Source organism: Vipera berus (assembly GCF_964194415.1).
Source record: "Vipera berus genome assembly, chromosome: 4".
Classification (NCBI taxonomy): domain Eukaryota; kingdom Metazoa; phylum Chordata; class Lepidosauria; order Squamata; family Viperidae; genus Vipera; species Vipera berus.
In genome coordinates, this window is record NC_138206.1 from 67,028,162 (window position 1) to 67,145,944 (window position 117,783).

The 117,783-nt window shown below is 38.7% G+C and overlaps 5 protein-coding genes across 12 annotated transcripts in view; 2 read left to right on the plus strand and 3 right to left on the minus strand.

Annotated features, from left to right (window-relative positions):
* ZFX (zinc finger protein X-linked) overlaps positions 1-6,305 on the minus strand; it is an 18,635-nt gene extending 12,330 nt beyond the window's left edge. For all 4 annotated transcript variants that reach the window (XM_081326240.1, XM_081326239.1, XM_081326238.1 and 1 more), the window contains exons 1-3: positions 4,871-6,305; positions 1,397-1,485; positions 1-446 (exon numbers count right to left, since the gene is read on the minus strand). The exon at positions 1-446 is cut by the window's left edge and continues 121 nt beyond it. In XM_081326240.1, coding sequence (XP_081182366.1) covers positions 1-446; positions 1,397-1,457 — 507 coding nt within the window. In that variant the 5' untranslated portion in view covers positions 1,458-1,485; positions 4,871-6,305. The remainder of the gene's footprint in view (positions 447-1,396; positions 1,486-4,870) is intronic.
* A 5,108-nt stretch (positions 6,306-11,413) lies between these two features.
* EIF2S3 (eukaryotic translation initiation factor 2 subunit gamma) lies at positions 11,414-25,626 on the minus strand. Its single transcript, XM_081326717.1, has 12 exons — positions 25,334-25,626; positions 23,976-24,039; positions 22,765-22,892; positions 22,535-22,656; positions 21,861-21,955; positions 20,223-20,381; positions 18,353-18,487; positions 16,876-16,970; positions 15,083-15,227; positions 14,293-14,462; positions 13,997-14,169; positions 11,414-11,888 (listed from the first exon to the last, which is right to left on the minus strand). Exons 1-12 carry the CDS (start codon positions 25,400-25,402, stop codon positions 11,825-11,827), a joined length of 1,419 nt encoding a protein of 472 aa, XP_081182843.1. The 5' UTR covers positions 25,403-25,626; the 3' UTR covers positions 11,414-11,824.
* A 7,092-nt stretch (positions 25,627-32,718) lies between these two features.
* Positions 32,719-82,935, plus strand: KLHL15 (kelch like family member 15). 4 transcript variants are annotated; one of them, XR_014026422.1, is made up of 4 exons: positions 32,719-32,971; positions 45,357-46,068; positions 53,361-57,287; positions 82,717-82,935. XR_014026422.1 is itself a non-coding variant. In XM_081327543.1 (3 exons), exons 2-3 carry the CDS (start codon positions 45,364-45,366, stop codon positions 54,468-54,470), a joined length of 1,815 nt encoding a protein of 604 aa, XP_081183669.1. In that variant the 5' UTR covers positions 32,719-32,971; positions 45,357-45,363; the 3' UTR covers positions 54,471-60,080. The 4 variants fall into 4 exon arrangements, 3 of the variants coding, with proteins under 3 accessions (XP_081183669.1, XP_081183671.1, XP_081183670.1); XM_081327543.1 differs by lacking the exon at positions 82,717-82,935 and having other exon boundaries at positions 53,361-60,080; XM_081327545.1 differs by lacking the exon at positions 82,717-82,935 and having other exon boundaries at positions 32,789-32,906; positions 53,361-60,080.
* On the minus strand, positions 69,059-92,659 carry LOC308667927 (uncharacterized protein CXorf58). Its single transcript, XM_081327546.1, has 9 exons — positions 92,520-92,659; positions 86,979-87,078; positions 83,928-84,022; positions 81,824-81,935; positions 79,146-79,277; positions 76,035-76,264; positions 74,415-74,556; positions 69,215-69,373; positions 69,059-69,124 (listed from the first exon to the last, which is right to left on the minus strand). Exons 1-8 carry the CDS (start codon positions 92,579-92,581, stop codon positions 69,227-69,229), a joined length of 1,020 nt encoding a protein of 339 aa, XP_081183672.1. The 5' UTR covers positions 92,582-92,659; the 3' UTR covers positions 69,059-69,124; positions 69,215-69,226.
* Positions 92,660-92,804: 145 nt separating this feature from the next.
* On the plus strand, positions 92,805-115,231 carry APOO (apolipoprotein O). 2 transcript variants are annotated; one of them, XM_081327769.1, is made up of 9 exons: positions 92,805-92,859; positions 100,749-100,859; positions 101,089-101,208; positions 101,513-101,567; positions 104,085-104,180; positions 105,705-105,796; positions 109,312-109,419; positions 111,210-111,293; positions 114,039-115,231. In XM_081327769.1, exons 1-8 carry the CDS (start codon positions 92,851-92,853, stop codon positions 111,264-111,266), a joined length of 648 nt encoding a protein of 215 aa, XP_081183895.1. In that variant the 5' UTR covers positions 92,805-92,850; the 3' UTR covers positions 111,267-111,293; positions 114,039-115,231. The 2 variants fall into 2 exon arrangements, with proteins under 2 accessions (XP_081183895.1, XP_081183894.1); XM_081327768.1 differs by lacking the exon at positions 92,805-92,859 and adding an exon at positions 98,754-98,989.
* The last annotated feature ends 2,552 nt before the right edge of the window (positions 115,232-117,783 follow it).

Sequence of the window (117,783 nt, forward strand, 5' to 3'; positions counted from 1 at the left end):
TTCTCCAAGAGAATCTGTGACAATTTCTGCTTCTACAACATTATTATGGTCATGAACATGTTCCATATGTTCAATATCAGGTACATGTATTGATTCACTTGTGAGTACATGTTCAGGTATTGCCATGGCTGAAGCTGTAATTTCAGATGATAAAACATCTTCTGGAACACTGCAGTGTGACAAAGACACTTCTTCGGTGACATCAGTGTCCAGCACTGGTTCAGGAATAATGACAGTTTGAGACACATCTGTATCTTCCATGATATCTGGACACTGAACATCTTCTATAACAACGTCCTCAATGACATCTTGAATTACTACAGAATCTGGATCATCAGGGACAAAATTATGTACAGCTATATCAGAATCTTCTACATCTGATACATATACAGTTTCCTGTATTTCGACAACAATTTCATCTCCATTCAAATGTGTTTCATCAGCTCCTGAAATATATAAATTATAATCAGTCCTATATAATCATAAATCTTACTTGAGGGAAAATCAGCAAATTTTGATTATGATATCAGGGATATCTCTTAACTTATTTGGCATATCAGAAACAAATTTAATCTGAAGGGCTTTACTTGTCTTGATCCATTTATCAGATGTAAATCATGAAAGTCATATATTCAGGTAGTCCTCAACTTATGACCATGAGCCAAAACTTCTATTGCTAAGAGAGACAGTTATGTTAGTTTTGCCCCATTTTACGAGCATTTTGCCACAGTTGTTAAGTGAATCACTACAGTTATTAAGTTAGTAATATGGTTATAAAGTGAATCAGGCTTCCCCACTGACTTTGTCAGAAGGTCGCAAAAGATGACTCCGGGACACTGCAACCGTCATAAATATGAGACAATTGCCAGGTATTTGAATTTTGATCATGTGACCGTGAGGATGCTGTAACGGTTGTTAAGTGTGAAAAATCAGTGCTGTTGTAATTTCGAATGGTCACCAAATGAAAGGTTATAAGTTGAGAACTACCTGTATTTTATAGAATTTGCTTCCTACTTGTTAGCAACCAGTGATATTTTCTCAAAATAATTTAGTGATAGAAGGTAAAAGCTATTTTAAAAGCTAATAACTGGTAACCTATTTTTCAATCAGTTTCACAGATATTTCATAAACTGCCTTCCCACACTGCTAGTAAGTTATCTTGCCTGGATTTAAAAAACTGGTACATAACAATATGTAAATATTTGAAACATATAATATTCATTGTATATTTAGCCTCAAAATAGATTAACTATTCTAAAATAGTTCTAAATTAGATTATTAACTATTAAATAAATTAAATCCAGACTTGGGTAATAAAGTAATCTGGATTCATGACTAAATACCCAATAGTCATAGAGTTTAGGAAAAGAAGCTTACATATTATTTTCTTACATACCTGTTGGATCAAAAAACGCATGTGGGACATGTGGCTGTAGTTCAAGCCCATCCTCATCCATGGCCTTTAAATCTCATCAGTCACAACGTCTATAAAAGTAAAACAAATATGTTTTGCATAGACTTATAAGTATCCCAGACTAGCACATGATATATATATTGCAATCAGGGCTGCATTGGGAAAAAGAAATAGTCACATTCTTGAGACTTGAATTTTTTGCCCCATTCCTGAGAAGCACAAAAAGAATGGCTAATATGTTGGTGTCCCTTCATTGCCTCCTTTAAGCAATGGGAGAATTCACTTGTACCAGAGCAAAATATCAATGCCTTCTTTGTAACTTCATGCTCTTCTCCTCATACATGAACATTGTGACATTTTCTGTTAGACTAAAATCTTTTGGTATAATCTGTATCAAATAGTGCAAGCACTAACTGTATTTTCTTAATTTCATCCATTTTAATATCTAAAGTTTCTGGATAATTAAAACTTTTTATTTGCTTGACTTTGTTGAATCCTAAATACTGTATACTAAAATGTATTACTATAGTATCTGGCATACATTCCTGCTTCCATTCATTTCACAAGGATAAAAAGTTTTCTTGCTCGTGTCTTTGTGAATGCATCGGTTGAAATAAGTATTCCCATAAATACATTCTACATTTTTGCTGTAGAAATCTGGACAAATACTTTAGTTTTCTACGCAAGTTAGTATTCTTCGCATCAACCCTTTTTACTCACAAGCTACTGTCTATCTATCCTATTTGTTTTTGAGATGCTTGTTACTGACTGCAGTGTGTTTTTCAAAACAATAAAATGGTCACTTTTGAGGGTTTTATCTCCAATAATCCAATTTATCTACTTCACATATCAACCCACAGGAAAAAAAATCTCTAAGCTACTTTTCAGCTCCCTATACTTCAAATAATAAATTGTTAGCCATCCTACTATTTACATGAGGGGAAAAAATTATTTGATCCTCTGCTGATTTTGTACATTTGCCCACTGACAAAGAAATGATCAGTCTATAATTTTAATGGTAGGTTTATTTTAACAGAGACAGAATAAAAAAATCCAGAAAAACACATTTCAAAAAGTTATAAATTGATTTGCATTTTAATGAGTAAAATAAGTATTTGACCCCTTTGCAAAACATGACTTAGTACTTGGTAGCAAAATCCTTGTTAGCAATCACAGAGGTCAGACGTTTCTTGTAGTTGAGCACCAGGTTTGCCCACATCTCAGGAGGGATTTTGTCCCATTCCTCTTTACTGATCCTCTCCAAGTCATTAAGGTTTCAAGGCTGACGTTTGGCTAGGCCACTCCAGGACCTTAATGTGCTTCTTCTTGACCCACTCCTTTGTTGCCTTGGTCATGTGTTTTGGGTCACTGGCATGCTGGAATACCCATCCGTGATCCATTTTCAATGCTCTGGCTGAGGGAAGGAGGTTCTCACCCAAGATTTGATGGTACATGGCCCCGTCCATCGTCCCTTTGATGTGGTGAAGTTGTCCTGTCTCCTTAGCAGAAAAACACCTCCAAAGCATATTTCCACCTCCATGTTTGACGGTGGGGATGGTGTTCTTGGAGTCATAGACAGCATTCCTCCTCCAAATATGTTGAGTTGATGCCAAAGATCTTAATTTTGGTCTCAGCTGACCACAACACTTTCACCCAGTTCTCTGAATCATTCAGATGTTCATTGGAAAACTTCAGATGGGCCTGTATATATGCTTTCTAGAGCAGGGGGATCTTGCAGGCGCTGAAGGATTTCAGTCCTTCATGGCAGTGTGTTGCCAAATGTTTTCTTGGTGACTATGGTCCAAGTTGCCTTGAGATCATTGACAAGATCCTCCCGTGTAGTTCTGGGCTGATTCCTCACCATTCTCATGATCGTTGAAACTCCACGAGGTGAGATCTTGCATGAAGCCCCAGACCAAGGGAGATTGACAGTTATTTTGTGTTTCTTCCATCTGCGAATAATCGCACCAACAGTTGTCACCTTCTCACTAAGCTGCTTGGTGATCTTGTAGCCCATTCCAGCCTTATGTAGGTTTACAATCTTGTCCCTGACATCCTTGGACAGCTCTTTGGTCTTGGCCATGGTGGAGTTTGGAATCTGATTTGATTGATTCTGTGGACAGATGTCTTTTATACAGGTAACAAGCTGAGATTAGGAGCACTCCCTTTAAGAGAATGCTCCGAATCTCAACTCATTACCTGTATATAAGACACCTGGGAGCCAGAATTCTTGCTGATTGATAGGGGATCAAATACTTATTTCACTCATTAAAATGCAAATCAATTTATAACTTTTTTGAAATGCATTTTTCTGGATTTTTGTTGTTATTTTCTCACTGTTAAAATAAACCTATCGTTAAAATTATAGACTGATCATTTCTTTGTCAGTGGGCAAATGTACAAAATCAGCAGAGGATCAAATAATTTTTCCCCCTCACTGTGTGTAAAGCTTGATGATTACTAATATAAAATTATCAAATGAAGAACAGAGGCCACAGGATTTATGACACATAATTATTAATGAATTTATCAGAGCATAGGCTTTCCTTGACTACTTTCTCTCTGCATATGTGTGCGCACTTGAAAGCTTATTTCTGGTGGGATTTTGGATTTAATTCTGGTGCTTAAGCTGTGGCACCACTATTGCCTGTCAAGCAATCAGCTTTTCTTAATTAATGCAACTGACCCAGACTTATTGTCCTCGGCATCTCTCGCCACTGGCAGGCATCTATTCATAGTTAGGAAATTATTTTTTGCGGAGACAAAACCACCGGGACAAAACCGAACACCTGGCGCTACAAGCAGCCCCTCCAGTATCAACATAATGGGGAGGGGGGCTATGTGAATAATCACTCGTGTTCCGTCGGTCATTGTCTGACACTTAGGGCTAAGAGGCAAAGCAATAATAGGCAGAAAATGCCTCTGCACTCGCTGGATGTTACGTGAAGGGGAAGAATGTGGCGGGACTAAAGTATGCAGGGCTCGGGAGCAGCCGAGCAGGACAACTGGGCACAAGAAAGAGAGGGAGGGGAGGGGCAAGCTTCCCCCACTGGCGCCGTCTCCGCCCTGCCCTGCCCGCCTGTAATGGGGACTGTCTGGGGCCAGAAGCGATTAATTCAAGATGGCGTCCGGCACTCTTCCTCAGCCTCCCTTGCCGCCGCCATCTTGTCTCCTCCTCCTAGCAGCTCTCCCTCCGATTCAGGCCCGGTCCCGCTGTTCCCTAAGAATGCCTGGCCCGCAGTCCACGTGCAACCTACAGCAGCCCACCGTCTTTCCCTCTCTGGAAGCTGAGCTACAGCTGCCCGACCCCCCTGCAAGGTTTCCGGCCCGTTCCTGCAAGAAGGAACGCCGCGCGGCCTAGCTGCGGCCTTCTCGGGGCCTGTACCGAAGCAGGCGCCGAGGCCTGGTTCCGCGTAGGGGTAAGGGCCTAGCTCGGGCCTGTCCCGTGCTGCTTACCAGGCGGGGCGGTGGCGGTGGGCTCTGGGAGGCCTTGCTCCGCGTAGCTGGGCCGATCTCGGTGGTAGTGTCGCGGCGGCGGCGGCGGCGGGGCGGGCGGGAGCGAAGGGGAGGGAGGGGCCGAGCTCGGAGCTGAGTGGAAGCGGCCAAGCTCCCCGGGCCGGGCAGCCGTCAGCACGTCACGTCACTGCCCGAGAGAGACCCAGGGAAATGCGGAAGGAGTTGCCGGCGCCGCTGCTGCTTGAGCCGCCTGCTCTTCGGCCCCGGGCCGGGCCGGGCCGGGCGCGCGACCGAGAAGAAACCAGGCCGGGCCGGGTGGATGAAGTAGAAGGGCGGTGGGTCCCTGCCAGCCCCTCCCGCTGCAGCTGCCGCTCCTGCCGCCGCCTCCGTTCCAGCTCGGCCGTAAAATTCCGCTCCGGGCTCAGACTTGCTCAACTCGGCGCCGGGGAATGAGGAGTTGTTTAGGCCTGGAAAATCCCCAACATTTTGGGGTGGCTTCTCCACAGGCATTGCCCCGGGCACCCCCGCCTCCCGAATCGTAACACATCCCCCTCGCTCACCGAAAATAAATTTATCCGCAGCTTTTTGAATATGAAAATAAGAGGTACCTTATTACGGCATTTTTAATGAAAGTATTGTCCCGATGTCTGTCTCTTCCCTCCCCCTTCCCATTTGATCGAGAACAGACATTTTTCTTACATAGGAAGCCAGGAAAATGAAAGTACAATGCTTTAAGACCGGTTCATATATATCAATCGTTTTGGTTTAAATGCAGCTATCTACCACTTCTTCTGTTTCTGGTTTTATAGGGAATCAGGGGTACTATTGGATGTACAGCTACTTTTCCAAATCAGAATGTGCAATCTTAGCAAATACAAATTTTGCGATTATTAGACATTGGGTGCCAGTGTGTCTTTCAGGGGTTTTTTTTGTAAAATGTTTCAAAATGTTAATCTCGTTTCATAGATGCAAACTTTAAATTTACTGTTCATTGTAACAATCTATAATGACACAATTATTTAAAAGTTATGTAGATGGTTTGTACAGTTCTGTTTTCAGATATCAAGATCAAATTGTGGATACTTGATATGATTGTGGATCAAATTAAGGCTCATTTCCTTCGGAGACCTAAGGTGCAGATCACATATGCATTGTATCTCATTTAATTCTTTCTGTTATAAATGTGCCCTTTAACAGCAGAACACAATTTTTGTGTCTTCGCTTTATGTTATAAATGCTCAAAATATATTTTCTATTTAAGTTTAGATAGCATTTTTAAAGTTAAAAAAGTAAATCTCAAGTTGCAAAATTCTCAGCTGGGGAATTCTGGGAACTGAAATTCATCCTCTGGAAGGGGATGACAAGGTTAGAGAAGACTTCTTTTATTCTTATAGGTTATGCGGTGTATCTTCAATTATTAGCAATAAAATACATTACCACATTTAGTAAATTGTTGTGTATCTTGTTTCCCTAATATTATTTTAATTGCAGGGTTTACTGTCATTTTAATAACATTTGGTTTAATAAAATGTACAGCATTTAGGGGGATAGAAGAACAGCATTAAAAGTTGAAGTAGTCAGGTGCAACTATCTACCCTCATAAAGAACACTATATAGTAGTTCATGGAATTTGGTGTCACATGATGTAACGATGGGCGTTCAGTTTAGAATTAAAAATAGGATTAAACATATGTAGGGAGATAAAGACTGCTATGGTTTTTTGTCAAGTGTCTGCATGAAATCCATTTTAAAACTTGAGGCTTTCAAGAAGCATCTACTTGCAAACAAAATTCTGACTTAGAGGGATCTTTTGGTCTGATCAGTAAACCTTAGTAAACAAATTAAACTGCACAGTTTTTATGATACACTAATGTACTAAAATATAAAAGGATCAATACAATCACAAAAATGATAACCATAGAGGTAAAGAAATAGGGCTTGGAAATTACATTATGAACAGTATAGATTTATTTCCACGTGCCATTTTTAGCCAATTTTCATGGCTGAAAAGTCTGCAATTCTTGTATGTAAGCTATGAAGAACAGCAGTTATATTAACAGTCCTGTTGATATTGGCTCAAATGCAACTATAATAGGACAATACCACTGTATCAGTTAATGTTAAGCTCCCAAGGTATATAACTTCAGTGCAAGGTGATTACACTCCTTACTTGTACTATAGATAACAGGAAGTTTTGTACATTAGCTATGGTTTGTTTAAATAAAACCTAATTTATTGAATTAAGACGAACATATTACGGTAGTGTGATATGTAAGCCAAGCCTTTTTTTTTGTTAATCATTTTGTCTTTTTGTTTATTAACCAACAAACAGTAGTCAACATCTGTGTTCTTTGGCATAGTTGCCAAGCCTAGAAAAATAATTTGTGTTTCTGGAAAATCAAGATATTTTAGATTTAGAATTTTTATGATGGAATGATTAATACAATATTTAAGACAAGGGATCTCTAGAAACAGTGCAACAGGAAGACCAATCCTAGGTTAAGGCTGTGTTTTTGTCCCCCAGAAATTTTGTTTTCATGGCAAAAATTCCTTGAAGTCCTATACTAATCCCAGTAAAACACATGCTAGATGTGTTTTGTAGTTAGATTGATGAACAGTCTTGAGAAAATTATTAAGTATTTTCGACCAAAACCTTAAAAGGAGACAAGATAAACTTATCAGAACAGAATTTGACTATTTCAAACTATAGAACAGGAGAAAATCCAATATATGCAAATTTCAAGGATAAAAAATAGCAAACTATTTTTAAACCATCCACATAAATATTTGCAGAGTGTAGCAGCTGCATTATTCATACAAAAAATAAAAATGAAAAAACAATTCCATATTCTGCTTGAAAAAGTTTTAATATTAAATCGAATGTATTTCAGATTGCGCTTCAGGGGCCATTACTCAGGATACTTCACATAAAGCTTACTAATAATGGAATTACGGTCAGAGCAAATTAGTAACCTTATGCTCAAATAATCTTGCATGTCACACAAAAGTTATAACAGTATTCCAGAATCAAGTTGCAATAATCTATTACCTAAAATACATTGTACTGAATAAGTTATTTTTATTACATTATGTATTTGTTCATGGTTTATTATAGCTTGCCCCAGTTGGAAGAATAATATTAAACAATACAAAACTATAATACCTCCATCAAGATGAACACCTCCAACAATCAAGTAGAGTAAAAAAAAATTAGGGGAATTAGGCTGTTTTGGCAGCTTTTGGAAATCCATGAGGAAGGGACCAAACAGGTTAAAGACCAAAACAGAAAAGGCTTGTCATCTGGTCCACTATTCTATATTAAGAAAAATTGAAATTTTGGATTTGATAAAAACCCATAAATGAAATTTACTCCAAAAATGGTTTTCATATTGACTTAAATTCTGTGTAAATTTTATTATTCATATGCAAAGTTATTTGAGACAATATAATCCCACAATATAATTTGCCATTATTTTATTGAGGGAATTATATGTATTTAACATGATGTTTAACAGAAAAGATGTTCAACTTTAAGAACTTGGTTGTAAATCATTTTCCAAAATTGTTGGACTTTACAGTAGTACCATTAAATATAGAATAACGATCCAACTTGATTGTTATATAACCAATACTTTCTTAGAAAATTAGCTGTCAGTTTAGGAACCAATATTGGAGTAATATTACTAAAACATACCATTTTAAAGTACAACATTCACTGTAAATCTATTTTTCCCATTGAATTTCCATTGCTGCATATCAATTGTGTCTAAATACTGCACCCATTTGGTCATGCTATCATTAATTTGTTCAGTTTCTGACACAGATCTTACCAACTACAAGGAAAACTACTGGACATTTTTTGATCCACTTGAAAAAGTCCACCATCTATATTGAAGTCAAAGGCAGCTTGGAAGTGCAGTTTGATGAGAAAATTATTTAATTAGTATCTTTCATTTCTAGATCACAATTCATCTGGAATGAAATAAAAATGAGATCTATATCCTCCCAGGTATGTAAGACTCAGATTACTTGAAAAGGACCATAGTTGCCATGGAGGTCATGAATTCACAAGTTTCATCAGACTTTCCTCCCAGGATACTTTGGGAGTTCCAACCCGTCCTGAAATGACAATCAGGAACTTGTAAAGCAGAGATCTTCAAACAGTTTGAAGGCCCATGTTGTAAAGTCACTGCCATGCAGCTAAATACTTAGTATTACAGCAGTAACCAGTTTAATAGCCCAATTGGAAGGACTCCTAACTGGTTACTTCTAAGTCAGCGCTTACAACCACTGCTTTTCCTTAGCCAAACTGGTATGGCTGATAAAGGACTCAAAACCACTGTGGGCAAATTACTGATAAGGTTATATTCCTAGTGTTGTCCAACTTGCTTTCAATAATACATGCTAAATTTGTGTGTTTACTCATCCCAAACCAAAGATGGATATGATTTGAAAATTTGCAGAGATGAATATATGCTGAAATGTTATGCAGATGATGTGGTGTTAACTGTCATAGGACACCAAAAAGCAATAAAACAGTTAAGGAAAACAAGATTTTCAATCTGCTGCAAGAAAAATGTGGTTGTCAAGATAGCTTACTCCATGAAATGCCAGGGTTTGCACCTGACAGGCAACAATCAAGAATACTATTTAAATTATGACAAGAGAAGAGACACTGAAAAATGGAGGAGCTTAAAGTTACCTTAGGATCAATTGCAATAACCAAAATGAATATATCACCCCAGCTAAACTATTGAAATTGGGGCCAAATCAAGAATTTCAGAAAATATTTTCTTCAATAAATAAATGAACAAATATGTTTTGACTCATTTGTTTAATTGGGTTAACTTTATCTAGTTGTAGGACTTGTAACTTTTAAGCACCAATACACAAATTGCCGCCTAGTTGGACATTACAATGTGCTTTACATGGGGTCACCCTTAAATTTTTATTTGGAAACTGCAAATAGTCCATAATGCAGCTCCCAACTCAATGGCTGTTGGCATTGGAAGTATATAAATAACGTTGATTCTGTGAGCCCTGCATTAGTTGCTGAACTTTTTTTTCACCTATATTCTTAATGTCTTAGTACCTGGGTATATGCAGGACCACCTGTTATAACCAGAACTAAAGAATATCCTTTAGGGAGAAATTAGTTTTGATCCTACACTTTCAAGATGTTGGGGCAAGGGGCAAAACTACAAAAATTTTCCTTGGTCATTCCAATATTTTGGAATAACTTATGATAGTAATCAGTCTGCCTTCTTTATTGACCATGAGGAAGATTTTGAAAATGAGCTGAGGAAGCATTCATTTAGTTTAAGAAATGTTCTATCCTGCATTGCTGTATTACCTTATTTGTTACTGTTTTATTTCTGAAGATTTATTGTTATTTATTAGGCCAGACATGTCAAAAACAAGGCCCGGGGGCCAGATCCGGCCCGCAAAGTGGTTTCATGTGGCCCACGAAGCCATCCTGGAAACAGTGAGGGAACGGCCCCCGCTGCCTTGGCCCTGGCCCAGAGACCCTCCTTCTTCCAGAGACCCTCAGATCTGTCCCACTCCTGCCCAGGCCCCCATAGGCACCCTTGATGCGAACGATGTAGAGCTGGCCATGCCACCCAGTAGGCCATGCCCACCCAGGCCATACCCACCTGGCCCCCTGAGGGCAACCGCAATGCTGATGCGGCCCTCAACGAAATTGAGTTTGACACCCCTGATTTAGCCATACTGTGGATGTTTATAACTTACATATTACCAAACCTGCTGAGAATTATTAGTGGGGTATAAATCTAGTTAGTTAATTAAAGTATTCATTTTCTATTAGCAATTCTACAGGATACTGAATAGCTAAATATCATGAATGACTGATAATAGTATTGCATCATAATTACATTAAATCGGATCATCTGTATAACTCGGGTCAGCAACCTGAAACAGTGAAAGAGCCACTCGGAACCGGTTCCCTCACAAAAGGAAAAACGGAGCCGCAAAAAAAATATGTGTGCATGCGCGTACATGCACGCATGCGCAGAACAGGGTTTGACTGAAGAGGAGCCAAGGCGAGATATGCACCTACCCTGCATATTTGAATTGATTGAACTTTTTTAGTCCCACTTTTTTTTTTTGGACTGCACGTGGCAGAGGACTGGGAGCCGCAAGAAACGGCTGAAAAAGCCGCATGTGGCTCCGGAGCCGCGGGTTGCAGACCTGTGGTATAACTCATTCTTCACTCTCAATTTGCAATTCAGTTATAGGGCATTTCTATGCAATAATTTCAGCCTTTTCCAAATATAATTAAAATAGTAATTAACTTCCCTTCTTGGATATTGTCCATTGAGGTTGTAAATATTTTATTTTGGCTAAGTAATTAGAATTATATTTCAAAATTCTCTTTTGAGGGATTTAGTTTTTAAAAAACATCTACTGACAGATTAAATAGGACCAGTGGTTTTGGACCATCTAGCTGTAAATATAACAGCGTTCAATAATATGTAGAATCATATTTGCTACAAGTTCAAAGTCTGGTACACAACAAGAAAATTCATCTTCCAAGAACAGTTTATTTATTTAAATTTGTTTGACAAACATTTCAGTTTTTTATTACTCTATGACCTATAAGAGTTAAATGGAAAAAAACAAGCAATTTTCAAAATGTCAAATCAGATTATGGGGTCTTGAGTTACATTGTTTAAAATCAAATAGCCAGCCCCACACAGTCTCTAAAAAACTGACATAAATTAAACACAAAACAAATTTAGTAAATACTGGAGAATTAGATCTATCTTTGCCAATTTGTTTAATTTTTTGTAGATACTGTCAAGACTTTTAGTGAGAGATTTGATTTTTAATACGTGGACATTATCTGTGCAACAGCTTTCTCGCTGAAAATGCATTCCAATTGTATGGAAACACACATCATTCTTTACAAACTGAAGAACTTTTTTTTTGCCTTCAGTCATCATCCACAGTAGGCTTGATTGTCACTCCTCTTCTAATCTGTCCCCATCCAATTAAACTGGAAAACAAGAAAAGCAGATTAGAATAACGTAGAGGCATCAAAAATAAATTAGAATAAGAGAAAATCCTCTAAATACAATATATATAAGAATTTTATTTGAATCTCAATTGTTTTCAAATTAGTTATTTAACTTCATGAACAAATATCATTTCCCAAGTATTACATACAGAAATAAGGAAGCTCCAGGTTTATGCAGGCCAGTCTCTGAAATTTAAGTAAAAAATATTTCCTCAGACAAAGAGGCAGAAAGACATCTTTCAGTGTCAGACAGTTAACTGGTCAACATAGTTCGGTTCAGTTTTTCCTGAAATTAACATATCCAACTGGGAAATCTGACTCCAGATTTCCCCATCTAACTATGAATCATGCAGAAGTGACTTCCGCTTTATAGTTTGTGATCTTTTTCTTCTTAATTCTAAAATTGACAGCTAATTCAGTTACTTGAGCGCAGTTTAGGCTTGTTTTCTGGCACACTGCAGACCAGCCCAGGAGTTGGAGACCAGCCCAGTTCTAAAGGACAGAATAAAAATACCCCCAATGTGTTTTTCCCTGCCACTGTACAGAAAAAAAAGTTGCAGGGACACTTTTATACACACTTAACACAGCAGGTAGTAGGTATACTGTATGTATTCTTGGGCTTCCTATAACACAAGTCCTGATATTTATGATGCACAAAATATTTGAAATATGAGAACATTTAATTCAGGGATAGGTAATAGCAGGGCTTTTTTTGTCATAGAATGCTCAGAACGGAGTTCCGGCACCTTTTTTGGATAGAACCTTGTAGGGTAGGCAAGGCAGGTTGTATGACGTGTGAGTTCCGGCACCTTTTTCTTTTACAAAAAAAGCACTGGGTAATACTTAACATTTGAAAACTAATGCACCAGGTGGGCTGATTTAAACAAAATGGGCTAATGCAAATATTAGTTTGCTTTCTGGATAATTCATGAATCACCTTAAGAATGCTGGGGTTGGCCACTGTCAGAAAAAAAAACCCAAAGTCTGATTGCTCCAATATGAAATGTTTTGTACACCATTGTATACAGGTAAGTTCTCACGTAATGACAGTTGCAACTGGCAGCTCTGAGGCTAAGCGACAGTTAAATGAAACGTGACCATGGCTGACTTATGTAAGTTCTGATACAGTTAAGCAAATCACATGCAGTCATTAAGTGCAACATCCCGTGGTGACTGTGAGTTGCAATTACTGTCACCTTCCCCATTGACTTTGTATCAAAAGCCAGCTATGAAATCACAAACTGTGATTATGTAACTGTGGGAGACTGAGATGACCAAAAAAAGATGCTGGTTACCAAATGCCTGAATTGTGATCACATAACCTTGGAATTCTGCATCCATTGTATGTTTGTGGACCAACTATAAACTTACTTTTTCAGCGCTATTATGATTTTGAGCAGTTGCTAAACAGGGCAGTCTTCAATCAAGGACTACCTGTGTTTCATTTATTTAACATCTTTGCTATTTTATTATATTTGATAAGAAACATTAACACAAGCAACAGTCCCTAGAGATGTGTGATACTTCAATAACTGAAGTTATTATTACTATAATACTATTTTATTCAATCTTAGAATTTTTACCATTATATATACAAATTGCAATCTCTAAATAGTGGTTCTTATGTTGTTAAAATGTTACATTTATGCATAAGAGGAGACATCATGGTACACAAGGGTTTGCAAATATACAAAAGTAATCTGAAACATTTATGGAGAAATTTATTTTTATATATTATTAAATGTATTTGCCACCCATCTCGTGATTTGAGGCAACTCTCAACAAACTCTCTCAACTTCTATAGAATGGCAGGATGTAGGTATAAATGGAAAACTGTTGGGTAGACTGGAAAGGAATATCTATTTACCAGCATGTAAAGACATAGCATTCAGTGTACTTTGAAATATTATGTCAGGTCCAACAAAGTTATTAATTAGTATTATCATGGATTACATCCAGCAGAATAGATACTAACTTGATATTAACTGCTTTTTCTGCTATATTCATCCAATAATTTGTGTTTAGTTTAAAATGTATTCAGTGATAATTCATTATATAGTATTATGTTTTATTTCAAATCAACTTACCGCCAGTGTTTCTCAACTCTTCGACTAAGGGCAATTTTTTCTCCTACTTCAGTGCATACAGGATTAGTTAGCACTATTTTCCCCAGATCAGCCTTCACCGCACTGACCCGTCCTCCAGTTGAAAGAGATCCTATGTTTACCATTAGGACTTCATTTTTAGATAATTTTTGCACCTACAACAAGTAGTTAAGAATTTTAAAGCCATGCAATTTGTACCATTTTAAATTTGCAAGCATCCTTTTTAAAATACAGAAATTTACAGAATGTCCAGATTCACCAGAAATAATTTAACTAACCTTGGCAGCTTTCTTGTCCCCTTCAGTACGGACACCCAGTAGTCGCCTCAACAAAAAGTAGGAAATTTCAAGTTCTGTGAATATTTCAGGTAGTGCTTCAACTGCACCTAAAACCTGCCCTACCATTCGATCAGCTCGGCACAAAGTTGGGTCAATCTTGGTACCAACACCTAATAACAAAATACTTTTATTTTAAAAAAGCAACAGGTTTTCAATTATTAACTTACTTTTAAATCAGACTCCATTCAGTGCTTTTAGGGTAATATTTATTTAAATTTATCAGCTGGCCATTCCAATGGATTCTTTTCTTTTTCTTGATCTTGTAAGTATAGGGGGGAAGGGAGTGAAAGCTAGTAAGGACCCAGCTGACAGTAAAACAGCATTACTACCAGGAATATAGACTCCTTAAATCATCTACGTAGTAAAACGAACTGAAGTGATGTAAGAGTATAAGAGTTTCCTTTCCCCTTCAGCCAAGAGCCTTTGGTGAACAAACTAAAACTTTAAAAAACTTACATTTTCCTCTTTTGTTGATAGATCTTAATTCTATCTACCACCTTGTGCTGTGCTATAAATGAAACTTATTAAATGAAACTGAAAAGTATTCACTTTTAGCTTGACTTACTTTATATGTACAAAATGCACATATAGCTACCATTTTAAAAATGGTTTTAGAAAGTATAGAAACATAGCTGTTGCATAAAAAAGACCTTGAAACTGTATATTCGTAGGCCAGTCTTATCTTGGTATCTTCCATGATCTCTTAAACATAAATGTAAAACAGACATACCAATAAGGCCTCCTGGTACAGCATATTGCAAATCATTATGTTCTGCAAACAGAGATACAATTTTGGAGAAAATAGGCTTGCACATAAGTTTTCCTTCACTATCCTTTGAGACAATGCCAGGTCTCACCTCAAGTTCCTGGCCAACCTAGTAATAAAATATATAAGAAAGGAAGGTTATTAACATATCTATTTCTATATAATGCACTGGTAATGGATTTTATAGCCAATTGTCTGTCAGTTTGCTATAACCATGGTTTGTTTTCTCTATAATGTGTCCATATACACTCATGATTAGTTTCAGAACTGCTTGTTTTTCTCCCAATCATCACTTTACATGGTAAGTATCATGGAAATTAATGAGATACCATAAATATGTAGAGCAAAGGTGTCAGACTCGCTGCGTCACGTGTCGTATCGCGACTTTTTTCACATTGCTGGAACTGGGGGGGGCACGGCCTCCGCATGATGCAACCGGCCCACGGACCGGCAGTTTGACACCTCTGATAAAGAGTATGCCATGGAGATCCTTGTTCCAAAGAAAACGCCAAGCATTCCATAGATCACAACAAAGACCTTGAAACAATGTCATTGATTCCATTCTTGGGCTAATTTCATTCTCAGATTCACAGGAGGGGACTAATGATGAGCAACCAGCACCAAAGCCAACTTCAGAAACGCTGACTGATGATAGGTAGCCAGCTCCAGGAGCACCAAACGGACAAGTGAATAGGTAAAAGAGGTAAGGCAAAACAACATACAGCAGTCACAGCTGCTGTAGCTTTCTGAAAATGAAGGTGTGGATTTACCACCCCTTCCCAAAACAACAGCTTGGTGGGCTGCAAAGAGAATAGAACAGGGAATAGAGTTCTCCGTTGACAACTGCCTATTAACTCCCACTCCTTGTAGCTTGACTTGCAAAAATACAACTCTGATTTTGAGGCTGAACAGGCCAGCCAATCTACTACAAGTTTTGTCCCTTAGACTTTGCTTCACTACTTTCTTGTGTGCTCCTTTGATCTGGAATACTTCTAAGCCAAACTTGTTGAACCTGGAAGGGACAGGAGTGGGAACCTGTCTCTATATGGCAAGTGCCTTTGTTTGCAATCCTCATTTAGTAAAGAGAACAAAACCACTTGTGTGTATGTATGTGTGCGTCTGGCCTGGGACAGGACAGTTACTGTCATAAACATCAATTTATACTACCATGTTTCCCCAAAAGTAAGGTCTACCCCAAAAATAAGTCCTAGTTGATTTTTGGAGGTGGGCCTAATATAAGCCCTATCCCAAAAATAAACCCGTTTTTAGGCACACACCTAAAAATCAACCTAGGGCGGGGGTGGGGGTGTGCGGCTCAGTACTCAGCTGCAGTGGCCTTCCGGAAAAGCCTGACTGTGAAATGCAGGCCAGAATGCAGCTGCAGAATGAAGTTGCTCCTTCAGCCAGAAGAAGTGGACCGGCTGGGCGGGGCTGTTGATGCCAGAGTTGAGTATAAAAGACATTCCCCAAAAATAAGACCTGGGGTTTTTTTGGAGGCAAAAAAGAAAAAGAAAAAAAAAGACCGTCTTCTTTTCGGGGAAACGTGGTAGTATTACATCTAAACTTATGTGAGTGGACTTTTATTCATCCAACAGGATTTAGTTTTAAATCTCTTAGCCTTCATGTTCACCAAACAAATTCTTGAGAATCCTTCAACTTCCACATATGCAGAGAGAATGGGAGCAAGAATACACACAATTCTATCATTAACATAAAATGGTAACAGTGTGATAATCAGCACTGGAAAGAAACATTACCTTTAATACACCTTTGAGAATGCTACCACCAGCTACACCTCCCTTCAAGTCATCAACTTCACATCCAGGCTTATTAACATCAAAAGATCTAATAACTGAAAAGAATATTCCATTAGGTTCAGCTTGCAAAAAACTTTAAAGCATTTTAATAACATAATATATTGATTAGTCAAATTCTGGATCTAATACTTTATTAAGCCACGGATTTGGTGTATATTGTTGACTCCATATTTCTTTTTGGAAGATGGTAATATTATTTGGATTAAAAGAAATCTATACATAAAGAAACTAAAAATATACGTGACTGCTTTCTCAAATCAGTTTCTTCATGTGGTAGATGTGACATTATCACAAACCCTTGAAACAAACATTGTGTGCCTAGAAATAAATTCCTTCTAAACATCTTACCCATTTATGAAAATATGTCTGACAAGGTTCAATTCAAAAACAGGTTACTAATTGTAGGAGCAAAACAATATCAGATTTATTTCTCCTGAACAGCAACATTCTCCTGAACAGCAACATCTGTGCGTTCCCACAGAGAGGGCCTCCTCAGGGTGCCACCGGTCAGAGAATGTAGATTGGTGGCCCCCAGGGGGAGGTCTTTCTCTGTGGGCGCCCCGGAGCTATGGAACCAGTTACCGGTTGAGCTCCGGACGGCGCCCGATCTTCGCTCCTTTCGCCGCGATCTGAAAACATACCTGTTCGAACAAGCCGGCCTGGCCTGAGGGGGGATTGGTGGGGTTTTTACTATCACTTTATTGGGGTTTTATTAATGTATTTATTGTTGGGCATGTATTTAATTACTTTTTAATTTTTGTAGCTTTGTGTTTTATTCTTGCCCTGTACACCGCCCTGAGTCCTTCGGGAGAAGGGCGGTATACAAATATTAATAAATTAAATTAATTAAATTAAAGACATGGTAATTTACAAACCAGAATTTCAAACTCCATTTATGGAGCCATCTATTCGGTTTTCTTGAATAAGGACCTCACGAATATGAGCCAAACTGCACTTGATTTGATAAAAAACTCTATTAGCCATACAAAATAATGAGTTCCACTTATAAACTATTAAATGTCGCAATCCTCAAATCAATAAATATTGGCCCTATGATTTGTGACTATGCTTATCATTCCATTAAGAGGGCACAGGAATTTACATCATTATGAAGTTATAAAATGTTACATAAATACATATAATTTTAATGTGTCCCAATTCATCTAAATATGCCTCCTGCTGGATTCTAATCACACAATATATCAATTTCACTTAGAATTAATGATATATAGCACTGTTGAATTTAAGCTAAATTTGTCGTATCAAAATATTTCCTATAAGGTCTATGTAGCAAAGATGCAATGTTAACAATAGCACCAAGTGAGTACAGTAAATACATATTTACCACATCATTAACCAAATTCCTCTGTCAGTGTATGTGCTATGTAGAATCAAACAGTGACTCAAATAGACATACCAATAAGCCTTGGTTCTGATGTGAAGTCTCTTAAAGGCACTGGAATTTTCTTTACAATGTATTCACAAACAACTTCAATGTTGTATTTTAGCTGTGCTGAGATTGGAATAATTGGAGCTCCTTCTGCAACTGTACCTATTTCAACAAACAGTCACTATTGTAATACTTGTAAAGCTTTATTATGATTAACATACTGGAAACTCCAGCACAAATACATTTTTTGCTTTATAATCTACAGAATACATGCTATTCTTGGACAACAAAAAAAGAAACCATACAGATTTCACTAACAGAATGGCTTGCTAGAAAAAGTTGGTTTGGAAGAAATAATCATAATTTTCAATACATCAATTTTATTCCTAGAAAATTAGTGTTTGAGAATGAGTGGCAAAGATTCAGAGTCCAAAGTGATTTGATTTTTATGCTTCAAAGAGCTCTTCATGCCCCAATTAAGAATAGGAAAGAATTTGTAGTGGAAAAATGCTTCCTTCAGCTGAAGCATCAATTTATTTTCAGTTCATCTACTGCTCTTCAATTGGTAGTAGTAGTTACAATTAGCCAACACTCTCCAAATTCCTCCTCTAAATAATTGGCAAGAGGAAGATTTTTCTCATGATAAATATGGCTGTTCTGGCTTCTCCTTGACTAAAAGTAACTGAGCAGTTTCAGGATTATTTTCTGCTAGGAAATATGTGTATATTCCTCTACTTCCTGAATTACTGAGTTTTATAAGACACAAACAAAAATTGGCCTGAAAAGGATTAAAAGGATAAAAACTTTTTTTCATCACTTTGATAATCCCTTACAATAAAAAAAATCTAAAAAAAGACCAGGAAACAAATGGGATGTAATGTTCTTTACTCTTTTTTGTTATTAGACTGCAACACTATTTAGTGCAAAATCTGAGTCTATAATTTTACTTGAGAACAGATAAGCAAAAGACAGTAACAACATACAATGCTTTCTTTGAGATAAGTACTCTACAATGACTTGAAAGCATTGGATATTCTACTCTTAACAGATAAGGACATTACAAATAGAAAATCTAGTAAATATTTAAATTTTTAGAAGGAGTATAGTATATGTATCAACACCATTCTATACAGAGAGCACTGTTGCAATCAGATCGAATTGCTTGTCTCTATTCTTCATGTATTTGTTGGCTCAATGTTTAAATGTTCTACTGCAGATGAAAAGTGATTGGATTACATAGAGTTAATGCTCAACCAAACTATCAGAAGTTAAAACTGAAGAAGCTTCTTGGATGAGAAGTAAAATGTTTTCAAAGAAAAAAACTAAGTAAGTCGAGTTGCCTTTTGGAAAAAGCACATTTGGGATTCTTGTCTGATTATTTCCTAGGCAGCATCTCTGCCCCTCATTCCTCAAGGTCACCCACACATTCCTTTACATCATTTTGTAAGCTGCAGAGTCACCTATGTGTAAGTTGGGTGGCTATACATTTAATAAATAAAAATATATGTGAAAAAGGACCTCTTGCTGAACCCATTATCTATTCTTCTAGACTAAGATCTTTAAAGGATCAGTTTTGGCAAATCTAAATTATTGGTGCAATCTTGATATATGAGCATCTTGTTTGACTCTCACTTTGTCAAAGCCCTTGCTATGAAGAATTTAGTTGCTTTTCTGGGTTTCCCCATTTAATCTTTAGTCACTGTTTGCTTGCTTGCTTGCTTGCTTTTAGTGTTCCGATGTTGGATTAAATTTACTAAAATTAGCTAATAAATTTGCAAAATTAGTTTGACAGATTTGATATGGCAATAACTGTGAAAATGAGCTGTTTGTGAGGCCAGACCAAAAGTTGGCTTGTAGTAAACAAGAGAGACTTCTTGATTTTGATCTGGAAACTCACCTTGCACAAATGCTAGAATTTGTTCATACTGTTCTTTGGCTTGGCTCTCTTTGACCAAATCAATTTTATTCTGTAGAATTAAAATGTGTTTCAGTTTCATAATTTCAATAGCAGCTAAGTGTTCTGAGGTCTGCGGCTGAGGACATGATTCGTTGCCAGCTGGAATAACAGAAAAACAATGTTTACAACAGAATATAGAACACTGATCGACTTCTTAATAAATGTTTAAAATATAGGATACTAATCCCCCTGTAATTTTTTTTTTAATCCCATTTATATCCCGCCCTTCTCCGAAGACTCAGGGCGGCTTACAATCTAAAGCACAAATCAATGTGCTTAGCAATAGCCTTCATTCTATGTATATGCCTGCTTTCGCCCCCCCCCCCCAGCGGCATTATTACAAAGTCAGCTTATTGCCCCCAACAATTTGGGTCCTCATTTTACCTACCTCGGAAGGATGGAAGGCTGAGTCAACCTTGAGCCTGGTGGGACTTGAACCTGCACTAATTGCAGGCATCTGGTGTTACTTAAGGAGGCATTAGCCCACTGCTCTTTAAGTTAGGAATAATTAGAACACCTGAGAGTGAAACTGTACACGTGATTTTCATGTAATGAGTAAATAGAGTTTATGTTACAATAAGGATTACAATTAATGAAACTTTGTTTACAAGCACATGAAGTTTCTCTAGTTGATTATGCAATCCAGGAAATGTATCCTTATAGCAATATGAATACTAGCACAACCTTATTTCTATAAACCCCTATATTTCAATGCTAACATACCTGTGCATATGTGACAAAAAAAGAGAGAAAATGTACTGGATGTGAGGTTGACTGAATACATTCACTATAAGCTGATAAGTGCAGTATTAGGAAGAGATCTGGCAAAGGAACTATCTCATACTGCTGTGAATTTCACTTTCTTCCTTTCTGAAGCAGAGATAGCAGGAAGTCTACTTTGGGTGTTTGCTTATGTTAGCCACCAATTTTATCTCTATTCTATAACTCAGCAGAGAAGCTCCCTATCCTTATTTCAGGAGATTGAGATAAGAACAAGTAATCAGCATACACAGAATGTGACTCCAGAAGCCTATACTTCTCTGTGTTTGTATGGAATATGAGGAGTGCAGCTCTCCATGATCTAAATGCATACTTCTGGCACCATTCTCTTTGCCTTTTCTTGCTCAGGAATGGCAAGTTAATTAAAAGACAGGTTGATATGGAAGAGGAGATGTAGAAACTACCTGTTTTTCCAGCACAGAAAGTAGCACATAATATATTAACTTGCTTCAAAACCTTATTAAATTAAAACCTTATTAAATTATTAAATTCAATCAGGCAATAAATTTGATGATTACACAGCAGTGCTTAAATCTTCCTAGTCATTGCTAAGAAAAAATGATGAGGATGAAATGAAAATTACTTGGCTTTCTCTCATTTCCCTGCTCTTTGTCCCAAAAGGTACTTCTCACTATCTTTTTAGGAATGCATATATCAACAAAATCCCTCCAGAGTATTGCCTTCTCCAGCATAACTCGATATAATGTATCTTGCAAACCTCATATTAGCAGTAAAATTCCTTAGTCACAATAATGCCATGGGTCTATGGCTATATCAAACTCCTACACTAATAATTACCTATTAACAGTAAAGCTGCATCCATGACAGCTGCTCCATTCAACATAGTAGCCATCAAAATGTCATGGCCAGGACAATCCACAAAAGAGACATGTCTTTAAGGAAAAGGGGGAAAAAAGAATAACCATAAATAGTATTTCCTCACAAAACAATGTAAAAAAACATGAAAGTTGACATATTATAGCAAATGTGAAAAATGATGTATCTTTCTTGAAAATACAAGACTCTTATAGAGAATACAGCTTTCTCAGATTTAAAAAGGATTTTAAATTTTAATTAATTTCATTGTTTTTAAATAACATATTGCACTATAAGTATGTTTTGTGTATATGTGCACCTGTGATGTACACACACCCTTTTTCCTGTGCTATATATTAACATATTTTATGAGTTTAAATAAAACAGATTTATATTCTGCCTAAGAAATATATAAAGAATATATTTTGAATGTTTTATAATGAAAATATTTTAAATGTTTTATAATATGTGTTTTGTTTGAAATATAAGCATTAATGACTTGAGATATGTAACAATTACAAATAAAGCACAACGGAATTTATGGAAATGTTAAGATTATCAACACACTGCTAATAACAAACTGAACTTCAAAAAGGCTGTTGTTGGACATTCTGCAAGATGTATAAAAATAAATCATGTTGAACTAGACTTGCCACCTGACTAGTTTAAAATTCCCTTTGGTCCCAGAAATATCTGTAGGAAATTCATCAGGTGTACTGCTTCCACAGGATCGGTAACATTCTGGTCGGGAACAATTTGGATCATCAAGCTTATAAATCTGCAGAGAAAAGACAGTAAGACTTTACTACAATCAGTTGAGTTTAGATAACACAGGATGGTTCAAATAAAAACTGATAATTTGATTAGATGTACAACAGTGACAAACCTTAGCATTGGCATAGCCAAGCTTGATAGTGATATTTCTTTCCAGTTCATTTTTGAATCTGACTGTGTGAACTCCAGAAATGGCTTTTACCACTGTTGATTTTCCATGAGCTACATGGCCAATTGTACCTAGATTTTCAAAACAAAATTTGTTATTAATTTCATAAAAATTCTCTAAGAAGTGAATGAATTTTATAATCCTCAACATCTATTTAAATACTGAATATATTATGTTATCCCCAAGTACTCCAAGTCTAGCTATAGCAATATTAACATAAAACATTTTTGCAGAGCAGATTTTTATGTGAAAACTGCAATTAGGAACAATGCCAAGAAGATGATATATCATTTCATATACTAATCTAGTAATTCTGAAACTAGTCTTATTATATTACATGCATTCATGGAAAAATATTTCAGTGAGCAACCTAAACTGATGGCCTAATTTAATACTGTCAGCAATACATTTATTTACAATTAACCTTCTTCTAAATATACTTGAGGCAACATCAGTTCTATAATAAGATGATCTTTTGAATCATATAGCAACTATACTCTATATAATTGAATTGTTTTCAGTGTAGCAAAATTAACTAGAACAGAGCATGGAATGAGATGAATATATTCTTCTCTCCTTGACATACACACACGTGAACATACAGACTAAGATATTTCTTACAAAAAGAAGTTCAAAGAAAGGACCAGAAAGGTATAGAAAAGATAGAAATCTAATGAGGGGTTGCTATTGAAAATGCAGTACAATTCAGGAATCAAATATACCGTGTGTGTGTGTGTGTGTGTGTGTGTGTGTGTGTGTGTGTGTGTGTGATGGTGGAAACCATTTAAGACTTACAAATTAAAATGAATTCAGATTATTTAGGTGGTGAATTAAAGAAGCTGAACAAAGTCAACCCACAAAGCATACATCCCAGAAAAAAGTTTCAAAAAGTTTTATGTAAAACCTCTACCAATAATATATCAACTCTGATTAAAACTGATTAAAAACAACAGTGAAATTATGATTTGTGATTCAACTAATCAATACAGAGGGTACATACAGAGCTACAGTACATGCACTTATGCCTTACAGACTCGCATTTTAGAAATAAAACATTTAGTATTTTCTAACAGTTCCTACTGAAGTATTGCATGGTGAATAGTACACAATTAATACCAGTCAGAACATCTAACTATAATTTGCTATATTCTTACCTATATTAATTGTAGCTTGTCTACTGATGACTTCTGGTGACAGAGGTGTTAATTTTGTAATATCCTGCAGAGAACAGATTATTAGTGGATTCCAGAGCATTAAAGATTCCAAAATGCGTATAAGACTCTTTTTTGTTTCCATGATATAAAAAAGGAGAAAAGAAATCTCAAACCCAGATTTTGCTAATCAAGTAAAATTGTACTTTCGATATTTGCTCTAAGAATTCTACATAATTCAAGATTATTTTGCAACTAAATAAAACTGAATTTTAATATATCATTTTCCTTCCACTGCTTTTAGAGTGATGAGGTTTTTTTAAAATATGGTTTGAAATAAGGTTTAAGAAGCAGTTATATAAATTAACTATTTACTAGCTGTTCATGTCATAAAACATCTTATCTTATAATCAACTTATAATTATCCTATAACCATCTGATAATTAGCTATAAAGCTTTCCCACAAAGCAAAGCCCAAATTGATGTCCTGTGATTTAAAATTGAAATTAATTTATCAAAAGATTGTTTTTCATATCTGCTGGACAACATCTATAATCTTTCATTAAGGATGGACCTTTTGCATTGGCACTGGGTAATGAGTTAATGCATCGTTACTCAAATAAACACTTTTACCCAATTTATTGTCAAACGCTAAGTAAACATATATTTCCCAAATGAAATGACAACATACCATGCTGACAATTTTTCATAATCATTAGTAGCACGGAAGATCGCAGCTACTATAGTTAAGACCAGGTATGGCTTGGGAATGCACTAACCATTCTAACTTTATAGTATCCTGTGACTTTTTATGCAAACCTGATCGAACACAACTTGTTAAGTAAAGCATAGCCTAGTACTCTACAGTATGCAATGGGAACTCAGCTTCTCTCTATTCTACCCTATATTGATTGCGCTACAGAAAGAAGGAGAGAGAGAGAGAGAGAGAGAGAGAGAGAGAGAGAGAGAAATATCCTCTCTGAACACAACTATATAACATCGGAATTCAGATATTGATAAGAGATCACGTTTCTTTCGCTGGAACCAGCTTGTAAAGGTAGGATGTCGCTCTGCCTGGCATTATGGCTTTGTACTTTCATACTAAATGAAAGAAAATGGTTGTATATAGAGGAAAAGAAGCGTGCGAACATTTCCCACCGTTTCATAAAGACTTTCTCTCCCTTTCTAACTACCCTTTGATAGGAACAAAAAAACAGAAAACAAGCAAGGCGAGGCAAATTTTCTGAACTCCCGATCATCATCCAGCCTTCGAGTACCGGACAAAGAATAGCTCACGGCAACCCTTGCAATACTGCGCCCCTCAGATGACGCGCCCTCCCCACTCCGAATTCCCTTCTTACCAAAGTAGTCAGGTCTTGCCGAGAAAGGTGCGGCTGCCCCAGTGTCACTCCCGCTTCAGTCCCCGCCATCTTTCCTGAGAGGAAGTTAGGAGTCCGCCGAGTCTGCCTGATCTTTCCCTACGGAACCCAGTAATCTCAGAGGCACGCAGCTTACTCCCAGACGATGCTGCAAAATATCTAGGAACAGAATTACATCCTGCCGCCTTCCTTTGTCCCGGGAGGAGCTTGGAAAGAATTCGCAGTTGGCTCAGGCAATATGGTGGGCTGCTCGAGAAGGACCCCGGGCCTGGCTGATGCAACCGGCGTGTAAGGAAAGGCATGACAGCGGCAGAGCGCGTTTTCTTCGGTAGGCTGCGGAGGGGGTGGTGCCAACGGCCGTAAGTTTACCACTAAACCGGAAGTATCGTTGCTTAGGAGCGTCTCATTAGAGCTCTATTGTAATTTTTCCTAATGCCATTCTATCTCAGTCGTGCCAAATGTATACCTGGAGACTCAGTAAGTTGCAGAAATTGCACTACCGTACCTTTTGGGGAAAGATTGAGGGCAAGAGAAGAAGGGGACGACAGAGAATGAGGTGGCTGGATGGAGTCACTGAAGCAGTAGGCGTGAGCCTAAATGGACTCCAGAAGATTGTAGAGGATAGGAAGGCCAGGAGGAATGTTGTCCATGAGGTCGCGATGGTTCGGACACGACTTCGCAACTAACAATAACAACCTTTGTTTTGCTCAGAGTCCATTGTGATCCTTAGTCATCATTATTCTAAACCTGTATTAACCTAATTATACTTTATAAAACACAGCTTGGTTTTTTCAGCAAGCTAACTGGGAATTCAGCCCCCCCAAGGAAATATTAAAAGGGCAGAATATTATATTTCCTCAAAGGATCTTAAAGAGGCAGAAAAGCATACCCAGTTTTTCTTAATAGCACCAAGTCTCCCTCCCCAAGCAGAAACCAGCTATGTAGAAATGCAGTTATAAATAATCCATTCAGGAAGGTTGGAGCCCTCCAGCTAGAAACTTAGGAAGACAAAAACACCTAAAATCTACATATCCCACCCAAACTCTAGAACAGGACATAATAGGATTAACCCACAGATGCCAAAGGGGCACACTCAGACTCAGGTCACAGTGCATGAAAAAGGAAATATAAAGCCTCAAACAGGAACAGGAAATGACTCCAAACAAAAGCCCAAGAGGGTATAAAACCCACTCCCTATTACATGTGCTCACTCTTCTTCCAGAGCCATCTTTCTGTCTGGCTCTCCTCTTCAATAAACAGCAACCTTCTTTGTAAAGCGGTCGCCATGTTGTTTATTTCCAGCTTGGACTGAATCATGATGAAGACTTTTCCTTTCTACATAACCTAATATAAACAATAAGTTTCCCAGCTGCCAATTTTATAAAAATATGCATGTGCATATATGCTATCCTCTGACCCTGCTCTTATGCATTTCTTATTTCACTTCACACAAACTGGAAATAACATTAATTGCTAATATCCCCAAGTCATATTTTTGCTGTATATGTATATTTGGTAGATTTCCATTTGCAAAACAACCATGAACTTGTGGCAAAATGAAGCTCTTATTTTAAAAAATGATATTTTCCTATATTAAAAAAAATCCCTCTATCAACCATTTCATAAACATGCACTTCCATAAAGCTTCTATAGCTATAGGGGCAACAGCAAGTAAAGGGAAGGTAGGGAATGGGAACAGGAAGTGACAGTAGTTTCTAAAAAAAAACAATTTGTTTTAGGCTGTACAAAAATTTTCTCATTATTCTCCTCCATTTATATGAAAGCCTGAAAAATGACCTGATGAGTTTAAGGGGTGATATACTTAGCTCCTGCATTTTCAAAAAGTTCCAAATCATTTTTGCACATGTATAACTACTAGAGGTTTGGTGCTACTTTTCAAGTAGGAGAGTCCTTTGATAGAACTGCCCAATTCAAAGTGTTAGAGCAGACGTCCCCAACCTTTGGGGCACCAGGGACCTCATCAATAAAAATGCAAATTTCTTTTCACAAAGTGAAAGAAGGCTAAAACATATGAATGGTTGCAGAAATTGGATATATCTAGTTTAATGAAAAGAAGGACTAGGGGTGACATGATAGCAGTGTTCCAATATCTAAGCAGCTGCCACAAACAACTTATTCTCCAAAACACTTGAGGCAAGACAAGAAGCAATGGATGGAAACTAATCAAGGGGAGAATCAGTTTAGAACTAAGGAGAAATTTCTTGACAGAACAATTAATCAGTGGAGCAACCTTCCTCCAGAGGTTATGAATGCTCCAACACTGGAAGTTTTTAAGAGATTGGACAACCATTTGTCTGAAATGGTATAGGGCAGGGGTGTCAAACTGGCGGCCTGTGGGCTGGATCCGTCACATGCAGGCCATGCCCACCCCAGCTCTGAAAAGTCACGATACGTCATGATACATCAAGTGACATGATCCAGTTTCACAGCCATAGTATAGGGTTTCCTGCCTGAGCAAGGGGTTGGGCTCTGTAATTCTGTTAATTTCAGGATGGTGGACTGCAATAGCACACCCCAAAAGGGGTGGGAATGCAACCCCTTTATATAGACTTATGCAAATCAAAATATATATGTAATTTATGAGGTCAAAGGTACTGATGTAATGAAGATGAGACTACAAAGCCAATTGTGTTATTAAAAATGCAGAGGCTGTGGGAGACTTCCGGTTTTGCGCCATAGTGCATGGCCGAGGGATTGCAGAGCTCCGCACCCCATGGTTAATTTTGCCCTGCCAAGGGACCGTAAATGGGTCTAAAGTCGCCCGAGAGATGCGACAAAGGAAGAGGGGTGCCCCAATGATTGCAGAACGATGGCAGTCATACCACTCAATCTGGGGGAAGCCCTCTAATCCAACAGGAGAAAAGCTGGCCACACCTCAGTGACCATCACAAGCTACTTGCAGCTGAAGTCCAAAGGCACTAACCAGAACAATGGTGAACAGTGTGCTTGAAACTGGGTGAGGAATTCAATCTTCTGTCTCCTATTTTGTATCTGATTTCCTGGAAAAGATCCCCAAGAAGCAAAAGTCCTCCCAAAGTGAGAAGGGAGGGAACTACACTCCCAGCCTCCCATAGACGGAAGCAGTGAATTAAACTCATGGGGAACAAAAATATATTGAAATGAGATTAAAAATACTACATTTTGAACAAATTTGAAAACTGAGAAAACTGTTAAAATTCCATACCCAAAAAGTATTGATGAAATTATAAAATAATAATAACTCTTTGCTTTAAAAATTGGAAAATGAACAGCTAATGACAACTAGTGGAGGACTAGAGAAAACTATAGCTGCATTGACTCAGAAATTGGCAAGACGCCGAGAAATAGCAAAAAACAGCTGGGAACAAAGCATTGGGCTATCTAACACAGAGTGAAACTATATATGTTTAGAAACTGTTGATCTTCTGGAATTATAAACACACAGCTGCATTTTTAAGTTTAAGAATTGTTTGCAGAGAAAGAAAAACCTTGGCCTTTGGCTAATCTCCTAAGGGGAAGTTATTGAAAGCTTTCAGGTGGTTAAAAACTTTGGACTGAAATCTTGGCTGGCTGATAATCATAAGATCCCTGAAAAAAAAGAACTGTAAGAAAACACTGTTTTCAGTGATACCTTGATAATTGGAATGTATTGGATTAAAAAAAACCATATATAAAGATGATAACTACACAAGATTTGGTTGTTTGGATTTTAAGATGGGTTGGTTTGATAAAGCTAATTAAAGAGACTACCACACCGGTGAAAGACTACCTAGAGGAGACAAAATGGATGTTTTATATTTATCTAAAAGTGACAGAAAACCACACCTAACACCTCCTCCTGAAGACCCCACTATGGAACATCAGACATCTGCAGGAATAATAACTCAAGACAATGCAAATACATTCCAGGAGAAAATATATGCAATGCTGCAACAGATTCAAACAACAATTGTCTTAAATCATGATGAGATTAAAAACAACTTTGATAACATAAATGAACATCTCTAACCTAAACTCACAATCAACACTCAAAAAATGACTATAAAGAATGAACAAATTAATCAGACAATAGAACACAAATCAGATGAAAATGACTTAAACATGAAAGCTACAAATGAAGATAACTACAACTTAACACAAACAAAAGAAAATCTGCAAAATTTTGCTACAACAAAGGAAATAAAAAAGATCTTTTATCTTCCAGGAGTTCAAAACAAACTTGAGGACAAAAAAAGATTTAATAAAATGTATTGAAGAGCTGTTAGGAGAATCATTAAAGTGTGGGAGACAAAAAGCAAATATTCTACTCATTTTTTTTATCCCCAACAGTATCTACAAAAATAAAACCTGGCAAGCTAAACATACTGATTTGGAAAGCGACGTGGCAAAAGAAGAAGATTAGAACTAGACTAAGAGATGTGATTCAGCGTACCAGATGGAATACTATATAACTAAACACCTGTTTGAATACGGTTAAAAAATATAAAGTTTGGATATAAAAAGGCCCTATAGCAGGCATGTCAAACTGCCAGCCTGTGGGCCGGATGCATCACACTGAAACCGTGCCCATCCCATTGTCGGCAATGGGGAAAAAGTCCCGATGCGTCGTATGACATCACGTGACATCGCAAGTTTGACATACCTGCCGTATAGTAAGATTGCTAGATGGTGTATTATATGATTAAATACTTGTTTGAACATGGTCAAAAGAATAGATAAAGCTTGGACATAAAGGGGCCCAATAGTAAGAGGGATAAGATATATAAGTAGTATATTTTTATAATGTATGAAATGTAAAAATATTGAGACAGTGTATTTGAATGAAAAGTTTGGATATTCAAAGGTAATGAATTTTGAGAAAATTATGACTGATGAGTGGTTTCAATACTGAGGGGAAATAAAGCTTAAATAAGAATCTTGAAAACAGGACATATAATGACTTAATAAGATGACTTTTATAAATACAGTTGAAATATAAGCTGATTAGAAAAGATGTTATATTTTGATGTTATTGTTATATGTATAAATACTAGAAAAATGTTTATAGCTAACTATATGTATTGAAAGTATTAAGACTTACATTTCTTTAAAGTAGACAAAAGAGAATATTATTGGAAGAAGAGAGGATCAAGGAAATATATTATCAACTAACATACTGATCAACTATAGAAATTATTGTTTTTAAATATATGAACCCAGACAACACATTATTCACTAAGTATTAAAGATTGTTATTCTAATCTAAAATATTAATAAAATATATTTTAAAAAATGCAGAAACTGTGTATTAGAATAGCCATTACTGTTAAATTTTTATTTATAAGTGCACCTCCCTTGGTCTTGCTTTCTGGAGCATTCCTCAACTTCAAACATCACTTCTGTTATCAACATTCCTTTGCCTTCTAAACATTTTTATGGATGCACTGGCATTTTTACGGCTTTCCAAGAGACCCAGGAAAGATAATAGGGGAGATTGAGAGTGATCCGTTTAGCTAATCCCACATTTTCCAATTTGTATTCGCAGCCATTGTGCAATGGGAAATGAAACAATTGAACAGTACCATCTATGCAACTAAGTAGCACTAATGTTAAATATATTAATATAAACTATTAGGTTTCACATTTTGATGCACTAAAATGAATGGCTAAATTATGGCCCAGTCTTTATTTTAGAGCAGTTTGGTTAATTCAGTAAATTATGATTGCAATGTCTCTGTATTATAGTCACTGGCCAATGTTGCATACATAACATTCCCTTATATTTTACATTAATTAATCTGGGAAAATAACCACTGCCTAATTTGTTCTTACCAGAAAAAATGAATCAACAGTACAGTATTATTTTACCTATCCAAAAGTGGGCAACCTTCTGGATATTGTTGGATTCTAATGCCTCTAATCTTTTAATCAATGTCAGCTGCATTCTTTATTATATTTAAAACTACCTGAAAGGACAGTATTAGCCACCTGATTTATCTCTCTCTGCCTCGTTTTTTTTACTATCAAGCAGGCATAATACTACTATTAAAAAGATTGCTTTTTATCCCTGTTTTGACTAATAAAGATATTGCCCCAGTTGTTTTTGGAGTGAATATGTATTAATAATGTTAAAGTCATAGCTATGCTTATGCTTAGAATTTTAGTATTTACTCTTTCTCTGCAGGTAGTCATTCCGGGCAAGATGAGTTGTGAAATGGGTTGTGATAGCATATTAATGTCTAGAAAGAGTAAATAAAAATTTAGACAGACATTAGCTGCCCCACAATTAACTGTTTTCAGTCTAACGTTTTATATGAGGAAAAATGATGTGGATAATCGTTTCCCATTGCATTTATTACAAATCTAATAAACTGTGAACCTCTTTCCAACAGTATCATCAAACTAGTTTCCAGAAAGATATTTCCCTAAATATAAAGGACACACGCGACACTTTGTAAATTTTATTAAATTTGTTTAAAGCAGTTAAACTTTAAATGTGTCCACGGAATCGGTATAAGTTGAAGTAGACTTGACATGTTTTAAGCGACATCTTTTACTGTAAATTAGTTCTAGAGGTATATGTATATCCAGTGCTTTTTTTGTAAAACAAAAAGGTGCCAGAACTCACACGTCATACAACCCGCCTTGCCTACCCTACAAGGTTCCATCCAAAAAAGGTGCCAGAACTCTGTTCTGTGCGTTCTATGACAAAAAAAGCCCTGCGCCTGTTACTCGTCCCAGCTTCTGCCAACCTAGCAGTTCGAAAGCATGTAAAAATGCAAGTAGAAAAATAGGGACCACTACAGTGGGAAGGTAACAGCGTTCTGTGCGCCTTTGGCGTCTAGTCATGCCGGCCACATGACCACGGAGACGTCCTCGGACAAGCGCTGGCTCTTCGGCTTTGAAACGGAGATGAGCACCGGCCCCTAGAGTCGGAAACGACTAGCACACATGTGCGGGGGAACCTTTACCTTTACCTTTATATCCAGTGCTTGTTTTGTAAAAAAAAAGGTGCCGGAACTCACACATGTCATACAACCTGCCTTGCCTACCCTACAAAGTTCCATCCAAAAAAGGTGCCGGAACTCCGTTCTGAGCTTCTATGACAAAAAAAGCCCTGCGTATATCCCATGAAATAAATCCGGTTTTTTACCTGGTGTGCAATATAATTAACGGGGGATTTGTAGCCAAAGCCAAACAGATAACACTTTGAGTGTGGGGGGGGGAAAAAACGTAAGCAGGGGGAGTCCTAGCGGTAAAAGAAGAGGCCGAACGAGAAAGGCTGCGATGAATGAAAACCCCAAGGGGGAGGAGATTCAGAGGCCAGGGGCTCCGGCGGGGCGGGGCTAAGTGTTGCGTAGGCGGTTGGCGACTTTTGTGAGGCAGCGGCGGCAGCGAATAGGGCGGCTGGCGTGCGTGAGATGGGAAGGTGGCGACACTGGGAAATTGCGACGCCCTCAGCAGCGGCAGCGTCTTCGTATTCATGGAGATTTTTCCTCCTCCTTTTCTGTATTTCTCTGCCTTTCCTAAGGTGGTGGCGGCGGCGGCGGCGGCGGCGGCAAGAGCGGAAGTGACGGTCAGTGTGGGGTGCTTGTCGTTGGGGGAAGATGCCGACTGTGGCTGTGCTAGGCAAACCAGAAGGTAAACAACTGTGACAGGGAAGGGAAGAGGCAGGGATTCTGGGAGGGGGACGAAGCAGCAGGGCCCGGCAAAAGCCAGGGCCCGGAAGTTACCCGCCGAAAGAGGCCTTTCTCACCAACGCCTTGACGGAAGATATATCCTGGGCGCAACACCTCAGTTGCCATGTCCAGCTACTTCAGCCCGACTGTGAGACTCTCCTCCTCCTCCTCCTCCTCCTCCTCTATCGTTATGTCCCCCAAAGACCGCCCCTCTTCGTAGGGTCAGCGGGAAGATCTGCAATCTTCAGCGCTGCTGAGAGGTATGTGAAAGCTGGGAGCCGGCCGTTCTTCTGGCTCGTTTGCTCTCCCTGCTCCTGGCCTCCTCTTTGCTGCTTTTGGAGTGTTGCTTTGGGTTGTACTTTTCCTTTGGATCCTTCTCGGATAAAGCTTTCCTACTTCCTCTCACTCTCTTGCTTTGACCCAAAATGAACGTTTAAGCTAGGCCAGGGGTCGGCAACCTCGGCTCTTTTATGACTCGTGGACTTCAACTCCCAGAATTCCTGAGCCAGCATAGCTGGCTCAGGAATTCTGGGAGTTGAAGTCCACGAGTCATAAAAGAGCCGAGGTTGCCGACCCCTGAGCTAGGCCTTTTTCTTTTTCTTTTTTTTTTTACTTTTCTCCGAATTCCTAATTTAGAAGGGGCAACTGTTTCATTTTAAGAAGCGAGGAAATCTTCGGCTGAAATTTCCAACAGGAAAAAAAAAGGCTGGAAAGCTTTCCTGTTTATAGATGGGACTATCCCAGGTTGGGGAAGGGCAGGCAGGCGGGGGGGGGGGGGTTAGGTTGGCTACTTTTCTTGATAACTGAGAATATGGATAATGGCTTTAGGAATGAACACAAAACGCATCTTTTTATATTCAGATGTTTTTACTTTGCTGTGGTGGTATTTGTTTTCTCTTTTAATTCAGAAAACCAAAAAAAAACAAGGTGGGAAAGCAGGTTAGAGGAAAGGCTCACCTTGTGCATCTGTGTAAATAAATGTATTAGTGATTTTCCAGAGAACTCCAGTCTGCTATATGTAAAAGTATCCATTTTCTCTGTTTTAATTCTGAATGAATTGAACTATTTAGCTTTAATTTCAGTTTAGCTTGACCCCGTCCCCTCCCAGCAATATTTGGAAAATGTTTCAAAAGTTATGTTAGTGTGAGTTATAGTATCTCACAATACTTATATCCAGTATTGACAGTCTTTAATCCAGCATTCAAGTAATTGGTATTAGCCTAATTAACTTTGAACTTTTCACATTTTGATCTGGCATAATTGTGTAACTTTCCTTGAACTTGCTTAACTGCCAACCAGTTAAACAGAAAAAGGAAAAATAACTTATTTTGAGATAATGCATTTGTATTCTGCAATACTGTTCTCTTTTTTGTGTGTGTCAGTGAAGAATATTTTTTGCACTGCCATTTTTTATTTTTGTAACACTTCATATTAAAAATAGTTTTCTGCGTCATTTTTCAAATAATTAAATGTTAGTAGAAAACCAATGCATCATTTTTTTAAGAGAAAGAAAATACGCTACAGGGTTAGTCCACAGTTGGCTTTTTCAGTTAGTCTAAATGATTATGAAAATTATATTTTTTATAATTTTCATTATACAATGAAAATTATAAAAATAGAAATAAGTGTTGGCTTTAAGTATAATAATGTTATATTTATGGAATAATATGGATGTCTTTTCCCATGACATCATTTCATATGTCATGAATGATTCCAATACGGAATACAGTGTATATACTTACTTTCAGCCTTCTGTACAAGTAGTCCTTAACTTACAACCACAATTGGGACCAGAATTTCTGTTGTTAAGATAGTTGTGAGTTCCGCCCAGTTTTACAACCTCTTTTTGCCATGGTTGTTAAGTGAATCACACCATTAACTTTTCTTTTGGAAGCTGACTGGGAAGATTGCAGATGGCAATCATATGTTCCTGGGATGCTGCAACCATTGTAAATATATGCTGGTTACCAAGAGCCTGTATTTTGATCACCTGATTGGATGCTGTGACAGTCATAAAAGTTAGGATCATTTGTATGTTGAGATAGTCATAAATGTGAGGATAAATTTTTAGTGCTGTTATAACTTCAAATGGTAGCTAAACAAATGGTTGTAGTCAAGGACTATGGTACATGAATAATTATTTTCTAGAGCAGTCTGTTTTACATTCATAATTAATTGGTTCTAGGCAAAAATGTGGAATGTGTGGAAAAAATAATTCATTGCAGTTGCTATATCATGTTAATTTTTATTTATAATGATGTTAGATTTTTTTAAATTATTCCTAGACATAAACAGTCTGTTGTATGCTGTCATGAGCCTTGCTGATTAGTAGAACATGTTCACATTTTGCCATGCAGTAATTGTATTAGAGAATATTGGAAGCTGAAATCCATACTTTTGGAGAATGCCCAAGTTGTCAGACATTATTAGCACCTGGAAATCTGCATGGTCTTAATTTGCTTTTTTAACCACAGGGTAGATATAGATATATGTTACTGATTTCAGAAAATCAGCATGTTGTACCACTTGAAAGTAGGCAACATCTAGACTTAAATATGAAAACAACAGGAATGAGCCGTGGTGGCACAGTGGTTAGAATGCAGTAGTGCAGGCTACTTGTGCTGACTGCCGGCTGCCAGCAGTTCAGTTCGAATCTGACCAGGCTCAAGTTTTACATCCTTCCAAGGTTGGTAAAATGAGGACCCAGATTGTTGGGGCAATATGCTGACTCTATACACTGTTTAGAGAGGGCTGTAAAGCACTGTGAAGCGGTATATAAGTCTAAGTGCTATTGCTTTTGCTAATTTGGAAAGGTGTTGTAGTTTTAAATTCATATTCTGTACTTGTAGACAAACTGGATAGCTAGCTTGTGGCAATTAAAATGTGGTTAAAATACTTGAAAAATGTGTGTAGTTGAGAGTATTTTATGGACCTGAGTGGATAGATAACTATTTCATTAGCATTAGATCATCCCATGCTATGTAGCATATCGGACAGCAAGGTGTTTCCATATTTTTGGTTTGGGATAGATACTTCAATGTCTTGCCATGTGATATTTAAAGTCTTTAAGTCTTCTATGAACGTCCTCCGCTATATATTTTGGGGGTGTCTTCTTAGCTCTTTGGCACTGGGGAGTCTGTCTCATTGCCATCTTGGGGATTTGATTGTTCTTCATACAGAGAATATAACCTGCAAATTGGAATTTTCTGTGTGCAACAGTGTTATGTAATTTGCAGGAGAAACTCATTTGGATCACTTCTTTGTTAGTAACCTAGTCAAAATAGCTAATGTTTAGGATACGGCAAAGGCATCTTTTTTGGAAGACATGAAGTCTCTTGTAAATACTCATTGATGCCTTCCTTGTCCCACTGGCATAAATGGTTGTTGAGATCGCTATAAAGGCAAGAAAACAGAATTTAAGTTTCAGTGATATAGGTAAGTTAGAAATAATTGGAAAATTCTATTCAGAGCTATACAAAGATGATCACTCAAAAGTAAAAAAAAACCACAAAAGAGGAAATGCCAGATATCCTAGTGGAGGAAGTATCAATTGCCATAAAATCAATGAAAAATGGCAAAGCCTCAGGAAACAACTGGGTTACAGTTGAAATGCTGAAAGCTGGTGGTCACAGTTTACACAAGATAGTAGCAAAACTATAGTTGAGATGCCTCAGAGAAGAAAAAATACCAGATGCTTGGAAAAATGCTGAAGTGATTCTTATAGACAAGAAAGGGGCCCAAGATGATTTAAAGAATTATCGCCCAATACGCCTTCTTTCAGTCATCTGCAAGGTTTTCACCAAGATAATAGCAAAAAGAATATTGATAACATTAAATGATGCTCAGCCAAAAGCGTAGGCAGGGTTCAGAAGTGACTACAGCACAATGGATCACATCCAGGTTGTTCAGAAAGTCATTGAAAAGCACAATTGGTACACCATGCCTCTGTGCATGGCTTTCATCAACTACAAAAAGGTGTTTGACTCAATATTCCAGCAAGCAATAATTAATGCATTGCTCAACCAAGCCGTAGACACTGCTTACCTAAACGTATTACAATCAATATGTGAAAAAACAATGGCGACAATGCCTTAATGATCTTAAAGTGGAAATCAACATAAAATCAGGTGTATGACAAGGCAATACAATATCACCTATCCTTTTCTCAGCCTGTTTTGAAGAAGTATTTCGCAAACTAGAGTGGGCAAAAGATAGAATAAAAATCAGTGATGCCTATTTAAATCACTTAAGATTTTCAAATGATATTGTCTTCTCACAAGACCCAGAAGCGCTACAGAGACACATACAAGAGCTGCACAAACCAGGAGAACCATTTGGCTTAAAAATAAACCTGAAAAAGAGCCAGGTTATGTTTAATAAATTCACCAAAGGAAAAAAATATATATCTGGAGAAGAACTAGATGTAGTAGACCACTACATATACCTTGGCCATGGATCTCAATGGTAGGTGATAGAATAGAAGAAATTGAACGGTGTGTTAAATGTGGTTGGCAGGCATTCAGCAAGCTAAGCATAATTTTCAATCTCCCCCTATGCCTGAAGAGAATCGATAGAAAAGGTACGAGTGGCGCAAAGAGCCATGGAAAGATACATGCTCAGCATTACAAGATAAGATAGAAAGACCTGCACGTGGATTAGAGAACAAATAAAAGTATGATATCGTCAAGAGAGTAAAAGAATTGAAATGGAAATGGGCTGGTCACAGAGCAAGAAGAACTGATGGCAGGTGGACCAAAGCAGTCATGGAATGGATCCCACTTGATAAAAAGCATCCATGAAAGAGACCTAAAATGAGATGGATTGATGACATCAGCACACTTTGCGGGCCCCATTGGCAAAAGAAAGCTCAGGACAGTAGTGGTTGGAAACAAGCGGAGGAGGCCTACATCCTGCGGTGGATAGAGAATGGCTAAAATGATGATGAGATGAGGACCAGATTTTATTCATCCTCTGGAAAACAGCTGTTGCTTTTCCAATGTGGCACTTGACATGTGTCATTTGACAACCACCATTGCCAGTCATAAAACCAAATGAGAAGGGAGGAGAAGGGGGCATTGGGCTAGCAAACCTGTAAAAATTATAACCATTACAGAAACAGCAAGAATATGACTATTTCACATGAATATTTTCTTTAACTAGAAAAATGTGTGGTCCAGTCATATGCCCAAAATGGATAGATATTTTACGAAGTAGAGGAAAACCTAAAATATTTGTAGTGTATAGTTTGGACGTACAATAATTTGTGTGTGTGTGTGTGTGTGTGTGTGTGTGTGTATACAGGTAAAACTCAAAAAATTAGAATATTGTGCAAAAGTTCATTTATTTCAGTAATGCAACTTAAAAGGGGAAACTAATATATGAGATAGACTCATTACATGCAAAGCAAGATAGTTCAAGCCGTGATTTGTCATAATTGTGATGATTATGGTGTACAGCTCATGAAAACCCCAAATCCACAATCTCAGAAAATTAGAATATTACATGCAATCAATAAAACAAGGAGTGTACATAGAACAATATCGGACCTCTGAAAAGTATAAGCATGCATATGTACTCAGTACTTGGTTTGGGCCCCTTTTGCAGCAATTACTGCCTCAATGCGGCGTGGCGTGGAAGCTATCAGCCTGTGGCACTGCTGAGGTGTTATGGAAGACCAGGATGCTTCAATAGCGGCCTTCAGCTCTTCTGCATTGTTCGGTCTCATATCTCTCATCTTTCTCTTGGCAATGCCCCATAGATTCTCTATGGGGTTCAGGTCAGGCGGGTTTGCTGGCCAATCAAGCACAGTAATCCCACGGTCATTGAACCAGGTTTTGGTCCTTTTGGCAGTGTGGGCAGGTGCCAAATCCTGCTGGAAAATGAAGTCAGCATCCCCATAAAGCTCGTCTGCGGAAGGAAGCATGAAGTGCTCCAAAATCTCCTGGTAGACGGCTGCGTTGACCCTGGACTTAATGAAGCACAGTGGACCAACACCAGCAGATGACATGGCTCCCAAAATCAACACAGACTGTGGAAACTTCACACTGGACTTCAAGCATCTCGCAGTGTGTGCCTCTCCATTCTTCCTCCAGACTCTGGGTCCTTGGTTTCCAAATGAGATGCAAAAGTTGCTCTCATCAGAAAAGAGGACTTTGGACCACTGAGCAACAGACCAGGTCTGTTTTTCTTTAGCCCAGGTAAGACGCTTCTGACATTGTTTGTTGTTCAGGAGCAGCTTGACAAGAGGAATATGACATTTGAAGCCCATGTCCAGGATCTGTCTGTGTGTGGTGGCTCTTGATGCACTGACTCCAGCCTCAGTCCACTCCTTGTGAAAGTCCCCTACACTTTTGAATGGCCTTTTCCTGACAATCCTCTCCAGGCTGCAGTCATCCCTGCTGCTTGTGCACCTTTTTCTTCCACACTTTTCCCTTCCACATAACTTTCTATTAATGTGCTTTGATACAGCACTTTGGGAACATCCAACTTCTTTTGCAATTACCTTTTGAGGCTTTCCCTCCTTATGGAGGGTGTCAATGATGGTTTTCTGCACAACTGTCAGGTCAGCAGTCTTCCCCATGATTGTGATTCCTACTGAACCAGACTGAGAGACCATTTAAAGGCTCAGGAACCCTTTCCATGTGTTATGGCTTAATTAGCTGATTAGAGTGGGACACTTTGAGCCTAGAATATTGCACCTTTTGACAATATTCTAATGTACTGAGATTGTGGATTTGGGGTTTTCATGAGCTGTACGCCATAATCATCACAATTATGACAAATCACGGCTTGAACTATCTTGCTTTGCATGTAATGAGTCTATCTCATATATTAGTTTCCCCTTTTAAGTTGCATTACTGAAATAAATGAACTTTTGCACGATATTCTAATTTTTCGAGTTTCACCTGTATATAACACATACATACACACACATACACATACACACACAATCTGTACTGTTTACCACTTAAAACAAAATTAAGGAACTTGGATTAGTCTAGCTTTTGTTGGGTTATAGAAGATATTCTGAGCTTGCAAAGGCCATGCTAGTTTTCTTTGGAGTTCATTTTGAATGGGGAATGGTTAGTCATTCCAATCCTCTTTTATCTGTATAAAGCTACAAAATGTATTTATATATTTAGTATGGATTTTTAAAGCTTATTTTATAATAAATTGGATGGAAAGAGCAGTCATCCTAGACTTTTGGCCTCAAGATAAAATATGAATGATCAAGGAGTTGTTTCAATTGACCATTGTTCTCTATGGTGGAACATTCAGGGAATGTCAGGTTCTGTTTGGTGAGACACCAACTCAATCAGATATTCGCTATAGCACTTCAGATGAGGCTGGTTCTAGTTATACTGACCCCTATATGTTATAAAGCCTAGTTTTCTTTACCACTAGCTATGCTACTGTGTTTCATAGGAGTTGCTGGTTTCTGTCTTTGATTTACAAAATGGATTATGTTCCTGCATGAAGATTCTCAACAGCAACTACTGCTTAAGGTAGTGTAAAGAATCCATGAAGGACTATATTGCAACTTTTGATTTCGATATTACTTTTTCCAAACATAGTGGCTGACACAGGGTAGAATGCCACTCCATTCTCTTGTTGGTAACTTAACTCTGTATCCTTTAAAGCAGGGGTGTCAAACTCAATTTCATTGAGGGCCACATCAGCAATGCGGTTGTCCTCAAGGGGCCTGGTGAGTATGGCCAGGGTGGGCGTGGACTACTGGGGGTGTGTGGCTAGAGCGCGTATGGCCTACTGGGTGGGCATGGCCAGCTCTACATCATTCACATCAAGGGTGCCTATGGGGGCCTGGTCAGGAGTGGGACAGATCTGGGGGTCTCTGGCAGAAGGAGAGTATCTGGGCCAGGGCCAAGGCAGTGGGGGCCGTTCCCTCACTGTTTCCAGGATGCCTTCGTGGGCCACATGAAACCACTTCGCGGGCCAGATCCGGCCCCCGGGCCTTGTGTTTGACATGTCTGCTTTAAAGGAATGTCCTATATCCTGTCTGACTACTTAGGGTGGATTAATGTGAAATACATACCGGAACTGCATTTGGGATATTTATTTCAACTCTTCTCACCCTGGTCTGCACAGAGTTAGAATAAGTCTAAAAAGATTTTTAAAACTTTTTATGATAAAATAGACATAGTAAGAATTAAGTAAACAATATATGAATATAAGAATCATAGTTCTCTTTTTAAAAATTGCAATAAATCAAACAAAATGACTTTAGTGTAATTAGAAATTTGCTGTTTGGATAGAACAATTTCATGACTATCATGAAAAAATGCATGGCAATATTTATTAATAGTTTGGAACTTTAAAGATCTAAATTATAAACGTTTTCATACCAATTAGTAGCATAATGTTTACTATTTTCCAGAAGATCAAGAGGGAGAGTATTGAGCAGACCTCTAGGGCCAAGATGTTTCATAGTATTCCATGTTCCTTTAATTTCTCACAGGATTGGAAGTTTAAACATCCCTTCTCCATGTGCACTCATTGGCTAGGCAGATTATATTCTGAGGAAAACAGCTTGTAAAGTATCTTAAAGGGGGGGGGATGGTTTTTCACCTTGCAGAGCTTTGCAGGTCAAAAAATGCATTTTGAATTGCATTGAAAGACTAGCTTTAATCTATCAGAAAATAGATTACCAAAAAATAGATGTTATGCTCAGATAGTAGCTCTAGCATGTTACATTCCTGGTTACCACATTTTTATCAGCTTCAGCTTCTAATTATTTCCAGAGACAGCATCAAGTAAAGTACATTGCAATAATTGAAATATGTGGTAATAAGGGCATATGGCAGGCCCTTCTGACCTGGATAAGGGTGCATCTGTAATATCAGCTATGGTCAAAGACTTGTCAATTCCACCTGTTGTTTGAAGTGGAGGCATGAGTCCAAAAGGTTTCTAAGTTAGGGTTATGTTCTTTCGATGGAGGATGATTTAATCCAAATCTCCAACCTAGAACTAAGGAGAAATTTCCTGACAGAACAATTAATCAGTGGAACAACCTGCTTCCAGAAGCTGTGAATGCTCCAACACTGGAAGTTTTTAAGAAGAGACTGGACAGCCATTTGTCTGAAATGGTATAGGGTTTCCTGCCTGAGCAGGGGGTTGGACTAGATGACCTCCAAGGTCCCTTCCAACTTTGTTGTTGTTATGATTTTTTATTCATAAAACATGAACCTCAGTCAACTGAACATTCACATTGACTGGCGCTGATGGTTGACACGGGTTGCTGCCAGCATCCTAGGTATCAACCAGTACCTCCTTAGAATGTAAGATGTTCCGAGTAGCGCAGTTTTTTTGTAGCATTGCTGGAGTTATTGCTGGAAGCTGCAGTTTCTTGATGTATTTTGCAAAGTTTTGGGACATAGTTCCCAGTGCCCCAATGACAATGGGTATCACTGTTACACGTTTCATCCACAATTGCGCAGTTTCGATGGGCAGGTTGCGATATTTTGTAATTTTTTCCAGTTCTCTTTCTTCGACTCTGGCATCTCCAGGTACAGTGATATCAATCAGTGCTATGCTTCGGGTTCTCTACAACTGCGATATCTGTTGTGTTCCAAATGGCAATCTGTCTGTATTTGAAATAATAATAATAATAATAACTACTACTACTACTACAACTGGTGCAGCTATATTTGTTTTTTTAGGGGTGAAGGTGGGGAAATAGCAAATCTGAACTTGTGTCTATCATCCAGACTCTCATAGCCTTCAAATTACAGGTTGGGATTATCACAGCAGCTCTGGCTCAATCGTGGATGGTGATATACAGTTATATAACATCAGCATAGTGAAAATACCTTATCTCAGACAGTTGGGTGATCTCTCCCCAGCAGCTTCATACATGTCTTGAAGCAGCGATCTCCAACCTTTCCGACTCACAGACCAGGGGAGGCAGCAGCAGTGGGGTGGGAAAGAGGGAATGGTTTTGCACGCATGCTCGCCTATCACTCCCACTGCCTGGTTTTGAACAGGCTGCAGCCTGGCACTGGGCCGTGGAGCGGGGGGGGGGGTTCAGGACCCCTGTGTTAAAGAGCAATGGGAACCTGAAGTGTTGTTTATTGATAGTGATATGCAACAAATTGTGACATCAAGCGCTGTGATGATACTTGTACTTCAGTCCATGTTTTTTTTAAAAAAAAAACTTTTTTCTTCAACCTGTTAATTATAGTTGAAGGTCCGATAAAAAATACTATGCAAAGCTTTCCTAAAAAATCAATAGTATATTGTGAAGTTATTTTGTCAGGGCTGCCTCCATTCAACCCCTAGGAAAGAAAAACCCCTGACTCCAGAGATTTTGAGAAAAGGTACTTTTACTAGGAACGAACTGAATACAGCAGTGGTCCAGCAAGATCTGAAGAAAATTCAGGTGAAAAAACAAATCTGAAGCAAGCCCCAGAGCCCAGCTCCCGGTAGCCAGGCAACCAGAGTTCAATCATCAGCCAGAAAGATGTTTTGGGAAAGTCTCTGGTCCAGGTGCAGTGTTCCTCTTTCTTGCATTCCAAGGCTGGACATTTGGCCTTGAAAAATGTTAAACAACCCGATCTGGTCTCCCTGAGACACGGCCTCCTCACCAGCCTCCTCACCGCTTCACAGAAATTTCATTTCCATCTCCTGTACACTCCCCCCCCCAAAAAAAATACCCTGTGCTTCCCCTGCCCCCGTTTCCATGGCAGCTGACAGCAAGCTTGAAAGAAAATGAAGATGCAGGCTGACATTTATATTCTTTTCTTTAAAAGGTTATGCATTTTAGTATTAGATGGTTAGGGCTATGTAGGAAAAGCAGACTTATTCTCTAATTACGTGGTAATACTAGCTTTTAGTTTGCTTTAGTTAGCTGAAGTAAGATAGAAACCGGGTGAAACTTTGTCATGAAGTTAGCCTGTAGAGAGTGTAAGTTTGTGATTCTTAATTCTCAATATAATCACAAGAATGTATTTATTGATTGATTTATATCTCATACTTTCAAAATACTATTCTGTAATTGATTTAACAAGGAAAAAATTTAAAAACAAAATTGAAAATGCTAAAGCTTACAAAATAAAGAAGTTTTTTTTAAAAAAACAACAACAATTAGACTCAAATTATGTAACTCAATATTTCAAAACTGGTTCTTAAATGTTTATTTTTATTATGACATTTAAGAAATGTCCTTGTAGGATCTTCAAAGGTTACTTGGAAATAGGTCTGTACAGAGTATTACTGTAGAGATTTGTTTGAAGGTACAGAGGAGGTGAAGAATTAAAATATAAGTGATTTTAAAAAAATTAAGCTTGCATTGTGATTCTAAATCCTGTTTATCTATGAATGTTATATTAAGTAATAGTATGTGGGTATGACCTTGAGAAAGGAAGGGAAGAGCCCCAGCTGCATAATGGGCAGAGAAAGAAACTTAGAAAGGATCCGCCCTAATGTGCCATCCTAAACAAGTGGTAAAAAGAGACAGCGGGAGATTTGCACTTTCAGATTTGTAAGATTTTATTAATGTAGCCTTAGAATAAAGTAGGATTAGTTCATCTTGTTGTATTTCCTATCTGATCTACCTGGAAGTGCCGAGGATATAAATTGTAAGTAAATTGTAAGTAAAGGGAAAGTAGCAGTAAGTTTAACTAGTTTATCCCATTTCCAAACTATGTTTAAAAGTTCGGGGTTATGAAATATAATTGCTTATTTCACATTGCTGAATCTTCCCTAAAATGAGCGTTTTATTAATTGCAGTGGAGGTGGATTTGTCTAGGAATTTTATCTGTTTTGGTACCTGAAATACTGCGGACTGATCAAGGATTGATTGTTGTTTTTTGTCCTATGTTAACAGTTTCTATCTTCTCTATTCCATTATGACTGATGCTGTTCAACTTTACACAAGTTCAGGATGATCTTAAATTTTAAAAAGCTTTAAAAATCTTGCCAAGAAAACTGCTTGGACACATCAAACCAATCACCATTAGTCAAGAATGGCTCAAAAATGTGAAAAGAAAACCTTTACTAAATGTAGCATCTTTTGCCCTATGATCCCTTAAGGCTGATCTTAGTTCAAATTTAATATTTTAAACCTAGTTCCATGAAATAGAATTATAATTACTATGCGTAATGTGAAAGTTGGGGATAAAGAGTTTAAAAATTAATATTTAAACGAACCCTTAACTGATTGTTATGATTACTTTTGCTAAAGCAAGATTTTCTATATTGACTGTTGTTGTATAAGATGCCAATTATATTATTCAGGATTAAAAAATGAGACACTGGATTAAATATTAAGGTGTTTCCAACCTTCAGGAATTTCATGAAATTCTAAAGTTTTCTTTGTTTACATTTTCCAGGTGATTCATGGCAGGGGACGTGGAAGGATTTAGTTCCTCCATCCATGACACCAGCGTCTCAGCTGGGTTCAGAACACTGTATGAGGAGGGATTACTGCTTGATGTCACTCTTGTCATTGAGGATCACCAGTTTCAAGCTCATAAAGCACTTCTTGCCACCCAAAGCGATTACTTCAGAATTATGTTTACTGCTGATATGAGGGAACGAGATCAGGACAAAATCCACTTAAAAGGACTGACAGCAACAGGCTTTAGCCATGTTCTCCAGTTCATGTACTATGGAACTATTGAACTAAGCATGAGCACTGTTCATGAGATCCTGCAGGCTGCCATGTATGTTCAACTTATTGAAGTGGTGAAGTTCTGCTGCTCCTTTCTCTTAGCAAAAATATGTTTGGAAAATTGTGCAGAAATTATGAGACTTTTAGATGACTTTGGTGTAAACATTGAAGGAGTAAGAGAAAAACTGGATTCCTTTTTGTTAGAAAATTTTGTGCCTCTCATGGCCAGACCTGATTTTTTGTCCTATCTCAGTTTTGAAAAGCTTATGACTTATTTGGATAATGATCATCTGAGCAGATTCCCAGAGATAGAACTCTATGAGGCTGTTCAGGCTTGGCTGCGGCATGATAGAAGACGCTGGAGACATACCGACACCATCATTCAGAATATCAGGTTTTGTTTGATGACACCATCCAGTGTTTTTGAAAAGGTTGGTGCATTTGAAAGCAGTAGATAGTGCTCATGTGTTTAGGGCAACATGCCATTCATAGGTAAAATACCCAAAATTAGTTGAAGGGGAAATATAAGACTGTTTTTAAAAGTGGAACCTTGAAATTATGTCTGAAATGAGTGTCGTTATAATTTTAAAGTTTCCCAGTTACAAGCTAAAAGAATTTACAATCAGAAAACAGGTAGGTAGCTTTTCTGGTTATCAATCAAAGTGAAAACTGTTCAGTAGTGAAAAACCTACAAGACTGTTTATGATAATCAGAATCGGTGAAATCTGTGATTTGTGTATACTGATGTGTACTCACTTGGCACAGTTGTGGAAGTCTTGTATATTTCAAAATAAAATACACACTAAGGCGGGGGTATCAAACTGCCAGCCCATGGGCCAGACGTGACACGAGGAAAGCGTGCCCACCCCATTGCCGGCAATGGGGAAAAGGTTCCGATACATTGCATGACATCATGTGATGTCGCAAGTTTGACATCTTTGCTCTAAGGTTTTAACTTCCTCCTAAAAATGAAAATTCAAAAATATAAGAGTGCATTAGAAAAAGAATCTCAGCATTTATCATTAGATGCTGAACTTGATTTATTAATCTGATATATATATACCATTTGTACAGGAGCTCAAGATGGGGTACATAATGCTCCCTCCTTGGCTTTGTTGGTTCCAAACAAATTTAATATAGGATCTGTAATTTAAAAAAACCTAGCTGCTGTTTTTATTTTGACTGTATAAAAAGAGATGTGAGGTATTAAGTTTTAATTCTCTTTTCTGTTCTTTGTTTGATTGGGGTATAAATTTTGGTTCCTCTTCCAGCATTGTTTTTCTTCAACTGCAGAGCAGTGGGCATTGTGGTAGATGTTCTCTACATTGATACAGATCTTTGAGGCTATGGTTGTTGGGAGTGTAAGAAATAACGTGGATCAATTAGAAACTGGTTTATTGACTAGGTTTACTGGTTAACATATGACTTTAGAAGTTGAGCACAGTTTGACTTTAGAAAGACTCTTTAAATTAGACAACTATAAGAGTTTCCTCTTTATGTAATTAAAGGATGTGTTTTCTATGCTTGGGCAGCACACAGCCTTAGTGGTTAAGACACTGGGCTTGGCTGGAAAGTCAGCAGTCCACGTTCAAGTCCTGAGCGCCAAGCAATGGGGTGAGTTCTCATCCTCACCTCAGCTCCTGCCCACCTAGCAGTTCGAAAGCATGCAAATGCAAGTAGATAAATAGGTACCCATTTCAGTGGGAAGATAACAACACTCCATAATATCCTGCTGGCCACATGACCACAGAAATGTCTTTGGCACAGCGCTGGCTCAAAGGCCTTGAAGTGGAGATAAGCACCACCCTCTATAGTCAGCAACAACTATTGGAGTAAAATCCGCAGGAACTCTTTTACCTTTTTTTAACCTTCTATACTTACTTATGCATCAGAAGCATGTATAGCCTGTAACCAATGTAACATCCTTCTTGGATAGGATTCCTACATCCCCCTGACCCCTAAATCTGATTATATAAATAACAGCTCTTCTATAATTTCTAAATTTAAAAAAATCCCCAATAGAGTAATGAAAGAAAAAACAAGATAGCTCATGCACTGCTGTGTTATCTAGAATTGGACATTTTGACAAGATATCAGTGTAGACTGGAAAATCTTGCCTGGTATATGTGAATCTCCCTTTTGATGACTAGAGTAATATGTGATTAATTTTAAAAGGTGCTAGATCATTTATGAGCTATCGGGTCATCATTTGAGAGAGATTTTCTTACCAAATTCCTCAATGCCTTCACCAGGGCAGGGCTTCTAATGTATTGCCTTCACTGGAAAAACTCTTTAAAAATTCAGGGAGATATTCGGAGATGTGTCTGTTTAAACAAAATGTTTTATGACATAGGTGTGGAGAAACCATGACTTTTATATATTGCTGGCCTAAGAGTTCAGAAATATTAGCATTCCTGAACTGTTGAAAGAGCTGCTGGGGGTTATAAGCTAGCATATCCAGAGAGTTGTAAGCTTCCATATTCCTGTACTAGATTTTATTAAAGCAAACTCTTCTTAAATATATCTTCTATTAATGCATCCTGTTATGTTACAGACAGTTTCAATTAATACATAGAACTTCTAAAATATCATGTAATCAAATATAAATTCTGTACAGGTAGTCCTTGACTTAAAATAGTTCATTTAGTGACCACTTGAAGTTACGATGGCACTGAAAAATGTGACATGACCATTTATCACATGATCGTTGCAGCATCCCCATTGTCACACAAGCAAAATTCAGATGCTTGGCAACGTGACTCATATTTATGATGGTTGCTGTGTCCTGGGATCACATGATCACCTTTTGCGACCTTCTGTTAAGCAAAGTCAATGGGGAAGCCAGATTAACAACTGTATTAGTAACTTAACTGCAGTGATTCACTTAACAACATGGCAAGAAAGGTTGTAAACTGGGGCAAAATTCATTTAACAACTGACTCGCATTGTAACAGAAATTTTGGGCTCACTTATGGTCATAAGTCGAGGACAATCTGTACTTGCGGTTCAGCTGCCACTAATACACAAATATAATTTGTAAAATTGAAGTTATTTGTGAACTATAATAGTGTACTGTGAACTATAATAGTAAACTATAATAGTGTAAAGATGTGTCAACTGCCCAGTTTTCTCTTAACATCTATAAAATTATTGCACCTGTTAAAATATGCAACATACCAAAATCCATGTATATTTTGATAAAGGTATGAGTTAGATGAAACCTAATTGACGTAGTTGACATTAAAAGCAAATTTTAGAGCAAAGGGAGTGTTTATTACTGTATTTTTAATGTGTTTATATGTTAAGAAAACACACACACTCTTCTTAGATTTTTTGAGTTAAAAATGAAATAACTACACCCTAAGATGGGTGTCAAACTCAATTTCATTGAGGGCCGCATCAGCGTTGCGGTTGCCCTCGGGGGGGCCAGGTGGGTATGGCCAGGGTGAGCGCGGCCTACTGGGTGGGCATGGCCAGCTCTACATCGTTTGCATCAAGGGTGCCTATGGGGGCCTGGGCAGGAGTGGGACAGATCTGAAGGTCTCTGGCAGAAGGAGGGTCTCTGGGCCAGGGCCAAGGCAGTCGGGGGGGGGCATTCCCTCACTGTTTCCAGGATGGCTTCGGGGGCCACATGAAACCACTTCGTGGGCCGGATCTGGCCCCCGGGCCTTGTGTTTGACATGTCTGCCCTAAGAGATCAAGCTAAGTAACCAACAGTATTACAAGTATATTTTCCAACATTTAATTATAATGCTACATATTGACTTTTTTTAAAAAAATAAATATTTTAAAATAAATATTATGATTGCTGTGTACTGTAATCATTGGTTACAAATATTTGAATTGATTAAAGCACTGAACTTTAATTTGCTTTCCATATATGATATTTGCTAATTGCATCGTTCACTTTTAGATACTGTATTTATATCTGTTTCATCTTTTTGTATCTGGTTTTATTTTTTTTCTTAGTGTATCCATTTGTATCCATATTGCTGTCCTTCATCTATCTGCAGTGTAGACTTAGCCTCATTTGTACAAGTAGTTCTCACTTAATGATTGCCCTGTTTAGTGAACATTCAAGTTTATGACAGTGCTAAAAAATTAACCTTATTCATCCTTGCACTTACAACCTTTTCAGCATCCTTGCAGTCACATGATTGAGATTCAGGCACTTCATAACTAATGTTTACAACTGTCACAGCGTACTACAATCATATGTCATCTATACACTTCACAGATGGCTTCTAACAAACAGAATGGGGAATTTCGCAGTAAAATTGCAAGTCTCAATCACATAATAATGTCTGTCTTAATGACTGCATGTGACTTGCTTAATGACTATGGTTGAAATGAGTTGATAAGCCAGTCAAGGTCACATGAAGTTTTGTTTAACAACCCCATTATTTAACAATAGAACTGTGGCTCCCAATTACCGTAATTATGCAATGATACTTGTAATAACTTTTTGTCAAGGGACTCCAATTTTTTTCCCCAAAATGCTTTTCTCTAGCACAGGCATGTCAAACTGCTGGTCCGAGGGCCGGATGCATCAGAACGAAACCGCACCCTCCCCATTGCCGGCAATGGGGAAAAAGTTGTGATATGTCGCACGACGTCATGTGACGTCGCAAGTTTGACATGCCTGCTCTAGCACTATCTCTTTTATCCTATAATTTGTTAAGTAAAAGTAAAAGGTACCTTCATATGCATGTTTTGGGTAAAAAAGAGGAATAAGGTGATAATGCTCAAGCTAATAGCTGGTACCATTTAAACTAGAATGACAATAAAGGATTCTTAAACAAATAATGACAAATTAAAAGTTCCAGAAGTATTAAGACCTTCACTGGCAAATTATAGAAGAAGGAAATGTTTCTTTTTTATGAAATGGGTACTGTTACGAAAAAGGAACTTGGTGTGGACCAAACAAAACTCTTTTAAAGACTTAATACATAAACTGATTTTTTGTTTGCTTCTATGTTCAGAATTCATGTTTTATGAATATAATAGGTAGCCTGTTCAAGCAAGACCCATGTTGTATACTAATCACTTTATTATAATGATTCAAAGTTTAATTAATATAAATAATTTATGAAATGAAGGTCATTAATTAGTAAATAATCATTTTCATGGTGAAGACCAATAGAAATGAATCTTAACAATACATTACTTTTGAGGCTATCTTAAATATGGATGTTTAGAAATAAAAGTGTTAAAACTAAGCTTTCCTTGTAACAATGCCTTTTGAAATTAAGTTGTCATCAATATCAAATAGGTGTTTATTTCAAAATCTTTAATGTAATTTACAAAAAACACTTATCAACTAAAATATATTTCTAGGTTGGTGGTCTCGATATGTTGATAAGAAGATACGAGATAGAGAAGCACTGTTGCACTAAGAAAGGTGTGTTGTATTAAAAATCAATTCCTGTAGGTTGAAAATGAGAGAGCATAATTCTCATTCATGTAATTGCTAGTAAATAGAGACTTTTTCCTATTTCTATATAGAAAAATATTTAATTTTAAAAATTTAAAAATACAGGTGCTCCTCGTTTAAGTATGGTAATTGGGACTGACAACTCTGTCACTAAGTGACATGGTCATAAAGTGTGACATCATATGACCCTGCTGACTTATGACAGCAGTTGTGCTAGTTCCATTTGCCATTGTTAGGTGAATTCCATGCAGTCACAGCATCCCACAGTCATGTTGTTATTTGGCTTCCCATTGATGGAGGCTGAAGGTCACAACTGGCTATCATGCAACCATGGGATGCTGCAGTGTAATTGTAGGACAGTTGCCAAGCACCTATAATCACATGACAAAAGAGATGCTGTGACAACCACAATTACGAGGAACAGTTGTAAATCCCATTCATTACCACTGTAATTTCAGATGGTCACTGAATGAAGACTGCCTGAATTTTGCAGGCCCTAATCAGTAACTATGTTGTTAAGTTAATGTAATATAATTGGAGAACTTGCCTCAGTGTTAGACTAGACATTAATATTCTATAAAAAAGAGCTTTGGGGAAATCAGTATCAGTATAATAAGTGTGCTGCAGCTGGCAAAAAAACCAACACGGTGCTAGGCTGCATTAACAGAGGGATAGAATCAAGATCACGTGAAGTGTTAATACCGCTTTACAATGCCTTGGTAAGGTCACACCTGGAATACTGCATCCAGTTTTGGTCAACACGATGTAAAAAAGATGTTCAGACACTAGAAGGAGTGCAGAGAAAGAAACAAAGATGATCAGGGACTGGAAGCTAAAACATAAAAGAAAGGTTGCTGGAATTAGATATGTCTAGTTTAATGAAAAGAAGGACTAGGGTGACATGATAGCAGTGTTCCAATATCTCGGGTTGCCACAAAGAAGAGGGAGTCAAGCTATTCTCCAGAGCACGTGAGGGCAGAACAAGAAGCAATGGATGAAAACTAATCAAGGAGAGAAGCAACCTAGAACTAAGAAGAAATTTTCTGACAGTTAGAACAATTAATCAAGGGAACAACTTGCCTCCAAAAGTTGTGAATGCTCCAACACTGGAAGTTTTTAAGAAGAGATTGGACAAACATTTGTCTGAAATGGTATAAGGTTTCCTGCCTGAGCAGAGGGTTGGACTAGAAGACCTCCAAGGTCCCTTCCAACTCTGCTATTCTACTCTACTCTACTCTACTCTACTCTACTCTACTCTACTCTACTCTACTCTACTCTACTCTACTCTACTTCTATTCTATTCTGGAATTCATTATTGATGATGCTATGTTATTATGTTGAACTGCAAAAGTGAACTAGTAAACTATGATATGGTAATTTTTGTATTTTAGTTTATGGCCTGATAACTTATGAATTAGAATTTAAATATTTTAATTATTTTAATTAGTTTCTTCTGCTGTACATTTTTATGGCCTTGGAGATAAAAAATATAGAAAAAGGGATTTACTTATTTATTAAAGGTATTGGTATATTAAAGATATAAATGGTAGGAGTTAATTATGAAGAAGGCCAATCTAAAAATGTTATTTTAAAAGATGCCTAAAAATTAGTATTGGGATCTGTCATACTGAAAATGAGTTCAGTGTGGCCTATAACCATCTTAATTGTACAATTCTGAGTAATTTTGTTGAAGAGCAACAAAATGTAAGTGATCCTGGTTGATCAGATTATTTAAAAGCTGGGTTTTTATGATTTCAGCTAGTAAGTCATATTTGAAGTATTTGTTTCATGGTTTCCCTTAATTTGGGAAATTAGCCAACTTATTTCTGAACAATTTTTCTATAATATTTTCATGCTATATACAAAGCCATATATAGCCTACATACCTAAGGCCTACCTCTCCCTAACAGTTGTTGCCCTTTGTCCCAATTAGGCTAGGTGTTATAGTGGGAAGGATCCCAGCATGGGGTACTCTTTGTAGATCTGCCTCCTTTGAAATACTTTCAAATACTCTGATGTGAGGATGGCCCTCACATTCATGGACTTCTAGAAGCAAGTGAAAATATGTCTGTTCTTAAGTCCTGGGCTATAATTATAACCAGCAAATGTATAATTCAGTAAATAGAACATTACTTTTAGCATTAATTTGAGATTGGACTATTTAAATTATATTGACTTAAATTGCATGTTATGTGGTAAGTTCTAGTATCTAGAATACTTAGAATCTGCCTAGTTTCAGATGGTAGATGCATCTTGAAAATAAATATACGTATTTTGCTCTATCCTTAGGTGAAAACTTCAGAATTTTATCGTTATTCCAGACAGTTACGGCATGAAGTGGATCAGGCTATGAATTACTTCCACTGTGTGCATCAACAGCCTTTGATGGAAATGAAATCAAATCGCATTCGTTCTGCCAAACCCCAGACTGCAGTATTTAGAGGAATGATAGGACACAGCATGGTAAATAGCAAAATCCTCCTCCTGCACAAGCCAAGGGTCTGGTGGGAGTTAGAAGGCCCACAAGTACCTTTGAGACCAGATTGCCTTGCTATTGTTAATAACTTTGTATTCTTATTGGGTGGGGAAGAGTTGGGGCCAGATGGTGAATTTCACGCTTCCTCCAAGGTGTTCCGATATGATCCAAGGCAAAATTCTTGGTTGCGAATGGCAGATATGTCTGTGCCACGGTCAGAATTTGCTGTTGGTGTTATTGGAAGATACATCTATGCAGTAGCTGGAAGAACAAGAGATGAGACATTTTATTCAACCGAACGATATGATATCACAGAAGATAAGTGGGAGTTTGTAGATCCTTATCCGGTCAATAAATATGGACATGAAGGAACTGTTCTTGGCAGCAAATTGTACATCACTGGTGGAATAACATCATCTTCTACATCCAAGCAGGTTTGTGTGTTTGATCCCAGTAAAGAAGGGACAGTGGAGCAGCGAACAAGGAGGACTCAAGTGGTGACTAATTGTTGGGAAAACAAATGCAAAATGAATTATGCAAGATGTTTTCACAAAATGCTTTCCTATAACGGCAAGCTTTATGTTTTTGGAGGTGTCTGTGTAATTCTGAGAGCCTCGTTTGAATCTCAAGGGTGCCCTTCTACAGAGGTTTATGATCCAGATACTGATCAATGGACAATTTTGGCTTCTATGCCAATTGGTAGAAGTGGCCATGGAGTGGCTGTTCTGGACAAGCAGATAATGGTTCTTGGAGGCCTTTGTTACAATGGTCACTACAGTGATTCAATTCTTACTTTTGACCCTGAAGATAATAAATGGAAAGAAGATGAATATCCAAGAATGCCCTGCAAACTTGACGGTTTACAAGTTTGTAGCCTACATTTTCCTGAGTATGTGCTAGAACATGTTAGACGTTGTAGTTAAAACAAAAGACTTAAGAAGAAAGTATTCATGAGAAAAGCAGAGTAGAGGGAAATAAAGCAAATTAAATGTCATTGAGCTGTGTAATATATATCTTAATAAAGAAAAAAGTGTACAGGAGTGCATTTACAAAGTTTATTAGGAATGCCAATAACTGCAGTTTCATAATGATTATTTTTTTTTACATATTATGTGGTCTGAGAAGAGAAAATAAAAGATGTTCTTCCATTTTATTTGTTGTAAAACCATGTAACAGACACACATGAACACGTTTCTGTAAACAAAACTTTATGGTTCAGAAAATACTGGAACATACTGTTTTTGAAAGGTGGTTTAAAAGCAAATGTATTGTGCATTTTAATTTTTTAAACAGGTGAAAATTTTGGCACCCTTACTAGAAGATATTCTCTTCTAATATAGCAGTGCAATGGTTTTGTTTAAGTACATAATTTGTTTTTTTGGATACTTCTTTTTCACTTTTATGCCCCCTGAACAAATTTGACAGATCATCTTTTGATATTGATCACAATTTAAAAGTTTTCTAATTTTTTATATGATTTTCCTTAGTTTTTTATGCAATAGTTCCAGTTAGTCTTGCTGAAAAATAAGTTTCTGAAAGTAACAGTTTTTTATGAAAATTCTAGACTGCCTTTGTTTTAATTGTGAAAATAAAATTTATGTATACAGTATGGTCAAGATAAAATTCATATTTTTATGTGCAGCTAAAAATCTATTTTTACAAGTGCACAGATATCAGCTATATCTGTAGAATTTTAGCTGTAATGGTATCCTTTCATATATATACATTCATTGGATAATTGAAAGCTTCATTGTCATTAATGTAATATACATTTGGTATATGCTGACTGATGGAGTAATATTTGAACTCCTTTTAATGCAAATAAGGAAGAAAGTGAAGAAAGTGTCTGTATTTTTTAAAGATTTTCCAGGTTTTATCATATTAGTGCTTTGTCCCGAAGATATACATAATAGAAATGAGTATAATAAGCATAAAATCTGCTCTCTATGAGCAGATAATTTTCTCCAGGTGTTACCAGCTATTGACAAAACCATTTCCTTGCACTGATTAAGCTGTACTTAAAAACAGAGATTTGACTGACTCAGCATTATTTCAGCAAACTTGAAAATATTACTGGCTTCACTATTTCTAAATCAGGTGGATGGCCAGCACAGGGATCCTGTATCCCTTGAAATTTTGTTGAACTACAACACCCAACCTCAGTCAACAAGGCCAGTTGTAGATGGCAAAATTTGGACTTCCCATCTCTGGACAATAGGATGTTGTTAAAAGCACTCTCTAAATCTGTAGATGCATGTCTGAAAATGAGTGATATCCCTCAATCTGAATAGAACCTTGGGTTGATAATGAACTTTTTTTTATCTCTTTAAAGTAATTTGGAAATGTGAAAAATAATATTTGACAATTTGAAACTTGCTGACTCGAGGCAGACTCAAATGCTCATGTAAAACAAAAGACATAAGCTGCACAATTTTATTTCAGCACTTGGGGAACCTCTATATAACAACATGCTATATTCTTGGAGTTTAAAATTATGCATGTGATAAGTTCCCAATTTGTGTTGTGTTAAACAGCAACATACTTGACTGAAGCAAATGAGGCTCTAATGTTTATAGAATTGTGTTCTTTCCAAGCTTTTCTCTCTGAAAGATAAATTTATGGGGCAATATTACTTTGTGATTATCTCAAAGATCACAAGTAAAAATTACCCGTGTAATAATATGCTATGTTTACTGAGGTCATGTTATATTAAAAAGGTAGACAACATTTTCTCATTAGTTTCTTGTACACAGACAATATTTGAATGTTCATAAACTTTATGTTTCTGAAAAAAGCATATTAGCACAAATTCAGATGCATGTTAAACCAAAAGTGATCCTGTTGTTTGTGTAACTTATGTTTACTTCTTTTAATATAGACATTTACAGTTACTAACCTTATTAAGATGCAACCAAAGCTTAATTCTGTAATTGACAACATAATAAGATAAACAGAATTTATGTGATAGGGAAAATGTAGTGCCAGAGGTCAACAGAAATATATTTTATTCTGTTTTAAGACAAAACAACCCTGCTTGGATTCAGTTTTCAAGGCATATTGGTATATACTGCCAGTAGTTCCTGAATGAATAAAGTAATTCTGATCTTTTATTCATAAAATAAAAGCAGCATACTAATGTGTATATACACACATTCATTTGTTATTTCTATTTTGCTATAGACCTATTCATTTCTTTATTAGTATATAGAATATAGCATATAAAGAGGGGAAAATTGTAAATGAGTTTAATCCACAGCATGTTTCAAAATGTGATGTATAACTTCTCACATCCCATTTTAAGAACTTATGTTGCCAGTGGAACATAATCTAAGCTTCTCAAAATAAGTACAGTTTTTCAGTAACTTCTTGAATTTTTACTCACCCTAAAATTTACTTTTATTTTATTTAGTCTATTCATTAGACTAAAATTAACTAATTCTAGAAGTGTTTGTGATAGCAGGATAAGATCAGATAAAAATGGAAGTGAATTTTTTTCCAAGTACATTAAAGAGCCACTTTTGTATCATGTTAATTATTACATGTATGAATAGCAGAGAAGCTTAAACACTTACTGTTGCTGCTTCACTATGGTTGCTATGAGATCAAAGACTTCACTGTAAGAAAATGAGTTTTTGATTACATCTAACGTGGGGGAAATCATTGGGTTAGACTTAAGCAATGGCTTACCTGCCTGGCTTTTAAGTAATATTTGAATACTGATAGCTCTAATCTCTTTTAAAGTGAATTTGATAAGTCTTCTTGCAAATATATCTCAAAGGGCTTCTAAGGCCAAGGTCTTCACTGCTTATATATAAAATATTTTTTATAAAATATACCAACGTGTGTCTACCCATGCAAAGTTGATAAATTAAAGGCATTTTTACTCTAGGAGTGCTTTTAAAACAGGAATTCTCCACATCCAATTTATATGCTATGTGGCCTGATGAATACCTAAATCATCTTGGATATCATATAGAAGAAGAGTTTTAAAAAATAATTTACCACTGAGACAATAGCAAAGTTATGAAATATATTAATAGATATTTTATGAATTGCTTTCTTAATTATAGTAAGTTATCTGAAAAGGCACATTAAATGAAATGAAGTGGAACTATGGTGCTTGTGTTTTTTATTTAATTTCTCATCCATTGTAATACAAGAGCCTGGTTGCATATTTAATGGAAAGTTAGCTTAAATGATTTACTGAGCCAATACTTAAAGTTAGCCTATGTAGGATGTCAGCCTTAAGTTTTTCAAACCTGCTGTTACATACACTGGATAAAAATACAGCTTATTTATCTTAACATGAATGTTGATTTTGTTTCTTTGATTAAAAGGCAAATATTGTTCAACTTATAAATGTCAGATGATTTCTAACCTATTGTGTATCTTCATTTGGTTCATGATATTCTAAATTGTACTTTCTTGAAATTTCTATGCATATGAAAATAACTTATGGTTACAAGAGAAAAGAATGTAAGAATGTAGCAAGTACAGCCATTATTCATCCTTTTGGTAATAAGAATTGTAGCTCTTTGGTATTTTTCCATGTCTGTCACAACTATAATTTATTTATTTAAAACATAGCTATTCAACTTATACTGAACTTTGAGCAGTTTCCAAATTGTTGATTCCTATGGTCTCTTAAAAAGCTCACTATTTAGTTTAAACCATTTTCATTTCAAGAATAATTAAAATGCCAACTTTAGTGCCAAAATGGAAGAGGAAGGAAAGAAGAACATTTTTAGAGAATTTAGACATAATGCACTAGACCACAGGTCTGCAACCCGCGGCTCCGGAGCCACATGCGGCTCTTTCAGCCCCCACCTGCGGCTACCAGTCCTCTGCCATGTGCAGTCCAAAAAAAAAAAAGTGGGACTAAAAAAGTTCAACCAATCAATTCAAATATGCAGAGTAGGTGCATATCTCGCCTTGGCTCCACTTTTCAAACGCATGTACACACATTTTTTGCGGCTCCCAGTTTTTCCTTTTGTGAGGGAACCGGTTCCGAGTGGCTCTTTCACTGTTTCAGGTTGCTGACCCCTGCACTAGACCAAGGTTGTCAAACTGCCAGCCCGTGGGCCGGATGCATCATAGCAAAACCACACCCATCCCATTGCCGGCAATGGCAAAAGTCGTGATACGTCACGACACGTGACGTGACGTTGCGAGTTTGACACCTTTGTACTAGTTTAAGGCCTGTTCATTTGGGAGTGTGTGTGTGTGTGTGTGTGTGTGTGTGTGTAGGTCTTGGCGTATTCGGGTCTTTTCCCGTGTAAGATTGATAGTGTCTTGGCGATGTTTTGACGAGGTCCCACGTCGAAACGTCGCCAAGACACTATCAATCTTACACAGGAAAAGACCTGAATACGCCAAGACAAACACTTGGCAGTGTTAGAAGAAAAAAAACTGTTTATTCTTAAGAAGAAATGGCTCTCCAAAAACTCTAGTGTCTTGCAGCAATTAATGAATGTTTACATGTGCTTTATAAATTATTTTTTAAAATAAATTACTCTAGAAAACCTATTCTTAAATTTTATGTTATGGCGTGTTCATGTTGATACAACGTACTTGTGAATAGTATTTCCTATATTTAGTGGAGAAAAGTAGTACAAGTAAAATGGGAAGGATACCACATGAAAAAAAAATCAGACACCACTTTAAGCATGATTTGTATGGTCATTTCTTATATTAAGTTAATAAGTACTAGAAAAAAGGTGGTCACATGTAAAACCATAACAACCACTAGGCTAACCTCGTAGAGTCCATCACTGCGTGTTTTTTATTGTTATAAAGTGGTTGAATGAAGCTACTGATATTCTGAATAAATGGAATTAAAGATTAAATTCCATTTCTAAAGTGAGAATATTTATACATAATTCAAGAATATCTCTGTTAGTATCAGTATAAACCAGAAAAGGAAATAAGGGCCAATACCTGAAAACAAAACTTGCTTAAAGTTCCATAACCAAAAAATGGTTTCTCTCAATTTTATGGCATTGTAGCATTACAAGATTTATTCAACTTTTGTTAAAAAAAGGGGGGTTGGTTGGGGACAGAGACAAAACATTTGAATAAAAATCAGGACTAGTTATTCTGAATTAAATTAATCTTGATTAGGATTAAATTTCATATATGTTTTATAAAGGGAATTTCAAATACTACGCCAAGTTTTGAGAATATATTAGTAACAATAGTTGGAGATGTTGCTGTTGCAGGATGGTTATGCATAAGCCAATGCTGCTTTTCAACGTATCTAATAAAATGTTTGCATGTTAATTTCAGTTACCTTTGAATTGTGCTATAATAAATTGGAACATTTTATTCAAATATGCACTGTGCATTCTAATAATTACCTGAAGCAGTTGTGAAACTGCAATCTTTTAATATTCTTAAAATCATTTTTATTTCTTTGTAAACATTAATCTGACTCATCCTGTGAATGCATTATGTTCAGTCATGCATATGTACTGTTTTTAAGCAAGGTGTAAAATTTGTATATAAGAATGTAAATAAAATATTTTTAATTTTCATTGTGGTTTTTCTATTAATTTTGTTCCTCTTCCATTATTAAGTCTAATGTTTCACATTCTTAAAGTCATATATATAGGCTTACTTGTGAAAATATTCAGCTGAGCCAAAATGCAGTTGTAAATTTTAACAATGTAATGAAATTTGAATACTTTAAAGCAGACATGTCAAACTCGTGACGTCACATGATGTAGCGTAACATATTGGAACTTTTTCCCCATTGCCGGCAATGGGGTGGGTGTGGTTTCATTGTGACACTACTGGTCCACGGACCAACAGTTTGACACACCTGCTTTAAAGCCTTGATACCTTTGATTGGAAAAGTAAGGAAGCTATACTTTTTCTTTGAAAGCTTTTTAAAAAGTGCTTAGCCTTGCCTATTGTCCATTGAAATGCTAAAACTACTACGGTATGGCTGTGTAAAGTATTTAAAAGAATGTTTCATCAAATATGTGACAGCCAATTTATTTTACTAAATTTTTGTAGCACCCTGAAGGAATTACCTTTCTTCAAACCATAGAACTAGTGGCAACCTTTGCAATGTTGATGTGGCTGTTTAGAAAGCTGCTCACAGATTTCTCACATAGGTTTATCTAGTGTTGTGTATCATCATTGTTGCCTTTGGTGTGATGGGCAGCCATACAAATTTGATAAATAAATGGATAAGCATGTATAACTCAATATTTTCCTGGTAGGCTGAGTGGAAGGGTTGTTGTGCAGGCATACGGGAAAAATTAGAAGCCACTTTTGAAGCAGCTGTGTAACTCTTGTGAAAGACTTGGTGAAAGTAAGGTTCTACATTTAGGCAAGAAAAACCAAATGTACAGGTATAGTATAGGGGGTACCTTGCTCAATAGTAGTAACTGTGAGAGGGATCACAGAGTCCTAGTGGACAACACTTAAATATGAGCCAGCAGTGTGCTGCAGCTGACAAGCCAACACTGCTAGGCTGCATTAACAGAGGAATAGAATCAAGATCACGTGAAGTATTAATACCACTTTAGAATGCCTTGGTAAGGCCACACTTGGAATACTGCATCCAGTTTTGGTCACCACGATGTAAAAAAGATGTTGAGACTCTAGAACAGGGGTGTCAAACTCAATTTCATTGAGGGCTGCATCAGCATTGCGGTTGCCCTCGGGGCCGGGTGGGTATGGCCAGGGTGGGCATGGCCTACTGGGTGGGCGTGGCTAGAGTGTGTATGGCCTACTGGGTGGGCGTGGCCAGCTCTACATCATTCGCATCAAGGGTGCCTATGGGGCCTGGTCAGGAGTGGAACAGATCTGAGGGTCTCTGGCAGAAGGAGGGTCTCTGGGCCAGGGCCAAGGCAGTGGGGGCCGTTCCCTCACTGTTTCCAGGATGGCTTCGTGGGCCACATGAAACCACTTCACGAGCCAGATCCGGCCCCCGGGCCTTATGTTTGACATGTCTGCTCTAGAAAGAGTACAGAGAAGAGCAACAAAGATGATTAGGGGACTGGAGGCTAAAACATAAGGAACGGTTGCTGGAATTGGATATGTCTAGTTTAATGAAGAGAAGGATGAGGTGGGGGCATGATAGCAGTGTTCCAATATCTCAGGGGCTGCCATGAAGAGGGAGTCAAACTATTTTCCAAAGCACCTGAGGGCAGGACAAGAAGCAACGGATGGAAACTAATCAAGGAGAGAAGCAACCTAGAACTAAGAAGAAATTTCCTGACAGTTAGAACAATTAATCAGTGGAACAACTTGCCTCCAGAAGTTGTGAGTTTTTAAGAAGAGATTGGACAACCATTTGTCTGAAATGCTATAGGGTTTCCTGCCTGAGCAGGGGGTTGGACTAGACCTCCAGAATCCCTTCCAATTTTTATTATTATTATTATTATTATTATTATTATTATTATTATTATTATTATTATTATTATTATTATTATTATTATTATTTATAATAATAATTTATTGTTATTGTTATTATTTCAGGTGTTTATATTAATGCATACTGGGAAGCACCTCTTTAGTTACCTTTTTTATTTTTTATTATTGTTATATAAAACTTTTATTCATAAAACATGAAACTCAGTCAACTGAACACTCAAATTGACTGGCACTAATGGTTGACACAGATTGCTGCCAGCATCCTAGGTATCAACCAGGTATCTCCTTAAAATGTAGGATGTTCCGAGTAGCACAGTTTTTTGTAGCTTTGCTGGAGTTATTGCAGGAAGCTGCAATTTCTTGATATATTTTGCAAAGTTTTTGGACTTAGTTCCCAGTGCCCCGATGACAATGGGTATCACTGTTACATGTTTCATCCATAATTGCGCAGTTTCGATGGCCAGGTAGCGGTATTTCGTAATTTTTTCCAGTTCTTTTTCTTCGACTCTGGCATCACTTGGTACAGCGATATCAGTCAACTGTACGCTTCGGTTCTCTATGACTGCGATATCTGGCGTGTTGTGTTCCAAATGGCGATCTGTCTGTATTCGGAAGTCTCACAAGATCTTTACCCTCTCATTCTCGACAACTTTTTCCACCCTATGTACCCATGACTTTTCAGACACAGGCAAGTTGTATTTTTTACACAATGCCCAGTGGATTAGTTTAGCAACTCAATCATGCCTAGCTTTGTAATCAGTTTGCACGATTTTGCTGCACTCAGATATTAAATGTGAAACAGTTTCAACTTTGTTGTTGCAAAGTTGGCAATTTGGATTGTATTATTATTGTTATTATGTGAGGTGTTTATTTTAATGCATACTGGGAAGCACCTCTTTAGTTACCTTTAGTATTAATCAACCTCTTCCTTTTATTTTCCATCTACAGGTGAAACTTGAAAAATTAGAATATCGTGCAAAAGTTCATTTATTTCAGTAATGCAACTTGGCCGGGCAGGGTCAGGGGCCTCCAGCATAAGACCAACAAGAGGCCCCTGATTAAGTTCTTAGCTAAGTTCTTTGTCGGGTTAGGGAGGGGGATGGGAAAAGACTATGGTGGTTTGGCGAAGGGGGCCCTTCCATCAACCATAGCGCAGACCAGGCCTACGACCGTTCACGAAGGTGAGGAACGGGGTCCAGTCGCCGACAAAGCCCAGTGGCGAGCTGACGGACAACCAATTCCCAGGATGGTGGGGAACGGCAGAAGGTGCACAAGCAGAGGGCCGTATCGACACCGGGAGGGTCATCTCCGCTCTCTACAAGCGGTGAGACGCTCCGACCCTCTGTACTTCCCCCGAGGACCCGGGAGCGAAGATGTGCAGCCTCCTGAGCTCAGGCTGGTCTACCTAAATGCCAGCTCCGTTGCTAACAAGGCTCCCCTTGTTCGAGACCTAGTGGAGAGGGAGCGCGCGGACCTGGCTTGCATCACGGAAACCTGGCTGGGCCCAGAGGGTGGTGTCCCTCTGGTTGACCTCTGCCCGCCTGGTTTCCAGGTGCTGCACCAGCCTCGGGCCCATGGTAGGGGCGGAGGAGTGGCAGTAATCATCAGGGAGACCCTTAGCCCGCGGGAGACCACCGTCCCCCAGATAGTCGGGTGTGAGTCTCTCTTTCTGAGATACGGTCCGGGGGCGCAGTTGAGCCTGCTGCTGGCGTACCTTCCACCTAATCGCGCAGCGGCAGCTCTGCCTAAGCTACTCGATGTCCTCTCGGGGTTGGTGGTTGAATTCCCCAAACTCATGGTTTTGGGCGACTTCAACCTACCGTCCCTAGGAGGATCGTCCGAACTAGCTCGGGAGTTCATGGCTTCCATGAGCTTGGAGCAGCGTTGGCGTAGAAGTGTTCAAGTGGTGGAGATATTGCCTGGCTGGTGTCTGAGATGGCTGGCGGCGAGGAGAGTGGAGTACCGCGGCCTCTCTGGTATGGTGACCTGGCCTGGTGGGGGAATGCGGACGCTGATGCCTCGGACGTTAATGAGACATAATTTTAACCTCTGCGCCGCCAGAAACTGACTAGACCATGTTTTGTGGTTCGGTTGAACTACCATGGTCTTGGTTTCCCTTCCTGGCCGACTATTATCTGGTCCTCTTACAACATGACTTTGAACTGTAACCGGAGTTCTCCTACCATTCTGTATCTCTACAGGCTTATCAGCCCTGATGTATTCCGCTGACTCCCTTGCTCTAATTCCCTCTTCTCTCCTCCCCTCCCCTATAATTTTGGAAGGTCCGGGGTACAACCACTGTGGGAGAGTGGTTAAGTTTTTACATCTGCTGCCTCCCAGAGGTGAGAGCTCTGGGGGGTATTGCTCCCCCGGTTTGTATGTACCAGGTTGCCCCCCGGCTTTGACCGCTGTGAGAGGGCGGGATTCGATTCGATCTGTTCCGGGATTTCCCAGCTCTAGTGGCAGTGGAGCTGGGCTGGCTCTCTGGTCATTTGCCTTCGATTTATTTATTTTGAGACCCTCCCATGTTGATCTGGTCTGCCTTGCTGTTTTTTTGTCGGACTTGTTAAGATCATGCGTCTGACTTATTCTAGCACGACCTTATACGCTCTCAGGGGGGGCCCCCCATCCTGGGAGCGACCCGCCTTACTTTTTACACCTCCTCTTGATGAAGGGCCCGAGTGTTGGCACCCTGAGAGATGGCTGGGCATGGGTAGGGGCCTCCGATATAAGCCAAATAGGAGGCCCCTGGTTAGTTTTTTGGTTAAATTTTTTAGGATGTTAGGGAGGGGGGTGGGAACTTCTTTTGGTTGTTCGGATATGGGGGGCAGTCCAGCAACCACTGTTCAGGCCAGGGCCGGGATTGATCGCGGAGGGGAGGAGCGGGGGTTGGTCGCCCCTGGGGCTCCAGGGCAAGTCGTGGGAATGCCTATTCCCACGACGTTAGGGAATGGCAGCAGGTGCAGGAACAGAGGGCCGTATCGATCTCAGGGAAGGCCTCTCCGCTACTTGCAAGCGGTGAGGCGTTCCGACCCTCTTGTTCTACCCCGAGGTCCCGGGAGTGAGGATGTGCAGCCGCCTGAGCTCCGGCTGGTGTACCTGAATGCCAGGTCTGTCGTTAATAAAGCTCCTCTCGTCCGTGACTTGGTTGAGGGTGAGCAGGCGGACCTGGCTTGCATCACGGAGACTTGGTTGGGCCCAGAGGGCGGTATTCCTCTGGCTGATCTTTGCCCACCAGGTTTCCGGGTGCTACACCGGCCTCGGGCTCAGGGTAGGGGTGGGGGAGTGGCTGTTGTTATGAGGGAGACCTTAGCTCCGCGGGAGGCCACCGTTCCGCAGATAGTCGGGTGTGAGTCTCTCTTCTTGAGATGCGGCCCTGGTGCGCAGTTGGGCTTGCTGCTGGTGTACCTTTCGCCTAGTCACGCAGCAGCAGCCCTGCCTGAGCTTCTCGATGTCCTCTCTGGGTTGGTGGTTGAGTTCCCGAAACTTATAGTTTTGGGGGACTTCAATCTACCATCTCTGGGAGGATCATCTGAGTTGGCTCGGGAGTTCATGGCTTCCATGACGGCCATGGACCTGTCGCAAATAATTTCAGGACCGACTGATGAGGGAGGCCACACCCCCGACTTGGTTTTCTTATCTGGACGGTGGCGTGATGATCTCGGTGGGGGCTCCCCAACCATTATGCCCCTGTCATGGACCGACCATCACCTCCTACGGCTAGACTTCCGCTTTGCCACCCCCCACCGTGGGTGCGCGGAACCAACCAGATGGTACCGCCCCAGACGCCTAATGGACCCGGATAGGTTCCAGGCAGCGCTTGAGAACCCACCTGCACTCTCTGCTCACAGCTCGGCAGACGCCTTAGTGGAAGCCTGGGAAAGGGCAGCCACGGAGGCACTTGACCAAGTTGTACCCCTGCGGCCCCTGACCCGGCGCAGATCCCAGCGAGCCCCATGGTTCACCGCGGAGCTCCGGGAGATGAAGCGTTGGAGACGGGGCCTAGAGAGCCGTTGGAGATCCAGTCGATCCGAATCTGACCGGTTGCGACTAAGAATCCTCACCAGGTCTTATCTCGCAGCGATAAGGGTGGCGAGATCCAATTATTTTTCCACCCTCATCGCGTCCGCAGATAATCGCCCGGCTGCCCTGTTCAGAGTGACTCGCTCCCTTCTGAACCAAGAGGTGAGGGAGGAACCCTTACAGGGTCGAGCCGAGGAATTCGGTCAATATCTGTTGGATAAAATCGCTCGGATTCGAACCGGCCTGGACTCCAACTGGGCAGAGTCTGAGGAACAGGACATGGACAGTCTTGTCGACGTCATCTGGGAGGAATTTGATCCTGTGACTCCAAAGGAAGTGGACAGGATTATGAGGAGGTTGAGCTCCTCCACATGCTTACTGGACCCATGCCCTTCCTGGCTGGCTTATGCAGCTCGAGAGGGGACATGAGGCTGGTTTCAGGCGGTCATCTCTGCTTCTCTGAGTGAGGGCCATTTCCCCGCCTCCTTGAAGGAGGCGGTGGTGAGACCTCTCCTCAAGAAGCCCACCTTAGACCCAGCTTCATTGAATAACTTTCGTCCAGTCTCCAACCTTCGCTTCCTTGCGAAGGTTGTTGAGAGTGTGGTGGCGCATCAGCTTCCTCAGGTCCTGGAGGAAGCGGATTATCTAGACCCATGCCAATCGGGCTTCAGGCCGGGCTACAGCACGGAGACGGCATTGGTCGCTCTGATGAATGATCTCTGGAGGGCCCGGGACAGGGGCCATTCCTCTGTCCTAGTCTTATTAGACCTTTCGGCGGCTTTCGATACCATCGACCATGGTATCTTGCTGCGGCGCCTCAGGGGATTGGGAGTGGGAGGCACGGTTCTGCGGTGGTTCTCCTCCTTTCTCCTGGGACGCTCGCAGTCGGTGTTGGCAGGAGGACAGAGATCGACTCCGAGGCCTCTCGTTTGTGGAGTCCCTCAGGGGTCAGTTCTCTCGCCTCTCCTGTTCAACATCTACATGAAACCGCTAGGTGAGATCATTCGTGGTTTTGGAGTAGGGTACCATCAGTATGCTGATGACACACAGCTTTTCATCTCAACTCCAAACAGCATCAGTGATGCCCTCGACGTGATGTCCCGTTGCCTGGAAGCGGTCCGGGAATGGATGGGGAGGAACAGGCTTCAACTCAACCTGGACAAGACTGAATGGCTGTACATACCGGCATGCCAGGATACTCAGAACGTTCCATCCCTTAACATCGGGGATGAGTTATTACCCCCTGTTGATAGGGCCCGCAACCTGGGTGTCCTCCTAGACTCACAGCTATCCTTGGAAGATCACATAGGAGCTGTGGCCAAGGGGGCCTTCACTCGGGTTCGACTGGTGCGCCAACTACGACCGTATCTGGACCTGGATGCCTTACGTACAGTCACCCATGCACTTGTGACCTCCCGCCTTGACTACTGTAACGCTCTCTACATGGGGCTGCCCTTGAGAGCCACTCGGAAGCTTCAACTGGTGCAGAGTGCAGCTGCACGAACACTTTTGGGGGCCTCCTGATACTCCCATATCACACCTCTCCTCCGTGAGCTGCACTGGCTTCCGGTTGCCTTCCGAGTGAAATTCAAGGTGCTAACAATGACATACAAAGCCCTACATAGCATGGGTCCGGATTACCTACGGGAGCACCTTCTGCCAACGTCAACACCCCTCCGTCCTGTGCGCTCCCACAGAGAGGGCCTCCTCAGGGTGCCACCGCTCAAAGAATGCCGGCTGGTGGCCCCCAGGGGGAGGGCATTCTCAGTGGGTGCGCCAACCCTCTGGAACTGCTTGCCTACCGAAATCCGGATGGCCCCTGACCTTCGCACCTTCCGGCGCGACTTAAAAACTTACCTGTTCCAGCAGTCCGGCCTGGCCTGATAGCTCTTGGGGTTTCATTTGTTTTTACTATTGTTTTTTACTATTGTTTAACTGTATACCTACCTTACCCTGTACACCGCCCCGAGTCCCTCGGGAGAAGGGCGGTATATAAAAACAAACAAACAAACAAATAAATAAATAAATAAATAAATAAATAAATAAATAAACTTAAAAGGGGAAACTAATATATGAGATAGACTCATTACATGCAAAGCAAGATAGTTCAAGCCGTGATTTGTCATAATTGTGATGATTATGGTGTGCAGCTCATGAAAACCCCAAATCCACAATCTCAGGAAATTAGAATATTGTGAAAAGGTGCAATATTCTAGGCTCAAAGTGTCCCACTCTAATCAGCTAATTAAGCCATAACACCTGCAAAGGGTTCCTGAGCCTTTAAATGGTCTCTCAGTCTGGTTCAGTAGGAATCACAATCATGGGGAAGACTGCTGACCTGACAGTTGTGCAGAAAACCATCATTGACACCCTCCATAAGGAGGGAAAGCCTCAAAAGGTAATTGCAAAATAAGTTGGATGTTGCCAAAGTGCTGTATCAAAGCACATTAATGGAAAGTTATGTGCAAGGGAAAGCACCAAAACCTGGTTCAATGACCGTGGGATTACTGTGCTTGATTGGCCAGCAAACTCGCCTGACCTGAACCCCATAGAGAATCTATGGGGCATTGCCAAGAGAAAGATGAGAGACATGAGACCAAACAATGCAGAAGAGCTGAAGGCCGCTATTGAAGCATCCTGGTCTTCCATAACACCTCAGCAGTGCCACAGGCTGATAGCTTCCATGCCACGCCGCATTGAGGCAGTAATTGCTGCAAAAGGGGCCCAAACCAAGTACTGAGTACATATGCATGCTTATACTTTTCAGAGGTCCGATATTGTTCTATGTACACTCCTTGTTTTATTGATTGCATGTAATATTATAATTTTCTGAGATTGTGGATTTGGGGTTTTTATGAGCTGCACGCCATAATCATCACAATTATGACAAATCACGGCTTGAACTATCTTGCTTTGCATGTAATGAGTCTATCTCATATATTACTTTCCCTTTTTAAGTTGCATTACTGAAATAAATGAACTTTTGCACGATATTCTAATTTTTCGAGTTTCACCTGTAGATACCTCAAGTTATTACTTGCAACAGATGTACTTTGGCTACATCACTTTATTCTCACATAGTATCACATCTTTCTATCAACAGTAGGAATTGTTAGGAATTTTCTAAAGCCAGAGAATTGTGTATATTCATCTTCTGCCATGGTTATGTCTGCAAAAAGAGCAAAAAAACTATAGGAAAAAACAATTTCAACTGTTGCTGCAACCATAATAGAAATGGTAGAAGCTTAAACAAAAATACATTTATCTCTGATTAATCTTCCCAAATATCTTCAGTTCGGAGTGATCTGGCCCAATCGTAAAGCATTACTGCTTCTTGTTCCCAGTCTTCATTAGAAAATTGATTTTCGGGCCCTGGATCTCCAGCTGAATCATCACTCAAAGAAGGACTGCTTAAGTCCTAAACAACAAAATATAAAGCAGCAAACGTCATAATTTGAAAGTGAAATCTAATATTATACATTTTAAACTAAATTCTTATTTTGCAGAGATTTTTAATACAAATGCAGCTATCTTGAGATTTATAATATAATTAAATTGTAGTTTTTCAAGATTTCAACCAAAATTAAGCACATTTTTTTCTCCTCAGAATTAAGCATTCTTTGAGCAATATATCCCTGAGACATGCAGTATTCTTGGATATAAAATTAATATGGCCACTGCAGCTCTGGAATTAAATTCTTAATATGTAAACGAAGTATTAGATGGGAGTATTTTTTTTAGTAAATGAAAACAACTAGAAATAACAAACAGGCACTGTACTTTATGGCCTTCTAACTCCTTTAGCCAGCACTGGTCATATAAGCATCTTTATGTAATAAAACAGATTGCATGTGTGTTTGTGCACATACGTTGCTTGCCCCTTATGTTATAGCTGTTATGCTAGAGGATGTATAGAGTGAGTTTCATATGGCTCACATGATCAGAAGGAAAAGACAGGTAATAGTTGGCTTAAAATGGAGCTGTGAACAATATTCTGAACCACTGCCCAACTTTTCTCACAGATAGCTTCTCTTATCTCTTGACTATTAATTGTCCTTGGGTGCCCTGAGATGATGTTGTCAAAGACTTTTTGAAAATTGAAGAACAGAATGTCATCAAGATGCCTGCTGACACTTTAAAAAAAAACTAGATTGGTGAGACAGGGTTTTCTTTCGATTACCAATTATATTGATTTTGTGGGAGCAGATGTTCAAGTAACCAGTTTATAATTTCCTGGATATTTCTTTGGAGCCTTTTTTAAAATTGGTGTCAGTGTCAGTTTAACTATTTTCCAGTTATTTGTAATGCAGAAAGCTATTGCCAAATACATAATGTTCTCCATACATGTGATATATCTTGGGATACGCTTCACTTGGAATCTGAAAAAAATCTATTTTAAATCATTTTAATTTACAACATAAAAAGAAATGCTGCATAACAAATTGTTAATGTCCTGCATTGTTATTACTTCCAAAATGTCTTTGGACCAAATGGATCCCATAATAATAATGATAATAATAATAATGATAATAATAATAATAATAATAATAATAATAATAATAATAATAATAATAATAATAATAATAATAATAAATAAATAATAATAATAATAATAATAATAATAATAATAATAATAATAATAATAATAATAATAATAATAATAATAATAATAATAATAATAATAATAATTTTATTTATATACCGCCCTTCTCCCGAAGGACTCAGGGCGGTGAACAGGGCAGATATATAAATAATACAAAAATACAAAAGTTAAAAAAAATTAAACATATGCCCAACTAAAAACAGTAAATACATATATTAAAAATGACAATAAAAACCCAACCCATCCCCCATCAGGCCAGGCCGGCTTGTTCAAATAAGAGTGTCTTCAGATCGCGACAGAAGGAGCGAAGGTCGGGCGCCATCCGGAGCTCAACCGGCAACCAATTCCATAGCTCCGGGGCGCCCACAGAGAAGGACCTCCCCCTGGGGGCCACCAATTGACATTCTCTGATCGGTGGCACCCTGAGGAGGCCCTCTCTGTGGGAGCGCACAGGGCGGAGGGAAGTTGATGCCGGCAGCAGGTGCTCCCTAAGGTACTCCGGACCCATGCCATGTAGGGCCTTAAACACCATTACCAGTACCTTGAATCTCACCCGGAAGACAACTGGTAACCAATGCAGCTCACGGAGCAGAGGTGTAACATGGGAGTATCGGGAGACTCCCAACACAACTCTCGCGGCTGCATTCTGTACCAGTTAGAGCCTCCGAGTGGTCCTCAAGGGCAGCCCCATGTAGAGAGCGTTGCAGTAGTCCAGACGAGAGGTCACGAACTCGTGAGTGACCGTACATAAGGCATCCCGGTCTAGATAGGGCCGCAACTGGCGCACCAGGCGAACCTGGGCGAAGGCCCCCCTAGTCACAGCTACTATATGGTCTTCCAGAGTGAGCCGTGAATCTAGGAGGACTCCCAGGTTGCGAGCCCTATCTACGGGGGGTAATAGTTCACCCCCCATGGAAAGAGATGGAATGTTCTGAATATCCCAGGATGCCGGTATGCACAGCCACTCAGTCTTGTCGGGGTTGAGTTGAAGTCTGTTCCTCCCCATCCAGACCCGAACCGCCTCCAGGCAACAGGCCATCACGTCGAGGGCATCACTGGGGTGGTTTGGGGTCGAAATAAAAAGCTGGGTATCATCGGCATACTGATGATACCCAACTCCAAAACCACGAATGATCTCACCCAGCGGTTTCATGTAGATGTTGAACAGGAGAGGCGAGAGGACCGACCCCTGAGGAACTCCACAAACGAGAGACCTCGAGGTCGACCTCTGCCCCCCTGCCAACACCGACTGCGAACGTCCCAGGAGATAGAAGGAGAACCACTGCAAATCCATGCCTCCCACTCCCAATCCCCTGAGACGCCGCAGCAGGATACCATGGTCGATGGTATCGAACGCCGCTGAGAGGTCTAATAGGACTAGGACAGAGGAATGTCCCCTGTCCCAAGCCCTCCATAAGCCTTAGAAAAAAAATAACGTTACCCCAGCTGAAACAATTTGGTCTGAAATTATGGTCGCTTTTCCAGGAAAAGGAATTGGGGAATATCATACTTAGAGATTATGCTGTGTGTACAATTATTAGGCAAGTGAGTATTTTGACCATATTATTATTTTCATGCATATTTTCCACCTCCAAGCTGTATAAACTTGAATGCTTAGTGGATATAAGCATATCAGATAATGTGTATTTGTGTAATGAGGGAGGGTGTGGCCTAAGGAGATCAACACCCTATATCAAGGTGTGCATAGTTATTAAGCAGCTTCTTTTCCTTAGGCAAAATGGGCCAAAAAAAGAGATTTAACTCACTCTGAATAGTCAAAAATTGTAAAGTCTTTCAGAGGAATGCAGCACTCTTGAAATTGCTAAGATATTGGGGTGTCATTACAGAACCATCAAATGTTTTGTTGCAAATAGTCAACAGTGTCTCAAGAAATGTGTTGAGAAAAAAAGATGCACATTAACTGCCAAAGATTTGAGAAGAATCAAATGTGAAGCTGCCAGGAACCCATTATCCTCCAATGCTGTCATATTCCAGAACTGCAACCTACCTGGAGTGTCCAGAAGTACAAGGTGTTCAGTGCTCAGAGACATGGTCAAGGTAAGCTAAGCTGACAGTAGGTTGGGAGTTCATTTTGAATCCATCTTCAACCCCAAAAGTTCCAGCTAGCTCATCTTTAATAATAACATCCCATACCAGTGCCCCACCTCCACCTTGCTGGCGTCTGAGTCGAAGTGGAACTCTGTGCTCTGTGCCTGTTACTGATCCAGCCATGGGCTGATCCATCTGGTTTGTCAAGAATCACTCTCATCTCATCCACAAAACTTTTGAAAAACCTGTCTTCAGATAGTTCTTGGCCCAGTCTTGCTGTTTCAACTTATGTGTCTTGTTCAGTGGAGGTCGGGTTTCAGCCTTTCTTACCTTGGCCATGTCTCTGAGCACTGAACACCTTGTACATCTGGGCAACTCCAGGTAGGCTGCAGTTCTGAAATATGACAGCACTGGAGGATAATGGCTTCCTGGTAGCTTCACGTTTGATTCTTCTCAAATCTTTGGCAGTTAATGTGCGTCTTTTTTTCTCAACGTTTCTTGCGACCCTGTTGACTATTGGCAACAAAACATTTGATAGTTCTGTGATCACAATATCTTAGCAATTTCAAGAGTGCTGCATCCCTCTGAAAGACTTTTTACAATTTTTGACATTTCCGAGTGAGTTAAATCTCTTTTTTGGCCCATTTTGCCTGAGGAAAAGAAGCTGCCTAATAATTATGCACAACTCGATATAGGGCGTTGCTCGCTTTAGGCCGCACCTTCCCTCGTTACACAAATACACATCACCTGATATGCTTATATCCACTAAGCATTCAAGTTTATACAGCTTGGAGGTCGAAAATATGCATGAAAATAATGATATGGTCAAAATACTCACTTGCCTAATAATTTTGCACACAATGTAGAAGGAAAAGAATACATCACAAACATGTCCTTTGTACCTCGTTATATTCACCTGAGATAGCTGGTGGCATTTCAAAATGCCAGATGTATCCACGAGTCCTAACTCCTTGTCTGCCTATATCAAAGTCTATACCAGGCTCCTGGAGACTGTATCCTGAATACTTTTCAGGATATTCATTCATTTATGTTACATCCCAGTCTCACTATCCTATATAACTCTTTGATTTATATCCTACATGTCACAACAAAGTAAACCATACAACATTGGAAAACTGTATAATATAGTTATAACAGATGAAGTTGAATTTGCAAAGGAAGAAGATAATGTATGAAGGTGTTGATGTTACTGAAACAATAAAAATGGGCTCTCAACTTCATTATCAGAACCAGGTCTATATAAAACAGTCTTATCACTAAGTAATAAATCCCACTGAAGTCAGAGTGAGTTCTTTTCAGCTAAAGACCATGATAAGAGTTGGAAAGGTTAGTTTTTACACTTTTCAGGCAAAAGGAGCTATCCTTGGCCAAATTGTGTAACAATGGTTTTGGAAGGTGGAAATTATTTTTTAATAATTTAATAATTTAATAATTTTTTAATAATTTGATTTATAACATGCTCAAATCATGTTATCACAACATTCATTGGCCAGCAAAGTGCCCCCCTTAAAAAGATGTTTTAGCAGGTTGAATAATTACAGTAAACAATTAGTCACAGCAGCTGTTTTATTCTCTTTTTTTTCAGGTGTGGATTTCATATAAAAGTATGCCATTCTATATACAGTACAATTAAACTATATCCTGCCATTTGAACACTCTACTAAAAGAACAGTTTTCAAAAACCTAGTGTTTGATTAAATCCTTTTAAAACATATTGATAGACCTCTAATGATCTAGCAGTACTATTCTAAATAGCAAATGTTCCATGTGCTTTATCCTTGCTCACCTCTTCTTTCACAACTTTATAAACTTTCTTCATTTTTGCAATCTTCTGTCTAGCTTGATAAGAGCGGCGCTGTGACATTCTCTGGGCTGCTTTTTGTTTTTGTCTTGATAGGGAAGTAGTTATGAAACCAGGTGACATAGACCTAGAAAAGAACTGGTGTTCTGAACATTATTTTCACAGATCCTACAGTGCAAATGCTACTATGGACAGGAAATGTCAATAAATATTAACATGAATACTGTGAAAACTACTATTTCTGTGCTCTGAAGTAGAGATGTATATAGCAACACTTATTGGTTTAACAGTCATTGGCTTATACCAGCCCTCTTTACATACATGCAGTGCACATAAAAAGGGAGTAACCACAGTCACAAAATTACACACGTTTTGAAGCTAATTAATATCACTAGAGATTCTTCCAGGAGGTCATATTGCTAACCTATTTTTTTCTTCCTATTAAGGAACATATGTGCAAATTTACACTGCTATTACTTTCTTGTCTCTCACTTCTGGAAAGCAGTGACTTAAGTGAATTCTATATATCTTTTCAGAAGTAGAAATATTAAACTTTCTAATAATATCCTAGGCACTATTTTCCCCCCAAATGATACCTCTAACTTGGGGGATGACACAACTGATGAAAATAAAAGAAATGGGAATACTTTTCTTCCTGTCGCAGGAATGCAGGGTTGTGCCTCTTTTTTAGAAACTATTGATGAATGCTCTTTTGTGAGTGTCTGTATATTTTCTTCCAGGGTGAGGCTATGAAAGCGATTGTTCAGTTCCAGAGAGACTTCATTGGAGTGGGCTACGGTAAATAGTAGGGGCTTTGCTCTTGTTTTCTTCTAAAAGAGATGTGTTTCCATTCGTCTTTAGGTACATATGTAGGCTCGTTTTTAGGGAAGCTGTTTATTCCCTATTGCAGGGGTGTCAAACTCAATTTCATTGAGGGCCGCATCAGCATTGCGGTTACCCCCAGGGTGGGCGTGGCCTACTGGGTGGGCATGGCCAGCTCTACGCATCAAGGGTGGCTATGGGGGCCTGGGCAGGAGTGGGACAGATCTGAGGGTCTCTGGCAGAAGGAGGGTCTCTGGGCCAGGGCCAAGGCAGTGGGGGCCGTTCCCTCACTGTTTCCAGGATGGCTTCGCGGGCCACATGAAACCACTCTGCAGGCCGGATCCGGCCCCCGGGCCTTGTGTTTGACATGTCTGCCCTATTGTGTTCAGTTTGGATGTATCAGTTTTCTTCTTTATGTTCATGTATTTTTTAGAAGCTGTTTGCTCTCTATTGTGTCTTTTGGTGTATGTTTTTTTATTACAACTGCAATTTTTTTTGTTTACAATTTATTTATAATTTCATTATATTGTTTTTGTCCTGTTTTTATAGCCACCCAAATAATATATTTGAGATGGACAGCCATATTAAAGAAAGAAAGAAAGAATATTAGTGGGTTAGGTTTAAGAAATTGCAGTGTTTGGGATTATATTGTAGTTACAAATAGGAACTCTTCTTCTCTTGGCAATAATTCTTATCTGTCTTTTAACAAATAAAAGGGAAAGGGAAAAAAGACATTCCAAAGAAAGCTAGTAATCAAATTTGGCAACCATTGACATTATTTACCTAATTTGACAAACAGCCAAGATTTGAGCACGACTTGTCTCTTCGTTCTGTGGTTTCAGCAACAGAAATGGAAGTTCGGCTCTAAGTCTAGCAGACAGCTTCCCAGACTGTGCATAATCCATGATGTCATACACTATCATTGCTCTAGGCCAATTTTCCAATGTCAGCCTTCTCCAATAATTATGTCTGCCACCATAATATGCTGGAGTTTCATCCATATGACTGGCATACTAGAAAGCCATAAGGAAACAACGTTTATGAAATGCTAATTATAATTCAGTTAAGTTTGGGTAGCTTAATTATAATTTATTCTGTTCATTTTTAAAATTTACATCACTGCCGATCTCACTTACATGTGATTCTCGGTGGCATATATAGTTAAACATAAGTAAAACCATAATCTTCTACCATTAAACACAATTAACACTTAAAACCTACGTTTAAAAAACAATAATAAAAAGAGGAGAATTCACTTTGGCAATATAGCTAATTAATAGGCTCCATGAGGTCCCAAAGCCTGATGCACATCCATATTTTAAGGGCTCTTCTGTAGACCAGAAAAGTTGGGGGCAATCTCACCTTGGATGGGAGGAAATGATGTATCAAAGGGTGGGTACAACAGCAGAAAAGACTCTTTTTCTGGCTCCTGCTAAACAAAGCTCCTTGCCTAATGGGACCCACAAAATGACCTTCTGCTGGACCTGATGGGATGGGTAAATGTAATTGGGGAGAGGTGGCCCCCTCAAATAACCTTGTCCCACTTGATATAGGGCTTTACAGGTTATACCAGCATCATGAATTGGGCTTGGAAGCAAACCGGCAGCCAGTCAGTCTTGCAGAGCAAAGGTGCAATCTGTACCAGTTGAAGCTTTTAGATGCTCTTCAAGGGCAGCCCCATGTAAAGCACATTTAGTAATCCATTTGAAAAGAGACTAGGCCAGACATGTCAAACACAAGGCCCAGGGGCCGGATCCGGCCCGCAAAGTGGTTTCATGTTGCCCACGAAGCCATCCTGGAAACAGTGAGGGAACGGCCCCCACTGCCTTGGCCCTGGCCCAGAGACCCTCCTTCCGCCAGAGACACTCAGATCTGTCCCACTCCTGCCCGGGCCCTCATAGGCACTCTTGATGCGAATGAGGTAGAGCTGGCCACGCCCACCCAGTAGGCTGTACGCACTCTAGCCACGCCCACCCAGTAGGCCACACCCACCCTGGCCACGCCCACCCGGCCCCCTGAGGGCAACCACAATGCTGATGTGGCCCTCAGTGAAATTGAGTTTGACACCCCTGGACTAGGCCATGAGTGACTGAGAGTAGGGCTTCCCAATACAGGAGTGGGTGCAACTGGTGCTTAACATGAAGCTGTGCAAAGGGGTTACTGGCCATTACTGACACCTGTTTTTTTGAGCAGGAGTTGTGAGTCCAGAAGGACTCCAGATTCTGCACCAGGTCTATTTAGGATAGTGCAATCCCATCCATCATCAAATATAGTAAATCCTCAGATAGAGAAGTTGCCAAAGCCACTTAGTCATTCCAGGGTTCAGTTGAAGTCTTTTGTTCCAGATCTCCACAGTTTCAAGGCAACAAAAGAAGACATGAATAGAATCACTTAGTTCTCTAAGCATGGAAATATATAACTGGGTATCATCAACACACTGACCTTATGAACCCCATGCTGACCCCATGCTGACAGATGATTTCACCCAGTAGATTCATATACCGTATTTTCCGGCGTATAAGACGACTGGGCGTATAAGACGACCCCCCCAACTTTTGAGATGATTTTCAAGATTTTTCGTCTTATACGCCGGAAAATCAGTGAGCCCGGGAAGGCACGCCCTCCCCTCTCTCTGTGGAGGAAGCAGGGCAGGCTGGCGTCTGGTGGAAGCCGGCAGGGCAGTCCTGCGCATGCGCGCACTCCCGGCTCCTAAGGAGTCCTCAAGGAGCCATGGCAGGCGCCTCACGCTCTTCCCTCTTGAGGCAGCATCGGCGGAGCCGTCTGGCGGGAGCCGGCAGGGCAGTCCTGCGCACACACGCGCTCCCCGGCTGTTAAGGAGCACTCCTTAGCAGCCGGGGAGTGCGCGCGTGTGCAGGACTGCCCTGCCGGCTCCCGCCCGACGCTCTTCCCTCTTGAGGCAGCATCGCTCCCCGGCTCCTAATGGAAAATTACCCCTGCAACTTGGGACCTTTCTTGTTGGGTTCTCCATTAATTTTCTGGGAAAGACAACAGAGAAGGTTGCAAAAGGCAATCACTAATTGTGGGATGTACGATAACTGGGTATAAATGTGAATGAGTTGCCAAGCAATCAGATCCCTATCATGTGACCAGAGGAATGCGGAGACAGCCTGAACTCTGAGCACCAGTTGTAACTATTATTGGAATGATAGCTGACTGAATGGCTATAGGTCAAGGACTACTTATAATGAGATGGGTGGAAAATATGACATCTACAGGTGGTCCATGATTTACAAACATAATAGGGACCAGTAAATTTCTCATTGTGGTAATGTGTCATTAACTGAGGCATCATGTCCAATTTTATGAACTTTTTTACTATATTTATTAAGCAACTCACACAGACATTAATCAAATCATACGGCACCTCACTGACTTTGCTTGTTGGAAGCCGGCTGGGAAGGTCACAAATAGTGATCACACAAACCAAGGATGCTACGACTGTCATAAATACATGCTGGTTCCAAATACCTGAATTTTGATCACGTGGCCACAGGGAAACTGCATTAGTCATAAGTGCAAGGACTCGTCATAAGTTACTTTTTTTAGTATTGTAACTTTGAATGGTTGCTTAACAAATGGTCCTGAGTCAAGGGTTATCTCTGTTTTCATCCCAAAATGTAAGATATGAAATGATAAATTTAAGTTATAGGAAGTAGATTTTGATTTAATATTAGGAAAAACAGCTAGAGCAGTTTAACAGTGGACCCATTTATCGCAAATGTTACAGGTCTTTTCATTAGAGCCATTCAAGAACTATGTATTGAAAATGCTTTTAATTTGGAACCTAAGGGGATTAGACTTGACTGAATGGAACTTTAGTATTTTTTTTAATTATATAATCCCATGTGATAGATAAATCTTAGCACTGCTTACTTGCATGTAATCTCTTATTGTAGCAATATCTATTTCATCTGTTATTCCATGCCTTTTATTCTGAAGTTCATCTTGAAGAATCTGATTATAATACGTCCGATATCCCATTAATTTGCAAGCATCAACAGCTGCCTAAAAATATTAGAAAATATAAATAACTGATAATAAATCACTAAGAATGAGTTCAGAATCCTAATGGAAAATATTCTTATTCCTACAATAAAAGGGCATTTCCTCTTCCCTCACAAATCTACCCCAACATCTAATTTAGCATATCATGGGGAGCCAATATGTTGAAAGCTTGATAACTCAATGTTCTCTCCCATACCATTTTTTGGGGGTGGGTGGGAGGGAGGGACAGAACTGGGTAAGATATGGTGACCATTTAAATTCTGCCTATTTAAGTTCCCATTTATCTGTTTGTGAAAACCTTTCTTTTTATTATTTTAAAACTATGGAATGAAATCCTTTGGAAATTATATTCAACTTGCACTTCTCTGCCTTCAGAAGAGCAACCAAGAAACAGCATATTTTAACTGTTACCACATTGCACCATATTTTAACTGTTTGTTCTCTATATTGCATTATTTTAAGTATTATTGATACTAAGCAATATTTTACTATCATTACTGAGTAGGAAAGCAGGATATAAATCAGGGGTGTCAAACTCAATTTCATTGAGGGCCACATCAGCATTGCGGTTGCCCTCGGTGGGCCGGGTGGGTATGGCCTGGGTGGGCGTGGCCTACTGGGTGGGCGTGGCTAGAGTGTGTATGGCCTACTGGGTGGGCATGGCCAGCTCTACAATGTTCGCATGAAGGGTGCCTATGGGGGCCTGGGCAGGAGTGGGACAGATCCGAGGGTCTCTGGCAGGCAGAGGGTCTCTGGGTCAGGGCCAAGGCAGTGGGGGCCGTTCCCTCACTGTTTCCAGGATGGCTTCGGGGGCCACATGAAACCACTTCGTGGGCCGTATCCGGCCCCCAGGCCTTGTGTTTGACATGTCTGATATAAATCAATTAAGTACAGTTTGAGGAATAAATAAGTGATTTTTGTTTTACTATCAATGTTTACATTTCTGAAGTAGTTATTTACCAAGCAATGTCTTGGCACTGCTGATATAGTTGGATTTCCATATTCATGTATTTTTGTGGTGGCAGTGGTAAAATTTATTATATTAATCTTTTACATCAGTGTTTCTCAACCTTGGTAACTTGAAGATGTATGGATTTCAACTCCCAGAATTTCCTAGCCACACATCTTCAAGTTGCCAAGGTTGAGAAACACCGTTTTTACATACGGGCCTGAAGTCATGCCTGTGCTGCCATTTCCTCCTCCTCCACTCTTGGCTTCCTCTTGCCAGTGCCAGGTAGAGGACTTGTTGAGCTGCTTATGCTCAGGTGGCCGGTAAAGCTGTCACCAAAATGGCTGCTAGAGGAAGTGGCGAGCACTCTCTTCTTCTCTCTCCCAGACTGGATGAATGTATTTTCTTTTTGGGACTTCAAGCCACGATTTTGCATTGTAGGTCACATCTGAAGTATACTGACACACATAAAAACATCTGGGGATATTTGAGCAAGAGTACAGATTTTTGTGGAATTTCACATATTTTTCAGGAAACATTGACTTTAACCCTTGAGAATTCAGATACAATTGTATTCCTAAAATAACTGTTTCTTTAAAAAAATGAATTCTTTCACCCTCAAGAACTACCCGTTAAAGAGTCTTATCAGATATATTAAAAAGTAAAGGCATCCTCAAATCATATTTGATAAAATATTAAATAATGCTTAAAATTGCATGTCATCACAAGTATGTTACATGTCTACTCCAACTGAAGTAACATATGATAGATATTAAACAAGCAAAAAAGTTTGGATAGTTGATATAGTTGGATTTCCATATTCATGTATTTTTGTGGTGGCAGTGGTAAAATTTATTATATTAATCTTTTACATCAGTGTTTCTCAACCTTGGTAACTTGAAGATGTATGGATTTCAACTCCCAGAATTTCCTAGCCACACATCTTCAAGTTGCCAAGGTTGAGAAACACCGTTTTTACATACGGGCCTGAAGTCATGCCTGTGCTGCCATTTCCTCCTCCTCCACTCTTGGCTTCCTCTTGCCAGTGCCAGGTAGAGGACTTGTTGAGCTGCTTATGCTCAGGTGGCCGGTAAAGCTGTCACCAAAATGGCTGCTAGAGGAAGTGGCGAGCACTCTCTTCTTCTCTCTCCCAGACTGGATGAATGTATTTTCTTTTTGGGACTTCAAGCCACGATTTTGCATTGTAGGTCACATCTGAAGTATACTGACACACATAAAAACATCTGGGGATATTTGAGCAAGAGTACAGATTTTTGTGGAATTTCACATATTTTTCAGGAAACATTGACTTTAACCCTTGAGAATTCAGATACAATTGTATTCCTAAAATAACTGTTTCTTTAAAAAAATGAATTCTTTCACCCTCAAGAACTACCCGTTAAAGAGTCTTATCAGATATATTAAAAAGTAAAGGCATCCTCAAATCATATTTGATAAAATATTAAATAATGCTTAAAATTGCATGTCATCACAAGTATGTTACATGTCTACTCCAACTGAAGTAACATATGATAGATATTAAACAAGCAAAAAAGTTTGGATAGATAGAAAATTATCAAAAACAACAGTAGATTACCTTACTTTCTGATGTTATTACTCTTTTCCCACTGATGTATTGGTTGGTTTGGGTTCCTGATTTACAAAATATTTTAAATATAATAAAAGGGGGGAAATCAGATCCAGCAAATCTGAAGGGAAGAAATATCAAAACTGAGTAACTATGCAATAGTGGTGAGTATCTGTAGCTCGGGTGTAGGATGAGGGTGAAGATTTGTTCTCCGAGCTTGTGGGTTGGTTTCTGAACGTTTCATTACCAGGCTAGGTAACATCTTCAGCAGCGTTTAGGAGATGTCAGTATCAATTTTCTTTTCTGTTTATAAGAAATTCTCACTGATGACTCACACCTGACCCATCACAAGACCCTTACTTGACACACCCATACCTGAAGAACACTGACACTGACATCCCCTGAACTCCACAGAAGATATTACCTAGCCTGGAAACAAAACATTTAAAGAACAAGCTTGGAAAACAAGCCTCCACCCTCATTGAGTAACTATTTTTATGGAAAATTTATTTTTTATGTTCTCCCTTAGAAGTCATAACTCATTTAAGTGTTTCCTATTCAAATAATATGATTAATAATTATTTAAAACATTTTTATGTGGCTGTACATTACGGCACCCAAAAGAACCACTTTTCTGATGTAAGCACAATGTAAAAATATATTACTTAAATGAGTCTGTTTTCTTTATGATAATTTGAGTCAGCATAGGTACTTTGTGCAAAAAATTCCTTTTGGTAATTGACTCTATTGCAGTAAATATTTTCCTGTTATGAAGAGAAATAATTTATATTTGTGCACATCCAATTCCTAAGAATTTAGTGAATGTCTCCCCTTTCTGAATTACAACTGTATAGAAAATTCTGAAAAATTAGGTTATCTCTCAGCTATCATGTTGTTGTTAGCTGCGAAGTCGTGTCCGACCCATCGCAACCCTATGGACAACGTTTCTCTAGGCCTTCCTGTCCTCTACCATCTTCTGGAGTCCATCTAAGCTCACGCCTACTGCTTCAGTGACTCCATCCAGCCACCTCATTCTCTGTCATCCCCTTCTTCTATTGCCCTCAATCTTTCCCAGCATTAGGTTCTTCTCCAGTGAGTCCTTCATTCTCAATAGGTGGCCAAAGTATTTGAGTTTTAGCTTCAGGATCTGGCCTTCTAAAGAGCAGTCAGGGTTGATCTCCTCTAGGACTGACCGATTTGATCACCTTGCAGTCCAAGGGACTCGCAGGAGTCTTCTCCAGCACCATAGTTCAAAGGCCTCAATTCTTTGGCGCTCAGCCTTTTTTATGGTCCAACTTTCACTGCCATACATTGCAACTGGGAAGACCATAGCCTTGACTATACGCACTTTTGTTGACAGGGTGATGTCTCTGCTTTTTAGTGTGCTGTCTAGATTTGTCATGGCTTTCCTCCCGAGGAGCAAGCGTCTTTTAATTTCTTGGCTACAGTCCCCATCTGCAGTGATGTTGGAGCACAGGAAAATAAAATCTGTCACTACCTCCATTTCTTCCCCATCTATTTGCCAGGAATTGAGAGGACCGGATGCCATTATCATAATAAAAACCAATTCTGAATGTACAGTATAACTCTTTCCTCATCTTTCTTGACAGTAAGTGATCGGTTTAATCAGATCAACGTATGTATGTGTTAAAGGCTATACACAGAAGTATATTTTTTAGCAAAAACAATCTAATGCCCATGTTCAGAAAAATTACTAAATAGAATCTATATATTTCAGACTTTCTGTTTGTAAATCTGAATATGCCCCTGTGGCATAAATAAATACTTTTGAAAATATTAAAGAACAAGGTATTAATCTCTCTTTCTTCACATTTCTTACCTTGCTATTTGTCTGGTTTCTACATTTCTCCTTAAATATAATCTGATCCATGCACTATGTTTGAACAATATGGTAAACAAAAGCACAATTGGCTTGAGAGTGTAGAATATAGTGGCTGTCACCCTAATACTGTGTGATTCTGCTGCCTATAAAATATAAATGGTGCTTAAAATGCACTGATTCCAGGGTACTTCTTTGTACACAAAAACACTGTCATGTTGACAAAAGTAATCTCATACAGAGAACCAAGGAAAATAAAAGTACTAATATTACCTGAATCGGACTTTATATTGAATAGTAGGTTCTTTAAGAAGTTCAGCTTCCAAAGGACTCACTCTTTTTAAAATGTCATAGCTAATACAACACTCCTGAAAGAAATACAGTATTTAACCAATAGATTTGCAACATTTTATTTACAGAAATGTTATGATTGTCGTGTACACAAATTGAGGTTAATAAGAGAAACAGAGAGGCAACAGTATACTTAAAATAGCCCAACATTTAGAAACTGAAATATTTGGGGGGGGGGAATTAACAAGCAAATAGCTCAATGATCACTCGGCATATTCAGTATTTATGCAGTTTTGAATATCACTGGGATGAGGATGTGGGAAAGAGAGGGTTATGGAAAATCCTGAAAGAAATCATATTATATCACTATTTGGAGGCATACTAAATAACATGATCCATACTACAATTTACAGCCCTAGTTTTCAATTTTTTCACTCAGAAAAAGAATATCTGCTTTTCAGTATATTTTAATTAGAATATTGAGGTATTTATTAGCACTAGATCGAAGACTACCAAAACATCCCATCTTTAGGCAAAAGAACAGTAATTGAAGCATGATAAGATAATGCTGTTCAACTCTAAAAATAAATTTTGCAATTTGTAATAATTACAAACATAAGGCAGAGATAGGTGACCAAGGCTGCATTATTTTCAGTGGAACAAAAGGCACGAGACGATGCAAAAAACCTAAATATATAACATATATAAGAAAGACTGAGGCTTTAAAAAAAACCTTGGGGATATTTTATTTTTTATACTATGTAAAAATTAATTCAGAATATGTACTATAATTTAAATGCTTCCTGTTGCAATTGTTGGGAAACAGAATAATTGGTTTCTTACTGCCAATAAATGATTGGTGAAGATAAATCATTACTTTCCCGTTACTAATGGCAGAAACCCTCACAAAATTTGTAGAGGATTGCTGGAAGGAAAGAAGAAACTGTGGTAGAGGAAGTCAAGCTATTCTCCACAGCACCTGAAGCTAGGACAAGAAGCAACGGATGGAAACTAATCAAAGAGAGAAGCAACCTAGAACTAATGAGAAATTTCCTGACAGTTAGAACAATTAATCAGTGGAGCAACCTGCCTCCAGAAGCAGTAAATGCTCCAACACTGGAAGTTTTTAAGAAGAGACTGGACAGCCATTTGTCTGAAATGGTATAGGGTTTCCTGCCTGAGCAGGGGGTTGGACTAGATGACCTCCAAGATCCCTTCCAACTCTATTATAGTAGTTGTTGTTGTCATTGTCATTATCATCGTCATCATCATCATTATTATATGCAGGGGAATGCAACTGATGTCACTATCAAGCCATAAAGCCTAGCCAAAATACTGAATACATATATATAGGTTGCAGGTCTATATCCCTGGGGAGCATATGATGTTGCAAAGGTACAATACTGCACTAAACTGTATTTTGAATGGTGACAGGTAAAGCTCAGATATGGATCTGTTTTAATTATTAAAATAAATTTATCCTTTCCTTTTGCTTGTTGTCTCTGAATCTGCAATGCAAATGTTATTCTATATCTTTGAAATCCATTGAGCTATTAATTTAGCTCAAATATCTGTTTTCTGTTAGCTGTTTAGGAGGGTTTTTTTTAAAAAAAAATCCCATCCCAGAATGTCATGTTCTTTATGTATCTGAAGCTATTGCTTTTACATGTCTCTTAAATGGAGAAATTTGGGGAAAAATCTGTTTTATTCTTATATCTTTACAGTAAAAATGCTAACTTTAAAAAAAACAAAATTAAAGCTGAATATTCAATAAAAAAATCCAATATTTTATTTCTAACCAAAATAAGATAAATAATAAATTTATCTCAGTATTGCATGGTGCTAAATACTGGGTTCTGCCGTACTTCTCCTAGAGCAGGGGTGTCAAACTGGTGGCCCATGGGCGGATGCATCAAGTGCAGGCCATGCCCACCCCGGCTCCGCAAAGGCAAAAAAGGTCACAATATGTCACATGACGCGATCGAGTTTGACACACATGTTCTAGGGAATCAGAATGAATCTTTAGAATTCTAGAGACAGTTTAATCTAAGTTTATCTAGGTTTAATGCTGACTGGAACCCTGTAGTGACGTGTGAAACTGAAAAAAAATGAAATTATAATAAGAGAGGTTAATTTACATTTATACTTAAAAATGCTATAAAAAAATTGGAAGTCATTTTTTATATTTCTTTTTTGCATTTTTTTTGTTCTTTTCTTATTTTTTTTAATTTTCGTCCTCCTTGGTTCTTGTTAATTTTATCTTTCCTTTTTAAATTTATATTTTTACACACACAAACGCACACACGCATGCACCCAAACCTTCAGAATTTTAATTTTCTAGACAGCATTGAATTCTGTAGCCTGTAACCTAAAGGGAAGATTCAGATTTTCATGTGATTGGGAACCTTCAACAGAATCAGGGAAAATGGTAAAATAATTGGATGGCACAAAAAATGAATCTGGAAAAAAAACATGGCATCTAGCTGAGAAATAAAAAGTGTTGAGGTAAACCTTATTTAGACATCAGGCACCATTTGTCAAAACAAATTTTTATCTGACCTGATAAGCAATTGTGATAGAGTCTGGATATGTTTTTAAGAGTTCTGACTTTAGAATACCAGCTTTGAACACATGTGCTGGAACAATGCTATTTCATTCAATCCTTCAACACGTGTGGATCTCTGCTTCGTAACTCACTGAATTTGTCCTTGGATGCTGTTTTTGCTTCATGTTTTATGATTCTTTGGAAACTTTTGCCTGATATCTGACCTGGATTTCAATTTAGTTGTTCAACAGCCTCTTGACATAGCTTGCCACTGATGGTAGTTATGCTGTTTCTACAACTTTGATATTACAAAGCAAGACAGAATCTTTTATACATCAGAAATTTTTACATTATGTGAACACAACTAATATGTCTACAGATAGGGGAACTATATTACAGTAAAACAGGGCGTATGGAAAGAAAAAGAAGTTAAGGGGTAAAACCATAATGCTACATTTAGTCAGGCATTACTGTGTACATGACCATACCGCTGCACGAATTGTGTGTTTCAGAAGTTTAAATAGTCTTTTTGTCATGTGCATCCACCATCTCTTTTGAATTTGTACAGCTGCTTGCTCTCTTTTAACCCTGGTGAAAAAAAGTAAATGTTACCAGCTTTGCGTACCACTGTACGATATTTAAACTTTAAAATATTGGGAAATTATTTGAACAGACAACTCAGAAAAGTCAGATATTTCTAGATTGAAATTATTAGTAATAGGTCAGACATTCCTATATTGTTCGTTATTCATAAACCTTAGATGAGATACATATAAGATACATATACACAACTTCAATAATATTCAGAACAAATGCAGAATGAAGTCAAATGAGTGAGGTGAAATGGAATGCCCCAAGACCTTGGACCAGTCTCAGATAGTATGTAAGGTCTTGCCTCAGCTAGCCCTCCCAAGAAAGCAGAACTCTTGAGACAGGCATCATCTCAAAAGGAACTTTTATTGAGAGACAGTGACAGCAAGAAAGCAAAGCAAGACCTAGTATTTTCCCATGTGAAACGTTACATTAAAGCATCCCTTACAGCAGGGGTGTCAAACTCAATTTCATTGAGGGCCGCATCAGCACTGCGGTTGCCCTCAGGGGGCTGGGTGGGTATGGCCAGGGTGGGCGTGGCCTACTGGGTGGGTGTGGCTAGAGTGCGTATGGCCTACTGGGTGGGCATGGCCAGCTCTACATCATTTGCATCAAGGGTGCCTATGGGGGCCTGGGCAGGAGTGGGACAGATCTGAAGGTCTCTGGCAGAAGGAGGGTCTCTGGGCCAGGGCCAAGGCAGTGGGGGCCGTTCCCTCACTGTTTCCAGGATGGCTTTGCGGGCCACATGAAACCACTTCGCGGGCTGTATCCAGCCCCCGGGCCTTGTGTTTGACATGTCTGCCTTACAGAGCCCACCCCAACGGCCAAAAGTCCAGTTTGATTTTACCCAATCCTCAGGTGCAAAGTTGTAATGGGAACCAAATTGATAAGCGCAGTTTCCAGGCACCATTCTCAGGGGTTTGGTTTCCTCTCGGCCTCTTGATCTCCTTCCCTCGGTGCGGAGCTAAGACAAATGGCCCAGGGCACATTCCTTCTTTCATTTACACCCCATCCCAGTGTTGTGACTCAGGGCCAGCCTGTGGTTTCGGCAGCCGGCTCAGATGTGTCGGATGACTCAGATGAGGGGGAGGAGGACCGTGTGGGAGACGAACCGGTTGATGATGGCGTGGAGGCTTGGCAGAGTTCCCAGCCGGGGCCCTCTTCTCAGCTGCGTGAGCCCGATAGTGCGGAAGATGATGACCCACAGCTGGCCCTGTTCAAGGACGCCCGACGCAGGAGGCAGTCGAGCAGGAACAAACAAAGAAAGAATGTGGGACTCCTCGGGAGGAGGCACAGGGAGACCACGCCCTGAGCTCTCTATAAAAGGAGTGTTTGGGGAGGGGCTGGTTGCTGAAAGCAACTTTTCCGCTTGAGAAGACAAGCTCTAGTGTTTTTGTTAACTGCGTAATTAAATCTTGGCAGATGCCTTTTAGCCTTGGACGCTCTCCAGTCTCTTCTTTCTGAATAGGGGTTTGCCTTACTCAAGGCCAGAAGAGGGCTGGTTCAGAACACCCAGGCTCCCCATCCCAGCAGAATAGCAGAGCATCTTCCTCCCAACAGAATGGCAGACCCGAACATAGAAAGAAAAGCCATATAGTAAATGAGGGTCTGACATAGTATTTCTTGTCTTTACATGGTATCATTTTTATCCTTCCTTTAACTAGAAAATTGGGAAAGTGAAAAGATATAGCTTTCTGACTGATACATCTAAACTGACTAGCCATACTTTTCAGAAAAACTGAGATGTAATTATTTTAGGCATTTTATCTCGAGAGATATAGTAACTATAATGCTTTGTGGTATTGATTTTTATGTGACTTTATTCCATTTATATTCCAAGCCAGTCCTTTCCCAATATTTATTGAATTTTTTTTACATCCTGTTTTCCCATTTTTCTTTTCATATTTTTTTCCTTTTCATGTTTTTGTTTTGACTTAGTTTGTCTAGATTAGTCAGTTGGTCGGTCAGTCAGGTACTTTATCTCACACTATTATAATCTTAATTGCATATGATTTGTAATGATAATCTATATTTTCAATAAATAGGAAAATGATGACTGTATAGAAAGATAAGTAGGAATAAGGGGAATAATTTATGAATTAAAAGATATATTTATGATTTCTTGGAACTGATGTAAGACATTTCCCTGAGAGGAGAGGCACATGGAGATAGTTATTAAAACATACTTCTTTGATACTTCTTTTTCCTTTGATCTCATTTCAGTCAGTTGCTAGATCATGCAATAAAACTGTCTCACTATTTAAAAAAATAGGTCTCCTGTCTCTCCCTCACAATTTCTTTCTTTCGTATCAGTGTCTATCCATATCTGTCAAATTATTTTAGCTTTCCTGATCACCTGAATGCCAGTGTCCATCTCCACCTACCCTTTCACTCCATTATTTCTTACTATATGTTCTTTGATATATGGACTAGTCATGCCAGTGTATGATTTTGTATTTTTCCATTCAGTGTCAAATCCCTTCCAACAGTTCCACAAAACCATAAAGCACCTTTAATTATTAAATTATTCCCAATGTTACTGTTCACTTTTCTATGTGAGCATTTTTTTCATCTTTATTACAAATATAGAAATAACTTTCTATACTCACTGGAAATGTATTTATTTATTATTCATTACAAATTACTGCAGTGTTAAAAATTTAAATAGAAGAATTGCCATATATTTTAGCTGCTTTAGAATAACACTCCACTATCCTGATTTCTGATTTTTTTTACCATATTAAGCATGGTATTTCATTTTTATCATCATCATCACCATCATCATCATCATCAAAATAGTATTATTTGGAATTTTAGGCTTCATTATTAGCATTTTAAAAAGTGATATTAGCATTTTAACCTGGCATCTGCACCTCTTTTCTAACTTCAGGAAAATATTTTTTTTTGTTAGCCAAGGCCATTTCTACTGATATGGGAGAACTTGTCTTTTCAGCACTTTAAGCAATATGACTTGTTGCACAGTCAGCCAGATGTTTAGACTGGATTTGTCATTTTTAACAACTTAAAAAAGGACTTAGGATACGCAGATATTAATGTTTCACTGTGTTGAATATATCATGGCAGGATATATGTTCCAAGTAAAGCTGCATTTTGCAATTGACTGAAGGTGATTTTGTCAATGCCGATGGTATTAAAGTGGTGCACCAATTGTTTTGGGATTGCATTCAAGGCACCTAATAGTATTATATGGTTAATCACACAGTCAGCCAGATGTTCAGACTAATTTGGCATTTTTATCCACCTATCGAGTCCTTCCCAAGGACCTGGGACAGGCAGATGTTGATGTTTGATGGTATTTTTTCAAGATGTAAGCTGTCCTGAGTAAAGCTGTCTTTTGCAATTGACTGATATTAAATTTATTAATGCCAATGGTGTTCAAGTGGTACTCCAGTTGTTTGGGATTGTAACCAAGGCACCTATTACGATTGGTACTACCTTTGCTTTCTTTTCAAATATCCTTTTCTTGTTGGGTTTGATCTGTAATAACAGATCATTATTTCTGTTTTCTATCTCTGTATATTTGCAATGGGCAAACACCTTTTCTTCCAGCATTTCTACAGCTGCTGGCCTGGTTGTTCAGCCAACAGTCCTGAGTCATGTAGCCCATTTTTCACCAGATGTCCAAGAACTCCAACACCTAGTGTGGTCTTTGTTGATTGGGCAATGATTGAGCCAGTATGGGATTCCGTAATTTACATCTCACCATATTTTTTATGAGAGACACACTCTTTGTCTAACTCCTCTGATGAGATCTATCCAGTATAGCTGAACACCTGGCATAATTCTCTGAAGTATCTTCCTCAGAGCACACAAGCCCCACATAGTGGCTTGCTGAGGGTCAAGGTGGTATTATTGTTGTTGTTGTTGTTGTTATTATTCGCATATCTCAAGAGTTTGAGACTGAACGGAGCAGAACAGTATTCTGAAAGTCCTTGAATACACTTAACAGAACAACAGAGTTGGAAGGGACCTTGGTGTTCCAACTCCCTGCTCAGGCAGAATACAAATTCAGACAAATGGTTATCCACTCTCTTCTTAAAAACCTCCAATGTTGGAACACCCACAACTTCCAGAGCCAAGTCATTTCACTGATTAATTGTTTTAACTGTCAGGAAATTTCTCCTTAGTTCTAAGTTGCTTCTTTTCTTGATTAGTTTCCATCCACTGCTTCTTATCCTGCTTTCAGGTGCTTTAGAGAATAAGTTGACCCCCTCTTCTTTGTGGCAGTCCCTTGCAAGTCTTAAGAATGGTACAAACTCAGATGGGAAAGAATAACGTAACCCATAAATGTGCCACTTGTGGAATGTTATGTAGAATCAGTCTTTTCTACCGTTTAAGTTTTTCACTAAGATGATTAAAGGCCTGGAGACTAAAACATATGAAGTACAGGTTGCAGGATTTGGGTTTGGCTAGTCTAGAGAAAAGGACTAGGGGGGACCTGATAGCAGTATTCTAGTATTTGAGAGATTGCCACAAAGAGGAGGGGTCAACTTATTTTCCAAAGCACCAGAGGGCAGGAGAAGAAACAATGAATGGAAACTAATCAAGGACAGAAGCAACCTGGAATTAAGGAGAAACTTACTAACAGTGAGAACAATTAACCAGTGGAACAGCTTGCCATCAGACGTTGTGGGTGCTTCATCACTGAAGGTTTTTAAAAAGAGACTGGACAGTCACTTGTCTGAAATGGTATAGGGTCTCCTGCTTGAGATGGGGGCTGGACTAGAAGATCTCCAAGGCCCCTTCCAGTTCTATTCTGATTGCTTGATTGATCAATGTTTTTTATTGTTTCATTTGCTTTCTGACGTATTATATATAACAAATGTCATTTGTTTCCGTAGTTTCTATATCCTATTAAAATACTTGATTCTCCCCTTAATAAATGTTTTTTGCTTTGCTTGATTACTTGGTGATTCCTATTTTCAGGTGGGCAAAGAAGCCTCTTTGTGTCTCTCTCAAATTCAGGCATCAACTGAATTGTTTTTAAATTTTGCCTTGTAAACCGCCCTGAGTCCTTTGGGAATAGGGCAGTATATAAACCAAATAAATAAATAAATAAATAAATAAATAAATAAATAAATAAATAAATAAATAAATAAATAAATAAATAAATAAATAAATAAATAAATAAATAAATAAATAAATAAATAAATAAATAAATTTCTTATCAGTTCCGCGCCACAATCGGGGTCCCTGAATTTAGAGGCAACAAAGTAAGTTCAATTTCCCTGCTGGAAAGAAGACGATTGATTTTTATTTGTAGGGAAGTGTGCTAGATCGAACGTATAGCTTATACGATTTTGTGAACTACAAAGAGAACAAGTTGTCGTTCACAACAGACTTCAAAACCTGGTTAGGCTATTATCCCTATCTCACATTAGAGTCGAACTCCTGGAATAACAGGGAGGGAGATTTACCTCTGGTTTTCCTTTTCCTTTTCCTTTAGGACGGAAGGCGATAAGGGCGTATCGTTCCACATCGTACCTCACTTTCGCTCGAAGACCCGTTTTCTCAGCATCTTCAGTCCAACCGCTTCTAGCGGTTGCCTAGATACTAGACGCTCGACACACAACAGAAAGCATGACAGACAAAACCCGCCCCCGAATAGTGGTTTGTTGTTGTTTTTTTTTAAAGTGGCACGTAACGTCCGCCGGCTTTTACCATTACAGTACAGTACCCGTATATCAAGCGCATATTTTTTACGTCATCAGCCCTGGCTACACTTCAGGGGGACACATTTTCACCGCTATGTTCAAGGTGAGAAAGTTTCCTTAGTACTTTTAGGAACAAAATTGGGGACATAGCTTTCTCCATCTTTGGTGCTGCCCTCGCAACGTGCGTGTTTTGAGCTGAGATCATCTGTAGAGAAGTACTTGCTCCTTGGGCTTTTGCTTGTTAGTTGGAGATAGGCTAGGGCAGGGGTAGGCAACCTCGGCTCTTTTAGGACTCATGGACTTCAACTCCCAGAATTCCTGAGTCAGCTATGCTGACTCAGGAATTCTGGGAGTTGAAGTCCATGAGTCCTAAAAGAGCCGAGGTTGCCTACCCCTGGGCTAGGGCTAGGCGAAGGGGTGGCGGTATTGCACTGATGCCAGTTTATCCAGCCTCAACCACCAACATTTGTTACCGAGTAAATAAATAAGGAACGGCACGAAAGGAGAAAGAAGACGAGCGTATGATGAGATATGAACAGCTCAATGACTAATAAAGCGCTGATTAAAATTGAAGTAACACTTCCGAATGTATAGTTGAGTGTATAGTTGTATGGTTGAATGTATAGTTATCTTCATTAGAATTGGGAAAAAGTCACAAAACATTAACTCTTTCTCATGTTAAATGATGCAAAAATGAAATGTGAAAAAAGACTAAAACAGTCACGTTTTTTAAAAAAAAGTTAGTTCAGCTGCCGTGTTCATTTTAAAGTTGATTGCAAGATTGAGATACACGATTGATTGATTGATTGATTGATTGATTGATTGAATGCATACTTTTGTCAACCTGAATGCCTGCAGAAGTCCTGAATCACAACTTCTGTGGTTCCTAGTCAGTATGTAGTTGCATATCTAAACTAGAGGAAATAGATTTGGAGAAAGATGTTGTAAAAGGAATGGTGAACTTCCTAGTTTGAAAACATGTTTGTCTTGTAGAGCAGATATAAAAAATAATTAAAATACAGCACTTAACAGAACTAAACATTAACCTGATATGGAGGAATTACACCAACAGATAATTGTCTAGAAATAACATCCAGTTCATAATCCATATGAACATTCAAATTCATATTGTCAACTAACCTGTAAAAGAGAATTCATGTCCTCTTCACTATTGAATGGGAAACCTGTTTTCAGGCTGACTGTTCATTTATAATACAATTTGGATATATTGGTTTATTCCTTAGTTATATTAACTATTTGTGCTGTCAGTTTACAGCTTTTTTATCCCTATTAAAATAGAATAATAAAATAAGACATTGAGTTCAGCTCCACTACTCAATGTAGTTAAGTATATCCAACAGATGGCAGTCTGTTTGCACATATTCTGGAGACTTCACTTCTCCAGGAAATTGATTTTACTGTTAAATTGTTAGATTGAATTTATGTATTATTTATTTATTTATTAGATGGGTATGTATCCTGCCTTTATTACTTTGTAAGTAACTCAAGGCAGTGAATGTTCCCTTCTATTTTCCCCACAACAATTCTGTAAGGTAGGTTGGTACTGGAAATGTGTAGCATTTTGAAAATTAGGATGTATATTAATTATTATTTATTAAATTTATATGCTGCCCAACTCCTAGAGACTTTGGAAAGTTTACAAATGATAAAAAACATGAAAACATGACAATGAATATAACAAAAAACCAAAAAAGGTAGATATTGCATTATAACCAACCAAGTTTAAACAAAAGAACAGTACCTAAATTAAAATGAGGCTTCAGTCGTCACTATCAAAGGCCTGGACAAAGAACCAAATTTATAAACAGGCCCTACGTAGGGCTAAACTGGCAATAGTGCAGCATGCAAATCAGAGGAGTTACATGGACATAATAAGGCACACACTGCATACCACACCAGTTGAAGCCTCTGGATACTCTTCAAGGTCACTCCCATGTAGACCACATTGCAGTAATCAAGCCATCTTGCTTATATACTGTATATTTATATTAGAATATAAGTTCTAAATATATATTTAAAACAATCTTTTATCCTCTTTTCTCTGAATCCATTTTTAATGTAATTGATACTCATGGTGACTAAATTAAAGTGTGCATGCTGGGCAGTGTGAGAAAAACCATGATTGCATGTTTGCAATTGTGGCGAATATCTGTAGCTTGGGTGTAGGATGAGGGTGAAGGTTCGTTCTCTGAGCTTGCGGGTTGTTTTCTAAACATTTCCTTACCTGTGCCTATACTACATGGCTTTTTCTAATGGCTGTGCATGTGGTAACTCAGGACCCTTCATTGATAGCCACTGCTTGTCCTTTGCTGCCTGTATTGGTTCCCTGTCATAGGGTGTTGCTGCTCCACACTGCCTGTTCAGCCTAAATTAATATAACTTTCTCCAGTATCTTCTCCGACTCCTGAAGCCTCTTTGTCTTCCTTTCTCCATCTTCACAGCACATCATAATCCAAATCAACATATCCATCTTCTGTTACCTTCTAACTGCCTTTCCTTCCTCAGTGTTCACTATGACACATACATTCTCCCCACATACTAATTACTAATGATGAATGCTGTTATAACTTTTAAAAAATATTGAATCATTCTACAAATCTGGCAGTATACATTTTCTCTTAGCATAGTGTTTTCTAAACCAGGGCTTTTCAACCATGGTATGCATACCACCGGTGGTACTTTAGCACCTGACAGGTGGTACGCGACCCATAGCAAGTGTAGTGGGGGAGGGAACCAGTTAAAACAGCACCACGCAGGCCTGGAGATCAGCTGAAGCTGCAGGGCTTGGCAGAAGCCCCAGGATCTGCATGCATGGCTGCATGCTGATTGGAGAAAAGGAGGAAGAGGAGGCGGAGAGAGGAAAAGCTATAAAAGGAGCAGGTTTTGGCGGGAGAGAAAAAAACACACAAAGCGAGAGAAGAGGAGAATAGGCCAGTGGTGGCGAACCTATGGCACACGTGCCAGAGGTGGCACTCAGAGCCCTCTTTGTGGGCATGCATGCCATGTCCCGGAGATGGCAACCGTCCTTCTTCAACCAGCCACCTGAGGTCCCAAGTGGCCGGAAGCATCCCGGCACGGCTGGTTTCCCTCCCCGCCGTCCCATCCCTCCTGGCCTTGCATGCTCTCCTTTTCCTGGGCACGACCCATTGCATCACCTCCTCAGCTCTCGTCCAGCTGTCCAGCTCAGAGGCAGCTTCTCTGAACTGCTGGTGGCGGACTGCGGAGCCCCAGAGTGCGCTGATCGAGGAGCTGGCAGGCTGTGGTTGCTGACAGACACCGTCAGCCCCCATGTGCTCGCTGGCCTCTGTGTGTGGGGGCCGATGGTGTCAGGCAGCAGCTGCCCCGGCCCCTACCTTACCTTGCCCCATGGCAATGGCACCCTTGCCCTGCCTCGCCTCGCTTCACCCCGCAGGATGAGCTTTCTGCCCACTGCCCCACCTGCCAGAGACCCCCTGGATCTCCCCCAACCCTGCCCGGCCCCCACAGGCATCCCTCCCCATGAGCAACATTGAGGTGACCACACCCACTTTGGCCACACCCACCCAGTCTGCCATGACCACCACAGCCATGCCCACCGAGTGGGCCACATCCCACCTGGCACCCGGCAATAAATAAGTGGGTTTTGGGTTGCAGTTTGGGCACTAGGTCTCTAAAAGGTTTGCCATCACTGGAATAGGCTTTTGTTAGTGAAGCCATGAGGAGAGAGCAAGCAAGCGGCTTTTGCGAGTGAAGGGTCAGTGAAAGAGCGTGGGGCTTTTGTGAGCAGCATGTGAGTGAATGAGAGCAAGAGAAAGCTTGTGCGAGCAACATGTGAGTGGAGCAAGAGAAGCTTGTACAAGCAATGTGTGAGTGAATGGAGCAAGAGGCTTTTGTGAGCAACATATATGAATGAGAAAGAGAAGCTTTTGTGAGCAATGTGTGAGTGAATGGAGCAAGAGAAGCTTGTGTGAGCAACCTGAGTGAATGGTGCAAGAGAAGCTTGTGCGAGCAATGTGTGAATGAGAGCAAGAGAGAAACTTGTGTGAGCAACGTGTGTGTGAAAGAGCAAGAGAAGCTTTTGCGAGCAACCTGTGTGAATAAGCAAGAGAGAAGCCTTTGCGAGCAACGTGTCAGTGAATGGAACAAGAGAAGCCTTTGCGAGCAACGTGTGAGTGAATGGAACAAGAGAGAAGCCTTTGCGAGCAACGTGTGTGTGAATGAGAGCAAGAGAAGCTTGTAGGAGCAATGTGTGAGTGAGAGCATGCTAGAGGGTTTTGCTAGCAAAGGGTGAGGGGTTGCAAGCGAAGGGTGAGAGAAAAAGGGAAAAGTGAGGGGGAGAAGGGAAAAAGAAAAGAAAAGGTATTGACTTCTGAGTTCCACTGTTGCAGTAGGAAGGAAGCATTAACATTGAACCTCAGCTTTTTACTTTTTCATAATATTATAAACTAGCCATTTCTATAACAACAAATGAATCTAACCAGTAAATGCCAAAACTCCTGCCCTTTTTTTTTAGTCAAGTTTTTGACACCTTGCTAAGCGCTGGTGGTTCTTGAATATTATCATGTCCTAAAAGTGGTACAATCTGTGAAAAGGTTGAAAAGCCCTGTTCTAGACTATGAAAAGCCCTGTTCTAGACTATGTAGTCACATGTATTCCCAGAATTGTTTTTACTGATACTTTTTTCCTAACTCCAATTTAAATAACTAGAGTTCTAATTAAATAGTGCCCAACCCTTCTATTTGAAAACAAAAAGTCTCTTTAATTTTGCTGTTTATCAGTAGTACACATTCTATCTACTTAGCCCAAGAGACAGAGAATAGTAATTAAAATAATAATAATAATTGAAGTGCCTCAGCAGATGGCATTGTCTGATTTTCTTTGGCCACAGGAGCTAAATAAGAGCATTCTTCATTAAAAAATGGTTGGGAGATGACCAGGAAATTCCATAACTCTAGGTTAGATTATGTAGTCACAAACTATTCTGCACAAGTAAGATATTAGCAAATCATTTTAATGTTGTTGACAAGTGAACTACAGGAATTTGTCTCTAGCAATTGAAAGAGCTTTTACTTTAAGTGAAGACTAATCTCTGAATGTGTCTGTTGTGCTATTCGGTATACTTGGAGTGGGGGGGGACTGCAGTTGTGTTTTTTTACCTTTACTGTTTAATGTGATATTGGCCAACTCTAATGAAAAGTACGTATTAGCATTACAAAATTTAAGGCAGAGAATCAGTTGTATAACAAAATCCAGTCTAAGAAAATATAGCCATAAGGTCATATTGTTTTGTTCTTGCTTCTGCATGGATTGAATTTTGAGCAATTTGAGCTGTTCAAATTACAAAATGGAAATAGCCTGTATTGTGACTCTATGTCCTAGAAAACCTGATTGAGCTACTCAATGAGTAAAAACTTAAGTTCTCAGTTTATGCCTGGGTTTTCCATAATTCATAATGTTTGTATGATTAATTACTATGAGCCATTGACAACTCACATTATTAATATAGAGTATAGTGGCAAACAGATCTATATTTTAGCAATTTTATTTTTTAAAGTAGGTTTACCTTCTTTTATTCTGGAAGAGCAGATACCGTTCCTTCCAAATTGTATGGTTTGTAGCTATGGCAGATCACTGCTGCTTTAGCTGAGTCCTTAACACCCAAATAATGACCTTGCAGAGTAACTGCATTCCCTTGAAAGCTCAGAGTGGCTGCTTTGAAACCATCCTGTGTTTTCTCTGCAAGGATCTGCATAGATCTATTTGTGATGTGATTGTTTTAGAACATGGCTTTTCAACCGGTGGTACGCATACCACCTGTGGTACTTTGCCACATGGCAGGTGGTACGCGACTGCTAGCCAAGTGTAGCGGGGGAGGGGAATGAGCTGAAGCAACCCAAGCCTGAGGAAGAGGCAGTTGCAGCTGCAGGACTGTCTGGGCTCTGCAGAAGCCCCAGGAGCCAGCAGGGCTCCAGCTGATTGGCGCTAGCGCGGAGCTGGAGGTGCACTGAAGAAAAAGGGGGGGAGGGAGAAAGGAGAGGCTATAAAAGGAGGTGGTTTGGGCGGGAAAGGAAAAAAAGAGACAACAGGGAAAGAGAAGGATTATGCAGCAGGCAGGGAGGAAGCAGGGACAGGGAAGAAGCAGCAGCTGTTGCTGGAAGAAAAGGTCCCGTGGTTCATTTTCTCCAACTAGGAGAATGCAATCAGCGCCGGCAGATAAGCATGTTGGAAAGGAGGTGGGTTTATTTAGTTCTGGATCAGCTGGCAGCTTGATTGGGTTACCATAAGGATTTTTGTACAGTTTTTACAGCATTTTGTAATTCAGAGGCTCATTTGTGTGCTTTGGTTATTGGAATATTTTAGTCTGTATTTTAGGCTAGCAATGAGTCCAAAGTGTTGACTTTTGTAGGTTTAATCCCTTTAAACAAATGTAATTAGTTTTACCCCCTTATCTTGAGTCTGTCTATGGCTTTTAGAAAGTTTTCTTTGAAGGTAAACAGGCTTAATTAAAGGCCAAAGCTTTTTGCAATTGCTGGAGCCTTTCAGTCTCGGATTGCAACATTGTGACACGCCTGAGGCAGCTTAAAGAAAAAAAAATCCAGAGTTAATGTGTTTCTTTATTTTGTGAGCCTTTCTTGCTTTGCACTTGATTTCTCTGTCTTTAAGGGTACAGGGAAGAGATTGGGGGTGTTTGCATTCTTTACTACACTGTGGTAAGAGGAAGAAAGACTGACCAGCTAGCTTAGGGGTCTACAAACTTAGCAACTTTAAGACCTGTGAACTTCAACTCCCAGAATTCCTCATCCAGCCATGATGGCTGAGGAATTCTGGGAGTTGAAGTCCACAAGTCTTAAAAGTGTCAAGTTTGAAGACCCCTGAGCTAGCTGGTAGTGGTGCATATTAATAAACATGGATAAATTCATCATACATTTGTCAGTGCAAAGGGAAAGTGATTCAGCAAAGGAACAGACACCAAAGAAATTAAAACTGGTACTTTTTTACTTTTTTCTACAGTTTGTAATATTTTATTAGATTATAGAATAAAATGCAAACATACAGAAGGAAATAGTAGGACACAGTGGGGAGGAAAAAGGGGGGAAAAGTGAGGGGGAGAAGGGAAAAAGAACAGACTTCCTCTGTTGCAGTAGAAGGAAGCATGAACATTGACCTCAACTTTTTACTTTTCCATAATATAAATTAGCCATTTCTATAACAAGAAATGAATCTAATCAGTAAAACCCCAAATCCCCCCCTTTTTAATCAAGTTTTGACACCTTGCTAAGCACTGGTGGTACTCAAATATTGTCGTGTCCTAAAAGTGGTACAATCTGTGAAAAGGTTGAAAAGCCCTGTTTTAGAATTTTGAACTCTACATGTTAATGACAAGAAGTATTAGGATTTAACTGCATGCATTCAAGATTTGACTTTGTTTTAAACTTCTGCTATTTTTGAGGGAATTGTAGAAGTGTTGAACTTCCAAAAGGAGAGCTATTCCTGATGAACCAATGAATAAAAGTGAATTCTTGCTGCACAAGAAACATCTGCCGCTCCCTTGTTCCTAGGATTAGGTCGCGGTGTCCAGAGCAAATACTAATTGATCGTAAAAACCTGACCTTGTAATTTGATCAAGAGGATGAATGCTTTTCAAAAACATGTTTACATCTCTTCTTGAAAATGTCATTGGCTTTTTCCCCATGATCAGCCCAGTGCTTTGTTTTAAGTTCCTGGTTCCTGTAGATTTGTTCCTTCCAATAATACAGGTTTAGAAGCTTACGTATTTGACATAATACACACCAAGTACAGGAGATACAAGGAACAGCCTTATTGAGGCTCAAAAATGTGCTTTTATGGATTTATATGCATCTTTCAGTTTCTACTTTACTAAAACTGTGCACAGTCACGACAAAAACTTTGCTTAATTCATGTTTGAAATGCAATTATGTATCTTCAATTCCATTTGTACATATGAAATATTCCCATTTTTATTATATTTAGATAAGGCAGTTGATTGCTGCACCTGGTACCTTAAGCTTGCTTGCTGTACAGGTTTATGCTGATTCTGCTGAGAATAAATCTTCCAAAAAGAACCTACTAAAGGTTGATGAGGTATGAGTCTATCTTTTCTCTAAATGATTTCCTTATTTAACCATTCTCTAATTTCAGTATGTAGATTCATAATTTAGATTTCTTCTTTCCTAATGAAGTTATTCTTTTTTATGAAGGTGTGTTGCAATGCTGCCTCATTCTGGTTTATGTAGAATTTCTCATGTGGAGAACCCCTCCAATATACACTTTTTGGAACATAAATAGTAACTGTATTTACTGCTATTTACAGCTTTCACTCTATACCAGTCCATCACCAAAATCAAAGTATGTGGAAGATCCAGAGTCACAACTGGAAGAAACTATTTCTCATCTGCGGCATTCTTTGGAGCCATACGCAGCTTGGGTTCAGGTATAATTTGTATAAGCATGTTGTACAAGCAATTTATTGCAGAAATTATATGAGGAGAACCTATTTCTCTTTCATTCTAAACTGTAAACACAATAATTTCAGTGTTATTACTTTGTCAACTCAGTTATTTTGGTGGTAGCCAATCTTACCTGATCTCACAAAATTAACCAGGATTGGATTAAAAATGCCAGGGCCTGTGGTTTACACTGGGAAGTCCAAGAAATATCCCATACTTAAATTGCTTTGGAAGAAATGCCACAATCTTTTAATATACTAATAGTTGATTCAATTTTGCCCTTTTTAGGACTGTACTGGTAAAGCTATGCCTAAGGTAGAAAAGGCCTGTGCATATGTTAAAGGTGAGAGCATGTTTCCAGAAATTAAACTCTACACATTTTGAAAATATTACAGTATAATACATTGTTACTATATTGAGCTTGTGTCACTGTATATATTTTTAAAGTACTGTAATTTCATTATAAAGTCTGCTTGCACTCCCACTACCTATGACTGTTTTATGAATAAGGTCATACACCACCCTTCTGATAACAGTAGAAGGATACTTAAAAGGATTATTTGGAAGATATTCCAATATCTAGATTCTGTTTAGATATAAGCATTCATAGTGAAAGTAAGTAAATGTTTGTATACTTGAAAATACCATTTGGGATCCAGAGTGCAAACCTCGTGCTGTGTGTAGAAATCCAAACTAAAGCATCTTTTTTTTTTTTTTTTATTGAAAAGTTTTAAAAATACAGTTTTCCTTTAAAAAACCCCCTTCCCCCTCCCTACCTCCCCTCCCTACCTCCCCCCTTCCCCCCCCTCCCCCCCTCCCTCCTCCCCCCCCACCTCCCCCTAACCCCCCTCCCCCCCCCGGACTTCCCAGAGCTAAATACAAGGTATATATATATAAAAAGGCAATCATAAACAACCATATACTAACAACTATAAATTCTAAAATCCATCACTCTCTAACTTATATAGGATCAAACAAAACTTAGCATTATTAAATATATATAGAAGACAAAATAAAAAAAGAAAAAAGAAAACGAAAGAAGACTTATTCAAATGCTAGATAAAACTTCTTGACCCTATACTTATTCTGGATAAACTCAATCCATTTTCTCCATTCCATAATATAATGTTCTTGCGAGTAATCTTTCAAATAGGCCGAAATCTTCGCCATCTCTGCCAAGTCGGAAACCTTTAAAATCCACTCTTGTATAGTCGGCAGTTCCTCTTTCTTCCAATATTGACCTATCAAAAGTCTTGCTGCCGTAACTAAATTCAGCATCAACTTAGAGTCCACAACTGTAGCGTCAACAATTATTCCCAACAAAAAAAATTGCGGACAAAACTTTATCCTCCGTTTAAAAATCTTCTGCATATTCCACCAGACTTTTATCCAAAAAGCCTTGACCTTTTTACATGTCCACCATATGTGAAAATATGTTGCCTCTTCATCACCACACCTCCAACATTTAGGCTGATAATTCGGATACATACTTGCAAGCTTTTTAGGATCTAGATGCCATCTATAACAAACTAAAGCATCTTGAATAAATGCTATTTAATGTCTACTTGTACAATTACAGAACCCAATATCTCTCTTTCTCTCTCTCTTTTTTTTAACATTCTCCTGGCATATATTTTCCTGTATCTTAATTATAACAGGCCATAACATCCTTTCAGATAATTTCATTAAGTTACTTTTTGAGCAAAAATATGTTTAACCACTTTAATAACATGAGGATTGGAGGTGAGCAATAAGGAACAATTCTACAGGTAGTCCTTGGTGAACATCAGTTTCTTCAGTTACCATTTCCAACTCTTTTAATAGAGAAATTAATTATCTAAAAGCTTTTTATACCTTTCAGCGAGTGTAAATAGTCCTTGCTTATCAATTACTTATTCAATAATTTTACAGCCAATTTAAGACAATTTATGATCTTTACAGTGTCCCTCAGTCAATTATTGTCCTGTGCCTGATCTGTGTTATTTTCCCCTTCAAGCGTGGGGAGATTGAAGAGGAAAGGATTACAAGAGAGTAAGCTATTTGCTCTCCCACACATCAAAAGCAATGAATTGCATTGACAGCCTAAAATGGCCACACGATGCAAATACCTTACTCTCTTTCAATCCTTTCCTTTCCAATCTCGTCACTCTGAGAGGGTGCAGTAAAAAAAAGCACACAATTTCTTTAAGCAATGTCATATTCCTTATCCTTCCTCCTCTCACAAATTGAAGAGAAAGGGATTTCAAGAGAGTAATGTATAATATACTGTGTTTACTTATATGAGAAGGTATGTCAGTGTAGTAAAGAGTGTAAAACTTGATGAAAATTTTAAATGTCTTAATCTGAATGCAATTTAAATTATTTTTTTAAAATTTCCAGTCTAGACAGCAGGAAATTCCAAGAGAACAAACATCTTTTTAAATAATATGAAAAATATACCATATGGTTACATTTCAAATGTAATACTGACCTGGAAAATGGATCTTGATATGCTAATTACCAATGAACAGTGGCAACAGGAAAGAACAGGAAAAACAAAAGAACCAATTGTTAATATTTGACTATGGCAGGTGTACCTGATTCAAGTCCCAATTAAACATAAAAATTGATTGATACTTCTTAGTTAATCATTGTTTCTTAGTATGACCTACCAACAAGATTGTCACAAGGACACAGTGCAAATATCTTTCTAACTAATATATCTATTATATTAGATAATAATATACCAAATATATTTCTAATTTTGTAACTAGCTATTTATAATGGAAACTTGCAAATAATAATAAATACTCTGGAATAATATTTAAATACTCTAGAAAATAGGTGTAAACAGGTAATGTTCTACTGTTTTTTTTTAAAGAGAGTTATGAAATCATCAAAGCTCCACCTCCAGGATTTTATCCAAGGCTTGGTGTTATAGGTTTTGCTGGTATTGTTGGATTGTTCTTGGCAAGAGGTATGTTTGTTTTCAATGTTTGTTCAAATTTTGGTGTCCATTTACTCTTTCAGAAAGGCAGAACTTGAACTGCAATGTACAATTAATTGATACTATGATGCTCAACCAGAGTTTTACCATCATTACACTACAAATAAAAATTTCAATAGCTCAGTATTAGAATTTATTTGGAATAACCTGAACATGTTTCAGACAAGAGGACTGTGCATAATACAGGTGTAAAAATACTTACTATAAACCAACAATTGTATCAACTAATTCAAAAGTAAATTCCGTTAAGGAACAGAAACATGATGATTATGGATTTAATGACTCCTTTTTATACAGTGAGAATGTACATATTCTTGTACAGAATGACATTATATAAATCATGATCCTTTTTTAAAGCCATCAGTTACTGTATGTTTAATAGACGTACATTGCGAGTAAACACTATTTTCATATTGTTGCTGAATTCATATGTTAAAAACCATAGCTTAGCTATAAGGTACATGTCTCTAGTAGATGAAGTAGAGGTAGAAAAGAATCCTGGCTAAACCTTGTCTCTGCTATTAATCAGAGATGCTTCTGGGCTCAATTGATAAATGAATAATCTGACAGTAAAAGCACTGGTTATTCTTAAATAGCTTTTATGAATAGAGCAAGTGTTTATCACTTGTTGAATCTATCTATGTGGCTAGGCAGTATGTTCTTTCCCAGATATTTTGGAACGTGGAGACTGAATTATAAATTAAGAATATGTGGGTAGGGTCTTTCAAAGACCAAAGCCAGGCTTGCATCATTTTGCTTCAGTGTTTGATAGTCCTTTGTTCTTCACTATCCTGTTTTCGTATATCTTTATACCTAATTGTCATCAGTTAACATATTTTCCACAGTCTACTTATTGCCAAAGTAATTCCTATAATAGTAATAGAAAGAATAGGTAATTTAGTGTGGCTAAGAATCTGCCCTTTTTTGGGGACGCGGTGGTGCAGTGGCTTAATGATGCTGGAACCGCTGACCAGAATGGTCTGCACTACGGCAGTTCGATACCAGCTCTGTGAGACAGAGTGAGCTCCTGCCACTTGCTCCCCAGCTCCTGCCCACCCAGCAGTTTGAAAGCATGCAATATTGGAAGCAGATAAATAGATATCACTTTGATAGGAAAAAGTGAGCTATGTTTTGTGTGCGTGGGAAGGGAAGCCAGCTCTGGACCTAGCTGGATGTGAGACAGTGCAACATGAGATAAGGCGAGGCAAGACCAGCAGAGTTGCCTAGAAGAGCCAGCACCCTGAACACCACTAATCAGCTAGTGTAAGCTAGTTTGTCCCCTGTGGTGCACCAAGGATAGACAGGCAAGCGCCAAACAGAATGAACTAGCAATTGAGGCTATCAGGACTGCATTATGTGTAGCATTTGTAGATATCCCTGACATTGTATGCCATACTCTAAATAAGTAAGTATGTATGTAAGTAAGCAAGCCCTTTTAATTTCATCTTACTCAGTATATCACCTACCAGAAGTAACATTTCTTCTGTGGAATAGGTTCCAAAATTAAAAGACTGGTGTATCCGATAAGCTTCATGGGGATTGGTACTGCTCTCTACTATCCACAGCAAACAGTTGCTGTTGCCAAGGTAATTATTGAAAATCATCCTTCTTATTCACGTACCTTTATATTTTTTGTAATCTTTAGCTTTACTTAAGTAATAATAATAATAATAATAATAATAATAATAATATAAAGTTGGAAGGGACCTTGGAGGTCATCTAGTCCAACCCCCTGCTCAGGCAGGAAACCCTATACCATTTCAGGCAAATGGCTGTCCAGTCTCTTCTTAAAAACCTCCAGTGTTGGAGCATTCACCACCTCTGGAGGCAGGTTGTTCCACTGGTTAATTGTTCTAACTGTCAGGAAGTTTATATTCAGTCCAAAGTGTTGGATTAATATACTGTAGTGTAGGATTCCATAAGTGACTATGACTTTGTGCACACACACATACAAACATAGTTGAGTCTGTTGGTTTGATCTCCGAGCTTGGCAATTTGGCTGCAAACGTTTCGTCTCCATTTGGGGGGGGAGGGGGAGGCATCTTCAGTCTGCTTTGAATTGTGCTCGTCTGTCAGAGCGCCGGCCTTTAAATTGCAGCCAAATCGCCAAGCTTGGAGATCAACTACCAACCTGAGCTACTAATATTCAAACACATCTCATAGTTGAGTCTACTTAGTCCCTGTCCATTATTATTTGTCATTTATCCCAGTATATCAGTTGGGGAGATTTTAGTGATTTGCAACTCTAATTCTGTTGCCTTAATAAATAATCAGGAGACCAAATGTTCTTATACTTTTATAGCTATTTTTTCTGCAGAGCCTCTCATGAAAAAACTTTGTAGGTTCCTGTAGTTTCTTTTTTCATCAGTTATGTTTTCCTCTTCTTAGTAATGTTGAAGACACAGATTTTTTTTATATAACTGAATAGAAATTTTTTCCTTTATTTTGTAAATGCTAAAATTAAGTGCACAAATAACTTAATAGTGTTGCTCATGAAACAATACAAATAGTGGAATATCAAGTTGCAGCAATTTTATGTATTAATTATATGGGGTGCCTGTAAAATGTGTCTACTTAACCAATTAAACCCTAGTAAGACCACACCTGGAATACTGCAGCCAATTTTGGTCACATATCACAAAAAAGATGTTGAGAGTTTGGAAAAATACTCAGAGAAGAACAACTAAGATGATAAAAGGTCTGGAGACTAAAACAAACAAAGAACGGCTGCAGGACTTGGGTTTGTCTAGTCCCGTGGTGGCGAACCTATGGCACGGGTGCCACAGGTGGCACGCAGAGCCCTCTCTGTGGGCACACACGCCGTCGGCCCAGTCCTAGGCCTTCAGCTGGGTTTTATAAAACCTTTTTGCTTTAGGCCTCCACCGCTGTGTGGAAAAAAAGAGGTTCAATCAATCAAACAATCAATTTCAAGTTCTCGCAGAAAAAAAGATCTCGCAAAGTTGGAATTGATTGATTGAACTTTTTAGCCCCACCCAGTATGCCTGTTACCACTGCAGCCACGCCCACCCAATGGGCCATGCCCACCTAGCACCTGACGATACATAAGTGGGTTTTGGGTTGCAGTTTGGGCACTCGGTCTCTAAAAGGTTCGCCATCACTGGTCTAGTCCAGACATGTCAAACACAAGGCCCGGGGGCCGGATTCGGCCCGCAAAGTGGTTTCATGTGGCCCGCGAAGCCATCCTGGAAACAGTGAGGGAACAGCCCCCACTGCCTTGGCCCTGGCCCAGAGACCCTCCTTCTGCCAGAGACACTCAGATCTGTCCCATTCCTGCCCAGGCCCCCATAGGCACCCTTGATGCGAACGATGTAGAGCTGGCCACGCCCACCCAGTAGGCCATACGCACTATAGCCATGCCCACCCAGTAGGTCACGCCCACCCTGGCCATACCCACCAGGCCCCTTGAAGGCAACCGCAATGTTGATGCGGCCCTCAATGAAATTGAGTTTGACACCCCTGGTCTAGTCTAAAGAAAAGAAGAAATAGGGGTGACATGATAGCAGTATTCCAGTATCTGAGGGGCTGCCACAAAGCAGAGGGGGGTCACGTTATTCTCCAAAGCACCAAAGGGCAGGACAAGAAACAATGGTTGGAAATTGATCAAAGAGAGAAGCAACCTGGAATTAAGGAAAACTTCCTGACAGTGAGGACAATTAACCAGAAATTGTGGACAGTCCATCACTGGATATTTTTAAGAAGAGGCAAGACAGTCACTTGTCTGAGATAGTATAGGTTCTCCTGCTTGAGCAGGGGGCTGGACTAGAAGACCTCCAAGGTCCCTTCCAGATTCTATTCTATTCTATTCTATTCTATTCTATTCTATTCTATTCTATTCTATTCTATTCTATTCTATTCTATTCTATTCTATTCTATTCTATTAATTGCAGCTAAAAAAGTATATTAGCACTGTATAGCCATCTTTTCTTAAATATAATTTGAGACAATACAATATTTTCTAACATTAAATACTGAACCATAGAACAAAGCTATTATATGAGTCTTGAAAGTGTGCTCAGGACTGCCCCTGACCTGCGTTCATTCCGCCGGGACCTGAAGACTTGGCTCTTTGAGCTCTCTGGCCCAGGCTGAGAATTTTAACTGGGGTTCTATTTTCAGGGATAATTTAATCTTTTTAATAGTCTTTTAACTTTTGTATTTTGTATTGATGTGATTTTAAAATGCCCTGTAAACCGCCCTGAGTCCTTCGGGAAAGGGCGGTATATAAATCTAATAAAATAAATAAATAAATAACTAAAATAATAGAAATAATTACAGCTGAAGTTGTTTATAGGGTGGAAGCTTTCAGTTCTGTTAATGATTACACAGAGCTTATGCATCCTGCTTTTGCAGCTGAAATTCAGAACTTCAGTTTTTAAACTGTAAAAGTTCTCAGAGAAAACATGTTTCAGTTTGTTTCTGTCAAGTCTCACATTACTCTAAATCATAGTTTTAGCTACATCTGTTCACATTTTGTAACTCTATAATTTGTTTTCTACTGAATCATAGCATGGAAATTTAAGGGTGTTTACACAAGGAAAAAAAATTTCCTCTCCTCTATAGAGATTTGAGGCCCCTGAAAAGCTTTCTGGAAATACTGCTTGTCAATATGGGGTAAAGTGCAAGATGTTGCTATGTAAAATAGGCACAGGAATTTCTCTTTGTTTCTGTAAGCGTTAATTTAAAGCAAGACTTCTACTTACAGTTTATTTCAAAACTTGGTAAGAAAATCAGATGCTTTTTTTGTGCTGCCTTTTCCAAATAAACCTCAACTATTCTTATTTATTAATATTATAACAAAGTCATACTGGGCAATGCTTATGGCTGACCTATAAATTCATTTTATGGTGGCACTGAGAAATTGAAAATGTATAATGTGTATTGCAGTGTATGTATATGATCAAGGTATCTTAGTATAAGTTGAATAAAGTAGTTATTTCTTGTTTACTTTATAGCTTTTTCTCTCAATATCATGATTTGCTATACTACTTACCTAAACTTAGAAATGTACTATTTATTGAAATTGATCAAGCCAGAATATACCTCTTAAGGTAACTATCATCATATCACTGGTTTTTGAAAGGTAACTGGCCTCAGCCTATATGACTGGAGTCTACAAGCATATATAAGCCTTGAATCTCTTTGGAAAGATAGTTCAAAAAAGAAAAGGTCTGCAAAAGCAAGTAGCAAGGTATGGTATCTGAGATGTTTCTTGGCATTTTTTTATTTGGCATGTACTTTTTTTGTTTCTGCTGATTTGTCCTTATATTTTAGTTATAAAAGCTATGCAGGGATAAACACAAGCTATCACAAACTTCAGTAATAATTAGGAAAGGCCTGAAGACCTGGCTGCCATTTGATCTGGAGATCCATTAGGGCAGGGGTCCCCAACCCCCGGGTCTTGGCCCAAAACTGGTCTGCAGCCTGTTTGGAACTGGGCCACATGAGCTGCGAGCGAGCACAGGTGTGCACATAGCTCTACTTGTGTGAGTGGAGGGCACTCACATGCACACTTGCCTGTCACACAGAACCATCCCCTCTGCTCCGCCCCCCCCCCAGGCCGCCAAGTCGGAAAGGTTGGGGATTGCTACATCAGGGGAGTTAATCACTATAGGCTACCAAACTAATTAACTGACCCCACCTTCCCCGCTTTGCTATCTACTCCTCCTTTTCCCGTCTTTTTAAATTTCATATAATTGTACTTCCATTGTTTATTTTTATTTTTTTATTCCTTTGCTGTTATGTTTACATTTTTTATCATTTTTGTTCCATTTTATTGTAAGCTTCCCAGAGTAGCCCCACGGCGAGATGGGCAGCAAATCAGTCAAACAAACAAAATATATATTAGGGTAAAGATAAACTTCTAGATAACTTCAGTATAGTTTGGACTACACTGCCTATGCTGGATATACCTAATGGCAGTTGTATATTATAGCAACTATAGGAACATGAGCCTTATTCCCTCTGTCTTAGTTGATCATTACAATTTGAGGTAAATCTTAGATGAAATCATAAATCTTTAAATTTTTGTCTTACTAGTCTCTCTAAGCCATAAGGGGAGAAGATAAAGCTTATGGCTGCCAATGTATTAATAATCACCAGAGCAATGCCCCTATTCTCCTGAGATTAAAATTAAATAAATTAATGTGATCAATATATAATCTGAAAAGTTTGCTAGCTCCCGGTCAGATGTCCAGCTAGCAAATCCAAATAAGGAACTCCTGGGACATAGTTCTTCCCAAAAGTAACACTTTTATTGAATACACTACGTTGGAACAAAATAAGTAAAACCAGCTCTGAGTTTCTCACTCAAATGTCCACGTAATTAAACTTGAATCCCCCCCTTTGGCTGTCCCCTTCAGGCCATCGCAATGTCCAATCACACAATGCTCCTTTTGTTATGGGAACTGCCTGGACCATCCAAACATCTGTGTAGCATGGCCTTGAAGGGAAGAGCAGGGTCTCACAATTTGCAGACAGATTCTTGGCATTCCATTCCCACCCCATGCAATTCAACCCCCCCTCCCTATTGTCAAGTTGAGATCGGAGAAGAAACTAGGTGAAAAGCGAATCACTCTTGACACTCCCATTTCATTACTAAAATAGATATAGACATTTTCCTATTAATATGCAATACCATCTTGTTTTTACTCAGATATCTATTTCTCTCAAAAGATTTTTTTTGTCCATAGGTAGAGTTATATAATCAGAGGAGTCACTTTGTAATTCCCTCCAAAAATCCAAGCCCACATACTAGGCTTTTTTCTCAAATATTCCAAAATGCATGCTTAGGAGAAATAAAAATTAGGTGCCATTTTAACATGAACATATGCAATCTGAGGTGTTAAATATTTCTAAATATTTCAGGAGGTAATTTTGTAAGATTTTCTTTCTTGGTTATCTCCCAGTAATCTTTATTTCTAAATAACTTCAATCTGTACTTTCTAAATTTTTAATTTCCTTGTTTATTTGTTCATGAAGCCCGATGCAGAAAGTGAAAAAGAATTGAAAGTACAAGAAGAAAGAGCCGTAAAATAAAATACTCCATTACTACTTGTTGAACAGGTAAAAAAAAATCATGTACTGTTCTTAGGACAAAATTGTATTGTTAAAATTGTACTCTTTATAAGGAATATCAGCGACAGAGAATAAAGGTCCATCTAGTGCTACCATTCCACTCGTTAATTAGACATCATTAGAACAATTTGGAGCAGAATTCAGGAATATTTATTTTTATTCTAACAACTATTCAGAAACAGAATAAAAATAAATATTTCTGAATTCTGCTCCAAATTGTTCTAATAATATTCTAACAAATGGAATAGTTTAATGCACATGTCAAATTAAACTAATCCACTATATTAAGATGAGCAATTTTAATTGACCAGAAGCTGTCCACTTTGCATGCAGAAATTATATGCTGAATCATAATGCTATCTAGTTAAATTGTTTGAGGTGCTTTATAATATTAATACAGCAACAATGAAGACCTATGACAATTAGAATAAATGAAACTAGTCTAAATAGAATACATTTAAATATTAATGCTGAATTCTTCTTGCGCAATTCCTTATGCATTTGGGTCAGGTAGTTCGGTGACCTTTGATGGTGATCTGGCTTTTTGTATGTGGGGTTATTATTTAACCGAGGCGCCATGGGTTATATTGTTACAAAGATTTTAATCTTTGTATTTTGCCCAGAATAATTGCTGTAGAAGTGTGAGTCTATGAATCATTTAAGTAAATAAATAACTTTCCCCTTCCATTTTTTCACCAGAGCTGTTAGCAGTGTAAAATTTTCCATTTGATGGCCATTGTTTAACATGTTCCTAACAACTTATAAAATATGGTTTCAGTACTTGAGAATACGTTTTTCAGATTTGGCCATTATATTCACTTGATTAAATTTATATCCTATCTTTCTGTCAGGAGCTCAAGGTGGTGTCCCTATCACTTCCTCCTTCAATTTCTCCCCATTAAACTGCTGTGTGAGGTAGGTTGGAACGAGAGAAAGTGATGGGCCCAAGTCACCCAGTGAGCTTCCATGGCTGAGAGCAAACTTGAATCTGGCTCTCTGTAGTCAAATAGACATAGTTCTAAACCAGTATATCACAGTGCATTATAATTTACAGCATGGTATGCTACAATTCATGTAAAGTTGAAGCAAAAGTTTCTAAATCCTCCTTAACAACTTTGCTAGGAAGAAAGTGAAGAAATATGCAAACTCAAGGTGAGGTAAGAGTGGTTAGGCTTGTTTTCCTATTGCTGACACATAACACTTAATGCCTGTTGTTTGCCTTGTTTGTTCAATTGGGTTTTACAAAAAATGTGTGGTTTTTTAAAAAAAATATCAATAAAATTAGATTCCTTTTTATTTCTTCTTTTAACATGCTGAGAAAGCAAATATGCCAATGGGTTTACTTTAAAAAAACATTAACTGTTTTATTACTTTAAAAAACATTAACTGTTTTATTACTGAAGTTATCTCTTCTGGTAATTCCAAAGGTGTGATAATATGCACGTTTTTTTTTAAATTACGGTGTTAACTGTAACTCCGTAAAGGCTTAACTTTTAAAATAGGAATCAGGATATAAATTCTGCTAGGAGAAATCATGCTTTGGCTTCTCCAGCAAAAATACCTTTCAGACAGAAAGTAGAGAACTAGCTGATGCCAGTTGGAAAAGATACATTGAACTAGTTAGAGAAGAAGCTGAACCAACATATGTTTTCTATGTTCCCATGCACACAATTCATAATTCTTGTTATTGTACACAAACTAAAAACTTCTACTACCCATAGGGTAATGGAACATTTCCAGATTATTCCAAATACCAATATATGTTTCTTTAACATCAAATAGGGAATCTGGTTCTGCCCTTTGGAGCTGGTACACTCAGAAAGTCTCAAGGGTACTATCTCTAAAGGTCAAACCTTTGAGGCTAGCAGACAAATAACTGCTCCAGAGTCTAAATACAAGGCAAATCAGCAGCAAGAACATTAAAATATAAAACCGTTAATTTGATTCTCTACTTACTTAATTTAGGAAAACATTTTCATTTGTACAGTATTCCTTGTACATGATATGGCCATATTTCCCTACTTCATTTCTATTCTATGCATTCTGAATGCACAATCCACTCTGTCAACCCACTGACTTCATTTCTGCTTATAGAATTAGCCACTCTAGTTGGTCTGCTGACCTTATCCAGCCTTCCTTTTTTTAAGAAGCAGTGATGGGCTTTCTTTTTTCCATACTGAATCTGTACCTTTACTTCCCATGGGCCCAGATATATTCTGAGTAATTAAAATAGTAGAGGCCTACAGCAAGGGTAGGCAACCTTGGCTCTTTTATGACTCATGGACTTCAACTCCTAAATTCCTGAGTCAGCTATGCTGACTCAGGAATTCTGGGAGTTGAAGTCCATGAGTCATAAAAGAGCCAAGGTTGCCTATCCCTGGCCTAGAGGAACCAATGGAATACTCTCATCCTTCAATCAGTCTGAAACTATGGGGTTTGTTTTAATTAATTGGAAAGCGGTACAGAAAAGCAAAGCGATTTCTTCATACTGCATCTGAATAATTCTGTCACATTTTTCTATTATGTCAGAATTCACCTTTTGCCAATCTCACTTCTGTGAATGTATAAAGATGTAAAAGATTTGTTGCATTCCAGATGACTATAAGCCATATTTGAATATCCTACAACAGGGATGGGGAGGATGTACTTCAAGATAATCTAACATATCATTATTCTTTTGAATATAGATGGATAGATAACATATAGAAATCAACACTTTTTTAAAAATTACAGAATCCATGAAGATTGAACATGGTTTGCCACTGTCTTTGCTTTGGAAAGATTGACTTGAAAACTGACTGAATAAGAAGTACTATGGTGGTATTCTGCCAGCTTTGGACTTATGGTCAAAGTTCTGCATGTTTATCTTAGGGTCCTTCAAGACCTGAGTCTCTCTCTCTCTCTCTGAATTCCTGAGCAATACTTGCAAAGAAATACATTTAATTAAATGTAATGATATGTAATGCTATATACATGTTTAAGATTAGGCTGCAAATTAAATCTCAGAACTTCTTAGACCCTTGTTATTGTATAGGCTTAATTAAAATGAATATTGAAAAAAATGATCTCCTTGTTTTTCTTCTATTAATTACATTGTGCCAGCTTGCTAGCATTTGCATAGAAAGTTAAGGGAAAATGAACAATATTTTTGGTAAGTAACAAAGCTAACTTGTCAAAGGGGGTAGGGGTAAAAAAAATCAGAAATGCAATAGGTCTCTGAATTTTCCCTTTCCTTGCAAATTAAATTCTTTTGGATAACAGAAGTCAATGGGAAGTATATAATGGAGCATCTGTGAGCTTGCTTCTGTAGACTGATGGGAACAAAACTCCTTTAAGCATTTTTTCTTGCTTGAATGCACAGTTGAGTATGGATTAGAACGTTCAACTGGTGGGAACTAATTATAGCATAGCTAATGATTTATTCTTGGGCATCCATAAAGAAAAATTATGCAGTATAAAAATCCAAACATCCAACCCTAGATTGGAGATGACAGATAGAATTTAAATTGTTTACAGCTATTTACATGAAATGTCTCTGATGGGGGTGGGAAAGGTTAACACAATCCTAAAATACATTTTTAATTTCAGTGTCAAATATAAACATTTACAAATGAAATGAAAAAAGCAGACAAAATAAGCACTGAGAATTTACATATGTTAAGGATATTAAACACACTTTCCTTTAAACACTTTTAACACATTTCATTTTCAAAAACGTACAATATCTGACCATTATGTGAAATTTCTTTTAGAATTCATCAAGAGGTTATAAAGGAAATGAAGTCTTGTATGAATGTAATTCTGTATGAAAGTAGTTGGGGTAATCATTGCTACTTAATTTTCTTTGTGTCTTCATAATTTTCAGCATGTACGCATGTATACAGAGGGAACGATATAATAGATCTAATCTGTATGATGATTATAAAAGAGCCTTTTTAAAACGTGTTTTGTGTGATCATTTCTCCCCTACGTTATGGGGCACTGACTCCTGTTTTCATGTATGTTCTCACTGCCACCAATTTATTTCTTTGTTCCCTTTCTGATGCTTTGTTTTTCTAGTTTTATTTTAGAAATAACATGTTTTTTAAAGCATCTCCATAGGCCATATTTACCTATAGCAAATGTGTCTGAAACCTGGCACTTATTCAGATAAGAAAATGAGAGTATGATGTAGTAGCTAAGGTGCTGAACTAGAATTGGGGAGAAGTGGACATTCACTGGCTGGCTTTGGGCTTGCCATAAACCCTCAGCACAATCTACCTCATGGAGTTGTTACTGGGGAATGGGATGAAGGGGCTGGCCATATAAGCTGTCTGAAGGAAAGGCAATAAATGAAGTATACTGAGTAATAATAATGATATCCTGTTTCCAATAAAATATTCTTGAGAACTAAGTCAAGGATGAATCTAGTTCAGTATTCTATTGATCATCATGCTCATGATCATAATCCCAGATGATGAGGAAAGGAAGAAGATAATAGTTGATTTATCCCTCAAAGCCATAGAGATAATATAGTGCTTCCTTTCCCCCACCCCCACCCCTTTTAAGAATATATGTTTGGTTAAGATGACTACAATAGAAAAGAAAAGAGTACTTTATTTGGCCAAGTGTGATTAGACACACAAGGAATTTGTCTCTGTTGCAAAAGCTGTCATTGTACAGAGAAAAGCAATAATCATAATAATCTATAAAAAGGGGTAGTAGACAATAATGATAATGCTAGAGCTATATAATATGGGTAAAAGTACATAGACATTAGTACTGTGAGAATTAGGTGTTCAGCAGAGTGATGGCACAAGGAAGAAACTCTGTGTCTAATTGTTTCGCAATGCTGTATAGTGGCCTCCTGAGGGGAGGAGTTGAAACAATTTATCTTCAGGATGTGAGGGGTCTGTAGATATTTTCTCAGCCCTAAGACACATGCAATATACAGATTTTCTATGGAAGGCAGGCTGGTTTGCAGTAGTTCTTTCTGCAGTGTTAACTATGGCTTGGAATGTGTATCTGTCCTGTTTGGTTGTTGTACCAATCCAAACATTACAGAAATACAAATAAGAGACTCAATGATTCCTCTGTAAAACTGTATTAACAGCTCCTGGTGCAGTCTGAACTTCCTGAGCTGACCCAGGAAGAAGATTGTTTGTGCTTTTTTTTAATGATAGTTCTAATGTTAGGTGACCATTTCAAATTCTGGGAGATTATAGAATCCGAAAACGTGAAGAATTCCACTGCTATACTGTGCTGTCAAATATAGTAAGAGGTGGTAGAATACAAGGGCTCCTCCTAAAATATTTCACAAAGCCCAAAGGTTACAGTCTTATCTGTTTATATAGGCCAGGGGTAGGCTGAAAGTGAACTGCGTGAAATGGGAGATTTCAAGGAGTTTCAATCTGTTGCGGCAGCATTTTCTCATCACCAGTTTGGCTTCTGTCTTCAAGTACTAGCAATGACTATAAAAAACTAAAGCACTAATACATAAGTAGTAGTTCTAATCTGTGTTTGCATATCATTCCCAGCCACACTTGGAATACTGCATCCAGTTTTGGTCACCACAATATAAAAAAGATGTTGAGACTGGAAAGGGCAGAAAAGAGCAACAGAGATGATTAGGGGGCTGGACATATGAAGAACGGTTGCAGGAATTGGGTATGTCTAGTGAAAAGAAGGACTAGGGTTGATATGATGACTGTTCCACTATTTGAGCAGCTACCACAAAGATGAAGGGGGAAAACTATTTACCAAACAGCAAAGGCAAGACAAGAACCAATGGATGGAAACTAATCAAGGAGAGAAGTAACCTAGAACTAAGGACAAATTTCCTAACAGAACAATCAACCAGTGGAATGCCTTCTCTTCAAAAGTTGTGGGTGCCTCATCACTGGAGATTTTCAAGAAGAGAGTGGACAGCCACTTGTCTAAAATGGTACAGTATACTCTCCTGCTTGTGCAGGGAGTTGGACTAGATGACCTCCAAGTCCCTTCCATCTCTATTATTGTGTGTTATTTTATGTTATTCCTTCTAGTCTCTATTAAAAATAGATGAAACTAACATAGACCACATAAAAAACAGGCAGTTCAAAAATGGTCAACAGTTTTACAACAGATTCTGGTACTGACATACACATACGTTTAATGAAAGAAAATTCCAGATAATCAAGGTCACATTTTCTAATAGAATGTAAAGGTTCTTGCTGGATAAAAATAAATGTGGAAAATGGAAAGGTTGTCCTGAATCAAGTAATTTGATATTGCATGCTCAATAGCTTTTCCATGTGGGTTGTGTTAATAAGCTATAAATAGCAACCTAATCTTGCCTTTAGAGCTGATTTTCTATAAAGATAGGGTAGATATGAGTGAATTCAGTTACAGTTTTCTATTTAATGCAGTACATTCTTTAAGGAAAATTTTGCTACTTTATTCTGCTGAATGCGAAATTTGGTTATTTAATAATAACCCTCTATGAAAAAATAGTCTTTAT

Excerpts from the sequence above, each read along its gene's own strand:
- EIF2S3 (XM_081326717.1), bottom strand. The coding sequence starts at position 25,402 with ATGGCGGGGACTGAAGCGGGAGTGACACTGGGGCAGCCGCACCTTTCT. Across the intron at positions 14,463-15,082 it reads TGTACCAGGAGGCCTTATTG|GTGTTGGTACCAAGATTGAC; the intron begins GTATGTCTGTTT and ends TTTTGTTATTAG. Across the intron at positions 11,889-13,996 it reads AGAGTTGAGAAACACTGGCG|TTTAATTGGATGGGGACAGA; the intron begins GTAAGTTGATTT and ends CTTGTTTTCCAG.
- LOC308667927 (XM_081327546.1), bottom strand. The coding sequence starts at position 92,581 with ATGTGGAACGATACGCCCTTATCGCCTTCCGTCCTAAAGGAAAAGGAA. Across the intron at positions 84,023-86,978 it reads AACACACAATTCGTGCAGCG|GAGTGTTGTATTAGCTATGA; the intron begins GTATGGTCATGT and ends TATTTCTTTCAG. Across the intron at positions 74,557-76,034 it reads TTGGCTGTTTGTCAAATTAG|GTCTATGTCACCTGGTTTCA; the intron begins GTAAATAATGTC and ends GTTCTTTTCTAG.
- KLHL15 (XM_081327543.1), top strand. The coding sequence starts at position 45,364 with ATGGCAGGGGACGTGGAAGGATTTAGTTCCTCCATCCATGACACCAGC. Across the intron at positions 46,069-53,360 it reads CATCCAGTGTTTTTGAAAAG|GTGAAAACTTCAGAATTTTA; the intron begins GTTGGTGCATTT and ends CTCTATCCTTAG.
- APOO (XM_081327768.1), top strand. The coding sequence starts at position 98,858 with ATGCAGCAGGCAGGGAGGAAGCAGGGACAGGGAAGAAGCAGCAGCTGT. Across the intron at positions 101,568-104,084 it reads GGCCTGTGCATATGTTAAAG|AGAGTTATGAAATCATCAAA; the intron begins GTGAGAGCATGT and ends TTTTTTTTAAAG. Across the intron at positions 109,420-111,209 it reads CTGCAAAAGCAAGTAGCAAG|CCCGATGCAGAAAGTGAAAA; the intron begins GTATGGTATCTG and ends TTGTTCATGAAG.